General features: G+C 42.5%; 2 protein-coding genes across 4 annotated transcripts in view; both read right to left on the bottom strand.

The window, feature by feature from the left end:
* loxl4 (lysyl oxidase-like 4) overlaps positions 1-43,973 on the bottom strand; it is a 62,415-nt gene extending 18,442 nt beyond the window's left edge. The window contains exons 1-11 of the mRNA XM_014214833.2: positions 43,876-43,973; positions 42,257-42,604; positions 40,414-40,721; positions 39,696-39,910; positions 14,503-14,541; positions 14,005-14,218; positions 13,538-13,715; positions 3,985-4,139; positions 3,164-3,331; positions 1,944-2,106; positions 1,342-1,585 (exon numbers count right to left, since the gene is read on the bottom strand). Coding sequence (XP_014070308.1) covers positions 1,342-1,585; positions 1,944-2,106; positions 3,164-3,331; positions 3,985-4,139; positions 13,538-13,715; positions 14,005-14,218; positions 14,503-14,541; positions 39,696-39,910; positions 40,414-40,721; positions 42,257-42,584 — 2,012 coding nt within the window. The 5' untranslated portion in view covers positions 42,585-42,604; positions 43,876-43,973. The remainder of the gene's footprint in view (positions 1-1,341; positions 1,586-1,943; positions 2,107-3,163; positions 3,332-3,984; positions 4,140-13,537; positions 13,716-14,004; positions 14,219-14,502; positions 14,542-39,695; positions 39,911-40,413; positions 40,722-42,256; positions 42,605-43,875) is intronic.
* A 27,086-nt stretch (positions 43,974-71,059) lies between these two features.
* zgc:123010 (RRM_SF domain-containing protein) lies at positions 71,060-135,726 on the bottom strand. Of its 3 annotated transcripts, none has more exons than XM_014214846.2 (15): positions 135,543-135,726; positions 109,851-109,924; positions 105,302-105,385; positions 105,053-105,109; positions 104,698-104,898; positions 104,267-104,392; positions 100,260-100,308; positions 100,062-100,152; positions 89,646-89,787; positions 89,342-89,446; positions 87,571-87,661; positions 85,371-85,404; positions 75,447-75,627; positions 75,143-75,264; positions 71,060-73,239 (listed from the first exon to the last, which is right to left on the bottom strand). In XM_014214846.2, exons 1-15 carry the CDS (start codon positions 135,598-135,600, stop codon positions 73,104-73,106), a joined length of 1,551 nt encoding a protein of 516 aa, XP_014070321.2. In that variant the 5' UTR covers positions 135,601-135,726; the 3' UTR covers positions 71,060-73,103. The 3 variants fall into 3 exon arrangements, with proteins under 3 accessions (XP_014070321.2, XP_014070339.2, XP_014070329.2); XM_014214864.2 differs by having other exon boundaries at positions 105,080-105,109; XM_014214854.2 differs by having other exon boundaries at positions 105,302-105,379; positions 135,543-135,725.
* Positions 135,727-144,179: the final 8,453 nt, after the last annotated feature.

Below are 144,179 nucleotides of genomic sequence, written 5' to 3'. Positions count from 1 at the left end.
TGAAAACAATACAAAACAATATATCGTACAAAATTATATCCCCATATGTAACTGTATCAACCACATCCCCTTCATAGATGTCAACCATATCCCTTTCATAAAGGTCAACCACATCCCCTTCATAGAGGTCAACCACATCCCCTTCATAAAGGTCAACCACATCCCCTTCATAAAGGTCAACCACATCCCCTCCATAGAGGTCAACCACATCCATAGAAGTCAACCACATCCCCTTCATAAAGGTCAACCACATCCCCTTCATAAAGGTCAACCACATCCCCTTCATAGAGGTCAGCCACATCCCCTTCATAAAGGTCAACCACATCCCCTTCATAGAGGTCACCCACATCCCCTTCATAAAGGTCAACCACATCCCCTTCATAAAGGTCAACCACATCCTCTTCATAGAGGTCATCCACATCCCATCCACAGAGGTCCAACACATCCCATCCATAGAGATCAACCACATCCCATCCATAGAGATCAACCACATCCCATTCATAGAGATCAACCACATCCCATCCATAGAGATCAACCACATCCCATCCATAGAGATCAACCACATCCCATCCATAGAGATCAACCACATCCCATTCATAGAGATCAACCACATCCCATTCATAGAGATCAACCACATCCCATCCATAGAGGTCAACCACATCCCCTTCATAAAGGTCAACCACATCCCCTTCATAGAGGTCAACCACATCCCCTTCATAAAGGTCAACCACATCCCCTTCATAGAGGTCAACCACATCCCCTTCATAGAGGTCAACCACATCCCCTTCATAGAGGTCAACCACATCCCCTTCATAGAGGTCAACCACATCCCCTTCATAAAGGTCAACCACATCCCCTTCATAGAGGTCAACCACATCCCATCCATAGAGATCAACCACATTCCCTTAATAGAGGTCAGCCACATCCCATCCATAGAGTTCAACCACATCCTCTTCATAGAGGTCAACCACATCCCCTTAATAGAGGTCAACCACATCACATCTATAGAGTACAGTGATATAGTAATACAGCTCATCACAAGTATAGCAATATAATATTTCAGCTACTACTAAGTATATGGCAATGCATTGTAAAACTACAACTACCACAATCCCTACATGAAGCAAAACAGGACAACAAGTACAATACCTAAAACTAATATTTCTGGAACTACAAAGCCCCTGACCCTCCAAAAATACCAGTGACACTGGTGCCATGTCCAAGACTTCCTGGTAGCCCTAGGTCTAAAGTCAGCCTGCATCATGTTCATTATGCCAAAGGCTGCAACTACCACAAATCATATAGACATCATAAAACTACAACTCCCACAACACCTCTTACCTATGACATGCGTGCCATGTCCAAGACTCCCTGGTAGCCCTAGGTCTGAAGTCGGCCCGTCCCATGTTCATAATCCTGGAGGAGAATCGTAGCAGGCGGCGGTGTCCGTAGGGCCAGTTCATTCTGGCAGCGGAGGATGACAGACAGTTCTCCTCGTTGGCACAGGTCAGCAGGTGTAGGGGTCGGTCCTCTAGGTAGACTGTCTCCTGAACCAGTTGGGCATCTAGTACCAGGTCAGGGGCAGCTAGGGGGCAGAGGAGAGGGGTGAGTGGTTTGGGGTAATTTAGGCATGTATGGGGGTCAGGGGTGAAAGGTAAATCAGGTCAAGGGCCAATAGGTCAAGGGCCACTACGGGAGGGGTAGGTTAAAGGTTAATCAGAGATGATAAAACACCAAGTTCACATTCAGAAAGCAAACAGGAGAAAACCTTTTCAAGTGGAAGATTGAAAATAAGTGCTAATATTGGAGTTCAGGTACTTCAGTTTCAAACCATTTTCTCCCATTTCTTGACATTTGAACAGAACCCTGGGCAGGATCTGTTAAAGATTACACAGTTGTAGAGAGCTAGCCAGATGGACAGGTGTGCTTTGATAATGACTCACTCTCTGAACAGGTGACCCCTGCAGCATTAGTCCCTCCCCCTCGGGGACAGTGTACGTGGTTGTTACGGCGACACTGTTGGATTGACAGCTCAGTTCCAACACAGTGGGTTCCACTCAACACCAACTCTGCTGCGTTACGATCCCCAGCCCAATACCACGTCTCCTAGAGAGAGAGAGAGAGAGAGAGAGAGATGTTTGACTTTTGTACATTGCTTTTCTTTCCTCCATCATCCTGTGAATTGAAAGAAACATGCTTATTGAGAGTTTTTTTGTTCTACTTCATGGGTATTTCTACTATTGGCAAACGCCCCTTTCATAAATAACCCCTGTACTGTAGATGTACTGTAGATGTGTATATTTCTATTCCTACTCAAAATAATCTATTTATGGATAGCTGAGATTTTTCCTGCACCACCCATCCACTCACAGACTAGCTTTTGTAGAAACATAATGTAGATTGACACACACACACACACAATTAACACACACTTCCCCTTGGGGTATGGGTAGATACAGTCATTTAGCAATGTGCAGTATTTAGCTGCTGGTTGGTCAGGTGACGGTCAGCTGTGGAAATGGCGGTAGGTCTGCAAGTCAGTTACGTTATGACAAATTATAGCAAGTGTTACAAAGGATTATTGTAAGGCATTATGTTGTGTTGAAAGGCATTATACTGTACATGCATTATACATGCGATCATAACGCACTAATTCATATATATATATATATATACACACACACACACACACACACAAGGGAAGTCTGAAGTTTACATACACTTACGTTGGAGTCATTAAAACTCATTTTTCAACCACCTGAACTATGAAATAACACATATGGAATCATGTAGTAACCAAAAAAGTGTTAAACAAATCAAAATATATTTTATCTTTTGGATTCTTCAAAATAGCACCCTTTGCCTTGATGACAGCTTTGCACACTCTTGGCATTCTCTCAACCAGCTTCATGAGGAATGGTTTTCCAACAGTCTTGAAGGAGTTCCTACATATGTGCCTCAGAAAGTATTACTGAGTATTTCAGCTATCCGGTGATTTTTCAGGTTTGAGGACTCAGGGACACTCAGTGAGTTGATGGGTAAATTGTGGGAGTCAGGGTGTACTCTAGGGGTAAACTGAAATGGCACCATATTCCCACAATGGGCTCTGGCCAGAAGTAGTGCACTATACAGGGAATAGGGTTTCATAGGTGTGTTTCCGTACCTGGTGTGCTCGGGATGCGAACCCCAGACCCAGCTGTCTACAGACCACCATGGCTTCGTTGATCCCCCAGTTTTCACTGCAGACTGACCCCCATCTCTTACGACCCCCTACATCCATCAGTACCTCCACACGCCCCTCACCTGGCTCCCTGCCCCCCGCCAATCGCACCTAGGGTAGGATGAGGAAGGAGGGTAGAAGGAGGGAGGAGAAGAAGGAGGAGGGAGAAAAATACATTTCAATTCAGTATTTTCTCAACCTGTATCTTTCGCAAGTCAGATATTCATAATTATAAATATCTAATGACTCTATAATAATTGAATTGGTATTATAAACTGGGTGGTTCGAGCCCTGAATGCTGATTGGCTGACAGCCGAGATATATCAGACCGTAAACCACGGGTATGACAAAACATGTCTTTTTACTGCTCTGATTACACTCGTAAAAAGTTTATAATAGCAAAATGGCACCTCGGTGGTTTGTGGTAGGCACTGTTATATTGGCTATATACCACACCCCCTCAATCAATCAATCAAATGTATTTATTAAGTCCTTTTTACATCAGCCGATGTCTCAAAGTACTGTACAAAAACCCAGCCTAAAACCCCAAACAGCAAGCAATGCAGATGTAGAAGCACGGTGGCTAGGAAAACCTCCCTGGAAAGGCCGGAACCTAGGAAGAAACCTAGAGAGGAACCAGGCTCTGAGGGGTGGCCAGTCCTCTTCTGGCTGTGCCGGGTGGAGATTAATAACAGAACATGGTTGTATTGCTTAATTATATAATGTAAAGGTGTGTGTGTGTGTGTGTGTGTGTGTGTTCTAACCGTGCTGTCCAGGCCAAGCTTGGGGATGTTGCAGCGTACTGAGGCATCCTGGGTGTGTTTAAACGTCCAGAGAGGGACATCTTGGAAGTAACAGTCTAGGATAGACTTCTCTGTCCCCAAACACTGGACACTGTTCATATGGATAGGACCAGTACCTAGAGAGGGAGAGGGAGAAGAGGGAAGATGAGAGCATGAACACACCACACCAACCATACATCTCTCTGTATCTTGTGTGGTACTTAACCTAGACCCGAGGGCATTGCAATGCAATCCCCCTAAATGGCCCTTATCTAATAGACACACCCACACCCACACCCACACCCACACCCACAGTAGTGAAAGCTGAGGTTAAAGAGGGATAAACAGATAACGATCTCAGCCATTTGTTTGTGCGAACCGATTGTGCCTTCCCCACCACAACAGAACCCCAACAGCACCCCATCAACAAAAGGTTCCTATCTGTACTTAAGCAACAAAAGGTTCCTATCTCTATCTCTCGCTGTCTGTCTGTCTGCCAGAGGAGATAACAAGGCTGTACCTCGAGTACTCCAGAGATCCAACACACATCATTACCACCATTTTGTACTTGAAAAAAACAACAACAAAAAACACCCGCCACCCAGCCAGTACTTTTCAGAAAGAAAACGTCACTGCTCAATGGTAACTTAGCCATCCGCTACACCGCCCTGGCGAGCAGAGAACACGTGCAAGCAAGAACAGAGCCAAAGCTGAATCGGGAGATAAAATACAGTAACACTTGAGTCCATAGATTGGTGCTTCTAACTGTAAAACAACCTGTCAATGTGATGAAGGTATGAAAGTGGGAAGAGTACTCAAGTTTAGATAGTAGGCCAGTACATGAACTTTTATTGATAAGTGTGAAAAGTAACATATAGATAATGAGGAAGTACATCGAGAAGAGGGCTTGGCATTGTTGTTTTTTTTACAATGTTTAGAGAAATTAAAAGAAGGTGTAAGCAGGGAAGATATTGAGTCACCACAAAAATAACACACAGGTGATTCTGATCAAAAAATCAGAGAGCGAGAGAGCAAGAGAGCTGAGAGAAAGCAGGTTGGTGATTGCATAATCAGGGATGGGAAACTCCAGTCCTCGGTGGCCTGATTGGTGTCACACTAATCATGATCTTCACTTTAGAATGTAATTAGTTTAATCAGGGTTTTCAAGGAATGGGCAAAAAGTGTGACACCACCCCAAGGACTGGAGTTGCCCATCCCTGTTCTAAATTATAGATTGTAGGCCTCCATCCATATTGGTAACAATGACTGGGTATACATCCACCCACATTAAATAGACTAAAGAAAACCCACTTCCTGAACCAACCGTCTCTATATGTGTGTGTAGAAAACCACGTAAAATACCACTGAGTAGTAGGTAGATCAGAACAACCACAGTTTAACTTATCAAGACCAACACAGCTTCTGTGGATTGTGGATCTTCATTTAAAAAAACACATTTTAGCTGATTTGGGCAGTAGTTCCGTGAAAAAAGGCGGATACGAAATAGATCCTGAGAAACTGGTTACGAAGACTCATGCACACGCACACACACACACACACACACACACACACACACACACACACACACACACACACACACACACATACACACACACACACGTGGATGTATACCACCTCACAGAGTAAATAACATATAGAAGTAAAAATACACCAGTGTTCGTCAGAATAGGAAACAGAGGCATTGTCCCTGTAATTTAAACCGATGATGATGATGAGAGTTCAAATGGCAGCTGATGAGTTTAGACATTGGTTTCAGTTTTTGACTTCACTTTACCAATGGTTAAAGCGAATTTGAGTGCTGTAAACAGTCAGCAAATGTAAAATTCACTCCCACTAATTTCCCATTCACTGCTGTGTACGTTGTACAGTTCCTGCTGTATCACATTTGTGTGTGCGTACATTCAATTATCTCCTTTCACGGATCTCATTTTCAGAGGAGAAATGTTTTTGTGTGATCTTTGGACTAGTCCTCTTTACCCGTGAGGTACAGTAGATTTGGTCTGTGAACCCTATCACATCTCATAGCTCTGCGTGTGCGTGACCTTACAGCGGCTGATTTGCATGCGTGGTAATCCCTTTGACAGACGGTGCAGCGGAAAAAAACATGGCTGACGTATGGTAGTAGAACCCCCAAGAGGATGAAAGAGGTCTATATCTGTGGTAGATGGTTGTGGATGACTGGCTATCAGGATGGCTAGTTCTATAGTTGGTGTCTCACATTAACATACTCCCGTGGTCCCGTGTGGCTCAGTTGGTAGAGCATGGTGTTTGCAATGCCAGGGTTGTGGGTTCGATTCCCACGGGGGACCAGTACGGGGAAGAAAAAAAACATATGAAATGTATGCATTCACAACTGTAAGTTGCTCTGGATAAGAGCGTCTGCTAAAGGACTCAAATGTAAAATGTACTCACATTAAACACACATTCAGACACACTGTTATCACCACACGTCTCTCTCTCACACAGTCACTCACACAGAGCTATATTTGTGTCCCCAAACAGCCCCACCCAAAAGCTACTGGGGTCAGTACAGGCAACGTGACTGAGAAATGTCACCAGACCTATATGGCAGACCTATATGGCACAGGCAGACCTATATGGTTTTTACTGCTCAGGCTTGGCGACGTGAAAGGGCCCATTTGATGATTGAATGGACTTCAAATAGGATTAAACAGCTGAACATTAAGAAGTCCCACGGAAAGAAAAACACCATTAATGTCCCTAAACCACGTTTAACTTCAGAGAGAGGGAAATACTAGGGTTCCCTCCTAACCACTAACCAACTATTTGGGCTATTCTCACTAGCTATGTGACCACAATCATCCCGCTTCCAGCTCCCTAAAGTCTTAAAGATTTGTATCTGTCTGCTTGATTGGCATGTACTGTATGTGCTAACATTAATTATAGCATAGTTTATTTATCTAAAAATGTTTATTGTAAATACTAAATTTAAACTAATGTTTAGTGACTGTACATTTCACGTGCATTTACTGCATTTATTGAGACTATTCACCAGAACATGTCATGCTTACCAAACTACAGTACATAAAAACACCAGTTATTCAATGTACATTTCCTATTGTCTGGGTCTGAGTCTCTGTCGGTCTGTCTGTCTCTGTCGGTCGGTCTGTCTCTGTCGGTCTCTGTCGGTCTGTCTGTCGGTCTCTGTCGGTCTGTCTGTCGGTCTGTCTGTCGGTCTCTGTCGGTCTGTCTGTCGGTCTCTGTCGGTCTGTCTGTCGGTCGGTCGGTCTCTGTCGGTTGGTCGGTCTGTCTCTGTCGGTCGGTCAGTCGGTCTCTGTCGGTCGGTCGGTCGGTCGGTCTCTGTCTCTGTCGGTCGGTCGGTCTCTGTCGGTCGGTCTCTGTCTCGGTCGGTCGGTCAGTCTGTCTGTCTGTCTGTCTGTCTGTCTGTCTGTCTGTCTGTCTGTCTGTCTGTCTGTCTGTCTGTCTGCATCTGTCTGCCTGCATCTGTCTGCCTGCATCTGTCTGTCTGTCTGTCTGCATCTGTCTGCATCTGTCTGCATCTGTCTGTCTGTCTGTCTGTCTGTCTGTCTGTCTGTCTGTCTGTCTGTCTGTCTGTCTGTCTGTCTGTCTGTCTGTCTGTCTGTCTGTCTGTCTGCATCTGTCTGCATCTGTCTGTCTGTCTGTCTGCCTGCGTCTGTCTGTCTATCTGTCTGTCTGTCTGTCTGTCTGTCTGTCTGTCTGTCTGTCTGTCTGTCTGTCTGTCTGTCTGTCTGTCTGTCTGTCTGTCTGTCTGTCTGTCTGTCTGTCTGTCTGTCTGTCTGTCTGTCTGTCTGTCTGCCTGCATCTGTCTGTCTGTCTGTCTGCATATTCTGTCTGCATCTGTCTGTCTGTCTGTGTCCGTTAGACTCTGTCCTGTCATCTGGACTCTTAATGTAGGCTTTTTCCAACACCATACATGTATACGTTTATGTGGCCTGCAGAACTCAGTCAAAATTATATAGGACAGTAAAATGTCTAAAAAGCAACATGTTATAGAGAGTGTTGGCAGATGTCCCCTAGTCCAGCTATGGCTATAGCTAAGCAGGTGTTACGAAAGTGTGTAATGTGTGTGTGTGTGTGTGTGTGTGTGTGTGTGTGTGTGTGTGTGTGTGTGTGTGTGTGTGTGTGTGTGTGTGTGTGTGTGTGTGTGTGTGTGTGTGTGTGTGTGTGCATGTGTGTGTACAGCTGAAAACTCTCACACCCATTGCCCTGCCAATCAGGATATAGTTAGGGACTTGCATTTAAAGCAGGGCGAGAGGATTAAACTATTAAATTAAACCTGTCATTTGATGTGACAGCCTAGGACGCTAGAGCTGCACGCAACATAGTAATGCTACAGGCAGGTCTGGGAACAGACTTAACACAGACATTGTACGCATGCACTCCCACACACTGGGTGTTACTGAAGCAGCAGCCCAGTGGTTGGATCAGGAGGAAATATGAACTTATTTTGGGAGAAAATTAAAAGCTTTTCACTTCGCCTTGACTATTACAACACAGGCACAGACTGCTGGGTGTTACAGTATGTAGCAGCCATAAGATCTGGGACAGGGGTACTTTGATGTGGCTGTGGCGGGGATTAGGTTGGGATGGGTGTGGTTATATTAGGCTACAGTATAGGTACAGAAGGCTGATTGATACCAGAGATTGTTGAATAGTGAGAGATGAGGATGCTAAGAGCTACAATGTTCTCCACTCCTAAGGCTCTCTAGAACCAGGAATGAAGAACAGTGGCTATGCGTCATTCAGGGCAGGTGGGGCACCTGTTTAGCTTGTATTCTTTTGGCATTAATACGTGTCACATATCAGTTTGCAAACAATGTAAAAAAAAAGAAATCTTTGGTTTAACCTGTTGGGGCTCGGGGGCAGTATTGAGAAATTTTGAAAAAAATATGTGCCCATTTTTAACTGCCTCCTACACCAACTCAGAAGCTAGGATGTGCATATTATTAACACATTCGGATAGAAAACACTCTGAATTTTCTAAAACAGTTTGAATGGTGTCTGTAAGTATAACAAAACTCATATTGCAGGCAAAAACCTGTGAAAAATAGATCCAAAAAAATGTGAATTTTGTGACTGTACTATTTAGTGTCATTGTTTTATAGATACCATAGTGAGAAAGGATTCATTTCGCAACACCTACGGCTTCCACTAGATGTCAACGATCTTTATAAAGTTGTTTGAAGCGTCTATGATAAACAGAGAGCAAATTAGAATCCAAGGAAGTTGACATGTCATCACTTCATTTTTTTGCGCCTGCGCATAAATCTGAGAAACGTGAGTTTGTCATCATTTTTTATCTAGACATAGGATAGGTTGTGTGCAAATATTACTGATGTAAAGTCACATACTGTACATGGTCTCCTTTTTGCTTTCTTGAGTAAGGCAGCTCCAAAATGCAGGTGTTTCAGTCTAGCTCAGTGTTTTCTGTGGTGATGGGGCAGCCAGCGGAAAATACGGAGCGTAGGGGTTGGTAATGTTCTCTATTTGTGCCGTGATTGGCTCAGTGTTCTCACACTCATGGGGACACTTCGTCAGAGCAAAACCTACGGGTAGAGCTAAAAAAATTAAAGGCCGTTGGGTGCTGCCATAGACTTTGGAAGTGCACATCCATGAAGGCTCAAGGTCATTGGCCACAGATAAAATTACATCAAATCACATTATATCTACAGTAGCTTTGATTGTACTGATCATGTCAACATCATACTTTCAAAATCTTCGCTAGCAGTCATCATCATGAATCAAGTCGACAATCTACTGGCAAATCCTTTTCAATCCTTGTTATATGAAGATAAATAATGAAGAGAAATTATAGACAAAACGTATCGGTGCTCATCAACCATTGGAGATAAACATTACACAACAAGTTGGAAACGCAAATTCAACAATGAGTGCTAAGGTGCCACTGCAGCCAGGTGTGTCACAGCCAGGTGTGACCAGGAGACCCATGAGACGGCGCACAATTGGCCCAGCGTCGTCCAGGTTAGGGGAGGGTTTGGCCGTTCGGGATTTCCTTGTCTCATCATTCTCTAGCGGACTTCGGACTTCGGTTGTCAGTGTTTCCTCCAACACATTGGTGCGGCTAGCTTCCGGGTTAAGCGAGCAGTGTGTCAAGAAGCAGTGTGGCTTGGCTCTCGACCTTCACTGAGTCCGTAGAGGAGTTGCAGCGATGAGACAAGATCGTAACTACCAATTGGATATGACGAAAAAGGGGGTAATGCCATGGGCCACGAAAGTTTGAATACATTGTCCATGCTGTCCATCCAGCATGACTTCTGCTGCATTTAAAACAACTGGAAACTCGGAAATCTCAGACATGTTAGTTCAAGACAACTGGGAACTTAGATAAAACTAGCTCCGACAGGGAAAATCCAACTCGGAAATCCAACTCGGAAATCCAAGTCAGGATTTTGGGACTCCATACAATGTCTTGTATGCTGCTGCATAAATTCTTGCCCGGTTGGTCAGTTTGGTCGGACGGCCAGCTCTGGGCAGAATCTGGGTAGTTCCATATTTTCTCAATTTCCAAATGATGGAGACCACTGTGCCTTTGGAAATGTTCAACACTCTAGAAATTGTCATCACAATTATATCTTGGAGATCTATGGACAGTTCCTTGGACTTCATGGTATAGTTTCTGCTCTGACATGCACTGTCAACTGTGGGACTTATATAGACAGGTGTGTTTATTTCTAAATCATGTCCAAACAATTTAATTGGTTACAGGTGGACTACACCAAGTTGTAGTGACATCTAAAGGATGATCAAAGTAAATTGGATACACCCGAGCTCAATTTTGAATGTCATAGCAAAGGCGTGTGAATAATTATTAGATATTTATGTATTTCCTTTTCAATAAATTTGCTACATTTTCTAAAAACTTTATTTCACTTTGTCATTATGGGGTATTCTGTGTGCAGATGGGTGAAGAAAAAAACTATATTTAATTCATTTTGAATTCAGGCTGAAACACAACAAAATGTGGAATAAGTCAAGGGGTATGATTACTTTTTGAAAACACTTTAGTTCAATATAAAGCCACCAAGGTTTATTTAGAGATCAGGTGCTGTTACATATCCCTTTTTCAGCTATGGGATTTATCAGCACAAACTATAAACCCTACCAATCCACTCCCTGCTCCACCTAGACTTCTCCCATCTAGGACAGGGAAAGACCCGTGGCTAGGTGGTAAAAACAGCTGGTGGCTGTCGCATATTAGGAAATAAAAAATACACTGCTCAAAAAAATAAAGGGAACACTTAAACAACACAATGTAACTCCAAGTCAATCACACTTCTGTGAAATCAAACTGTCCACTTAGGAAGCAACACTGATTGACAATAAATTTCACATGCAGTTGTGCAAATGGAATAGACAACAGATGGAAATTATAGGCAATTAGCAAGACACCGCCAATAAAGGAGTGGTTCTGCAGTTGGGGACCACAGACCACTTCTCAGTTCCTATGCTTCCTGGCTGATGTTTTGGTCACTTTTGAATGCTGGCGGTGCTTTCACTCTAGTGGTAGCATGAGACGGAGTCTACAACCCACACAAGTGGCTCAGGTAGTGCAGCTCATCCAGGATGGCACATCAATGCGAGCTGTGGCAAAAAGGTTTGCTGTGTCTGTCAGCGTAGTGTCCAGAGCATGGAGGCGCTACCAGGAGACAGGCCAGTACATCAGGAGACGTGGAGGAGGCCGTAGGAGGGCAACAACCCAGCAGCAGGACCGCTACCTCCGCCTTTGTGCAAGGAGGAGCAGGAGAAGCATTGCCAGAGCCCTGCAAAATGACCTCCAGCAGGCCACAAATGTGCATGTGTCTGCGCAAACAGTCAGAAACAGACTCCATGAGGGTGGTATGAGGGCCCGACGTCCACAGGTGGGGGTTGTGCTTACAGCCCAACACCGTGCAGGACTTTGGCATTTGCCAGAGAACACCAAGATTGGCAAATTAGCCACTGGCGCCCTGTGCTCTTCACAGATGAAAGCAGGTTCACACTGAGCACGTGACAGACTTGACAGAGTCTGGAGACGCCGTGGAGAACGTTCTGCTGCCTGCAACATCCTCCAGTATGACCGGTTTGGCGGTGGGTCAGTCATGGTGTGGGTTGGCATTTCTTTGGGGGGCCGCACAGCCCCCCATGTGCTCGCCAGAGGTAGCCTGACTGCCATTAGGTACCGAGATGAGATCCTCAGACCCCTTGTGAGACCATATGCTGGTGCGGTTGGCCCTGGGTTCCTCCTAATGCAAGACAATGCTAGACCTCAGGTGGCTGGAGTGTGTCAGCAGTTCCTGCAAGAGGAAGGCATTGATGCTATGGACTGGCCCGCCCGTTCCCCAGACCTGAATCCAATTGAGCACATCTGGGACATCATGTCTCACTCCATCCACCAACGCCACGTTGCACCACAGACTGTCCAGGAGTTGGCGGATGCTTTAGTCCAGGTCTGGGAGGAGATCCCTCAGGAGACCATCCGCCACCTCATCAGGAGCATGCCCAGGCGTTGTAGGGAGGTCATACAGGCACGTGGAGGCCACACACACTACTGAGCCTCATTTTGACTTGTTTTAAGGACATTACATCAAAGTTGGATCAGCCTGTAGTGTGGTTTTCCACTTTAATTTTGAGTGTGACTCCAAATCCAGACCTCCATGGGTTGATAAATTGGATTTCCATTGATTCTTTTTGTGTGATTTTGTTGTCAGCACATTCAACTATGTAAAGAAAAAAGTATTTAATAAGATAATTTCTTTCATTCAGATCTAGGATGTGTTGTTTAAGTGTTCCCTTTATTTTTTTGAGCAGTATATATAAAAAAATGCACAGCTGTGTGTATGCGTGTGCACGTCTTGGTGGAGCTGAGATTGCTGACTCCCTTCCTTTGAGGAGCATTCGGCTGTGATCTGAGCCATATACGCGAAGCCCTCCAGCTGCCCACACACACACACACACACACACACACACACACACACACACACACACACACACACACACACATACACACATACGCACACACACACACACACACATACGCACACACACATACAGCTGCAGTGACCATGGTGGAGAAGAGTGGAAATCCGCTAACAGTGTGTGAACCACAGATCAGCACCCTCAGGCTCACAAACAAATACATTCTCAGACCATTCAGCGGCAGACGAGCGTAGAGTCCTAAGATAAGTCCTAAGCATGGCTGGAAAAGTTCCTCTGATTCACATGGAATCTCAAACAGCCTAAGGTACACAGAGTACAGAGACATATACATGGGTGTGTTCTCTCAGGTGCCTGTGCCTAAGACCCTGAAACCTATAGGGCAGGATGAAATGGACGAAACTGGTAAAAACACAACTTCCATGTTCACGTGGCACAACCGGAGTGAACTTTTTCCTTTGCCAGTGAGAATAAAAGTCGAACCTTGACCCCTGTAGGACAGACAAAGAGTCAGACAGAGAGAGACAGAGAGACAAAAAGACAGAGAATAACAGATAGAGAGGGAGTCCTGCCCTACCTTGTCCCATGTAAGCTCCAGTGAGGGCCTCTTTGGCGGTTCCGAAGCCCAGCTCCCTGCACACCACGCTAGCTGAGACGCGGTTCCACACGTGGTCTACGATGGTCCCCCACTTCCCCTCCTTCAGCACCTCCACCCGGCCCTCACCCAGCCTGGGGCCAGCCTTCAGACGCACCGGCTAGAGGGGGAGAGGAGAGAGAGAGCGAGAGTCAGAATGAGCGAGAGAGACAGCAGGAGACCAAAATACAGAGAAAGAGAGAGAGAGACACAGAGAGACAGAAAGACAGAGAGAGACAGAGAGTGTCAGCATCATGTATGACTAGACTGTATTATTGTCTAAGAATGTTTTGTATCTTATGTTTGCGCAGAACACAGGAAAAGTGTCTAGGTCTTGGCTCTTAGCACAGTGATGCATGATGTGTGTGTGTGTGTCTATGTTTTTATGTGTGCGTGTGCCTGTCTCTTACCACAATTGGGTGGGGTGCCTGGGGTCTTCCAGATGACATACGTGCAAACTGCGGTCCCGGTACACACCTCGCCACCGCATGTCTCCCACTCTTACAGGGGGTGGGGCTATGTGGAATGGACAGCTGAGCGTGACACTCTGATAGGCTGGTCTCTGACCCCAGGCAGTGAACCTTCTCTACCCAGAAACCTTTTTTACGAGCCATGAGGCTCAGCCTAGGAAGTGGGAGAGAAGCGGTCATAAATGTCATATAACGCTTTATAACACATAACGTGTGCATAGCTAACGTCTGTCATGTCAGTTCCATGAAGGAGAGGAACAAGACAAGAACTATCCAGTAACACTTCATTTAAACACTCTACATAATGCATTATAAGCACATTTAAAACTCACAAGGCATTATAATAGAGTTCAAATCAGATGCACAAAAATGATCAACATCTGGAGAAAAAAAGAATTTGTAGTTAGTTGAGATGTTCAGACGTTGACTAGGTCTTACCTTGTGGATGGATCAGCAACCTTGGTGTCCCAGATTTTCCTGTGAAGAAACAGGAACATTAAGAAAGGATGTTAGTATCTCTTCTGTTTACTAGTTGAGGTTTCATTAAACACATGTTATTCCTGTGAGGTGAGATGACTAAATCTTGCCTACAGAATCAGCGTTTATAGAAGACAACTGTGTCATGTGTTTGGCAGTGGTGTAAAGTACTTAAGTAAAAATACTTTAAAGTACTACTTAATTTATTTTTCGGGGTATCTGTACTTTACTTTAGTATTTATATTTTTGACAACTTTTACTTTCACTCCACTACATCCCTAAAGAAAATAATGTAATTTTTACTCCATACATTTTCCGTGACACCCAAAAGTACTTGTTACATTTTGAATGCTTAGCAGGACAGGAAAATGGTCCAATTCACCTACTTATCAAGAGAACATCCCTGGTCATCCCTACTGCCTCTGATCTGGCAGACTCACAAAGACAAATGCTTCGTATGTAAAGGATGTCCGAGTGTTGAAGTGCACCCCTGGCTATCCGTAGATTTTTAAAAATCAAGAAAACCGCGCCGTCGTGTTTGCTTAATTAAAGGAATTTGAAATTAGTTATACTTTTACTCTAACTTTTGATACTTAAGTATATTTTAGCGATTACATTTACTTGTGGTACTTAAGTACATTAAAAACCAAATCGTTTTAGACTTTTTCTGAAGTAGTATTTTACTGGGCGACTTTCACTTTTACTTGAGTCATTTTCTTTTAAAGTATCTTTACTTTTACTCAAGTATGACTATTGGGTACTTTTTCCACCACTGGTGCTTGGTTAATGCCACACAGAATGATACTCACACACTGTAGATATCTGGTGTTTGGATAATATGATCCATGCCACACAAAATGATACCCCCACACACACACAGTTTATTAGCCATATCGGTGGACATGTGTTGTTGATGAACACAGATGGGTGAAGCATTCCCTACACCTCACAAACTGGCTCACATTTGGTTAATATGGTCCATGCCACACAGAATTACAGCCAAACACATTGTCAAAAAAAATCCACCTTGGTGGGCATGTGTTTGTGTACATGGACACAGACAGTACCAGTTATGCCCTAGAAGCATCTGTACCTGACATACTGGTCGTACGGATGTCAACAAGTATAAATACACTTACATAGACAAATATGTCAGCCTCCAGAAAGGCCCATCTGTGTTGTGTTACAGTAAATCTTTGTGTGTGCGTGCATGTGTGTGCGTAGGTGGTATTGTGGTGACCATGAGTGGCATAGTTAGAATAAGAACAAACTCATTTTTCCCTGTTCTCTCTGACCACCACGTCCTGGCTCTCGCTGCTTTACTTTGGGGTGTAGATATTTGCATCAGGAATGTCTAGGTCTGTGTGTATGTTTAGAATGAGTGGTCAGAGTGTAGGCCTATGTACCACACACAGCAGTGTACTGTATGTTAAGTACCGTCAGCTAAGCCAGGATTCAAGGGAAAAACAATGATCTCTGTTGCCAACGTGGGGGTATAGGTCTGCTCAAACAACTGGGTTGTATTCATTAGGCAACAAATCTAAGGAAACAGACTGAAACAGGGATGGACTACCTGTTTTCGTTTTCCATTTAAAAAGTTGCTAGACTTAGAAAAAAAGGTGCTATCTAGAACCTAAAACGGTTCTTTGGCTGGCCCCATAGGAGAACCCTTCGAAGAACCCATTTTGGTTCCAGGTAGAACCCTTTTAGGTTCCATGTAAACAATCTTTCCACATAGGGTTCTACCTGGAACCCAACATGGTTCTACCTGGAACCAAAAAGGTTCTACCTGGAACCAAATAGGTTTGCCTATGGTGACAGCCAAAGAACCCTTTTTTCTAACAGTATACGTTTGGCCATAATGAATATGACCCTGGTGTGGTGTTGCTGGGGTGTTGGTAACATGACAAAATAAGAACTATTAAATCACTCTTACTTGGCATCTTACAGGAACATTGCTGGTACAGCAACATTTGTAAATAACTGGATCACTAGGAATGGATTCAAGAATAAACATTTAGTATTTTGAATTTTGAAACAACTCTTTAACCTAACCAACCATGTATAGGCTATATACAAATGTGACTTTGAACAGCTATGAGCAACATTGCTGGGAAAATGTTGAAACAAAACCCCCACACGCACACAAACAAACACTCAGTGTTGGCACACTTTAACCGTAAGAACTGGTCAGGCCGTCCGAGAAACTAAATAAATGAAAGACCCGAATGGACTTTGATTCATAAAACATTTTGGCCAGAGTCCATTCCTGGCACTCCATCACAGGCATAGCCAAGACGTGCCCAAAAAGAATCCCCTGTTGATTCTCTCTCTCTCTCACACACGGTCGATCAGCATCAAAGCAGCCGTCCCTCAGTTCCCGCAACAGGAGTGCCAAACAGGAGTTGAGGTAGACCACACACACACCTCAGTCTGTTGCACTTAGGGAAACAAATACATCTACAGATAACAGGCTATTTGGATTTCCATCATGAAACTAACAAACATTTCTGCCTTTCTAGTCACATACTACAAACAAGGATGTTGGAATCAAGAGATTCCAACATTATTAAGTAAGTGGTTCCTCAGCCATTGTTTTGTTTACTTTAGTGAACTTTTCAGTCCAAGTGTTGCTTGAACTAAAAAATATTAGTATTCCAAACTTAGCTCCAACTTGAGAACAGTGCTTTTAATAACAAATTGACAGAATTTTTGGAGCTAAGTTTGGGCCAACTGATTTCTCTTAGTTCAGGTAACACTACGACTGAAAAGTTGAGTAAACAAAAAAAAGGCTGTGGAACCAATTACTTAATAAAAAGAGTTGAAACAGCCAGTTCTCTGTCAGTAGGTCACTCGGTATAACATACTATTGGGAGTCAACAACCAATCATATTCACCTGAAGAAAACTGACATCCAACGGGCCAATAGATGCCGAGCCCACCCTCGGAAGCCCCGCCTCTGTGGCTATAATACCAGGGCTCATATTCATTTTCATAAATTCTTTGCTCTTCAGCTTGCCTGAAGACAGAAAGTCACACAAACCTTTCAAGCACACAATGACTAGGAGATTCTGCTCCAATGTAGGTGTCTGTTTGTGGGGAGAGACAAGTCGTCCCCCAAGATTAGGGTTCCCCAACTGGCGCCACGTGGGTTGTTTATTTGGCCCCCAAAGTTTTCTGAGCAAAAAAATAGTATTTATTGGTATAGAGTAATTTTTTGTTGTTGTTGGACATAAAAGACTATAAAAACACCATGAAATCAGCTACAAGTGATTTTAATTGAATACATTTGTTCCCAAGTATTCCTACGCATAACACAAAGACACGTGATCGTATATAAATGTAAGGAAGGTTTGAAATTATTCTTTTAGTCAAACATTATATCTGTTTGGGCTTCTAGCGATCAATTTTCAGTCTACAAATTCTTTGTAATTATGTTCCGGCCCCCCGACCATCCGCTCAAGCAACAAATCGCCCCGTGGCTGAATCTAGTTGATGATACCTGTCCTAGAAGTTGCGAGTTTTGGGTCTTGGTATTGTTTTTTTTGTTTTGTAGAAGCTGACTACTTTCTGCTCTGCTTGTGTAGCCAGTGCTCCTTGCTTGAGTAAGATGGCCAGCGGTAAGAAAGAGTAAGTTAAAAAAAAGGCTATAGGCCAGGACAGAGCAGCAGCGCTGGTTGGAGTTGATAGGGGTGTCATCCCAGCCGAGTGAGGCTCATTCCAGTTTCTCTGGCAGTGTTCAGAGTCCAGATTCAAGGGTTGAAATACTATCCCTGGTTGGCTCTGGAGGGTTTTCAGAGTGTGAATCAGATGACATCAGTCCGGGGCTGCCTAAAGCCCTGGCTTTGGATTCGGCAGGGGAGAGTGAACCATTGGTATTTAATGAGCCTTTGATGGAGCTGTGTCGTAGGGCGGCAGGTCACTTGGGGGTGGATTGGCCGTCTTCTCCCCCACAGTGGAGTTCACCAAATTGTGAAGAAAAACGGTTCATTACTCGGAGCGTCATTATCTGTTCACAATGCACATTAGTGACATCTGCTGGTCAGCAATAAATAGCAGCGTTTGATTAGATTTAAATTTTAGTAATTTAGCAGACACTCTTATTCAGAGCGACTTACAGTCAGTACATTCATTTTAAGATAGCTAGGTGGGACAACAACATACCACATTCATAGTAAATACATTGCGCAAAATGGTACGCAGCATCATTTGGATATGTGTGCAACAAAAGTTGAACATTCACCATCTGCTACCCTTTCTGTCAAGACGTCAACGCATACAGTTTACCAGCCGTGATTCGAAACCAGGTACTGCAGTGACACTTCTTGCACTGAGATGCAGTGTCTTAGACCACTGCACCACTCGGGAGCGTTTGCCTTGCAGCATTGCGTTGAAGAGGCAGTTGCAGTGCGTTCTGATACGTTCGATAAAGCCAACTTGTGCACCACACAGAACGCACTGCAACTGCCTCAGCAACGCAATGCTGCAAGGCAAATGCTCCTGAGTGGCAAAGTGGTCTAAGACACTGCATCTCAGTGCTAAGAGGAGTCACTGCAGTACCTGGTTTGAATCCAGGCTGCATCACATCTGGCTGTGGTTGGGAGTCCCATAGGGTGGCGTATAATTGGCTGTCATTGTAAATAAGAATTTGTTCTTAATTGAATTGCCTAGTTAAATAAAAAGACAGCTTTCCATTGGAAATTAATTTGTATCAAAATGCAGTGTGATTGAGGTGTTAAAACCAGTTGAGCTGACAGCCATTTTGCACTGCTTCGCTATGGCTTTAGTCATCAATATTTTGAAGTAGTGTTCCCTCCCAGAAAGCTATGACCTTTGGCTTTCACCTTGAATTGTTTATTTATGTCTGACAAAAACTCAATCGTCCTAATGCAGCTTTTGCTCCCAAGGTTATGCCTATGTCTTACAGGTCCCTGGCTATGTCTTACAGATCCCCTCCTCCCTTTGCTTGAAGTGAACAATGGAGGTTGCATGGCCTGTGTCCGGTGCGCACTTTACGCATGTATATGGATAGGACCAAGGATATCCGCGTTTGTGACCAGCTTTTTGTCTGTTTCACTAATCCAGCTAGGGGTAGGGCACTTCCTAAGGAAACGACATATGACATATTTTTGCCCTGCACTGTCAGGGGATTTGGGCTCGCAAAGCTGTACTGAATTGAGGAAATGAATGCGATCCCCGGTATTATAGCCAGGAAGGCGGGGTTTCCGAGGGCGGGCTCAGCATCCATTGGCCCGTTGGGCCTGACTTTTCTTCAGGTAAATATGATTGGTCATTGACTCCCCATAGCATGCTATACCTCCTTTCCTCCTTCAGGGAACTGTAATTATGTTCATTGTCATAGCCCTGATATTTTAAAGCAGCTAGAGTAAAGTCATGCTATGCTAAAGTGCTCACCAACTACATGATAAAAATACTTGTTTTGAGACTATGAAAGGTGTCTATGAGCCATGTAGGAGGGACTGAAATAAACATGTTTATTTAAACATGTCTGTTAAGTTTAATATTATAATAGGCTACATATGTATGGGTATCAAATAGCGCTTTTCAAGTTCCCAAATACACTGTCATCTAATGCTAGCATTAGCATGTTTTGACGTAAAAACAATGGATGTAAACTGACACCAGGCATGCTTATATTTAGCATACATAAATCATCATCAAAATAACTTAGTCAGTTAGTTATGATCCCTTAAAAGTTATATTTTTTGTCCTTAGTCACAACCTCTTTTTTACCTTCAGGGACTTGTGACAAACATAGCTAGCTTGACATGAAACTTAAATGGACATGAAGCATCAATGGTTGAACTATCCCTTTAAGGCAGTGGTGTCAAACTCATTCCATGGAGGGCCTAGTGTCCGCGGGGTTTTCCTTTTAATTAAGACCTAGACAACCAGGTGAGGGGAGTTCTTTACTAATCAGTGGCCTGAATTCATTAATCAAGTACAAGGGTGGAGCGAAAACCCGGAGACACTCAGCCCTCCGTGGAATGAGTTTGACACGTGCTCTAAATTAAGGCCACAAAAGTTGAATTAAACGCGTGTGTAATGTTCAGGCAGACATATACTGTAGCAGTAAGGTCATGCTAAAGGGCTTGTTGTTGATTGAAACAGACACACGCTGCGAATTGAATTGAACACTTATTCTTAAATTACACACATAAAATAACTTGGACAGGTCTTCCATGTGGCTCCGTTGTTACACGTTCGTAACCCAGAGAATCGACACACATATTCATAGGCACGCCCGCACACACTCACACCCACACACACACACCCAGGGGAGAGATTGTCTGTGACATAATTGTGACCTCACCACACACCAATCAAACCAACTGTTTTCTCTCACCAGAAAACCACACTGACAATGAGTAAATTGAGCACTGAGGAAAGAAAAACACGTTTCGATCCTATACTAGACTCTACATTTGATTCAATTGTAGTATATTTCATTGAACTTTGGTTGAACTTGAACTAAGTTCACTTAACTTCAACCTAACTTTAAAGTGGCTTTAGGACATTACAAAGCACTACATAAAACCCATGTATAATTACTACTATTCTAACTTTATTCATGCTACTTCTTCTGTCTTTGTAGGTATTTATGGTGAGCTCTCTCTACAGTACACAAGACGATTGCACGAATCCCACTTTCTCTGTAATGATTACGCAGATGTTAGCCAGCTAACTAGTGTGTATATTATGAACACTTGTCTGAACACACATTATGAACAGGTCAAATCAGGTTGCAAAAACAGATTTACTGTTCCTAGACTACACCTCTGACTCAGTAATGGTGTGTGTTTAACATCTCAAGAGCCCCAGTCTGCCTGAATAATCAGTGTGTTAGAGGCCTCCACCCCTCATTTACCAACCCACAGGGAGAGGGAGAGCAAGAGAGAGAGAGAGAGGCTAACGATAGGGGGACCTACCCCTGTTGCTAAATGACAACAGTCACCCTGCTGTTTCTGTTTTCAGCACCGTCACACTCCCTTACTTTCCTGACTGCCTTGACTGCCTGTACAGTATCTCCCTCCCTTACCATACAGTGCCAAAAGAAGGAGTACTGTTTGAACCCTGAATATTAATAACAACCACTTTAACTTTTGTTGTTGTTGGGAACCACTGATCTAAGCACAGTTTTCAGATGCGAAGGTGAAGTTACAGAGTTGCATAGTCTTTGTCCTCCTATCATATCAGGATAAACTTTTTCCATGGAATCAGAGATGATAGCCTATGAGCTCCTCCTTGGCTGGGATGATATCTTACACAACGAATGCAGTATGACATATCCATCAAAACAAAAAGCTATTTAAATTACAACTTGGGCTGAGCACCAGGGTTCATCGCTTCTCCACAACCACATAAAGCACAGCCACAATACATAGGCCTACATAAATTAAAAGACGGCCATATAAATTAGAGACAAGCTCACTTAGGATCACTCAGATTGCTTAGATCTGAGACACAACCAAGACTGAATCGGACACACAGAATGTCACCCTAAGGAAAATGATACCCCCCATCTTAGGGAGAGCTGGGCTGAAGTGCAATTAAACAAAATGGTGGTTGTAGGTCCTCAAATCTCCAGGGTGACAGAGAGAAACAGACGTTGCTGACACAGCGGGCCAAAGTAGGGCCCAAACTATAATTGGATAGCCTCAGTGGCTCAGTCCCTGCCCTACACACTATTCTTCACTCACACATTTACAATGCACACATGCAAACATACTTACAGACACACAAACGATGCACACATACATACTGTACATACACAGACACACACACACAAAGGATGCATGTATACACACACACACACATCAACGGACACACACACAGCTATAATTGGGACGTTTTTTCTCTGGCGGCAGGCAGGGCAGAAATCCTGAAGAGCCTTACTCCTGCCCAACCTATAATTACAACATCTTCAGAGTCTCATCCAGACCAGTAGAGACGGACAGGAGCCAGGACGGGACAGGAGCCAGGAGGGGACAGGAGCCATATGCTCTGGTCTGGTCTGGGCTTTCTAAGAATGGACCAGAGACTGTCTGGTATATATGTCAATCCATGCCAGGTCATGCCAGTCCATACTGGGCTCTGCTCAGTTAGGCCTACATTAAAGGTGCAGTCTATAACTTTCAATTGGAGTTAAATAAGTGCTATTTATATTTAGCTTCTTGGACAACAGTGTTTGAAGAAAAAAAATAATGAAAGTTGCAGACTGCACTTTAAAGCCATTTCAGTCAACCAACCATCAGTCACTCAATCACACAATCTTAGGATGTGGGATATTGGGCTATTCATAAAAACCTATATGTCTTACAATTATCAACCAACCAGGACTAAAATACTAATAAAATCCATTAGAAAAAAAACTTTAAAAGAGCAAAACTGGCCTTAATAACTATACAGACTTTAAACATGTATAACTGTAATGAGGTGAAAAACGATCTGGCCATTCTAGGTCATATCAGAGTAATGTGATGACAGGTCTAAAGCTTTCATCAGCTGGACCAGAAGGCATACAAACACTTGGGTACTATTCAGTAGGCACGAAATGAAAGAAAATGCTTTGAAACAGATGGAGTTTTGCCAATGAGAATGTCCCTTTTTGTTGTCAGTTTCCAGAAGTTTTCTCCCATTTGTCCCTTGTGAACACAACATCAGGTCAACCCTAGGACACAAAGACAGAACTGAATCAAAACAGAAAGCCACCAAATGCCATCAAAAATGCCATTTTATTTAGTAAACTCAGAATGCAACAGAGGCCTACTGATGGAAAAACTAACCGGTGGTTTGAACTTTGACAAGACAATGGCCGTGTCCGAATACCCGTACAAGTAGGCATTTTGGGTATGCGAAATAAAATGTTTTATAGTAGACTGTGACATTTCAAAAAATGTGCATGCTTTAAATGCCAGGTTGTCATACTCACTTTGACTTTTCATGCAGTAGAATCAAAGATGATCTATTATATTGATAAGATAGCCGAGTGAGCACTCTAACAATGGAAATACATGTCCTCAATGATTGAAGGCAGGCCAATGAAAGGGCAGATACACAGGCACAGCTAACTAGTTTTTCTAAAAGTTGCTGGAATGCCAAGTGCATCCACTTATATCAGTACTTATATCATTTGTAACGGCTTAAACATTACGAAACTTATATTTGATCAAATAAGCCTCACATAATTCGACGCTCTCTCATAGACCTCCATACAAAAAAAGGGCTTATCTCACGCTGACAGATTTTGGGCGGAGTAAATCCTCTTGCTTCATCTCTTCCTCTCTGGTAGAATTCACTGCACATTATTGAGGAAGAGAGTCATCTTTTCAGATCCACCTGTGTTTGACAACAACTGTTGTCAGCTGATAATGAGATAAGGGAACACACTGTACCTTAATGAACGAATGGCGGGAAACAACACAATTACACATTACATGACTCATTCTCACTATGGGTGAGTCTAGTATGTTAATATTTGTTGCTAACTGCATACATTTTAACTAAACTGTATGTTCTAAATAGTATGTAGTAGCCTATGATACACAGAATGCAGCTTTAATAAGTAATAGGCAAGACAGATTTCGGACAAGGCCATTGGACTAGCATGCACTTGTCAAAACCGGACAAAGAAATGCTCCTGAATATATCCACCTCTCTTAGTTTTCTTCTTCTTTATTCCTTACTTTCTCTTTCTTTTCTTGAAAGCCTTGGTGTTTCTGTTCCCTTGACCTCAGAGGTTATAAAACAAGATGCCAACAGAAGTCAGCTGCCTGTGAAGGCTTCAGGCCAAGTCCTTCAGCCTACACCAATCTTGTCCTCTTCACTCACCACTCCCTCTCCCCCTTCCTCCCTCTCCTTGATGCGTAGTCAGACTCAACTCCATTCAAGGAATACTGCGAAAGCTATAACTACCCAATCTATCCTCTTCTCTATCTTTCATCTGCTGTTCTGTTTAGGCAGAAATTAAGAAATGCATTTCACTGTACTTGTGCACGTGACAATCAGTGGTGTGAAGTACTTAAGTAAAAATACACTGAACACAAATATAAACGCAACATGTAAAGTGTTGGTCCCATGTTTCATGAGCTGAAATAAAAGACCACAGAAATGTTCCATAAGCACAAAAAACGTATTTCTTTCAAATTTTGTGCACACATTTGTTTACATCACTGTTAGTGAGCATTTCTCATTTTCCAAGATAATCCATTCACCTGACAGGTGTGGCATATCAAGAAGCTGACTAATTAGCATGATCATTACACAGGTGCACCTTCTGCTGGGGATAATAAAAAGCCACTCTAGAATGTGCAGTTTTGTCACACAACACAATGCCACAGATGTCTCAAGTTTTGAGGGAGCATGCAATTGGCATGCTGACTACAAGAATGTCGACCAAAGCTGTTACCAGATAATTGAATGTTCATTTCTTTAGCATAAGCCGCCGCCAACATCGCTTTAGAGAATGTGGCAGTACGTCCAACCGGCCTCACAACCGCAGATCACGTGTATGGCGTCGTGTGGGCGAGCAGTATCTGTGACCAACAAATACATATCTGTATTCCCAGTCATGTGAAATCTATAGATGAGTTACTATTGAATTTATTTCAATTAACTGATTTCCTCATATGATCTTTAACTCAGTAAAATCAATGAAAATGTTGCATGTTGCATTTATATTTTTGTTCAGTATACTTTAAAGTACTACTTAAGTCGTTTTTTTGTATCTGTACTTCACAATTTATATTTTTGACAACTTTTACTTAAATAAATAATGTACTTTTTATCCATACATTTTCCCTGACACCTATAAGTATTCTTTACAATTTGAATGCTAAGCAGGACAGGAAAATTGTCTAATTCACCTACCTCTCAAGAGAACATCCCTGGTCACCCCTACTGCCTCTGATCTGACAGACTCACTAAACACACATGCTTTGTTTGTAAATGATGTCTGAGTGCTGGAGTGTACCCCTGGCTATCCGTAAATTAAAAATAAATAAAAAATGGTGCCACCTGGTTTGCTTAATATAAGGAATTTGAAGCCAAGAGGGGACAGGAGCCATATGCTCTGGTCTGGTATGGTCTTTCTTTTGATACTTAAGTATATTTTAGCAATTACATTTACTTTGGATACTTAAGTATATTTAGAACCAAATACTTTTAGACTTTTTTACTGGGTGACTTTCACACTTTTCTATTAAGGTGTCTTTAATTTTACTCAAGTATGACAATTGGGTACTTTTTCCACCACTGGTGACAAAACAAAATTGAAACTTTAGTGTGTTATCCAGGCCTGATGCAGTGTTGACCTGGCTGACAACACCTACAGTCCCCACACAACTGACATTCTCAAGACCATTCAGTCATAATTGCCTATAGGGGTGAAGGAGTGAGTGAGTCATTGAGCAGCATGGAGTATTCGAGAGAAGTAACACGCACCGCTGTTCTGGGGTTGTGAGTGGAGCTCTGCAATTCAGAAGCCGGATAGGAGGGAGGGAAACGGGAGCCAGTCCAGGCACATGTAGCCAGCGCTTAAAAAAAGCTCATACCAATCACTGTGCCCCCTCATATTTATCCTGTAATTTTTATTTATTATATAAATAACTAGCTACCAAGAGCCTCTTTCAGGCTATCAATCAAGTTAGAGTATCTAGCTTGTCTAACTATATTAGCTGGCAAGGTTGGTAGACTTTAAAACATCAAGCAACTACTAAATGTACTGAATAAGACTCACATTACCTTCAATGTTTTACCCAGATTTTAGCAGAGACACAGAGATGCATATTTACTTTCTTTAAAAAAATGACCGCCAGTCATGAAGATAAAGACCACACAAGGGGAGTGCTTAGATATGCATAAAAATTACCCAACCATCCATACTTTATGCCCCCTCAGATTTTTGGGGTGCTTAACACCCCTGGTGTGCTTCCATACTATTGTAGCCTATACTGTGTAACAGTATTAACGACACTTCCTAGATTGGGTCGGGAGCGGCAACAAAATAATTCCCTCTGTCAGAGCTCTCGCTCCAATCTTGTGGAGGTGTCTTTGTGTCTCCCCCTCTAGTTGGCCACCATCCCGTGGGCCGCAGTTGATCTGGAGTGCACTGTGTCCTGGGTGGGCAAGCTTCCATTTGGGTGTGTTGGTGGGGGGGATTTTCTCACGAGGTGTTTTTGGAATGATATGATTTTGTGCACATTCTAATATATATATATATATATATATATATATATATATATATATATATATATATATATACACAGTGGAGGAAAAAAGTATTTGATCCCCTGCTGATTTTGTACGCTTGCCCACTTACAAAGAAATGATCAGTCTATCATTTTAATGGTAGGTTTATTTGAACAGTGAGAGACAGAATAAAAACAAAAAAATCAAGAAAAACGCATGTCAAAAATGTTATAAATTGATTTGCATTTTAATGAGGGAAATAAGTATTTGACCCCTCTGCAAAACATGACTTAGTACTTGGTGGCAAAACCCTTTTTGGCAATCACAGAGGTCAGATGTTTCTTGTAGTTGGCCACCAGGTTTACACACATCTCAGGAGGGATTTTGTCCCACTCATCTTTGCAGATCTTCTCCAAGTCATTAAGGTTTTGAGGCTGACGTTTGGCAACTCAAACCTTCAGCTCCCTCCACAGATTTTCTATGGGATTAAGGTCTGGAAACTGGCTAGGCCACGCCAGGACCTTAATGTGCTTCTTCTTGAGCCACTCCTTAGTTGCATTGGCCATGTGTTTTGGGTCATTGTCATGCTGGAATACCCATCCACGACCCATTTGTAATGCCCTGGCTGAGGGAAGGAGGTTCTCACCCAAGATTTGACGGTACATGGCACCGTCAAATGATGCGGTGAAGTTGTCCTGTCCCCTTAGCAGAAAAACACCCCCAAAGCATAATGTTTCCACCTCCATGTTTGACGGTGGAGATGGTGTTCTTGGGGTCATAGGCAGCATTCCTCCTCCTCCAAACACGGCGAGTTGAGTTGATGCCAAAGAGCTCCATTTTGGTCTCATCTGACTGCAACACTTTCACCCAGTTGTCCTCTGAATCATTCAGATGTTCATTGGTAAACTTCAGACGGGCATGTATATGTATTCTTCAGCAGGGGGACCTTGCGGGCGCTGCAGGATTTCAGTCCTTCACGGCGTAGTGTGTTACCAATTGTTTTCTTGGAGACTATGATCCCAGCTGCCTTGAGATCATTGACAAGATCCTCCCGTGTAGTTCTGGGCTGATTCCTCACCGTTCTCATGATCTTTGCAACCCCACGAGGTGAGATCTTGCATGGAGCCCCAGGCCGAGGGATATTGACAGTTCTTTTGTGTTTCTTCCATTTGCAAATAATCTCACCAAATGTTGTCACCTTCTCACCAAGCTGCTTGGCGATGGTCTTGTAGCCCATTCCAGCCTTGTGTAGGTTTACAATCTTGTCCCTGACATCCTTGGAGAGCTCTTTGGTCTTGGCCATGGTGGAGAGTTTGGAATCTGATTGATTGATTGCTTCTGCGGACAGGTATCTTTTTTACAGGAAACAAGCTGTGGTTAGGAGCACTCCCTTTAACAGTGTGCTCCTAATCTCAGCTCGTTACCTGTATAAAAGACACCTGGGAGCCGGAAATCTTTCTGATTGAGAGGGTGTTAAATACTTATTTCCCTCATTAAAATGCAAATCAATTTATAACATTTTTGACATGCGTTTTTCTCGATATTTTTGTTGTTATTCTGTCTCTCACTGTTCAAATAAACCTACCATTAAAATTCTAGACTGATCCTTTCTTTATCAGTCGGCAAACGTACAAAATCAGCAGAGGATCAAATACTTTTTTCCCCCACTGTATGTATATGTATATGTATATATATATATATATATATATATATATATATATATATATATATATATCATACAGTGGCATGAAAAAGTATGTGTGAATTACCTGGATTTCTGCACAAATTGGTCACAAAATTGTATCTGATCTTCTAAGTCACAGCAATAGAGAAGCACAGTGTGCTTGAACTAATAACACAAATTATTGTATTTTTCTTGTTTATATTTAATACCGCATTTAAACATTCACAGTGTAGGTTGGAAAGAATATGTGAACCCCTAGGCTAATCAGAAGTCAGCTAACCTGGAGTCCAATCAATGAGACAAGATTGGAGATGTTGGTTAGAGCTGTCCTGCCCTATAAAAAAATAATTTGTTTGCTATTTACAAGAATCATTACCTGATGTGAACCATGCCTCGGACAAAAAAGATCTCAGAAGACCTAAGATTAAGAATTGTTGACTTGCATAAAGCTGGAAAGGGTTACAAAAGTATCTCTAAAAGCCTTGATGTTCATCAGTCCACGGTAAGACAAATTGTCTATAAATGGAGAAAGTTCAGCACTGTTGCTACTATCAATAGGAGTTGCCGTCCTGCAAAGGTGATTGCAAGAGCTCAGTCCAGAATGTCAATGAGGTTAAGAAGAATCCTAGAGTGTCAGCTAAAGACTTACAGAAATCTCTGGAACATGCTAACATCTCTGTTGACGAGTCTACAATATGTAAAACACTAAACAAGAATGGTGTTCATGGGAGGACACAACGGAAGAATCCACTGCTGTCCAAAAAAAACATTGCTGCACATCTGAAGTTTGCAAAAGAGCACCTGGATGTTCCACAGCGCTACTGGCAAAATATTCTGTGGACAGATGAAACTAACACTATGTGGAGAAAAAAAGGCACAGCACACCAACATCAAAACCTCATCCCAACTGTAAAGTATGGTGGAAGAAGCATCATGGTTCCTCCAAGATGGCGTAGCAGTAGGACGTGTGTATTTTGTCTTTGTCTTATCCCGTGTAAATAGCCGGCCTTTTTCGTAAATATCTTAATCTCACTTTCTATTTACGAACTAAATACACTTTCCTGCAACACGCTTCACACAAGCCAGCTAACTAGCTACTAGTCTTTGTTAGCCACGGCTAGCGGTCTTCACCTTTTTCTCAGTCACCAGCCAGCCTTAGCTCAGACAACACCCGCCAGTCTACACAGCACAATATCGTGACCTCGAGCTGAAGCGCACTTGGGTTCTGCAGCAGGACAATGATCCAAAACACACCAGCAAGTCCACCTCTGAATGGCTTAAAAAAACTAAATGAAGGTTTTGGAGTGGCCTAGTCAAAGTCCGGACTTGAATTCGATTGAGATACTGTGGCGTGACCTTAAAAAGGCGGTTCATGCTCGAAAACCCTCCAATGTGGCTGAATTAAAACAATTTTGCAAAGAGTGGGCCAAAATTCCTCCAAAGCTATGTGAAAGACTCATTGCCAGTTATCGCAAACGCTTGATTGCAGTTGTTGCTGCTGAGGGTGGCACAACCAGTTATTAGGTTTAGGGGGCAATTACTTTTTCACATAGGGCCATGAAGGTTCGGATAGCTTTTTTCCCTTAATAAATAAAATCATCACTTAAAAACTGCATTTTGTGTTTACTTGGGTTATCATTGTGTAGTATTTAAATTTGTTTGGTGATCTGAAACATTTAACTGTGAAAGATGTGCAAAAAAATAAATCAGGAAGGGGGCAAATACTTTTTCACAGCACTGTATATACACTGCTCAAAAAAATAAAGGGAACACTAAAATAACACATCCTAGATCTGAATGAATGAAATAATCTTATAAAAAACTTTTTTCTTTACATAGTTGAATGTGCTGACAACAAAATCACACAAAAATAATCAATGGAAATCCAATTTATCAACCCATGGAGGTCTGGATTTGGAGTCACACTCAAAATTAAAGTGGAAAACCACACTACAGGCTGATCCAACTTTGATGTAATGTCCTTAAAACAAGTCAAAATGAGGCTCAGTAGTGTGTGTGGCCTCCACGTGCCTGTATGACCTCCCTACAACGCCTGGGCATGCTTCTGATGAGATGGCGGACGGTCTCCTGAGGGATCTCCTCCCAGACCTGGACTAAAGCATCCACCAACTCCTGGACAGTCTGTGGTGCAACGTGGCGTTGGTGGATGGAGCGAGACATGATGTCCCAGATGTGCTCAATTGGATTCAGGTCTGGGGAACGGGCGGGCCAGTCCATAGCATCAATGCCTTCCTCTTGCAGGAACTGCTGACACACTCCAGCCACATGAGGTCTAGCATTGTCTTGCATTAGGAGGAACCCAGGGCCAACCGCACCAGCATATGGTCTCACAAGGGGTCTGAGGATCTCATCTCGGTACCTAATGGCAGTCAGGCTACCTCTGGCGAGCACATGGAGGGCTGTGCAGCACCCCAAAGAAATGCCACCCCACACCATGACTGACCCACCGCCAAACCGATCATGCTGGAGGATGTTGCAGGCAGCAGAACGTTTTCCATGGCATCTTCAGACTCTGTCACATGTGCTCAGTGTGAACCTGCTTTCATCTGTGAAGAGCACAGGGCGCCAGTGGCGAATTTGCCAATCTTGGTGTTCTCTGGCAAATGCCAAACGTCCTGCACGGTGTTGGGCTGTAAGCACAACCCCCACCTGTGGACGTCGGGCCCTCATACCACCCTCATGGAGTCTGTTTCTGACCGTTTGAGCAGACACATGCACATTTGTGGCCTGCTGGAGGTCATTTTGCAGGGCTCTGGCAGTGCTTCTCCTGCTCCTCCTTGCACAAAGGCGGAGGTAGCGGTCCTGCTGCTGGATTGTTGCCCTCCTTCGGCCTCCTCCACGTCTCCTGATGTACTGGCCTGTCTCCTGGTAGCGCCTCCATGCTCTGGACACTACGTTGACAGACACAGCAAACCTTCTTGCCACAGCTCGCATTGATGTGCCATCCTGGATGAACTGCACTACCTGAGACACTTGTGTGGGTTGTAGACTCCGTCTCATGCTACCACTAGAGTGAAAGCACTGCCAGCATTCAAAAGTGACCAAAACATCAGCCAGGAAGCATAGGAACTGAGAAGTGGTCTGTGGTCCCCACCTGCAGAACCACTCCTTTATTGGCGGTGTCTTGCTAATTGCCTATAATTTCCACCTGTTGTCTATTCCATTTGCACAACAGCATGTGAAATGTATTGTCAATCAGTGTTGCTTCCTAAGTGGACAGTTTGATTTCACAGAAGTGTGATTGACTTGGAGTTACATTGTGTTGTTTAAGTGTTCTCTTAATTTTTTTGAGCAGTGTATATATATTTTTTTAGTATATATTATTTATATATATATATATATATATATATATATACAGTGCTGTGAAAAAGTATTTGTTCAGGTAAAACTCTCGGTCCTATATTCGTTGGCTATGACAAAACAAAACAAAAAAATACGGCTAAGAATAAGAAATAAAAGTAACAAGTAATTAAAGAGCTATAGTAAAATAACAATAGCGAGGATATATACAGGGGGGTGCCGGTATAGAGTCAATGTGCGGGGGCACCGGTTAGTTGAGGTAATATGTACATGTAGGTAGAGTTATTAAAGTGACTATGCATAGACGACAACAACAGAGAGTAGCAAAGGTGTAAAAGAGGGGGGGGGCAATGCAAATGTCAGTGAAGACACTTGCCAGTTGGTCAGTGCATGCGCGCAGTACACGTCCTGGTAATCCGTCTGGCCCTGCGGCCTTGTGAATGTTGACCTGTTTAAAGGTCTTACTCATGTCGGCTGCGGAGAGCGTGATAACACAGTGTTCCAGAACAGCTGGTGCTCTCATGCATGTTTCAGTGTTATTTGCCTCGAAGCAAGCATAGAAGTAGTTTAGCTCGTCTGGTAGGCTCGTGTCACTCGGCAGCTCTCGGCTGTGCTTCCCTTTCAGTCTGTAATGGTTTGCAAGCCCTGCCACATCCGACGAGATTCAGAGCCAGTGTAGTACGATTCGATCTTGGTCCTGTATTGACACTTTGACTGTTTGATGGTTCGTCGGAGGGCATAACGGAATTTCTTATAAGCTTCCAGGTTCGAGTCCCGCTCCTTGAAAGCAGCAGCTCTACCCTTTACCTCAGTGCGGATGTTGCCTGTAATCCATGGCTTCTGGTTGGGGTATATATGCATGGTCTCTGTGGGGACGATGTCATCGATGCACTTATTGATGAAGCCAATTACTGATGTCGTGTACTCCTCAATGCCATCGGAGGAATCCGGGAACATATTCCAGTCTGTGCTAGCAAAACAGTCCTGTAGCTTAGCATCTGCTTCGTCTGACCACTTTTTTAATGATCTAGTCACTGATGCTTCCTGCTTTCATTTTTGCTTGTAAGCAGGAATCAGGAGAATGGAATTATGGTCAGATTTGCCAAATGGAGGGCGAGGGAGAGCTTTGTATGCATCTATGTGTGGAGTAAAGGTGGTCCAGATAGAAAATTGATAAAACGGATTTAAGTTTCCCTGCATTAAAGTCCCTGGCTACTAGGAGCCGCCTCTGGGTGAGCATTTTCTTGTTTGCCTATGGCGGAATACAGCTCATTCAACGCTGTCTTAAACTGCTGCGAAAAATACAGATGAAAACTCTCTAGGTAGGTAATGTGGTCTGCAGTTTATCATGAGATACTCTACCTCAGATGAGCAATAGCTCGAGACCTCCTTAGATATCGTGCACCAGCTGTTATTTACAAAAATGCATAGTCCGCCGCCCCTTGTCTTACCAGATGCCGCTGTTCTATCCTGCCGGTGCAGCGTATAACCAGCCAGCTGTATGTTTATAGTGTCGTCGTTCAGCCACGTTTCCGTGAATCATGAGATATTACAGTTTTGGATGTCCTGTTGGTAGTTTAATCCACCGCATAGGTCATCTATTTTATTGTCCAAAGATTGCACGTTTGCTAGCAGAATTGAAGGAAGTGGGGGTTTATTCGATCACCTACGAATTCTCAGAAGGCAGCCTGCCCTCCGGACCCTTTTTCTCCCCCTCATCTTCATGCAAATCACGGGGATCTGGGCCTGTTACCGAGAAAGCAGTATATCGTTCGTGTCGGCCTCATCAGACTCGTTAAAGGAAAAAAAGATTCTGCCAGTCCATGGTGAGTAATCACAGTCCTGATGTCCAGAAGTTATTTTCGGTCATAAGAGACGGTAAATGCAACATTATATACAAAATAAGTTGAACAAAAACGTTAAGTTATTTTCTCACTGACCCGACCCAACCGTGCCAGTTGGCCAAGAATCTACTGGCCCGAACATAATTTCTACTGGCTCGGACATGATGTAGTTTTTAAACATATTGAGGTCATACAGGGGCTATAGGTTGGCATGGTTCTCTCTATATGCAGCTATTAATAGGCTATATTTGGTTATTATGACATGTATAAAAAAGTTATTTAATATAATTCAGCAATGTAAGTCATTACTCTATTCTTTAGAATTGCATTGTATAAATTGCATTATAATTTTTTCCTAAAGTATGTCATTTTGAGAACATTTGTTTTCACATCTCAAAAGAGGATGCTGCCCCTTTAAGACAATTGTGTTCCAAAAGAGGCTAGCCAAGACAAATGCTAAAGTGTTTTTTTGTAGCTTTCTTTAAGCACACTATCAACAGTAGCCAGCATGTTTACTATTGAAGGTTTACTTTTGTAAATCACTTTAAAATAAATGAGCTCAGTGAGTAGATTGAAAGGTGCTTATTTTTGCTCAGGACAGCATGTGTGTGCTGTGTGAACGTAGCTATCAACTTCTGTACTGCTTGAGTGCTCGAGAAGTTGTGACTTGCGGAAGCGTAGTGGTGCTTGAATGAATGGCCAATCATATTGCTCAAATACAAATGTCCCAACTTTATTTGCATGTAGTCTTCAATGGTTTTCAATGTTAGACAGCGACAGAGCAGGTAAATGTTGAACTGGAATGCAAAAATGCATTGAGAATTTACTGGAATTTACAGCAGCAGTGCTGCTGCTTTAAAAGTACTGTGGAAAATGTTGTCTCCCGACAAGTTTTCTGGTGGCTCTGAGACAGTGTCTGGTGATCAGCTAGACAGGAGTATTTTAAATATCAGTCATTCAAGTCATTCATTCTCCAACTTTTGTGAAAATATTGAACTCTGTAATAAAATAGTATTTTTGCATTTTCTAAACTGTCTCGTCTGGTGATCTGTAACTGAACTGTGCAGGGAATCACTTTGAGATGAAAAACATATTTTACAAGAGAGCCCTGTATACATTACAATAAAAACAGAATAATAAAAATACACATGTATGTGCATAAAACAATAAAATTCAGCACACAATAACAAAATATTTAATAAAATCAATCACATTTAACTACATCGAGGTCCTCAATCAATAACATAAACTGCCTGAGTGGCACCAGCACATGTAACTGCAGTGACCTCTGCAGATTGTTCCACAAATTAGGGGCAAAAAAACAAAACAGATTTTCCCAAATCTGTGGAGACTGAAGGGATCTCTAATGTTATCCATTCCTGAGAACGGGTTTGGTAACTTATGATTCTTAACTTCATTAATGAAGTTACATATGGAGGCAGTTTCTGTAAGACTGCTTTGTAAATAATTAAAAGAGAATGCAGCTCTCTTCTTACAGACAGAGAGGTCCATCCCACATTTTTAAACAGACTACAATGGGTCGTAAAATTGTCACCTGTGATAAAATGTATTGAGGAATGGTAGACTGCGTCCAAGGGTTTCAAAACAGAGGTTGCCGCATGCATGTAAAAAATATCACCAAAATCCAATACAGGGAGAAGTGTTGTTTGAACAATCTTTCTCCTATTTTCAATATTGAGGCTTGATTTATTTCGATATAAAAAACAATCTTAGCTTCTTAGTCAGATTTTCTATCAGCGTTACGAAGGACAACTTGTCATCAATCCAGACACCCAGGTACCTATATTGAGAAACAAGCTCAATTTGGGCTCCATTTGAAGCGCAAATATGCAGGTCCTCAGGGTCAACATTTTGTGACCTAGAGAACAGCATGAGCTTGGTTTTACTTGTATTTAACACTAATTTAAGAACTGTAAGTGATTTCTGAATTTAATCAAAGTCATGATGAAGTTCACAAATAGCCTGCTACACCGAGGTGGCACAGGAATACAAAACTGTGTCATCTGCATAGAGATAAATGTTACAAGTACTAACAGTGTTTCCTATGTCATTAATATACAAGATGAACAATAATGGACCCAAAATCGAACCCTGAGGAACACCTTTTTGAATCTCAAGAAATTCAGATTTAACCCCATCTAAGATGGCCTGAGTTCTGTCGCTAAGATAATTCTGAAACCATAAACAGGCTGTATATCCCAGGCCTCTTTTTGATAACTTCTTCAGCAAAACAGAATGATCAACAGTGTTGAATGCCTTTGACTGGTCAATAAACAAGGCAGCAGAGCTGTTTTTAGCATCCAAGGCATTGACAAGATCATTAACAACTAGCGTGGTTGCTGAAGTAGTACTATGCCCGGGCCTAAACCCTGATTGGTTTATATTAAAAATACAATTATCAGATCAAAAATAAACAAAGTTGTACATTAACCAAGGATTCAAGAATCTTAGCTAAAGAAGGTAGTCTTGAAATGGGGAGATAGTTGTAAAGATCATTTGTATGCCCACCCTTATGAAGTGGCAGCACATATGCGGATTTCCATGCTGTTGGAATACTTCCTGATAACAATGTTAAATAAAAATGTGGGCTACTGAGCCAACAATAAAGGGAGCTGCATGCTTAAACAGAACAGGTTCCAAATGATCAGCCCCTGTGTTTTTTTGTTGTTGTCTAATGTTAGCAAAGCATCCAGGGCATCTTTATCAGTTAATCCCGAAAAGAAAACTCCTGACCAGCATTTTCAGTATCATTCAATAGATTTTCACCATCAACATCCAAACTACTCTTTTCAAGAGCTGGCTTGAAATACATTGTAATGTATAGCCCGCAGAGATAAAATGGTGACTAAAATGCATTAATGATACATTTTGTCATTAATAGGGCCAGAATCTAAATGTATGCATTGGGGTAGAGAAAAGGAGACACAACCCTTCAGTGACATTACAGCTTTCCAAAATGTACCTGGGTTCCCTGTACATTCACATAGTGTATTAATATAATCATCAGATTTTGCTTTTTTAACTAGTTTTATACTAGTTTATACTCAGAAGGGTTGAATCTAAGCATCCGTATATCCCTGACACATACAATGGGAGAGTAGTCACTAATATCCAAAGCAAAAACCCCACTCCCAGCATATTTATCTGGAGTATTTGTAAATATGGGGTCAATCAAAGTCGATTTAGTAGGGTCCTTTAAGTTTGGACGAGTAAAGGACAAGTAGGCTTTGTAATCAGCTGGGACAAATTTAGATTAGTACAAAAATCCTTTACAATCCTGCATCCTGCGTTCCCCATGCAAGATTAAACTCTCCAGCGATCAACACCTCTTGGGTAGTAAAAATGGCAATTAAATCAGTGAGTTCGTTTAGTGCACACTTCTTGGCGGAGGGTGGACGATAGATTCCTATAACTGTTATTTTTTTGTTTGAACCCATCTGAAGACTTAAAGCCAACAATTAAAAGTGTTTAGGACTAGAGGTAGCCTTTATTAACAGAGACACAGAAAGAAGATTATTTGTGTAAATAGTAACACCACCACCTTTGCCTTTCCTATCAGCCCTAAACACATTGTAACCATCCATAGCATCCTCAGAGTCCAGGTTTTATCAGTTAACCAAGTTTCAGAAAAAATACAAATATCAGGGTTTGCCTGAGAGGCTCAGATCTTGACATTATCCATTTTAGCCATAATAAACTACAAATGTTAAGATGTAAAAATGTCAAACCTTTTCTGCATTTAAAATCACACGGAGTTTCAATACAAGTCAGACTACTTTGAGAGGAGACTCAAAGATTGGATTCTATTTATTAGGAAATTAAAACAAAGTAGGAATAGCAATTACATTTCTCCGGTTAGCACATTCAGATACAACATGTGGAACTCTCACAGTGACCAAAGAGGAAATGGCAAAAACGGATTTACATGTAATGCTAATATTGTCCTCACATCAATTTAGTTGACCAATAGGCCATTCTTTAAGGTCGTTGTCCTTCCCCTCATTAAACAGAAGGTGGCGTAGTCTACTTGGACCTATAGGGTTAGGTTACCACATGAGTAAGAGGAGCCTTACCAGGTGTAACATGGTGAGTATTTGCAGTCATAAAACAGCCAGTGTTATATTTATATGAGGATCTCCCTTCATTCTAAAGGCTGGTGTAGTAATTTTATTAGACCCCGCCTTTTCCCACCCCCTATACAAACACAAGCTAACGATATAATGATGTAATTGAAACATCTGGTACAAGAAAACTGGTTGACAGGCAAACAGACCAATCAAGTCTTTTACAACATGAAAATTGACCAGTCCGGTCTTGAAACTCAACGCACTTTCACGTACCATGACAGGAAAATGTCTAGTGAGGAAATGAACTGGCTAAAACAGTAGCTCTCTTTAAACAGTTACAGGAATCTAACACCTGGAGTATAGAACACATGTTATGGTCAGCTCAGTCACACGCACGTACACACAAGCACACACACGAACACACACGGCTCGCCACAGTAGCTGCAGCTCATACGGAGAATGAATGTCTCAACTTTGAGTCACACAGGACAAAACTTTCAGGAAATAATTACAGTAGGATGTCCAAGTAGGTCTGGACAGAGGACTTTCCTTCATAATGGGACAGAAATAGTCATGCTAATGTGTGGTCCTCCCTCGGTTATGAACCAAACCATCCTGAAACCACTGTTTTCCACAGGGTCAAAGGATGTGAGTGAGAAAGGTTAGTGCTATCCGGGATCCTTGGGATGTCCCTAACCTAAACCTTAACCATAACCATAATCCTTAACTAACCCTAACCTTAACCCTTACTTTAACCATTTTAAAGGGACATCACAAGAACCCTAATCCACCAACACACACACACACACACACACACACACACACACACACACACACACACACACACACACACACACACACACACACACACACACACACACACACACACACACACACACACACACACACACACACACTGCTCTCTACAATATGCCTGGGCTGGCAGAACATCAGCAGTGTCCTCAGAGGGAACAGCAGGTAAAGGTGAGGAGATGAATGGTTGAGTTAAACTCCCTATGAGGGAACTGCCAATACCACCAGTCCCTCCACAAAAAGCCCTGTCTCTCTCCGGTTCCCGATATGCCTCTGTATTGATGGGCCAGTTAAATAACAATCAGTATAGATATTAGAGCTCATCACTGGGATCTATAAGTTTGAGTGGAGCTGTTTGTCTGGGCTGAGAGGGCAGGGAGAGGGAGATGGCATCAGAGAGAGAGGAGGGGAAGAGAGAGAGGTGGGAGAGGGAGGGGTGGGAGAGAGCAAGAAAGAGGGGGATGAGGTAGAGAGAGAAAGAGCAGAGAGAGGGAGAGAGGGAGAGAGAGAGAGAGAGAGAGAGAGAGAGAGAGAGAGAGAGAGAAGGGAGATGAGGTAGAAAGAGGGGGGAGATGAGGTAGAAAGAGATAGAGAGGGAGAAAGAGGGAGACGAGTTATCTTTATCATCTTCGCTGTCCTTATTCTGGGCAGGGTGCCTTGGAGGAGGGAAAGAAGAGGGAGAGAATGAGAAAAAGAGAAAAGAGAGAGGGGAGGCTGGAGGAGGGAGATAAGGCAGACAACAGGCTTACACTCCAGTCTGGGCACCAGTGACTTAAATGAGTATTCAAATTGATGTCTCTGTTTTTACATTCTCTTCTCTATGCGTTTATTCAATTTACATTTTTTTTTATCATTTCACAATGGGATTAATGTCAATGCTGTCGCAGTCCAGGAGTCAGTGCCAATAGTGCAGTACTTAACAAATGTAAGGCATCCATATTAGGAACTCCTGGGGATGTTAGACAAGAAAAGTCCCTCACGTATTTAAAAAAAAATCCTTTAACTGAGAACTGACAATCTAGGACACTTTGACTGACAACTGAGAAAGTTATGCCTGACAACTGAGGGACTTCTTAATATGAACACCATAGACATGAGGACATAGTACATCAGGAAACAAATCGTAGCCCTGTCTGAAAACTACCCTTTCCAACTATTTGCAGATCTGTGGGCAAAATGGAGGGGTTGACTTACTTGTATGTTCTTTCGTTGTGTAGTTCTGCCTCAGGGAACCCCAGCATTCCACACACCACTCTGCTGCTGTTGAGGTTCCAGCCCAGGTCACACACCTGCCTCCATCTCCCAGCATGCTTCACTTGCACTACACCCTCAGTGATCAGGGCCCGCTTCTTAGTGTGCATCAGGATGGGTCGCAGACGCACCTCCTGAATACGCACCTTGCTGGAATACTGAGAGAGAAGGGGGAGGGGATATCTTAAGGCTTCACTTTAGAATTGTTTGATCAAGGACACTTTCAAATTCAGTTGACCTACACAATGAATTTACCAACTGTGACAGTAAAGAGATTGATTGACTATTGGCATTGGCAGTATCGGTGGTTGATCAGCAAGTGCCGAAGTTATAGAGTGGCAACAAGTAGCCTAGTGGTTAGAGCGTTGGGCCAGTAACCGAAAGGTTGCTGGATCAAATCCCCGAGCTGACAAAGTAAAAATCTGTCGTTCTGCTCCTGAACAAGGCAGTTAACCCACTGTTCTCCTATAGGCTGTCATTGTAAAATAAGAATTTGTTCTTAACTGACTTGCCTAGTTAAATAAAGGTAAAAAATAATAATAATGGAGTTGATGGTGCCCACTGTAGCTGCTTACCAAGTTGTATGCTGTTTTAGTCTACAGTACCTACTTTACCACTAGAGGTAGCCGGGATAGAGAGTATAAGGTCTAATGCTACCTACCGGGTTGTAGAGGTGCTGTCTCAGCCTGGGGCTCTCCGGGAGGTGTCCGTTTCCCTGATGGGCCTGTCGGGGGTTACTGCGGCTGGCCAGAATGCTCTGCCACTGGGGCGAGGGACTGACATCCGGACGCAGGGCAACCGACTGACCATTACGTGAACCTGTGACCTGGTCCAGTCGTCGCTCCGGACTGCAGACCACGCCAAGGTCCTCAGAGTGCTTACAGTCATTGATGCCCCAGCCGTTATGTTTACAGTCTTTCAGAGTCTTCTCTGTGCCGTCACAACGCACATTGTCCATCCAGATAGGACCTGGGGACGGCGGAAACAAGGTTATTATCGGATATGGACATCAACTTGTCATTGTTGGAAGTAAGGAGGCAGGGAGGGATAAATGGCTGGGTGGGTGGATGGATTTATGAGTGGGTGGGTGGATGGATGGATGGATCCGTGGATGGATGAATTTAAATGACTGACTGAATAATCTATCCATTCCCTCATTCCTTCATTCATTAATTCACTGATATATATTTTTTTTTATAAAAGATGTGCTAGCCTATGTCTCATCAGCCTCTGTAGGCCTCCAACACCCTTAGAGTAAACACAGTAAATACCACCAATTAATATCATCAAAATAACCCTGCAGTGACTGAGCCGAGTTCGCCACCGTCATAAAGATACAAAGATATCTTACAGGACTTCACTGCACTGCTTATTACAGCCACTGCCTGGCAGCCTGGCGATATACGGCCTGAGAGGAGCATTTGTTTTACAGTAATGACAGCCTTGCCCTGCCAGCGACGTGCTACACTTGCCTTGGTTTATGGACATTCTTTATTGCCCCCTTTAAATTCCAATTAAAATGGAAGAGCGAGAGAACCGACAGAGCAGTAGCTAGGCTAGGCTGTCTAGCACCACCACCCTATCCTGCAGCCTGGTCTCATAGACTAGATGTAACATAGTAAACCTGGGACACTGAAATTAGTAGGATATGTTACCTGAGTATTGTTACATAAGAATGATGGTTACTTATGGCAAAAATGAAAATAGGGTGGTTGGTAGGAGTGGATTGGTTGGCGTATAACGCAAATGTCTAGCAACCCAAAGTCTTCGAGTTCAAATCTCATCATGGACAACTTTAGCATTTTAGCAACCTTTCTATGACTTATTACTTTTTAGCTACTTTTCAACTACTTGCATGTTAGCTAACCCTTCCCCTAACCCTTTAACCTTGACCCTTTTAGCAAACCCTTCCCTTAACCTTAAACCTTTTAGATAACCCTTCCCCTAACCCTTCCCCTAACCCTTTATCCTAAGTCCTAAACTTAACACTAATCCCTAACCACTGGCCTAGCTAACGTTAGCCAGCTAGCTATAGTTAGCCACCTAGCTAGAATTCGTAACATATCATACGTTTTCGCAAATTCGTTACATATAGTACGTTTTGCAATGTGTAACATATCGTACTAAATAGAGTGTCTTGGATTTATGTACAGAATAACACAAAATCCTCTGAGACCAGGTTGCAGCCTGGGGATAGGCTACTGCTGTTGTGAAATTACTAAATGTGCAGCCAATGCAATATGGTAAATCAGGCCCGGCAGTAAAAGTCAAGTGCAAGGTGTTTAGGAAATGGAGGGTTTGAAGAAAGTTATTTAAGTTAGAAAGCAGACGCATTCTTTACAGAAAGATAGGTCTATGCATTGACATTTGACAGGTGGAAAATATTGGAAATCAACAGGTGACTGTGTTTGTTTAATTTACCTTTCAATTGTAAAGAGTATATTATAGAAATAAAGATTACATTTGATCGTTGCAAAATGCAACACCAGTTCTGGAACATTTACCATCACCCTCTCCATATTTGGCACTGTGCGCCCATGTCATGCCGGTCTGGAAGCCCAGCTCCCGGCAGACGACATTGGCCAGTTTGATGTCCACTTCGTCATCACACACCGTCCCCCACGTGTTGTTGTGCAGCACCTCTACGCGACCCTCGTTATGTCCCTGGGCATAGTTTCCCACCAGGCGCACCTTGCCCGCGGGAGCCTGAGCACGCGCGGTCCTGCTGCGTGGTGATGATGACGATGGTCGGCGGGGTTCCGAATGCGTTGGGGAGGAGAGGAAGAGGAGGAGCAAAGAACTCAAGCAGGTGAGGAAGACGCGAGGCATCATGTCTGAGTAAGGAGAGGGTTCTGGGGGAGGGGGGGAAAGAGAGAGAGAGAGAGAGAAAGGGTCAGTCATCAACATAATTTTGTTTTGAATATTGGGTTATTGACTGTAAGTAATAACAATTGTATTACTCGATTGGATCTTATATTGTTCAATATTGTATTCAGAAGTGATTATTTCCAATTAGATATTTAGCTCCATAATGCTGCACTGATAGTCACTTGAAAAATAAGAGGCCCTATCTGGGCTCAGCCAGCATGGAATTGTTAAGGAGAAGAGAGAGAAAGCCATGGCTATCCTCAAATAGGCCAATACTGACATCATCTGGACAGAGTTTAGAGATACAATGAAGAGGACTTGATAGAAACCAGTCTAATATGGGCAGAATATGAATAAACTATTACATTTCCAACACTACATTTGCAACATTCTGTTCAACCACAGAACTATAATTTAATTTCACACAAACGTAGAGGTATAATTAGTCTATAAATATTTCAGTTCTCAAAATCTAACCTCCCATATGTACAAAATATCACCTTGGGGCTACTGAAAAAAATTTCACCCCAGACAGACACAGACAATCAGACAGACATGCATGTTATATAAATGTCATACCTAGCATTGCACAACACTATAACCTTACTAAATAAACATTCACTGTATCCACTGAAACACGAGTATACACTTAGATCACATTTTACATTGAGTTGCACAGAAGACATTATAATAATTCCACTTTCTTACTGTAATTACATGTAAATACCCCAGAATGTTATTTGAATCAGAAACCAACCATTATCAGAGATTGGTGAGTTTGGCATAACAATTCCACATTTTAATGAAACACCTGTAACATCCAACATCAATGATGTCAGTTTCACAGACCCAGATAAATCCTACTCCTGGATTCCATTTTGTCAGGTCGGTATTTGCAGGTATTAATCAATGTGGCTTCATAGTCTAGCTATCATTTAGGTTATGCCTATGTTAAATCTTCATTTAAAAAGGTTGAGTCACAGACATGGTTGATGTTCATCAAATCACATGTTTTAATCCTTGCCTAACTAATCTAGAATGAAGCAACCACTCATGTTGAACCATCTGAGATAATCCTTGTATGAGTAGGCAAAATAATCAGCCAAGATCCAACATGTAAACTTAACAAAAATGACCTAGACTAATATACTTCAATTACAATTCGTATTATAAATCAAAACAAAAAGCACTGCAATAAGGTTAATAAAAAGTCATTAAATAAAACCAGCCTAAAATAAGAGTAAAGTGGACTAACCTGTTAGAAAGCTACAGACACAGCAGTCCTAGACGTCCCAGACTGGGAGAGGAGAGAGTGACTGAGTGAATGAGTATGCCTACTAGATGGGGTCCCTGGTCAATCCCTCTGCTCCTCCCTCCCTTCCTCTCATTCCCTTCCTCCATTCATCGCTTTCCTTCCCTCCCACATTTCTCTGTCTCTCTCTCTGTGTACCTCTCTTTCTCTGTGTCTCTCTCTTTCTGTGTCTCTCTCTCTCATTTGTATATAATTTCACTGTTGACATAGTCCCACAAATATCTGTACGATTAGAGCTGAAATGTAGTCACATGTAACAAAGAAAGTATCTTCTTACAACCCACTATATATCCTATACACTCACAGGGAGCCACATTTCAACAGTTAAAACGGTGAAGTGATGGAACAGTTTCATTTGTATCCTTCACTCTAAACAGCCTAACCGACCACTCGGAGGCGTTGGCATGGTCCTAAAGCACAACGTTGCCTCATTTTATATCACATTCTAATGATAAAACTGGGGGGTACAACAATGCAATTTCAGAATGTGAAGGGGACATGTCCCCCCGTACCCAGTGAAAGTTGTGCCCCTGTATATATAAATACAGTGTCAAGAAAAAGTATGTGAACCCTTCGGAATTACCTGGATTTCTACATACATTGGTCAAAAAAATCTAGGTCACAACAATAGACAAACACAGTCTGCTTAAACTAATAACACACAAACAAGTATACATTTTCATGTCTTTATTGAACACACTGTGTAAACATTCACAGTCCTGGGTGCGAAAAGTATGTGAACCCTTGGATTAAATAACTGGTTGACCCTTCTTTGGCAGCAATAACCTCAACCAAACATTTTCTGTAGTTGTGGATCAGACCTGCACAACGGTCAGGAGGAATTTTAGACCATTCCTCTTTACAAAACTGTTTCAGTTCAGCAATATTCTTGGGATGTCTGGTGAACCGCTCTCGAGGTCATGCCACAGCAACTCAAATCAAATCAAATGTTATTGATCACATACACATGGTTAGCAGAAGTTAATGCGAGTGTAGCGAAATGCTTAATATGTACATATACAGTTGAAGTCGGAAGTTTACATACACCTTAGCCAAATACATTTAAACTCAGTTTTTCCCAATTCCCGACATTTAATCGTAATAAAAATTCCATGTTTTAGGTCAGTTAGGATCACCACTTTATTTTAAGAATGTGAAAAGTCAGAAAAATTGTAGAGAGAATTATTTATTTCAGATTTTATTCCTTTCATCACATTCCCAGTGGGTCAGAAGTTTACATACATTCAATTAGTATTTGGTAGCATTGCCTTTAAATTGTTTAACTTGGGTCAAACGTTTAGGGTAGCCTTCCACATGCTTCCCACAATAAGTTGGTTGAATTTTGGCCCATTCCTCCTTACAGAGCTGGTGTAACAGAGTCAGGTTTGTAGGCCTCCTTGCTTGCACATGCTTTTTCTGTTCTGCCCACACATTTTCTATAGGTTTGAGGTCAGGGCTTTGTGATGGCCACTCCAATACCTTGACTTTGTTGTCTTTAAGCCATTTTGCTACAACTTTGGAAGTATGCTTGGGGTCATTGTCCATTTGGAAGACCCATTTGCGACCAAGCATTAACTTCCTGACTGATGTCTTGATATGTTGCTTCAATATAACCACATCATTTTCCTACCTCATGATGCCATATATTTTGTGAAGTGCACCAGTCCCTCCTGCAGCAAAGCACCCCCACAACATGATGCTGCCACCGCCGTGCTTCACGGTTGGGATGGTGTTCTCCGGCTTGCAAGCCTCCCCTTTTTTCCTCCAAACATAATGATGGTCATTATGGCCAAACAGTTCTACTTTTGTTTCATCAGACCAGAGGGCATTTCTCAAAAAAGAACAATCTTTGTCCCCATGTACAGTTGCAAACCGTAGTCTGGCTTTTTTATGGTGGTTTGGAGCAGTGGCTTCTTCCTTGCTGAGTGGCCTTTCAGGTTATGTCGATATAGGACTCGTTTTACTCTGGATATAGATACTTTTGTACCTGATTCCTCCAGCATCTTCACAAGGTCCTTTGCTGTTGTTCTGGGATTGATTTGCACTTTTCGCACCAAAGTACGTTCATCTCTAGGAGACAGAACGCCTTCCTGAGTGGTATGACGGCTGCGTGGTCCGTGGTGTTTATATTTGCGTAGTATTGTTTGTACAGGTGAACGTGGTACCTTCAGGCGTTTGGAAATTGCTCCCAAGGATGAACCAGACTTGTGGAGGTCTACAATTCTTTTTCTGAGGTCTTGGCTGATTTCTTTTGATTTTCCAATGATGTCAAGCAAAGAGGCACTGAGTATGTCAGTGCCTCTTTGAAATACATCCACAAGTACACCTCCAATTGACTCAAATTATGTCAATTAGCCTATCAGAAGCTTCTAAAGCCATGACATTATTTTCTGGAATTTTCCAAGCTGTTTAAAGGCACAGTCAACTTAGTTTATGTAAACTTCTGACCCACTGGAATTGTGATACAGTGAACTATAAGTGAAATCATCTGTCTGTAAACAATTGTTGGAAAAATGTCTTGTGTCATGCACAAAGTAGGGGTCCTAACCAACTTGCCAAAGCTATAGTTTGTTTACAAGAAATTTGTGGAGTGGTTGAAAAACGATGTTTAATAAGTGTATGTAAACTTCCGACTTCATCTGTGGATAAGCTGGAGCCAGTGGGTTTGGCGATGAATATGAAGCGAGTGCCGGCCAACGAGAGCATACAGGTCGCAGTGGTGGGTAGTATATGGGGCTTTGGTGACAAAATGGATGGCACTGTGATAGACTACATCCAATTTGCTAAGTAGAGTATTGGAGGCTATTTGGTTAAGGACATCGCCAAAGTCAAGGATTGGTAGGATTTTCAGTTTTACGAGGGTATGTTTGGTAGCATGAGTGAAGGATGCTTTGTTGCGACATAGGAAGCCGATTCTAGACGTAATTTTGGATTGGAGATGCTTATTGTGAGTCTGTGAGGAGAGTTTACAGTCTAACCAGACACCTAGGTATTTGTAGTTGTCCACATATTCTAAGTCAGAACCGTCCAGAGTAGTGATGCTAGACGGGCAGGCGGGTGCAGGCAGCGATCGGTTAAAGAGCATGCATTTAGTTTTACTTGCATTTAAGAGCAGTTGCAGGCCACGGAAGGAGTGATCTATGGCATTGAAGCTCATCTGGAGGTTTGTTAACACAGTGTCCAAAGAAGGACCAGAAGAATACAGAATTGTGTCGTCTGCGTAGAGGTGGATCAGAGAATCACCAGCAGCCAGAGCGACATCATTGATGTATACAGAGAAAAGAGTCGGCCCGAGAATTGAACCCTGTGGCACCCCCATAAAGACTGCCAGAGGTCCGGACAACAGGCTCTCTGATTTGACACACTGAACTGTATCTGAGAAGTAGTTGGTGAACCAGGCGTGGCAGTCATTTGAGAAACCAAGGCTGTTGAGTCTGCCGATTAGAATGCGGTGATTGACAGAGTCGAAAGCCTTGGCCAGGTTGATGAAGACGGCTGCTCAGTATTGTCTTTTATCGATGGTGGTTAGGATATCGTTTAGGACCTTGAGCGTGGCTGAGGTGCAACCATGACCAGCTCGGAAACCAGATTGCACAGCGGAGAAGGTATAGTGGGATTCGAAATGGTCGGTGATCTGTTTGTTAACTTGGCTTTCGAAGACTTTAGAAAGGCAGGGCAGGGCAGGGCAGGATGGATATAGGTCTGTAACAGTTTGGGTCTGGAGTATCACCCCCTGTGAAGAGGGGGATGACTGCGGAAGCTTTCCAATTGTTAGGGATCTCAGACGATATAAAATAACGTTTGAACAGGCTAGTAATAGGGGTTGCAACAATTGCAGTGGATAATTTTATAAAGAGAGCGTCCAGAATGTCTAGCCCAGCTGATTTGCAAGGGTCCAGATTTTGCAGTTCTTTCAGAACACCAGCTGTCTGGATTTGGGTGAAGGAGAAATGGGGGAGCTTGGGCAAGTTGCTGTTGGGGGGTGCAGAGCTGTTGACCAGGGTAAGGGTAGCCAGGTGGAAAGCATGGCCAGCCGTAGAAAAATGCTTCTTGAAATTCTCGATTATCGTAGATTTATCAGTGGTGACAGTGTTTCCTAGCCTCAGTGCAGTGGGCAGCTGGGAGGAAGTGCTCGGTTCTCCATGGACTTTACAGTGTCCTAGAACTTTTTGGAGTTTGTGCTACAGGGTGCAAATTTCTGTTTGAAAAAGCTAGCCTTTGCTTTCCTAACTGCCTGTGTATATTGGTTCCTAACTTCCCTGAAAAGTTGCATGTCGCGGGGGCTATTTGCTGCTGACGCAGTACGCCACAGGATGTTTTTGTGCTAGTCAATGGCAGTCAAGTATGGAGTAAACCAAGGGCTATATCTTTTCTTAGTTCTACATTTTTTGAATGGGGCATGCTTATTTAAGATGGTGAGGAAAGCACTTTTAAAGAATTACCAGGCATCCTCTACTGACGGAATGAGGTCAATATCCTTCCAGAATACCTGGGCCAGGTCGATTAGAAAGGCCTGTTCGCTGAAGTGTTTTAGGGAGCATTTGACAGTGATGAGGGGTTGTCGTTTGACGGACGGACATTGACAGATGCAGGCAATGATGCAGTGATCGCTGAGATCCTGGTTGAAGACAGCAGAGGTGTATTTAGAGGGCATGTTGGTCAGGATGATATCTATGAGGTTGCCCGTGTTTACGGATTTAGGGTTGTACCTTGTAGGTTCCTTGATAATTTGTGTGAGATTGCGGGCATCTAGCTTAGATTGTAAGACGGCCTGGGCATTAAGCTTATCCCAGTTTAGGTCACCTAACAGTACAAACTCTGAAGATAGAGGGGTGGCAATTCATTCACATATGGTGTCCAGGGCACAGTTGGGTGCTGAGGGAGGTCTATAACAAGCGGCAACGGTGAGAGACATTTCAGGAAAGATGGATTTTCAAAAGTAGAAGCTCGAACTGTTTGTGCACAGACCTGGATATGACACAGCTCTGCAGGCTATCTCTGCAGTAGATTGCAACCCCCTTTGGCAGTTCTATCTTGGTGGAAAATGTTGTATTTGGGGGATGGAAATTTCAGAATTTTTGGTGGCCTTCTTAAGCCAGGATTCGGACATGGCTAGGACATCAGGGTTGGTGGAGTGTGCTAAAGCAGTGAATAAAACAAACTTAGGGAGGAGGCTTCTGATGTTAACATGCATGAAACCAAAGCTTTTACAGTTAATGAAGTCAACAAATGATAGCGCCCGGGGAATAGGAGTGGAAGTGGGGGCTACAGGGCCTAGGTTAACCTCTACATCACCAGAGGAACAGAGGAGGAGTTGGCTAAAGGCTATAAGTACTGATCATCTAGTGCGTTGGGGACAGAGAATCAAAGGAGCAGATTTCTGGGCGTGGTAGAATAGATTCAGGGCATAATGTACAGACAATGGTATGGTAGGATGTGAGTGCAGTGAAGGTAAACCTAGGCATTGAGTGACGATGAGAGAGGTTTCATCTCTGGAGGCACCATTTAAGCCAGGTGAGGTCTCTGCATGTGTGTGGGGTGGGACAAAAGAGCTAAGGCATTTTGAGCGGGACTGTGAAATTAAACAATAAGAACTAGCCAAGACAGCAGTAGACAAGGCATATCAAATCAAATTTTATTGGTCACATAGACATGGTTAGCAGATGTTAATGCGAGTGTAGCAGAATGCTTGTGCTTCTAGTTCCAATCATTCGGTAATATCTAACAAGAAATCTAGCAATTTCACAACAACTACCTTACACACAAGTGTAAATGAATGAATAAGAATATATACATATAAATATATGGATGAGCGATGGCCGAACGGCATAGGCAAGATTCAGTAGATGGTATAGTGTACAGTGTATACATGTGATATTAATAATGTAGCGTATGTAAACATTATATAAATGTGGCATTGTTTAAAATGACTAGTGATACATTTATTACAATCAATTTTTAATTATTAAAGTTGCTAGAGATTTGAATCAGTATGTTGGCAGCAGCCACTCAATGTTAGGGACGGCTATTTAACAGTCTCATGGCCTTGAAAAAGAAGCTGTTTTTCAGTCTCTCGGTCCCAGCTTTGATGCACCTGTACTGACCTCGCCTTCTGGATGATAGCGAGGTGAACAGGCAGTGGCTCGGGTGGTTGATCTTTTTGGTTTTCCTGTGACATCGGGGGGTGTAGGTGTCTTGGAGGGCAGGTAGTTTGCCCCTGGTGATGCGTTGTGCAGACCCTCACTACCCTCTGGAGAGCCTTGCGGTTGTGGGCGGAGCAATTGCCATACCAGGCGGTGATACAGCCTGACAGGATGCTCTCGATTGTGCATCTGTAAAATTTTGTGAGTGTTTTTGGTGACAAGCCAAATTTCTTCAGCCTCCTGAGGTTGGCGCTGTTGCGCCTTCTTCACCACGCTGTCTGTGTGGGTGGACCATTTCAGTTCGTCTGTGATGTGTACGCCGAGGAACTTAACTTTCCACCTTCTCCACTACTATCCCGTCGATGTGGATAGGGGGATAGGGGGTTCCTGAAGTCCACAATCCTCTCCTTTGTTTTGTTGTCTTTGAGTGTGATGTTGTTTTCCTGACACCACACTCCGAGGGCCCTCACATCCTCCCTGTAGGCCATCTTGTCGTTGTTGGTAATCAAGCCTACCACTGTAGTGTCGTCTGCAAACTTGATGATTGAGTTGGAGGCGTGCATGGCCATGCAGTCATGTGTGAACAGGGAGTACAGAAGAGGGCTGAGAATGCACCCTTGTGGGGCCCCAGTGTTGAGGATCAGCGGGGTGCAGATGTTGTTTCCTACCCTCACCACCTGGGGGTGGCCCGTCAGAAATTCCAGGACCCAGATTCACAGGGCGGGGTCGAGACCCAGGGTCTCAAGCTTAATGACGAGTTTAGAGGGTACTATGGTGTTGAATGCTGAGCTGTAGTCGATGAACAGCATCCTTACATAGGTATTCCTCTTGTCCAGATGGGTTAGGGCAGTGTGCAGTGTGATTGCGTCATCTGTGGACCTATTGGGGCGGTAAGCAAATTAGAGTGGGTCTAGGGTGTCAGGTAGGGTGGAGGTGATATGATCCTTGACTAGTCTCTCAAAGCACTTCATGATGACGGAAGTGAGTGCTACAGGGCAATAGTCGTTTAGCTCAGTTTCCTTAGCTTTCTTGGGAACAGGAACAATGGTGGCCGTCTTGAAGCATGTGGGAACAGCAGACTGGGATAGGGATTGATTGAAAATATCTATAAACACACCAGCCAGCTGGTCTGCGCATGCTCTGAGGACACGGCTAGGGATGCCGTCTGGGCCGGCAGCCTTGCGAGGGTTAACACGTTTAAATGTTTTACTCAGGTTGGCTGCGGTGAAGGGGAGTCCATAGGTTTTGGTCGCGGGTCGCGTCGGTGGCACTGTGTTGTCCTCAAAGCAAGCGAAGAAGTTGTTTAGTTTGTCTGGGAGCAAGACATCGGGGTCCGCGACGGGGCTGGTTTTCTTTTGTAGTCCGTGATTGACTGTTGACCCTGCCACATTCCTCTCGTGTCAGAGCCGTTGAATTGCGACTCTACTTTGTCTCTATACTGACGCTAAGCTTGTTTGATTGCCTTGTGGAGGGAATAGCTACACTGTTTGTATTCGGTCATGTTTCCGGTCGCGTTGCCCTGATTAAAAGCAGTGGTTCACACTTTCAGTGTTGCGCGAATGCTGCCATCAATCCACGGTTTCTGGTTGGGGAAGGTTTTAATAGTCACTGTTGGTACAGCATCACCGATGCACTTGCAAATAAACTCGCTCACCGAATCAGCGTATATATCAATGTTGTTGTTCGACGCTATCCGGAACATATCCCAGTCCACGTGATCGAAGCAATCTTGAAGCGTGGAATCAGACTGGTCGGACCAGCGTTGAACAGACCTGAGCACGGGTGTTTCCCGTTTTAGTTTCTTTCTATAGGCTGGGAGCAACAAAATAGAGTCGTGATCAGATTTGCCGAAAGGAGGGCAAGGGGTGGCTTTGTATGCGTCACGGAAGTTAGAGTAACAATGATACAGAATTTTCCCAGCCCGGGTCGCGCATTCGATATGCTGATAAAATTTAGGGAGCCTTGTTTTCAGATTAGCCTAAAATCCCCAGCTACAATAAATGCAGCCTCAGGATATGTGGTTCCAGTTTACATAGAGTCCAATGAAGTTCTTTCAGGGCCGTCAAAGTGTCTGCTTGGGGGGGGGGGGGGTGAACAAAAGGACTTGAGTTCCTGTATGCTGTTATGATTACACCACGACTCGTTAATCATAAGGCATACACCCCTGCCCTTCTTACCAGAGAGATGTTTTTTTCTGTTGGCGCGATGCATGAAGAAACCAGGTGGCTGTACCGACTCTGATAATGTATCCCGAGTGAGCCATGTTTCCGTGAAACAGAGAATGTTCCAATCTCTGATGTCTCTCTGGAAGGCAACCCTTGCTCGGATTTCATCTAACTTGTTGTCAAGAGACTGGACGTTGGCTAGTAGTATACTTGGGAGCGGTGGGTGATGTGCCCATCTATGGAGCCTGACCAGAAGACCGCTCCGTCTGCCCCTTCTGCGGCGCCATTGTTTTGGGTCACCTGCTGGGATCCGATCCATTGTCCTGGGTGGTGGACCAAACAGAGGATTCGCTTCCGGAAAGTCGTATACCTAGTCGTAATGTTGGTAAGTTGACGTCGCTCTTATATCCAATAGTTCCTCCCGGCTGTATGTAATGAGACTTAAGATTTCCTGGGGTAACAGTGTAAGAAATTATACATAAAAAAACCAAATACTGCATAGTTTCCTAAAAACGCGAAGTGAGGCGGCCATCTCTGTCGGAAGTATGTATGACATTACATACTTCCGGCGCCGACAGAGATATTGACATTAGAGAGAGGCATAAAGCAATCACAGGTGTTGATCAGAAGAGCTAAGACATCAATGGGTAAATGGAGATGAATGGGCAGAGCGGGTCAGTTAGGTACATACAGGACCTGAGTTCGAGTCTGGGGCCGTGTTATTGAAACAGTCCAGGGGGCATCAGCTGTGTAGCCGAGTGATCATAGGGTCAAAAGAGCAGCAATACGTGAGTCAAGGAGCCGTTAGGTAGTCACTACTATGCTAGGCGAGCAGGGGATACAGCGTTCAGAAAAGCTAGCAGGCCGGGGTTTGTAGATGGTTCTTCGACAACATCGTAACAGAATAGCCTGTTGAGACCACATCGGGCAATCACGTCGGCAGTCCAGTCGTGATGGATCGGCGGGACTCCGTGTCGACCATAAAGGGTCCAGGCCAATTGGCAAAGGAGGTATTGTAGCCCCAGAATTAGCTAGTATATGGGCCTAGCTCGAGGCTAGCTCAAGGCTAGCTGGTGCTTGCTTCGGGACAGAGGCGTTAGCTAACAGTAGCCACTCGTTTGTAACTAGCTAGCTGTGATGATCCGACGTAATTATCCAGAGTGGCACGAATCCAGTGATACAGTAGAGAGAAGCAGTCCGATATGCTCTGGGTTGATAATGTGCTGTGTAGACTGGCGGGTGTTGTCTGAGCTAAGGCTGGTGGGTGACTGAGAAAAAGGTGAAGACCGCTAGCCGTGGCTAACAAAGACTAGTAGCTAGTTAGCTGGCTTGTGTGAGGCGTGTTGCAGGAAAGTGTATTTAGTTCGTAAATAGAAAGTGAGATTAAGATATTTACGAAAAAGGCCGGCTATTTACACGGGATAAGACAAAGACAAAATACACATGTCCTACTGCTACGCCATCTTGGAGGAACCATGATGCTTCTTCCACCATACTTTACAGTTGGGATGAGGTTTTGATGTTGGTGTGCTGTGCCTTTTTTTCTCCACATAGTGTTAGTTTCATCTGTCCACAGAATATTTTGCCAGTAGCGCTGTGGAACATCCAGGTGCTCTTTTGCAAACTTCAGATGTGCAGCAATGTTTTTTTTGGACAGCAGTGGCTTCTTCCGTTGTGTCCTCCCATGAACACCATTCTTGTTTAGTGTTTTAGATATTGTAGACTCGTCAACAGAGATGTTAGCATGTTCCAGAGATTTCTGTAAGTCTTTAGCTGACACTCGAGGATTCTTCTTAACCTCATTGACATTCTGGACTGAGCTCTTGCAATCACCTTTGCAGGACGGCAACTCCTATTGATAGTAGCAACAGTGCTGAACTTTCTCCATTTATAGACAATTAGTCTTACCGTGGACTGATGAACATCAAGGCTTTTAGAGATACTTTTGTAACCCTTTCCAGCTTTATGCAAGTCAACAATTCTTATTCTTAGGTCTTCTGAGATCTTTTTTGTCCGAGGCATGGTTCACATCAGGTAATGATTCTTGTAAATAGCAAACAAATTATTTTTTATAGGGCAGGACAGCTCTAACCAACATCTCCAATCTTGTCTCATTGATTGGACTCCAGGTTAGCTGACTTCTGACTCCAATTTGGAGAAGTGATTAGCCTAGGGGTTCACATACTTTTCCCAACCTACACTGTGAATGTTTAAATGCGGTATTAAATATAAACAAGAAAAATACAATAATTTGTGTTATTAGTTCAAGCACACTGTGCTTCTCTATTGCTGTGACTTAGAAGATCAGATACAATTTTATGACCAATTTATGCAGAAATCCAGGTAATTCACACATACTTTTTCATGCCACTATATATATATATATATATATATATATATACACACATATATACACACACACACACACACACACACACACACACACACACACACACACACACACACACACACACACACACACACACACACACACACACACACACACACACACACACACAGTGGGGGAAAAAGTATTTGATCCCCTGCTGATTTTGTACGTTTGCCCACTGATAAAGGAAGGATCAGTCTAGAATTTTAATGGTAGGTTTATTTCAACAATGAGAGACAGAATAACAACAAAAATATCGATAAAAACACCTCTTCTGATTGAGAGGGTGTCAAATACTTATTTCCCTTATTAAAATGCAAATCATTTTTGGTTGTTATTCTGTCTCTCACTGTTCAAATGAACCTACCATTAAAATTATAGACTGATCATTTCTTTGTAAGTGGGCAAACGTACAAAATCAGCAGGGGATCAAATACTTTTTTCCTCCACTGTACATACATACATACATACATACATACACACACACACACACACACACACACACACACACACACACACACACACACAGTACCAGTCAAAAGTTTACACACCGACTCATTCAAGGATTTTTCCTTTATTTTTACTATTTTCTACATTGTAGAATAATAGTGACGTCATCAAAACTATGAAATAACACATGAATTAGTAACCAAAAAATGTAGTCACCAAAAAAGTGTTAAACAAATCAAAATACATTTTATATTTGAGATTCTTCAAAGTAGCCACCATTTGCCTTGATGACAGCTTTGCACACTCTTGGCATTCTCAACCAGTAGTAACCTGGAATGCTTTTCTGACAGTCTTGAAGAGGTTCCCACATATGCTGAGCACTTGTTGGATGCCTTTCCTTCACTCTGCGGTCCAACTCATCCCAAACCATCTCAATTGGGTTGGGGTCGGGTGATTGTGGAGGCCAGGTCATTTGATGCAGCACTCCATCACTCTCCTTCTTGGTCAAATAGCCCTTACACAGCCTGGAGGTGTGTTTTGGGCCATTGTCCTGATTAAAAACCAATGACAGTCCCACTAAGCGCAAACCAGATGGGATGGCGTATCGCTGCACAATGCTGTGGTAGCCATGCTGGTTAAGTGTGCTTTGAATTCTAAATAAATCACAGACAGTGTCACCAGCAAAGCACCCCCACACCATCACACCTCGTCCTCCATGCTTCACGGTGGGAACCACATATGCGGAGATCATCCGTTCACCTACTCTGCATCTCACAAGGACACAGCGGTTGAAACCAAATATCTCAAATCGGGACTCATAAGACAGATGTCCACCAGTCTAATGTCCATTGCTCGTGTTTCTTGGCCCAAGCAAGTAAAATGAAATATAATTGTATTTGTCACATACGCCGAATACAACAGGTGCAGACCTTACAGTGAAATGCTTACTTACAAGCCCTTAACCAACAATGCAGTTTTAAGAAAAATACCTAAAAACTAGGAAATAAGAGTAACAAATAAATAAAGAGCAGCTGTACAATAACAATAGCGAGGCTATATACTGTTGGTACAGGTACAGAGTCAAAGTGTGGGGGCACCGGTTAGTCGAGGTAATTGATGTAATATGTACATGTAGGTAGAGTTATTAAAGTGACTATGCATTGGTGTCCTTTAGCAGTGGGTTCTTTGCAGCAATTCAACCATGAAGGCCTGATTCACACAGTCTCCTCTGAACAGTTGATGTTGAGATGTGTCTGTTACTTGAACTCTGTGAAGCATTTATTTGGGCAGCAATCTGAGGTGCAGTTAATTGCCAATTTCTGAGTCTGGTAACTCTAATGAATTTATCCTCTGCAGCAGAGGTAACTCTGGGTCTTTCTTTCCTGTGGCGGTCCTCATGAGAGTCACTTCCATCATAGTGCTTGATGTTTTTTGTGACTACACTTGTAGAAACTTTCAAAGTTCTTGACATTTTCCGGATTGACAGACCTTCATACCTTAAAATAATGATGGACTGTCATTCCTCTTTGCTTATATGATCTGTTCTTGCCATAATATGGCTACTTTAAACAGTCTCAAGTATAAAATACATTTTCTTTGTTTAACACTTTTTTGGTTACTGCATAATTCCATATTTGTTATTTCATAGTTTTTGTCTTCACTATTATTCTACAATGTAGAAAATAGTAAAAATAAAGAAAAACCCTGGAAACTTTTGACTGGTACTGTATTTATACATATACACACACAAACACACACACACACACACACACACACACACACACACACACACACACACACACACACACACACACACACACACACACACACACACACACACACACACACACTGCTCAAATAAATAAAGGGAACACTTAAACAACACATCCTAGATCTCAATGAAAGAAGTAATCTTATTAAATAATTTTTTCTTTACATAGTTGAATGTGCTGACAACAAAATCACACAAAAAGAATCAATGGAAATCCAATTTATCAACCCATGGAGGTCTGGATTTGGAGTCACACTCAAAATTAAAGTGGAAAACCACACTACAGGCTGAACCAACTTTGCTGTAATGTCCTTAAAACAAGTCAAAATGAGGCTCAGTAGTGTGTGTGGCCTCCACGTGCCTGTATGACCTCCCTACAATGCCTGGGCATGCTCCTGATGAGGTGGCGGATGGTCTCCTGAGGGATCTCCTCCCAGACATGGACTAAAGCATCCGCCAACTCCTGGACAGTCTGTGGTGCAACGTTGGTGGATGGAGCGAGACATGATGTCCCAGATGTGCTCAGTTGGATTCAGGTCTGGGGAATGGGCGGGCCAGTCCATAGCATCAATGCCTTCCTCTTGCAGGAACTGCTGACACACTCCAGCCACATGAGGTCTAGCATTGTGTTGCATTAGGAGGAACCCAGGGCCAACCGCACCAGCATATGGTCTCACAAGGGGTCTGAGGATCTCATCTCGGGAACCTAATGGCAGTCAGGCTACCTCTGGCGAGCACATAGAGGGCTGTGCGGCCCCCCAAAGAAATGCCACCCCACACCATGACTGACCCACCGCCAAACCGGTCATGCTGGAGGATGTTGCAGGCAGCAGAACGTTCTCCACGGCGTCTCCAGACTCTGTCACGTCTGTCACATGTGCTCAGTGTGAACCTGCTTTCATCTGTGAAGAGCACAGGGCGCCAGTGGCGAATTTGCCAATCTTGGTGTTCTCTGGCAAATGCCAAACGTCCTGCACGGTGTTGGGCTGTAAGCACAACCCCCACCTGTGGACGTCGGGCCCTCATACCACCCTCATGGAGTCTGTTTCTGACCGTTTGAGCAGACACATGCACATTTGTGGCCTGCTGGAGGTCATTTTGCAGGGCTCTGGCAGTGCTTCTCCTGCTCCTCCTTGCACAATGGCGGAGGTAGCGGTCCTGCTGCTGGGTTGTTGCCCTCCTAAGGCCTCCTCCACGTCTCCTGATGTACTGGCCTGTCTCCTGGTAGCGCCTCCATGCTCTGGACACTACGCTGACAGACACAGCAAACCTTCTTGCCACAGCTCGCATTGATGTGCTATCCTGGATGAGCTGCACTACCTGAGCCACTTGTGTGGGTTGTAGACTCCGTCTCATGCTACCACTAGAGTGAAAGCACCGCCAGCATTCAAAAGTGACCAAAGCATCAGCCAGGAAGCATAGGAACTGAGAAGTGGTCTGTGGTCCCCACCTGCAGAACCACTCCTTTATTGGGGGTGTCTTGCTAATTGCCTATAATTTCCACCTGTTGTCTATTCCATTTGTACAACAGCATGTGAAATTTATTGTCAATCAGTGTTGCTTCCTAAGTGGACAGTGACTTGTGTGATTGACTTGGAGTTACATTGTGTTGTTTAAGTGTTCCCTTTATTTTTTTGAGCAGTATATATATATATATAAGCTTAGTTGGGGGAAGTAGATAATGGGCTTCGTAAACAACATGTCAATTCAAACTTTCCAACACAGAAACATGAAATACTGTGGTAACATATTTCACATGAAAGACAAATCTGTCTCTGTCCTTAGAGCATCACATGATTCTCTTCTCTGCTGGTTGCCATTACACAACCTCGGTCGGATGTTTTACAGAGCGAGTCATTGAGGCCAAACAGATAGCTGTGTAGCGTGTGTGTGTATGTGTGTGTATTAAATGCTACCAACAGGAAGTTGCTATGTCAGGAATAGCTCCTAAATGTCAAGTTCCAAGTATTCTAAAGAAGTTACGTAAACCACAGGGTAGATATTTCCTTTTTGAGCCCAACTGTAAATCAGCGTTTTAAAATACGCCCAGCCTCCTTGTCTCTCTCTCCCTTAGTGTAAGGGCGGAAGTCAGAGATGGGAGTGTTGGCGGGATGGTATAGCCCCAGTGAGGTACGTGTGATACAAGTGAGGTGGATTTGTGAGGTAACTTGCCCTCACTTCACTTTGGGACTATCTGAGTGAGTCCTTAACTTCCTGATAAATCAGGAACCATTTGACCTCAGATACAGGGTTTTGATGGACTTGTTTATTTTATACAATGTAGTAGTCCTATATCACTGTATCTAAAACTATTCCTGTCTTTCCAAAAGGAGACATCTCCATGGGATTGTCTTTTAGTCAATCATCATTTTAGTGATGCGTTTTTATACGTTAGGGATTCTTCCCCCATGAATGATACGTTTTCTACTACTAATTTGGAAATTCACTTTCTTCCTTATACGGCATACAGTATCTATGTATGGCTTATGTAATATACATTAAAGTCCATTCTGGGTTCAGTGCAGTGCTCAGTAGATTAGGGTCATGTTCATTAGGGCATGCAACAGAAAATGTTTTAAAACATTTTGCAATGGAAACTAAAATGTTGTGTTTCTTATTGGACAAATTCAATAAGAAGACCCACAGTCCCTGGCTGTTTCAGTAAATTTCCTCAAGGTGTCCATGTTCATTTGTCTGCTTGTTGTTGGGAAGCTGTACATTTATTTGACCAACTCATTTGGGGTGGGGGGGGGGGTTAGGTAGCAACAGAATTAGCCACCTGGAATATTCCACCCCCGGGTGCTTTGTTGATAAAGGATATTTCAGTATAAACGCAAACCTCAAGGTCTCCATTTTGAGAAGGACAGGGTGTATTCATCGACTTCATATTCCCATGTAACGCGAGAGGAGTGGTGCAGGGGGACAGAACCATCCATGATTACCATAAATTCACAGATACTCAGATGCCATGGCTCTGCAAATTTCTAACTTATTATGAAAACAGCTATATTTTCATATACGGTAAATCTATTTTTATGCAGTTTTGTTTGTTTGTGTATATGACCAAGATGAAAGCTGGCAGTGGTTAGTATATGCGTGGAGGATGGATGGATGGTGTGTGCGTCACAGATGAAAGCTCATATTGGTTAGTAAGTGTGGTTGAGGATAGATACAGTAGGGAGAATGTGTAACTACTAACCAGGGGGAGAAGGATTGATGTAGATTACTGTACTATTGGATGCATGTGAAAAATCAACTACATGCTCTAATTATAATGATGTTTAAACTAAGGGGCAAGAACTGGATAATGCAAGAAATGGATCATGTGTGTGTGTGTGTCTGTGACTATGTGAATCCAGAACCAGCAATCTAGTTGTTTGTGTGCTAGCCAGGCAGGCCGGGACAGGGTGTGTGTGACTGGGTGCTAGGATGGCGGTGTAGGCTCGGCCCTAATTTATGTGCGCTCTGTCACCTCCAGCCACATGGCAAATGGATCAAGAACAATGCCCAAAGACCAGTCACATTTCCCCTCAGAGGGGCCATAATGTATCTTTCTCTCTCTACAGCAGGGCTGCCCAACCCTCTTCCTGGAGATCTACTATCCTGTAAGTTTTTAGTCCAACCCTAATTTAGCGGTTCTGATTCAGCTAGTTAAGGTCTTGTTGAGCAGCTAATTAGTAGAATCTGGTGTGTTAAATTAGGGTTGGACTGAAAACCCACAGGACGGTAGGTCTCCAGGAAGAGGGTTGGGCAGCCCTGCTCTGCAGTATGTTATAAATGAAATGGTCTGTTGTTCTCTCTCGCTTATCCTGAATCCTGTCCATTGGAGAACTGTTGTATATTTTCCAATTTCCTAGTAAGCTTAGTAAAAATCAATTTTTTTCAAGCTTTGAAATGTACATTAACCTTTGAATCTATATGCCTTGAATTATGCTTTGTTAATGGCAGTATTGCCTTGTAACATAAGATTCATGCCTTGTATGTGAGTCCACTCATTTTGCAAAGTTATTAAATAATACTTGCTTTGATATTCGCTTCTCATGTCCATTCCTTGATCTTAGTCAGCTAAAGACATAATACTTGATTGCACATGGTTTTACTATGGAATCACGTAAACTCAAATTGTATTAGTCACATGCGCCGAATACAACAAGTGTAGACCTTACAGTGAAATGCTTACGAGCCCCTAGCCGACAGTGCAGTTTAAAAAAATATGGATAAGAATAAGAGATAAAAGTAACAAGTAATTAAAGAGGAGCAGTAGAAAATAACAATATATACAGGGGGGTGCCCGTACAGAGTCAATGTGCGTGGGCACCGGGTAGTTGAGGTAGTATGTACATGTAGGTAGGGTTAATTAAAGTGACTATGCATAGATGACAACAGAGAGTGGCAGTGGTGTGGAGAGAGGAGGGGGAGGGGGCAATGTAAAAAGTCTGGGTAGCCATTTGACTAGATGTTCAGGAGTCTTATGGCTTGGGGGTAGCTGATTAGAAGCCTCCTGGACCTAGACTTGGCGCTCCGGTACTGCTTGCCTTGTGGTAGCAGAGAGAACAGTCAATGACTAGGGTGGCTGGAGTCTTTGACAATTTTTATGGTCTTCCTCTGACACCGCCTGGTATAGAGGTCTTGGATGCCAGGAGGCTTGACTCCAGTGATGTACTGGGCCGTTCGCACTACCCTCTGTAGTGCCTTGCGGTCAGAGGCCGAGCAGTTGCCATACCAGGCAGTGATGCAACCAGTCAGGATGCTCTCGATGGTGCAGTTGTAGAACCTTTTGAGGATCTGGGGACCAATGCCAAATCTTTTCAGTCTCCTGAGGGGGAACAGGTTTTGTCGTGCCCACTTCACGACTGTCATGGTGTGCTTGGACCATGTTAGTTTGTTGGTGAGGTGGACACCAAGGAACTTGAAGCTCTCAACCTGCTCCACTGCAGCCACGTCGATGAGAATGGGGGTGTGCTCGGTCCTCATTTTCCTGTAGTCCACAATCATCTCCTTTGTCTTGATCACGTTGAGGGAGAGGTTGTTGTCCTGGCACCACACGGCCAGGTCTCTGACCTCCGCCCTATAGGCTGTCTCGTTGTTGTCGGTGATCAGGCCTACCACTGATGTGTCATTGGCAAATTTAATGATGTTGTGCCTGGCCGTGCAGTCATGAGTGAACAGGGAGTACAGGAGGGAGCTGAGCATGCACCCTGAGGGGCTCATGTGTTGAGGATCAGCGTGGCGGATGTGTTGTTACCTACCCTTACCACCTGGGGGCAGCCCGTCAGGCAGTCCAGGATCCAGTTTCAGAGGGAGGTGTTTAGTCCCAGGGTCCTTAGATTATTGATGAGCTTTGAGGGCACTATGGTGTTGAACACTGAGCTGTAGTCAATGAATACCATTCTCACATAGGTGTTCCTTTTGTCCAGGTGGGAAAGGGCAGTGTGGAGTGCAAGAGAGACTATATCATCTGTGGATCTGTTGGGGCGGTATGCAAATTGGAGTGGGTCTAGGGTTTCTGGGATGATGGTGTTGACGTGAGCCATGACCAGCCTTTCAAAACACTTCATGGCTACAGATGTGAGTGCTACAGGTCGGTAGTCCTTTAGGGAGGTTACCTTAGTGTTCTTGGGCACAGGCACTATGGTGGTCTACTTAAAACATGTAGGTATTACAGACTCGGACGAGGAGAGGTTGAAAATGTCAGTGAAGACACTTGCTAGTTGGTCAGCGCATGCTCACAGTACACGTCCTAGTAATCCGTCTGGCCCTGCGGCCTTGTGAATGTTAACCTGTCTAAAGGTCTTACTCTTATCGGCTGCAGAGAGCGTGATCACACAGCCTTCCGGTACAGCTGGTGCTCTCCTGCATTTTTCAGTGTTATTTGGCTCGAAGCGAGCATAGGAGTAGTTTAGCTTGTCTGGTAGGCTCGTGTCACTGGGCAGCTCTCGGCTGTGCTTCCCTTTGTAGTCTGTAAGGGTTTGTAGTATGACTCGATATTAGTCCTGTATTGATGCTTTGCCTGTTTGATGGTTCGTCGGAGGGCATAGCGGAATTTCTTATAAGCTTCCAGGTTCGAGTCCCGCTCCTTGAAAGCGGTAGCTCTATCCTTTAGCTCCGTGTGGATGCTGCCTGTAATCCATGGCTTCTGGTTGGGGTATGTACGGTCACTGTGGCGACGGCGTCATCGATGAACTTATTGATGAAGCCAATGACAGATGTGGTGTACTCCTCAATGCCATTGGAGGAATCCCAGAACATATTCCAGTCTGTGCTAGCAAAACAGTCCTGTAGCTTAGCATCTGCTTCATCTGACCACTTTTTTATTGATCTAGTCACTGGTGCTTCCTGCTTTAATTTTTGCTTGTAAGCAGGAATCAGGAGGATAGAATTATGGTCAGATTTGCCAAATGGAGGATGAGGGAGAGCTTTGTATGCATCTCTGTGTGTGGAGTATATGTGGTCCAGAGTTCTTTTCCCTCTGGTTGCACATTTAACATGTTGATAGAAATTAGGTAAAACTGATTTAAGTTTCCATGCATTAAAGTCCCTGGCTACTTTGTAGCTACTAGCAGCTACAAAGAATATAGACGAAAACTCTCTCAGTAGGTAATGTGGTCTGCAGCTTATCATGAGAAACTCTACCTCAGGCGAGCAAAAGCTTGAGACTTCCTTAGATATTGTGCACCAGCTGTTGTTTACAAAAATACATAGACCGCCGCCCCTGTTCTATCCTGCCGGTACATCGTATAACCAGCCAGCTGTATGTTGATATTGTCGTCGTTCAGCCACGACTCCGTGAAGCATAAGATGTTACGGTTTTGAATGTCCCGTTGGTAGTTTAATCTTCCCAATAACTCGTCCATTTTATTGTCCAAAGATTGCATGTTTGCAAGCAGAATTGAGGAGAATGGGGGTTTATTTGATCGCCTCCTACTCCTCAGAAGGCAGCCCGCCCTCCGGCCTCTCTTTCTCCGCCTCCTCTTCACGCAGATCACTGGGGTTTGGGCCTGTTCCCGAGGGAGCCCTATATCCTCCGCCTCGGGCTCGTCAGAGTCGTGAAAGAAAAAAAGGATTCTGCTAGTCAGTGGTGAGTAATCGCAGTCCTGATGTCGAGAAGTTATTTTCGGTCATAAGAGACGGTAGCGAAAACATTATGTACATAAATAGTAAAAAAATAAGTTACAAACAACGCAGATAAACGAACAAAAATACACAATCGGTTGGGGGCACGTAAAACGGCTCCATTTTACATATATCCTCGTTATTGTTATTATATTGTGTTACTTTTTCTAATCTTTTTACTTTCGTTTATTTAGTAAATATGTTCTTAACTCTTTCTTGAACTGCACTGTTGGTTAATGGCTTGTAAGTAAGCATTTCACAGTAAGGTCTACACTTGTATTCGGCGTATGTGACGATTTGACAGGAAAGGAAGACCCAGAGTTAACTTTGCTGCAGAGTTACCAGCCTCAGAAATTGCAGCCCAAATAAATGCTTCACAGAGTTCAAGTAACAGACACATCTCAACATCAACTGTTCAGAGACTGTGTGAATCAGGCCTTCATGGTTGAATTGCAGCAAAGAAACCACTACTAGACATGCTTTGGCCAAGAAACAGAAGCAATGAACATTAGACCAGTAGATATCTGTCAAGTCCAAATTTGAGATTTTTGGTTGCAACCTCCGTGTCCTTGTGAGACGCAGAGTAGGTGAACGGATGATCTCCGATGTGTGGTTCCCACCGTGAAGCATGGAGGAGGTGTGATGGTGTGGAGGAGCTTTGCTCGTGACACTGATTATTTTTTGAATTCAAGGAACACTTAACCAGCATGGCTACCTCAGCATTCTGCAGCGATACACCATCCCATCTGGTTTGCGCTTAGTAGGACTATAATTTGGTTTTGAACAGGACAACGACCCAAAACACACCTCCAGGCTGTGTAAGGGCTATTTTATCAAGAAGGAGAGTGATGGAGTTCTGACTCAAATGACCTGTCCTCCACAATCACCCGACCTTAACCCAATTGAGATGGTTTGGGATGAGTTGGACCACAGAGTGAAGGAAAAGCAGCCAACAAGTGCTCAGCATATGTGGGAACTCCTTCAAGACTGTTGTAAAAGCAGTCCAGGTGAAGCTGGTTGAGAGAATGCCAAGAGTGTGCAAAGCTGTCATCAAGGCATATTTGTTTATTTTTTTGGTCACTACATGATTCCATATGTGTTATTTCATAGTTTTGATGTCTTCAATATTATTCTACAATGTAGAAAATAGTTTTAAAAAAGTAAGAAAAACCCTTGAATTAGTAGGTGTATCCAAACTTTTGACTGGTACTGTATATAAACAGTGCCTTTGGAATGTATTCAGACTACAGCCATATTCTAATATTGATTCAATTCTTTTTTTCCCTCATCAATTTAGACAGACACAACACACATAAGTATTCAGACCCTTTACTCAGAACTTTGTTGAAGCACTTTTGGCAGAGATTACAGCCTCGAGTCTTCTTTGGTATGACGCTACAAGCTTGGCACACCTGTATTTGGGGAGTTTCTCTCATTCTTCTCTGCAGATCCTCTCAAGCTCGGTCAGGTTGGATGGAGAGCGTTGCGGCACAGCTATTGTCAGGTCTCTCCAGAGTTGTTCGATTGGGTTCAAGTCCAGGCTCTGGCTGGGCCTATCAAGGACATTCAGAGACTTGTCCAGAAGCCACTACTTCTTTGTCTTGGCTGTGTGCTTGGGGCTGTTGTCCTGTTGAAAGGTGAACCTTAGCCCCAGTCTGAGGTCCTGAGCGCTCTGGAGCAGGTTTTCATCCAGGATCTCTCTGTACTTCTCAGCATTCATCTTTGCCTCCACCCTGACTAGTCTCCCAGTCCCTGCCGCTGAAAAACATCCCCACAGCATGATGCTACCACCACCATGCTTCACCGTAGGGATGGTGTCAGGTTTCCTCCAGATGTGACGCTTGGCATTCAGGCCAAAGAGTTCAATCTTGATTTCATCAGACCAGAGAATCTTGTTTCTCATAGTCTGAGAGTCTTTGGGTGGCTTTTGGCAAACTCCAAGCGGGCTGTCATGTGCCTTTTACTGAGGAGTGGCTTCTGTCTGGCCACACTATCATAAAGGCCTGATTGGTGGAGTGCTGCAGAGATGGTTGTCATTCTGGAAGGTTCTCCCATCGCCACAGAGGAACTCTGGGGCTCTGTCAGAGTGACCATCGGGTTCTTGGTCACGTCCCTGACCAAGGCCCTTCTCCCCTGATTGCTCAGTTTGCCCGGGCAGCCAGCTCTAGGAAGAGTCTTGGTGGTTCCAAACGTCTTCCATTTAAGAATGATTGAGGCCACTGTATTCTTGGGGACCTTCAATGCTGCAGACATTTTTTGGTACCCTTCCCCAGATCTGTGTGTCGACACAATCCTGTCTCGGAGCTCTACGGACAATTCCTTCGAACTCATGGCTTGGTTTTTGCTCTGACATGCACTGTCAACTGTGGGACCTTATAGAGACGGGTGTGTGCCTTTCCAAATCATGTCCAATCACTTGAATTTACCACAGGTGGACTTCAATCAAGTTATAGAAACATCAAGGATGATCAATGGAAACAGGATGCACCCAAGTTAAATTTCGAGTTGCATTGAAAAGGGTCTGAATACTTATATAAATAAGGTATTTCATTTTCTATTTTATTCTAAAAAACAGTTTTTACTTTGTCATTATGGGGTATTGTGCGTAGATTGCTGAGAATTGTTTTTATTTAATCAATTTTAGAGTAAGGCTGTAACGTAACAAATGTGGAAAAATGAAAGTGCCAAAAAAGTGCCACTGAATTCTTTCTGAGGCACTGTATAGACATACACTTTACAAAAACAAACGCAACATGCAACAATTTCAAAGATTTTACTGAGTTACAGTTCAAGTAAGAAAATCAGTCAATTGAAATAACTGCATTAGGCCTTAGTCTCTGTATTTCACATGACTTGGAGTAGATATGCATCTGTTGGTCACAGATACCTTTAAAAAGTATGGGCGTGGATCAGAAACCCAGTCAGTATCTGGTGTGACCACCATTTGCCTCATGCAGCACAACACATCTTCGTATAGAGTTGATCAGGCTGTTGCTTGTGGCCTGTGGAATGTTGTCCCACTCCTATTCAATGGCTGTGCGAAGTTGCTGGATATTGATGGAAACTTGAATACACAGTCATACATCAATCCAGAGCATCCCAAACCTGCTCAATGGGTGACATGTCTGGGGAGTATGTAGGCCAGAACTGGGACATTTTCAGCTTCCAGGAATTGTATACAGATGCTTTCAACATGGGGCCATGCATTATCATACTGAAACATGAGGGGATGGAGGTGGATGAATGGCACGACAATGGGCCTTAGGATCTCATCACATATCACTGTGCATTCAAATGGCTATTGATAAAATGCAATTGTGTTCATTGTCCATAGCTTATTTCTGCCCATACCATAACCCCACCATGGGGCACTCTGTTCACAACATTGGCATTAGCAAACAGCCCGCCCACACAACACCGTCTGCCCAGTACAGTTCAAACCAGGATTAATCTGTAAAGAGTACACTTCTCCAGCGTGCCAGTGGCCATCAAAGGTGAGCATTTGCCGACTTTAGTTGGTACAACGCCAGACTGCTGTCAAGTCAATTCTCTGGTAACAGCACTGGTGGACAGACCTGCAGTCAGCATGAACATTGCACTCTCCCTCAAGACATGTGTGGCATTGTGTTGTGTGACAAAACTGCACATATTAGTGTCCTTTTGTCCCCAGCACAAGGTGCACCTGTGTAATGATCATGCCGTTTAATCTGCTTATTGATATGCCACACCCGTCAGGTGAATGGATGCTCACTAATTAAGGAGAAACAGGGATGTAAACAAATGTTCATAAAATGAGAGCAATAATATTTTTGTGCGTATGGAACATTTCTTGGATCTTTTATTTCAGCTCATGAAACATGTTTAATAACTTGTGTTTATGTATGCATATATTACACTGAACAAAAATAGAATTACCCCACTACAGCAGTTACTCCCTGCCTGGCTGGTAAACTAACAGAGGAAGAACAGGCCCCTATTAGAGAGGTTTATCAGAGAAAAAGCTGCTTTCTGTGCTTGGCCCTCCTATGTTGAATATAATAAATGGCTCCCTATCCACCGGATGTGTACCAAACTCACCAAAAGCGGCAATAATAAAGCCTCACTTGGAAAAGCCAAACCTTGACCCAGAAAATCTAAAAAACTAGCAGGCTATATCGAATCTCCCATTCCTCTCAAAAATGTTTGAAACAACTGTTGCACAGCAACTCACTGCCTTCCTGAAGACAAACAATGTATACGAAACTCTTCAGTCTGGTTTTAGTCCCCATCATAGCACTGAGACTGCACTTGTGAAGGTGATAAATTACCTTTTAATGGCGTCAGACCAAGGCTCTGCATCTGTCCTCGTGCTCCTAGACCTTAAAGCTGCTTTTGATACCATCGATCACATTCTTTTGGAGAGATTGGAAACCCAAATTGGTCTACACGGACAAGTTCTGGCCTGGTTTAGATCTTATCTGTCGGAAAGATAGTTTCTGTGGATGGTTTGTCTTCTGACAAATCAACTGTAAATTTCAGTGTTCCTCAAGGTTCCGTTTTAGGACCACTATTGTTTTCACTATATATTTTACCTCTTGGTGATGTCATTCGGAAACATAAAATGTTTACTTTCACTGCTATGAGGACGATGCACAGCTGTACATTTCGATGAAACATGGTGAAGCCCCAAAATTGCCCTCCCTGGAAGCCTGTGTTTCAGACATAAGGAAGTGGATGGCTGCAAATGTTTTACTTTTAAACTTGGACAAAACAGAGATGCTAGTTCTAGATCACAAGAAACAAAGAGATCTTCTGTTGGATCTGACAATTAATCTTGATGGTTGTACAGTCATCTTAAATAAAACTGTGAAGGACCTCGGCGTTACTCTGGACCCTGATCTCTCTTTTGAAGAACATATCAAGAATACTTCGATGACTGAAACCTTCTGTCCAAAAATGATGCATGTATCCAATGTATCCATGCTTTTGTCACTTCTAGATTAGACTACTGCAATGCTCTACTTTCTGGCTACCCAGATAAAGCACAAAAGAAACTTTTGTTAGTGCTCAACACGGCTTCTAGAATCCTGACTAGAACCAAAAAATGTGATCATATTACTCCAGTGCTTGCCTCTCTACACTGGCTTCCTGTTAAAGCTAGGGCTGATTTCAAGGTTTAACTGCTAACCTACAAAGCATTACATGGGCTTGCTCCTACCCATCTTTTCGATTTGGTCCTGCTGTACATACCTACACGCTAGTCACAAGACGCAGGCCTCCTAACTGTCCCTAGAATTTCTGAACAAACAGCTAGAGGCAGGACTTTCTCTTATAGATCTCAATTTTTATGGAATGGTCTGCCTACCCATGTGAGAGACGCAGACTCGGTCTCAACTTTTAAGCCTTTATTGAAGACTCATCTCTTCAGAGAAAGAGAAATGAGGTAGAGGCAGGAATGCTGGTGTGTGGAGACAAAGAACTGACTGTTTGAGAATAGTGTGTGCATGCGTGTGTACATGTTTGCACATGCATGTATGCATTTGCACCGAACACCTGACCTAACGATTTGCAAGGAAGGGGAGGACAGTGTGTGTAAGAGTGAGAAAAAAGACACACACACACACACACACACACACACACACACACACACGAGTCTAGCTAGTTGCTGTGGTGGAGGTCTCACTGTCTCCCCACTTCGAATGATGCAGCCCGGCCCTGCTCTGCCCTCAGCCACAATCTGCAAAGGAAAATAAAATAAAATTTGTCACGTTTCGTAAACAAACTATGTAGACTAAGAGTGAAATTCTTACTTACGGGTCCTTTTCCAACAATGCAGAGTTTAAGATAAAAAATAAAATGAAATGGTGACAAGATCAATAAATACTTGGGTGGCTGGAGTCTGAATTCTTTTGGGGCCTTACTCTGACACCGCCTGGTATAGAGGTCCTGGATGGCAGGGAGCTCGGTGTGGTGTCCTGGGCCCTACTCACCACTCTCTGTAGGTACTTGCAGTCGGGTGCCTTACACCCTTTTGATTATCTGAGGGCCCATGTCAAATATTTTCAGCCTCCTGTTGCAGAGCATACATAGATGCTCTACACAGGCAGGGGATAAATACATGCTCTCTAACAAAGAACTGTCTTTCCAAATGACACCACCTAACTCACACCTCCTTCCCAGACCTTTGTAAGAGTTTTGTAACACACACTGTACGGAGAGTCAGACAGATGCTTTAAACATCTTTAGAAATAAGGTATGCAGTTGAATTTTCCCACGCATCCAATAGAACAGTAATCTACGTCTATCCTTCTCCCCTTGGTTAGAGTGGTTCTCCCTACCTCATTGATCATCCACCACTACAAGATTCTGTGACACACACCATCCATCGATCCTCCATGCAAATACTAACCACTGTCAGCTTCCATCTCGCTCACATACAAGTAAGTGACTGACACACACAAGCTTCATTGCGTGTGATGATCAAGCTCTGCAATTACTGCTAGTTAATGGAGCAAAACTAAAATCTCAATACCTATTCTGGAAAATAACATTTACAATCCAGCTACAAATGCCACACTTTCTATTTGGGTTGAGTTTAGTTTTAATAGATGCCATTATGCCCCCTGGTGGTAAGAAAGCTAAACTACACACCACTCAAATGTATTTATAAAGCCCTTTTTACATCACCAGATGTCCCAAAGTGCTATACAGAAACCCAGCCTAAAACCCCAAACAGCAAGCAATGCAGATGAAGAAGCACGATGGCTAGGAAAAACTCCCTAGAAAAGGCAGAAACCTAGAGGAACCAGAATCACCCGCTATCAGTCATCCGTGTGTTTTTAACCATGAGCTGCAGTCTCGATTCAGCTTCAGAAGATGTTCCAATTGTTTCTCTGAATCACTGTACCTCTACACACACAACGTTCAAAGGTCTGCCTAACCATATTATATAAAAATGGATAAATAACCACTAAAGTGCAGAATATGTAATAGAATATGACAGCCGTTCCATGAACACAGTGAATAGAATAGGGTGTGTGCGTGATGACACCACTGGTTAACATACACCATAACGGCAAGACAAAAACAGAAAAATAAAGACATTGAGAGGCTGAAATGATTCAAATAAATGTATGACTTACAAAGGACTCTTTGGCAGTGCAGAATAGTTTAACACACAATATTTGGTAGATTTAGCATAAACAGATTACAGTGCTTGAGTTAAACAGTTTGGTGCGTATACCGATTTTGGGGCGTATATCATAAAGTAAACACTTTCTCCTGAAATAGGGGCTCGAGAAATGGACAGAAATACTTAAATTGTTACTTTCTATCAAAATTATTAAACATGCATTGCCCCAAATGAGTGAATACTGTGTTCTTGGGGTCACTAAACAAAAAAACAAATACACTTCTTGGAGTCGTTTAAAAGGTAATGTTCTCGTGGTTTCTCATGTGACTTTTTCCCCAATATGAAGTTCTGTTTGCTTTCACCAATCTCTACGAGGCTGGAAACAAGGCAACCACAGAAAAGCAGAACCTCCCCTTGTGAATACTAATGGAAATAAGATATCGGTTTCAAAAAAATTCTAAAAACCTGTTTTCACTTTGTCATTATGCGGTATTGTGTGTAGATTGTTTTTTTTCACTCAATCTAATCAATTTAAGAATAAAGCTGTAACGTAACAAAATGTGGAAAAAGTCAAGGGGTCTGAATACCCTCCGAATACAGTGTAAATTCAGTGATTCTGTCCCTTCATAGGACAAAGAGGGTGCTTGGTCTAGAGAATAGATGGTAGATGGAAACAGCAAGAAAAATCTATTTGGTTCATTCTAAAAACAAGAGGCTTATTTCCCAGATGTTTTAAAAACTAGCTTACTAAATAACTACAATTACTCAAACCTTGACAAACGCATAGAAAAGTAGGTGTCAATTCTCATCGTCAAAAATCACCCAACAGATTCAGAGTGTGCATTTAAGTGGTTTGCCATCGGGTACAGTGGTAAAAAGAAAAATAGAAACATGCATTAATACACTGAAGAACAAGTTACCTTCTATGGAATTTGGTGGTACTGCTCTCTTCCCCACCCTCTCTTTAGATCTTCCCTATGGGCGAAAGCACATTGCAATGGACCACACAGCTAAGGCCAATAGCACAGATCCCTAGCCCAGTGTAGATCAAACACTGGGTCATGTTCATTAGGGCATGCCAAGGAAAATGTTTGGAAATGGAACATTTCTTTTTGGAGAAATCCAGGTAGTCCCTCCCTGTGTTTGTTTTCTCACATTTGGTGCCTAATGAACATTATACTATTATGAGGAAGGTTACTAAGCACCAAGTCAGAGTGGAAGGGAGGCACCATTCTTTTAGGGAGGAACTGAAACGTCAGGGTGAATCTGCTGCATGGCTTCTGGGCCTCCTTTGGTGTGGAGGGCCTGGTCCGTTCTGGCGGTATTGGCACGGGAAGAGAGATGTAGTTGGGAAATGAGAGAAGGAGGACAAGGACAGCACAGGCCACAAACCCCAGACAGTAGTGGCTGTAGATTAGCATAGCATAGCCAGCGCTGAAGGGACCGAGACTGCAGCTTGCCCTTACTAGAGAAACAGCACCCATTTTCACTTTCCCAGGAGCAAGACTCAAATCAGATAAATGATAGGACAGAGAGGTCATAGAAAATTGTTCAGTTGGTTACCTTCACCAAAGCAGAGAAAGGAGCCCTTCTCCTAGAGAATCTTGACAATGTATGACACCATTCTTCATCTAAGCCTTGAACTAGACTCAGAGAAGCCATGACTGGCTAGGCTAACGGATGCTAGCTGTAAGGCTAACTGATGCTAACTTTAAGGCTGGTAAGGTTTTAAGGCTTCAAGCTTTTGAGGTTGGTTCCCATGATGAGCCTAAACGCCGAGCTGTGGTCAAGGGGGACGGCTGTTAATTGGTGCATTATTAGTCATAATATGCTCTTAGATTAATGATGGTGTCCACTCAATTATGGTGTCCACCATTTTATTAGTCTTAACATTGTTCTCCATAACAACAGTTCTCCTGCTGTCCTTGGGGGGAGAACATGGCCCAATATAATAGTCCTTCGGCTCAGTCAGTGTTCGTAATGGGGTTCCAGTTTCTATAAAAGCCCAGAGGTGGGATGGAAACTGTGCTCAGGGCTGCCAGGGCTTCCTGTCTTTGCCCCTCTGTTCGGAAATGTGTTTGTAGCGACACTTGTCCCCAAAATGGCAGCCAGTGGTCCTCCAGAAGTAACACTCATCTCCGTTCACTGGGCCACGACGTCTGGGACTGGAAAAGGGGCAAAAAGGTTGGAATGTTATGTAGAGGTGATTTTGGGATGAAATTACACACATTTTCAAGTACGCTCATCACCAAATGATTTCCATTTCGGGTTATAGATTTTTTAAATTTTTTTTTAAAAGAATAACTATTCCACCTTTTCAAAGTTTTAGCTTATTCTTGATTTACCTAGGGTGTTGAAATAGGCAAAAACTTGGATTATGAATTATCCCTTAAAACCTGTTGGGGCTCGGGGGCAGTATTGAGAAATTTTGAAAAAAATATGTGCCCATTTTTAACTGCCTCCTACACCAACTCAGAAGCTAGGATATGCATATTATTAACACATTCGGATAGAAAACACTCTGAATTTTCTAAAACAGTTTGAATGGTGTCTGTAAGTATAACAAAACTCATATTGCAGGCAAAAACCTGTGAAAAATAGATCCAAAAAAAATTGAATTTTGTGACTGTACTATTTAGTGTCATTGTTTTATAGATACCATAGTGAGAAAGGATTCATTTCGCAACACCTACGGCTTCCACTAGATGTCAACGATCTTTATAAAGTTGTTTGAAGCGTCTATGATAAACAGAGAGCAAATTAGAATGCAAGGAAGTTGACATGTCATCACTTCATTTTTTTGCGCCTGCGCATAAATCTGAGAAGCGTGAGTTTGTCATCTATTGTTTATCTAGACATAGGATAGGTTGTGTGAAAATATTACTGATGTTTAACGTTAAAAATGGACGAAAAGATTAATGCTAAACAACGTTTGACATGTTTGAACGAACGTAAATAGATTATTTACTAGTTTTTTTTAGCTTTTCGGCGTGATTTTACACCCCCCCCCACCACGTTTTGTGGGAGCATAATGAACGCTAACTACTTGGTGTTATTTGGACATAAATTATGAACTTTGTCAAAAGAAACCACATTTGTTCCAGACCTGGGATTCCTGGCAGTGCCTTCTGATGGAGATAATCAAAGGTAAGGGGATATTTACAATGTTATTATCGATATTAGATGATGCTAACTGTATAGCATAGCTTATTGTTCTTAGCATAGCACCCCGTTTATTGCAAAATGTGATTTCCCAGTAAAGTTATTTTGAGATCTGGCCATTCGGTAGCAATTACGAGATGATAATATATTATTCTTTGAATGACAATATTATAATTTACCAATGTTTTCGAATAGTAATTTTGTTATGTTCACCGGAAGCATTTCAGAGAAGAAAAAATCTGAATTTCACGCTACTGTAAAATGCTGTTTTTGGATATAAATATGAACTTGATGGAACAAAAAATGCATGTATTGTATAACATAATGTCCTAGGAGTGTCATCTGATGGAGATTGACAAAGGTTAGTGCATAATTCTAGCTGGTTTCTGCTTTTGGTGACGCCTGACCTTGAATTGAAAATGGGTGTTTGTACTTTTGTGGCTATGTACTGTCCTAACATAATCTAACTTTATGCTTTTGCCGTAAAGCCTCTTTGAAAATCGAACAATGTGGTTAGATTAAGGAGATGTTTATCTTTTAAATTGTGTAAAATAGTTGATTGTTTGAGAAATTGAAATTATTAGATTTTTGATGTTTTGAATTTCCAGCCTTGTTAGCAATCCCGACTCGGGGTTCATTGCTAACCTGTAGCCCCAACAGGTTAAAGTTGCAGTGAAACAGCCACATCTGTTTGCGGTATTACCACAAAGAAAGGGAAAGGGGGATACCTAGTCAGTTGTACAACAATGCATTCAACTGAAAATCTGTCTTCCACATTTTATTACGTTACTGGATGCTCATCTCCTTTTCAAAAACAAAACAAAAGCAATAAATGCACCTGGGGCAACCAGTGGCACCGTTTTACCTTTTGCATATCTCAGCCTTATAAGGGGTGTGGTTCCTTACCAAGTAGCAGCAGCTGCCTGTTGCGATGCGGAGGGGCTACTCTTGAGGGGGATTGGCAGAACCCTCTGGGTGTTACGGTCTGGGTAGCGAACCACCAACCTTGTGTTCTCTATACAGTAGCCCTGTGGGGGAATACACATACACCCACAAAATACAAATACATTAAGATCAATAGAAAATACTTTGTGCATTTTTGTAAGAATCCGAAAAGATAAAATAAAATGTCAAGAAAAAGTTAACAAAACCTACAATATACAAAACAGAAAAGAGGCCACAGCATCTGATGTCACAGAAGGCCACTCACGTTGAGTTTCTCCATGGCCCGCGATGCCATGTTGGCGTTCTTGAAGTTGACAAAGGCACAGAACCGCTCGTGGATAACTCGTATGCTGTCTATCTCCCCATAGGTTTGAAAGAGGTCCAACAGGTGTTTCTCAGCAATCTCAGTGGTCACGTTTCCAACCCAGAGAGACGCACACAAGGACCTGAAGGAAAGTGAGACCGAATAGGAAAAAGACATCACTTACGTCCCACACAGATGTCATGTTACACACAAAGAAATCCAAAAGGTATGCATACATTCACACCAATCCATCCAAAAAAAAGAAAGTATGTGAACCCTTTGGAATTACCTGGATTTCTGCATAAATTTGGTCAAATTTTATCTGATCTTCATCTAAGTTACAATAAACAGTGTGCTTAAACTAATAACTAATACATTTGAGTTTGCTATTCACAAGAAGCATTGCCTGATGTGAACCATGCCTCAAACAAAGATCTTAGAATTGTTGACTTGCATAAAGCTGGAAAGGGTTACAAAAGTATCTCTAAAAGACTTGATCAGTCCACGGTAAGACAAATTGTCTATAAAAATGGAGAAAGTACAGCACTGTTGCTACTCTCCCTAGGAGTGGCCGTCCTGCAAAGATGACTGCAAGAGCATTGCGCAGAATGCTCAATGAGGTTAAGAAGAAACCTAGTGTCAGCGAAAGACTTGCAGAAATCTCTGGAACATGCTAACATCTCTATTGACGAGTCCACGATACCCAAAACACTTAAGAATGGTGTTCATGGGAAGAAGCACCTGATGTCCCCCCAAAAAAACACATTGCTGCACGTCTGAAGTTTGCAAAAGTGCACCTGGATGTTCCACAGTGCTACGGGCAAAATATTCTGTGGACAGATGAAACTGCAGTGGAGTTGTTTGTAAGGAACACACAACACTATGTGTGGAGAAAAAAAAAGAGCTCAGAACACCAACATCAAAACCTCATCCCAACTGTAAAGTATGGTGGAGGGAGCATTATGGTTTGGGGCTGCTTTGCTGCCTCAGGGCCTGGACAGCTTGCTATGATTGTCCGGACCTCTGGCAGTCTATGGGTGTGCCACAGGGTTCAATTCTCGGGCCGACTCTTCTCTGTATACATCAATGATGTTGCTCTTGCTGCTGGTGATTCTCTGATCCACCTCTACGCAGACGACACCATTCTGTATACTTCTGGCCCCTCTTTGGACACTGTTAACTAACCTCCAGATGAGCTTCAATGCCATACAACTCTCCTTCCGTGGCCTCCAACTGCTCTTAAACGCAGGTAAAACTAAATGCATGCAATTCAATCGATCACTGCCCGCACCTGCTCGCCCGTCCAGCATCACTACTCTGGACGGCTCTGACTTAGAACACGTGGACAACTACAAATACCTGGGTGTCTGGTTAGACTGTAAACTCTCCTTCCAGACTCACATTAAGCATCTCCAATCCAAAATTAAACCTAGAATTGGCTTCCTATATCGCAACAAAGCATCCTTCACTCATGCTGCCAAACACACCCTCGTAAAACTGACCATCCTACCGATCCTCGACTTCGGTGATGTCATCTATAAAATAGCCTCCAACACTCTACTCAACAAACTGGATGCAGTCTATCACAGTGCCATCCGTTTTGTCACCAAAGCCCCATATACTACCCACCATTGCGACCTGTACGCTCTCGTTGGTTGGCCCTCGCTTCATACTCGTCGCCAAACCCACTGGCTACAGGTTATCTACAAGTCTCTGCTGGGTAAAGCCCCGCCTTATCTCAGCTCACTGGTCACCATAGCAGCACCCACTCGTAGCATGCGCTCCAGCAGGTATATCTCACTGGTCACCCCCAAAGCCAATTCCTCCTTTGGCCGCCTTTCCTTACAGTTCTCTGCTGCCAATGAAAAATCTGAAGCTGGAGACTCATATCTCCCTCACTAGCTTTAAGAACCAGCTGTCAGAGCAGCTCACGGATCACTGCACCTGTACATAGCCCATCTGTAAACAGCCCATCTATCTGCCTACCTCCTCCCCATACAGTATTTATCTATCCATCCTGCTCCTTTGCACCCCAGTATCTCTACTTGCACATTCACCATTCCAGTGTTTAATTGCTATATTGTAATTACTTCGCCACCATGGCCTATTTATTGCCTTAACTTACCTCATTTGCACTCACTGTATATAGACCTTTGTTTTTTGTATGTTTTGTTTATTCCATGTGTAACTGTTGTTGTATGTGTCAAATTGCTACGCTTTATCTTGGCCAGGTCGCAGTTGCAAATGAGAACTTGTTCTCAACTAGCCTACCTGGTTAAATAAAAAGGTGAAATAAAAAAAAAAATCATTGACGGAAAAATGAATTCCCAAGTTTATCAAGACATTTTGCAGGAGAATGTTAGTGTATCTGTCCGCCAATTGAAGCTCAACCGAAGTTGGGTGATGCAACAGGACAACGACCCAAAACAGAAGTAAATCAACAACAGAATGGCTTCAACAGAAGAAAATATGCCTTCTGAAGTGGCCCAGTCAGAGTCTTGACCTCAATCCGATTGAGATGCTGTGGTATGACCGAGGGCGGTTCACAAACGTTTCCCACCCTGCACTGTGAATGTTTACACGGTGTGCTCAATAAAGGCATGAAAATGTATGATTGTTTGTGTTTTATTAGTTTAAGCAGATTGTCTATTGTTGTGACCTAGATGAAGATCAGATTTTATGACCAATTTATGCAGAACTCAAGGTATTTCCAAAGGGTTCATATACTTTGCCACTGTACGTACACACGTATGTTTGTACACACCAACTCATTTCAAGGGTTTTTTATTTTTACTATTTTCTACATTGTAGAATAATAGTGAAGACATCAAAAATATGAAATAACACATATGGAATCATGTAGTAACCAAAAGTTTAACAAATCAAAATACATTTTATATTATTCAAAGTAGCCACCCTTTTCCTTGATGACAGCTTTGCACACTCCTGGCATTCTCTCAACCAGCTTCATGAGAAATGCTTTTCCAACAGTCTTGAAGGACCTCCTACATATGCTGAGCACTTATTGGCTGCTTTTCCTTCACTCTGCAGTTCAACTCATCCCAAACCATCTCAATTGGGTTGAGGTCAGGTGATTAGGCCAGGTCTTCTGATGCAGCACTGCATCACACTCCTTGGTCAAATATCCCTTACACAGCCTGGAGGTGTATTGGGTCATTGTCCTATTGAAAAACAAATTATAGTCCTACTAAACGCAAACCAGATGGAATGGCGTATCGCTGCAGAATGCTGTAGTAGCCATGCTTTTTATGTGTGCCTTGAATTGTAAATAAATCACTGACAGTGTCACCAGCAAAGCACCCTGACACCACCTCCTTCATGGTTAACAGTGGGAACCACATATGCGGAGATCATCCGTTCACCCAATCTTTGCGTCTTGCGATAGAAAAATGACATTTACCTGAATTGTTTGATATTAATAGTTAGCAATTAATGCTTAATAAACAGAAGGATATTTCTGTCCTGTTAGTGTCTGTGTTTTTATGATCTCCACTAGTTCCATGCAGCCAATCTGGGCATATGGTCACCAGAGATGGCTTGAGCTGACAAATGAGCTAAAGACTGCATTGCAAAGACAAGATGTGGTGGGTGTAACCGAGAGAGCCAGGAATTTAGAACAATTCCTCATTGTCTCTAAATCTCCCTTGCATCTGGGAAACTAAGCCAGGGTGGGGTTAAGACAACAACCCACGTGCAGATAATGACAGGATGAAGCTACTATGTGGTAGTAAACTATGTGGTAGTAAACTATGTGGTAGAGCAGGGTCACGAGGTATTATATGGTAAAGTGCAACCGGCGATACAAGAGAACATATTTGGGAGTTTTGAGAACAATGCAACTCAGGAAAACCCTAGGAGTTTTAATCTCGCGAGACACTTTATTTTATTTTAAAATATATTTATTGAATTCACGAAAGGGAGGAAGAGATGAGTAATTAAAGTGGCCTCCCTGAGAACCTGAGTTATGTTTGTTTTGACTATAATAAAAAAATATGTGTTTACCTGGTAACATAGCGTTAGACAGAAAAACAGATGTAGTGTACAGTTAAGATTGTAGAGGGCGAGTTTAATGGAAAAAAAATGTAGACTAGTGAAGGTAACAAAGGAAAGTAAGTAAAATAAGTAAGAATTTCACATTTGAATTGATTTAAGAATTGGCTGATGTATTTTCTACATTTGGCGCATTACAGGTTAATCTTAAAATAGACGTTTAATGAGTATGAAGTAAAAAGGGAATATCCAGCAGAGGCTGGTATTAAAAACATAATAATATTGATAAGGAGGATGATGTCAACTTAATGAGTGTTGGCAGTATGTGAATGGTAATATGTTAGTGGAGTTTTTTTTATAGCACCTTGATGCGATATTTTAGTCATTTGAAAAGCTGAGGTTTCAATACACGGTTAAATAATGAGTAGAGGGATTGGGCCATGAGATTGTAAATAGATTAGCTGTGGTTGAAAGCGAGCAGGCAGTGGGACATTTGAAGCAAAGCTATGAGAAACATTTGACAGTTTCTGATTATTGTTGCTTGGTTTTATAGTTCGGTAACACCAGTGAATTTGAGAATGAAGTTAATGTATTCTAAAATTATAAAATCGGTTTAATGTAGATTGAAATGAGTATTGAATATCCAGGCTGCATCACATCCAGCCGTGATTGGGAGGGAGTACAATGGACTTACTATTATCATGTTTTGTTTGTAGTTAAAACCTTAGGGTTGCTGATTATGATATTAGTATAGTGAAATTCAGCAGTTTTATAAAAAGGTATCTGGATGTAAAGAGGAGTTAAATAAGGCCTGACCATTTTTGTTTGTTTTTACCATATAGTTTCAAAAACCCACCCACACATTATTTTTATATATATATATATATACATACATACATACATACATACATACATACATACATACATACATACATACATACATACATATGCTATGTTTGATTTATTGTGAGTGTTCTATTTCATTTGGTTTTAGTAGGGTTTACACGTGTTAGTGCCGAGGTATCTTAAAACCTGTTGGGGCTCGGGGGCAGTATTGAGAAATTTTGAAAAAAATATGTGCCCATTTTTAACTGCCTCCTACACCAACTCAGAAGCTAGGATATGCATATTATTAACACATTCGGATAGAAAACACTCTGAATTTTCTAAAACAGTTTGAATGGTGTCTGTAAGTATAACAAAACTCATATTGCAGGCAAAAACCTGTGAAAAATAGATCAAAAAAAATTTGAATTTTGTGACTGTACTATTTAGTGTCATTGTTTTATAGATACCATAGTGAGAAAGGATTCATTTCGCAACTCCTACGGCTTCCACTAGATGTCAACGATCTTTATAAAGTTGTTTGAAGCGTCTATGATGAACAGAGACCGGATGGCAAGGAAGAGAAGTTGACCTCCCTGGGATGTCGTCCCTTCATTATTGGCTGCACCTGCGCAATCATGTGATGCGATACATTTTTCAAAGACGTTTTTCAAGACACAGGAGAGGTCGGGTTGAAACATTACTGATGTTTCACGTTAAAAATGGCTCTAAAGATTGATGCTAAACAACGTTTGACATGTTTGAACAATGTAAATAGATTATTTTTTTTTACTTTTCGCCGTGACTCCCCCCTACTTTTTAGTAGCCTACCGAAGCGCTAACAACATGGAACAACTAGGAGTTATTTGGACATCAATTATGAACTTTGTTGAAAGAAACCACATTTGCAGTGGACCTGGGATGCGTGGAATTGCCAATGGATGAAGAGAATCAAAGGTAAGGGAATATTGACAATAGTAATTTTGATATTACATGGGTACAAGATGGTGCTAACCTGTATAGCCTAGCCTATTGTTCTTAGCACAGCACCCGGTTTATTGCAAATTGTGATTTCCCAGTAAAGTTATTTTGAAATCTGGCATTGCAGTAGCATTTACGAAATGTTAAACTATGAATATTTGAATGACAATAATATAATTTACCAATGTTATCGAATAGTAATTTTGTGATTTGTAACGTTGTTCACCGGAAGCATTTGAGAGAAAAAAAAAATCTGATTTTCACCGCTTCGGTAAAATGCTGTTTTTGGATATAAATATGAACTTGATGGAACAAAAAATGCATGTATTGTGTAACATAATGTCTTAGGAGTGTCATCTGAGGAAGATTGTCAAAGGTTGGTGCATAATTCTAGCTGGTTATCCGCTTATGGTGACGCCTGTCTTTGAATTGACAAAACATTACACACAGCTATTTTCAATGTACTCTCCTAACATAACCTAACTTTATGCTTTCGCCGTAAAGCCTCTTTGAAATCGGACAATGTGGTTGGATTTAGGAGATGTTTATCTTTCAAATTGTGAGAAATAGTTGATTGTTTGAGAAATTGAAATTATTAGATTCTTGCAGTTTTTGAATTTCCCGCCCTGGTCTCTTGACAATGAATCCCGATATCGGGATAAGATCCCCAACAGGGGCACAAGTTTTTATTTTCTCAGTTTTACTTGAACACGCAAATGATTTTGATTAAAAAAAATTTACTGAAGAAACTTAGTGTAAACCTGGGATACGAAATGTATGAAATGTTTAGATAATTGGTCTAATAGAGAAAGTAAAACTTATTTGAAGAGTTTGAATAACCTCTGACCTTCCTAGTGTGGTTTAATCGCCCTCACTGGAATGCCGAGAGACATTGGATGGTGATTTAAAAGGTAATTTATAATACTGATAATTACGGAGAAGTTATAACTAATAGGACCACGAGAAGGATAGACCTGTCTCTAGTCTATTTTTACTATGAAGTTATGGGTACAAATGTTTTTTGGGAGTTATTAAGGGAAGTAATTTGTATTTTAAATTTGTAGTATTGTTTTTACACAGTCACTATGTGAATCGTGTCAAAATGGGGGAATTATCAGTCTTTTGAGGGTTTTGGGTTGAAGTTTACACACCGAGTGATATATAGAAATGTATTGAGCGATGTATGAAGGTGTTTGTCCTGTTTTGTTTTGATAAATCTCACCAGATTGGGGTAATTTCCTGGTTGGGATAATCTGGGAAACTAAAACAGGGTGGGGTTAAGAAGACAACCCACGTGCAGATACCGACAGGATGAAGCCAGAGTGGCTTATGATGCTCCTTGGTCTGCATGGGGGGGGGGTGAACCAACCATGACTGAGCATTGTTAGTGTCAGCTATATATAGTACTCTGCATTTGTGTAAAGGTTAGGTTACTCGGTCCAACACTCAAGGGTGGGGTGGATCAACTAGCCTCATTATTGCAATAATTAATCGATATTAAATGAAGATGATTGTTTGAAGAAATTACCAAATATCTCTCAGTACTAAATTTCCACGACAGTCTCACAAAGACACAGCGGTTGGAACCAAAAATCTCAAATTTGGACTCAGACCAAAGGACAGATCTCCACCAGTCTAATGTCCATTGCTTGTGTTTCTTGGCCAAAGCAAGTCTCTTCTTATTGGTGTCCTTTAGTAGTAGTTTCTTTGCAGCAATTCAACCATGAAGGCCTGATTAACACAGTCTCCTCTAAACAGTTGATGTTGAGATGTGTGTGTTACTTAAACTCTGTGAAGCATTTATTTGGGCTGCAATCTGAGGTGCAGTTAAAAGTAATGAACTTATCCTCTGCAACAGAGGTAATTCTGGGTCTTCCTTTCCTGTGGCGGTACTCATGAGAGCCAGTTTCATCATAGCGCTTGGTGGTTTTTGTTACTGCACTTGAAGAAACTTTCAAAGTTCTTTACATTTTCCGAATTGACTGAGCTTCATGTCTTAAAGTAATGCTGAACTGTCATCTCTCTTTGCTTATTTGAGCAGTTCTTGCCATAATATGGATTTGGTCTTTTACCAAATAGGGCTATCTTCTGTATACCCCCCTACCTTGTCACAACACAACTGATTGGCTCAAATGCATTAAGGAGAAAATAAAATTCCACAAATTAAGTTAACAAGGCACACCTGTTAATTGAAATGCATTCCAGGTGACTCCCTCATGAAGCTGGTTGAGAGAATGCCAAGAGTGACTACATTGAAGAATCTCAAACATAAAATATATTTAGATTTGTTTAACAATTTTTTGGTTACAACATGATTACATGTGTTATGTCATTGTTTTGATGTCTTCACTAATATTCTACAATGTAGAAAATGGTTTTCTTTTAAAAGCAACCCTGGAATGAGTAGGTGTCCAAACCTTTGACAGGTGCTATATACACTACCGTTCAAAAGTTTGGGGTTACTTAGAAATTCCCTTGTTTTTGAAAGAAAAGCAACTTTTTTGTCCATTTAATATAACGTCAAATTGATCAGAAATACAGTGTAGACAGAAATACAGAAATTACTATTGTTGCTGGAAAATGCTGATTTTTTTTATGGAATATCTACATAGGCGTAGGCCCATTATCAGCAACCATCACTCCTGTGTTCCAATGGCATGTTGTGTTAGCAAGTTTATCATTTTAAAAGGCTAATTGATTAGAAAACCCTTTTGCAATTATGTTAGCACAGCTGAAAACCGTTCTGATTAAAGAAGCAATAAAACTGGCCTTCTTTAGACTAGTTGAGTATCTGGAGCATCAGCATTTGTGGGTTCAATTACAGGCTCAAAATGGCCAGAAACAAAATAACTTTCTACTGAAACAGTCTATTCTTGTTCTGAGAAATTAAGGCTGTTCCATGCGAGAAATTGACAAGAAACTGAAGAACTGGTACAACGCTGTGTCCTACTCCCTTCACAGAACAGCACAAACTGGTTCTAACCAGAATAGAAATAGTGGGAGGCCCTGGTGCACAACTGAGCAAGAGGACAAGTACATTAGAGTGTTAAGTTTGATAAACAGATGCCTCACAAGTCCTCAACTGGCAGCTTCATTAAATAGTACCCGCAAAACACGACTCCGGGATGCTGGCCTTCTAGGCAGAGTTGCAAAGAAAAAGCCATATCTCAGACTGGACTATAAAAAGAAAAGATTAAGTTGGGCAAAAGAACACAGACAATAGACAGAGGAAGATTGGAAAAAAGTGTTATGGACAGACGAATCTAAGTTTGAGGTGTTCGGATCACAAAGAACAACATTCGTGAGACGCCGAAAAAATGAAGATGCTGGAGTAGTGCTTGACGCCATCTGTCATGCATGGTGGAGGCAATGTGATGGTCTGGGGGTGCTTTGGTGGTGGTAAAGTGGTAGATTTGTACAGGGTAAAAGGGATCTTGAAGGAGGAAGGCCATCACTCCATTTTGCAACCCCATGCCATTTTGCAACCCTGTGGACAGCGCTTAAATTGGAGCCAATTTCCTCCTACAACAGGACAATGACCCAAAGCACAGCTCCAAACTATGCAATAACTATTAAGGGAAGTAGCAGTCAGCTGGTATTCTGTCTATAATGGAGTGGCCAGCACAGTCACCAGATCTCAACCCTATTGAGCAGTGGTGGAAGCAGCTTGACTGTATGGTATGTAAGAAGTGCCCATCAAGTCAATCCAACTTGTGGGAGGTGCTTCAGGAAGCATGGGGTGAAATCGCTTCAGATTACCTCAACAAATTGACAACTAGAATGCCAAAGATCTGCAAGGCTGTAATTGCTGCAAATAGAGGATTCTTTGATGAAAGAAAAGTTATGACAATTATTATTTCAATTAAAAATCATTCTTTATAACCTGGTCAACATCTGGACTATATTTCCTATTCATTTTGGTACTCATTTCAGGTATGTTTTCATGGAAAACAAGGTCTTTTTTAAGTGACACCAACATTTTGAACGGTTATATATATATATATATATTTTTTAAATCAGGGGCAATGACCCCTTTAGGGTAAATATGATTGGCTAATATCCACCTACCCTGGCAGGCCCAATGAGGAGTCCTGGCTCACCACTGAGGAGAGGGAATACAAATTAATTATATCACATTCAAAAAAACATTTATGTGCAACCTTCACATTCCAGAGCATGTTGTGTTGTTTTCCTTCCCAGTCATTGAAATTAGACTCATTCCTGACATTGCTGCCCTCTAGGGTTTAGATGAGAAATTGCATATACTGGCACAGCCTGGATGGTGGGTGGGTAGTGTTTGTGTGTGTGTGCCTGCATAAGAAAAAGCAGCTAGCAAGGTACTGCTCCGTGTCAGGTGACATTTGCAGTGTAGCTCTATAGAAGGTTCTATTTATACCCATAAGTGTCCAGATAGCCATGCTCTTTGAAATGTTTGATTCCGTCTCAAATGTAAAGTAATTAGTGGATTCAAATAAAGTATTTAAAATGTGTGTGTGAGCACATCGTAACTAGGGCTTTTGTGGTGACCGTATTACTGCCACACCAGCAGTCATGACCGCAGTAAAATTCCACGTGACCGTTGAGTCATGGTAATCTCCTCTTATGCACTCTGGACATGCGTTGGTAATACCCAACTCACTAACAACTGTCAGGTCACTAATGGAAAGTTCTGTATCAGAGGTGTGGGGGGGCTGCCTTAATCGACGTCCATGTCGTCGGCACCCGGGGACCAGCACTTATAAAGGGTGTTAACTGCTCAAGGGCAGATTTTTCCACTTTGCCAGCTCGGGGATTCGAACCAGCAACCTTTCGGTTACTGGGTCTTAACAGTTAGGCTACCTGCCGCCCCAGGCTAATGGCCTGGTACTCAGGGCTCTATTGTCCCTCTAACTGCTCTGACATCAATGCAAAAGGAATCGAAAATGACAAACTCATCAAAACAGTATGTTCTTTTAAAACTCGCCTCACTGTGATGATCAATTTGAAGATAGAAGTTCAACAACTGTTTGAAACTGAGTGTAAAACATGGTTGTTGTGGATGTTGTTTCAAAGCCTAACAACGAAATGGACAGTGCTTTCTAAGATGATTAATTCAAAACACCCAGACACATAAGCCTATTAGCTGAAGTCAACCACAAAAAATTAAAATAACTATTGTGTCGTTATACAACACAGCCTACCGCATTTCACGCACGTCAGAAAAACAAAAAAAGACACGATTTAAGATGTCTTTGGTACATAATAGCCTATACTTCAAAATTAAACAAATTCTAGTAATAGCCTTTGAGCGTGGACCGTATTATTATGCATACTGGATGGACCTTATGCTACGCGCCAAATTTTTTATCCATGAGTCTGCGCCTAGGCGATGCTTGTATTTTCATAATTAATAGGCTGACACATTCCTTTTAGCTACAGAATCTCTCACCACTGTGTTTCCATCTCCTTCTCCATTCCTTTCTCCAGCGTGCAGAGAAAAGTGCTGTCAACAGTTTAATGAAATATGTTTTGTTGTGAAAATGTTACTATCGATGGTCCAGAACAGCCTCCAGAAGAGGCTGCATGCTCCTCCAACGGTGGTTAAGGCGTGGAGTGAAATAACCGACAGGATTGAAAAACGAACCAGCTATTCGATTGCATATGGATGACGTCGTTATTCCCCTGCCCATTTGATAAATGGGCCCTTCTAAATTAAAACAAATTTAAAATATTAGTAAAGACAAGAACAAATTGAGAATATCAAAAATAAGATCACTTTATGAGAGACCATTGTGTGCAGGCTGAGACAAGGAACAGAGCAAGCTTTTTTTCCTCTCAAACCATCAATAGCTTATAGTCGCATCATGCAGCCCATATGTTTTGATTTCTAAGACAGTCTAAAGTTTGTATCATTTACAACTATAGTTGACAAATAACTCTAAATCTAACATATAGGACCTGTTTCAAATTATAGGCTCTTTTTCCCCATTCCAATGCAAGTGCATTTCTATTTTATTCAGCTAAGTTCAACTATATTATTTTAACTATAAAATCCTATATCATAATGATTCTTTAGACCTACCTAAAATAAATATTTATTGTGGTGTATATTAAATTGATTTAAATGTAGATGTTCGAAAGGCATGCATCAATGGCTCGTGTGCATGGAGGCCTGGAAATGCTAATCATGTTTATCCTAATTAAGATCAATTACCGTGAGACCAGCAGTCTTTTGCATGACAATAACCAGCTGACAAAATGCCATGACCGCCACAGCCCTAGTCCTCACCCCTAGAAGCCTCAGGTGAAGCCAGTACAGCCTGTACAGTGGTGAATCTCTCCAGCAGCAACACACTCTGCATCTCCTCAAAACCAAGATCCTAGAGAGAGCGAAAAAGGAGAGAGAGAGAGAGAGCGAGAGTCAGGAGACAAGACTACGGATCCATCCCTTCAGTCAAGTGGCTTCCGCTCCTTGTCTGCTTTGAGAGTGATTGGAGAGTTAAATGCAAACTTATGAATGCAGCACAACGCTTTCCCCTGTCCTGTGTTTTCAGATCAGTGCAGATGTAGGAAACCACTTTAGACTATTGAGATGCACCCTAAAACTCATAAGGACAAACAGTGCATGAACAGTGTAACACCCCTAGATGTTACACAATTTTGTTGTAGCCCTGAACTAACTCACCTGATCACCTATTCAATGGCTTGATGATTAGTTAACAAGTTGAATCAAATGTGATGTAGTTAAAATACATGCAACGGCTGGGGGCCCCAGAGGAGAGTTGAAAACCTGACCTAAACTCCAAACTCCAGTCTTCCTGTCCTTAGCTGCTTATCATGAAGGAAAGGAAACGAGGGAATTAGCCAATTTAATAGATCTGGAACATAACCATACGCTGCCATTTCACATACGTATTTTGTTACCATGGACAGCACATCAGCACGTGTGTACGCAGGATTGAATTGTGTGTGTGTGTATGTATTAATATTTGATGTAGTACTCTGAAGTTGAAGAGGCTGTGCGCGTGCGAGCGAGCGGCTGAATCCAAAAATCACTCCCTTCTCCTTCACCTCGCCCCTACACTTAAGCGTTCACGTGCGCCTCCGCCATATGCACAAGTGTCCAAAGCTGAGGGAGTGGAAATTATCAAGGGTGTAGGGGATAATTAGACCCTCCGGCAGCCACTTTGGCCAGGCCAGCAAGGCTGCAGGCTCCAGAGCGAAGTGCTATCCTGACACACAATTTGATTTAAAAAAAGAATGGAGAGGTGTGCCTAATTATATGTCCCGTGCATTTTTTTATGTCTGATTTCCAGAGTTGACACCTGTAACAGATTAAATGCCTCCAAAATTAAATGTTTAAAGGCCCTGTGCAGTAACAAATGTGATGTTCCTGTGTTTCACATAATTCCACACGATGAGGTTGGAATAATATGTGAAAATTATGATGTCCTTTGAGTGTAAGAGCTGTTTGAAAAGACCGCCTGAGATTTCAGTGTGTAGTGGTGGGATAGAGTTTTGCCTTGCCTGGTGCAATCATCAGGGGAATCAGTTACTAGACCAGTAAGAAAGACAGTTTCAAACCTCTCTGCTAATAACAGATAATTTTCAGTTTCCTCCCCCCCACTCAGACCCCTCCCAGATAGTTCTAGCAGAATTCTTGCTTGAGAAATTGCTCTTTGCTAAGAAGCAATTTTAGTTTTTTACCATTTTGATAGAAAACAATCACAGTACTTAATTGTTAAAGAAATTATTTGATAGAGACAAAAGTCCAATGCAGGTGTTTTTAACTGCTACTGACGTTAACATCTTGTAAAAGAACAGGGTTGATTTGTTAATTAGAATTTCATGCTTGTTTTATTATTTAAGTGGAACATGAATTGTATCATTCAAGCCACGAGTGAGTCCCGAAGGTGATGGGTTAATTGATCCCCTCACCGCTCTCTGGAAGTCACCCTCTTGAGTTTCGTCAGCAACAGAGGGCCCTCCAAGAGAGTTGGTAGGGGCAAGGTGGTGGCTTGGGATTCACCAAGAGTGTGTGAGTGAGCAAGCGTGTGTACCATAAGCTGTAAGACTTTGCAGTTGAAGAGATCAATGACGGCCTCCTCACAGTCTTCATCCAGCTTCAGCACCTGTTCCATGGCTTTCTCCGCCTCACTGTACCTCTACAAACACACACCCCATGCACGCGCAGACACACGTACGGACGCACAAGTTTAGAGAGAAAGACAAAAGGCCGGCATAAAAATTATAGAACTGATGAAAAACCAGTAAATGCAGAATATGCGTCCTATAGAATAGATTAAAATACATGACGATAGAATAGGACAGGTCAGAACATGAGTGATGTAATCTGTGGCCCACCTTCATGCCAATGAGTGCGCTGCCCTTGCGGAAGTGTCCTTTAGGCCAGGCAGCTGCCAGCTGGATGGACTGCTCAGCATCAGACAGGGCCTGTGGGTACTGCTCCAAACAGCTATAACAGTACGACCGGTTCCCAAAGAACCTGGAGATATAGACAGACAGAGGAGAAATTGTTGTTATTTATCAATGTCATATGAACTTGTGCCAATGTATTGATGTCGGCTATATAATAAGCGTATTGGCATTAGAGGTCAGGTTGCAAAGGGAGAGTATATTACTTGAAACTTTCAAAGTTTATCAGTAAACTGCCAGAATTTGGGTAACTTTACATTTTATCAGTTGACATCTAGTGGCCTTTTTGGGAAGTTCAGAATCTCTGGCCATCTGACCTTATCACGTAAAATATTCAAAATAATCAAATATGATTTTAAAATAAATAAAGACAAAGCTGCAAAACATTATCCTAAACATAAACCATGAACTTAGTGAACACCATTGGTGTTTAATATCAGGGTTTCAGCATGAAATTCCCTTAATATTTGTATTTCAAATTTTTATTGGTTTTACTATTTCGAAATAGGTCTTTGTTCTTAATGTTTTGGCGCATAAAGTGGTAGTAGTTGTGAAAAAAAGTCAATAGTTTCAAGCGTTGCAGAGATAATTGAAAATGCCACTGATTAGAAGCTTTTTTTCCATTAATTAGATTTATCGCTTGAACCATATGGTCTATCCACTAAACTCATAATATTGACACAAATACATATATACACTGCTCAAAAAAATAAAGGGAACACTAAAATAACACATCCTAGATCTGAATGAATGAAAAAAATCTTATTAAATACTTTTTTCTTTACATAGTTGAATGTGCTGACAACAATATCACAAAAATAATCAATGGAAATCCAATTCATCAACCCATGGAGGTCTGGATTTGGAGTTGCACTCAAAATTAAAGTGGAAAACCACACTACAGGCTGATCCAACTTTGATGTAATGTCCTTAACCTGTTGGGTCTAGGGGGCAGCATTTGCACGTCTGGATAAAAAAAATGTACCCGATTTAATCTGGTTACTAATCCTACCCAGTAACTAGAATATGCATATACTTATTATATATGGATAGAAAACTCTAAAGTTTCTAAAACTGTTTGAATGGTGTCTGTGTATAACAGAACTAATTTGGCAGGCAAAACCCTGAGACATTTTCTGACAGGAAGTGGATACCTGATGTGTTGTATTGACTTTAAACCTATCCCATTGAAAAACACAGGGGCTTAGGAATATTTTGGCACTTCCTATTGCTTCCACTAGATGTCACCAGCCTTTACAAAGTGTTTTGAGTCTTCTGGAGGGAGATCTGACCGAACAAGAGCCATGGAACGATGATGTCCCATTAGACACCTGGCGCGCGAGTTCATGTTGGGTACCCTCGTTCCAATACGTTATAAAAGAGTATGCATTCGTCCACCTTGAATATTATTCATGTTCTGGTTAAAAAAGGACCTAATGATTTATGCTATACAACGTTTGACATGTTTGAACGAACGGAAATATATTTTTTCCCCTCGTTCATGACGAGAAGTCCGGCTGGCTTACATCATGTGCTAACGAGACGGAGATTTTTGGACATAAATGATGAGCTTTTTTGAACAAAACTACATTCGTTATGGACCTGTGATACCTGGAAGTGACATCTGATGAAGAGAATCAAAGGTAATGGATTATTTACATAGTATTTTCGATTTTAGATCTCCCCAACATGACGTCTAGTCTGTATCGCAACGCGTATTTTTCTGGGCGCAGTGCTCAGATTATTGCAAAGTGTGATTTCCCAGTAAGGTTATTTTTAAATCTGGCAAGTTGATTGAGTTCAAGAGATGTAAATCTATAATTCTTTAAATGACAATATAATATTTTACCAATGTTTTCTAATTTTAATTATTTAATTTGTGACGCTGACTTGACTGCCGGTTATTGGAGGGAAACGATTTCCTCAACATCAATGCCATAGTAAAACGCTGTTTTTGGATATAAATATGAACTTGATAGAACTAAAAATGCATGCATTGTCTAACATAATGTCCTAGGAGTGTCATCTGATGGAGATTGTAAAAGGTTAGTGCATCATTTTAGCTGGTTTTATGGTTTTGGTGACCCTGTCTTTGACTTGACAAAACATTACACACAACTCTTGTAAATGTACTGTCCTAACATACTCTAAATTTATGCTTTCGCCGTAAAACCTTTTTGAAATCGTAAAACGTGGTTAGATTAAGGAGATGTTTATCTTTCAAATGGTGTAAAATAGTTGTATTTTTGAAAAATTTGAATTTTGACATTTATTTGGATTCAAATTTGCCGCTCTTGAAATGCACCTGCTGTTGATGGAGTGCACCACGGGTGGCACGCTAGCGTCCCACCTAGCCCCAAGAGGTTAAAACAAGTCAAAATGAGGCTCAGTAGTGTGTGTGGCCTCCACGTGCCTGGGCATGCTCCTGATGAGGTGGCGGATGGTCTCCTGAGGGATCTCCTCCCAGACCTGGACTAAAGCATCCGCCAACTCCTGGACAGTCTGTGATGCAACGTGGTGTTGGTGGATGGAGCGAGACATGATGTCCCAGATGTGCTCAATTGGATTCAGGTCCGGGGAACAGGCAGGCCAGTCCATAGCATCAATGCCTTCCTCTTGGAGGAACTGCTGACACACTCCAGCCACATGAGGTCTAGCATTGTCTTGCATTAGGAGGAACCCAGGGCCAACCGCACCAGCATATGGTCTCACAAGGGGTCTGAGGATCACATCTCGGTACCTAATGGCAGTCAGGCTACCTCTGGCGAGCACATGGAGGGCTGTGCGGCCCCCCAAAGAAATGCCACCCCACACCATGACTGACCCACCGCCAAACCGGTCATGCTGGAGGATGTTGCAGGCAGCAGAACGTTCTCCACGGCGTCTCCAGACTGTCACATGTGCTCAGTGTGAACCTGCTTTCATCTGTGAAGAGCATAGGGCGCCAGTGGCGAATTTGCCAATCGGTGTTCTCTGGCAAATGACAAACATCCTGCACGGTGTTAGGCTGTAAGCACAACCCCCACCTGTGGACGTCGGGCCCTCATACCACCCTCATGGAGTCTGTTTCTGACCGTTTGAGTAGACACATGCACATTTGTGGCCTGCTGGAGGTAATTTTGCAGGGCTCTGGCAGTGCTCCTCCTGCTCCTCCTTGCACAAAGGTCGAGGTAGCGGTCCTGCTGCTGGGTTGTTGCCCTCCTACGGCCTCCTCCACGTCTCCTGATGTACTGGCCTGTCTCCTGGTAGCGCCTCCATGCTCTGGACACTACGCTGACAGACACAGCAAACCTTCTTGACACAGCTCGCATTGATGTGCCATCCTGGATGAGCTGCACTACCTGAGCCACTTGTGTGGGTTGTAGACTCCGTCTCATGCTACCACTAGAGTGAAAGCACCGCCAGCATTCAAGTGACCAAAACATCAACCAGGAAGCATAGGAACTGAGAAGTGGTCTGTGGTTACCACCTGCAGAACCACTCCTTTATTGGGGTGTCTTGCTAATTGCCTATAATTTCAATCTGTTGTCTATTTGATTTTAGATCTCTCCAACATGGCGCCTAGTCTTTATCGCAAAGCCTATTTTTCTGGGCGCAGAACTCAGATTATTACAAAGTGTGATTTCCCAGTAAAGTTATTTTTAAATCTGGCAATGCGGTTGCGTTCACGAGATGTTAATCTATAATTCTTTGAATGACAATATAATATTTTACCAATGTTTTCCAATAGTAATTATTTAATTTGTGCTGATTGACTGGCGGTATTGGAGGGAAAATATTTCCTCAACATCAACGCCATAGTAAAACGCTGTTTTTGGATATAAATATGAACTTGATAGAACAAAAAATGCATGTATTGTCTAACAATGTCCTAGGAGTGTCATCTGATGAAGATTGTCAAAGGTTAGTGCATAATTTTAGCTGGTTTTCTGCTTTTGGTGACGCCTGTCTTTGCATTGACAAAACATTACACACAGCTATTTTCAATGTACTGTCCTAAAATAATCTAACTTTATGCTTTCGCCGTAAAGCCTTTTTGAAAATCGGACAACGTGGTTAGATTAAGGAGATGTTTATCTTTCAAAGGGTGTAAGATAATTCAATTTTCTCAAACATACAACTATGACATTTAATTGTTTTCAAATTTGGCACCCTTGATATTTCACCTGCTGTTGATAGGGTGTACCAGGGGTGGGACATACATACGCGCGTGTGTGTGTGTGTGTATGTATGTATATATACATAGGAATATTTAGACTTAGGGATGCCACCAGTTAGATAAAATACGGAAAGGTTCCGTATTGCACTGACAGGAAAAACGTTTTGTTTTCGAGATGATAGTTTCCGGATTCTACCATAATAATGACCTAAGGCTTGTATTTCTGTGTGTTATTATGTTATAATTAAGTCTATGATCTGATATAGCAGTCTGAGCGGTGGTAGGCAGCACCAGGCTCGCAAGCGTTCATTCAAACAGCACTTTTGTGCGTTTGCTAGCAGCCCTTCGTAATGCATTGCGCTGTTCATGACTTCAAGCCTGTCAACTCCCAAGATTAGGCTGGTGTAACCGATGTGAAATGGCTAGCTAGTTAGCCGGGTGCGCGCTAATAGCGTTTCAAACGTCACTCGCTCTGAGACTTGTAGTTGTTTCCCCTTGCTCTGCATGGGTAACGCTGCTTCGAGGGTGGCTGTTGTCGATGTGTTCCTGGTTCGAGCCCAGGTAGGAGTGAGGAGAGGGACGGAAGCTATACTGTTACACTGGCAATACTAAAGTGCCTATAAGAACATCCAATAGTCAAAGGTATATGAAATACAAATCGTAGAGAGAGAAATAGTCCTATAATTCCTTTAATAACTACAACCTAAAACTTCTTACCTGGGAATATTGAAGACTCATGTTAAAAGGAACCACCAGCTTTCATATGTTCTCATGTTCTGAGCAAGGAACTTAAACGTTAGCTTTTTTTTAATTTACATGGCACATAGCGCACTTTAAACCAAATTGAACATGTTTCAGTATTTATTTGAGGCTAAATTGATTTTATTGATGTATTAAATTAAGTTAAAGTAAGTGTTCATTCAGTATTGTTGTAATTGTCATTATTACAAATAAATACATATTTATAAAAAATAAATAAAAATTTCGGCCGATTAATTGGCAGCTGCTTTTTTTGGTCCTCCAATAATCGGTATCGGCGTTGAAAAATCATAATCGGTCAACCTCTAGTATATACACATATATAGATGTGTGTGTGTGTGTGTGTGTGTGTGTGTGTGTGTGTACACACACACGTGCGTATACACATTATTACACACATTAGCATTAACGCTGGTGTGACAGACGTGCAGATGATGTGCATGTAGAGATACTGGGGTGCGAAAGAGCAAGAAAAAAAAACAATACGGGATAAGGCAGTTGGGTGTGCCATTTACAGATTGGCTGAGTACAGGTACAGTGATCAGTAAGCTGCTCTGACAGCTGATGCTTAAAGTTAGGGAGGGATATAAGTGTCCAACTTCAGCGATTTTTGCAATTCATTCCAGTCATTGGCAGCAGAAAACTGGAAGGAAATGCGGCCAAAGGAAGTTGGCTTTGGGGGTGACCAGTGAAATATACCTGCTGGAGCGCGTGCTACGGGTGGGTGTTGCTATGGTGACCAGTGAGCTGAGATAAGGCAGAGCTTTACCTAGCAAAGACATACAGTTGAAGTCAGAAGTTCACATACACTTAGGTTGGAGTCACTAAAGCTCATTTGTGAACCACTCCACAAATGTCTTGTTAACAAACTATAGTTTTGGCAAGTCGGTTAGGACATCTACTTTGTGCATGACAAGTCATTTTTCCAACAGTTGTTTACAGGGAGATTATCCTGTATCACAATTCCAGTGGGTCAGAAGTTTACATACACTAAGTTGACTGTGCCTTTAAACAGCTTGGAAAATTCCAGAAAATTATGTCATGGCTTTAGGAGCTTCTGATATCATTTGAGTCAATTGGAGGTGTACCTGTGGATGTATTTCACGGCCTACCTTCAAACTCAGTGCCACTTTGCTTGACATCATGGGAAAAATCTAAAGGAAATCAGCCAAGACTTAAGAAAACATTTGTAGACCTCATCCTTGGGAGCAATTTCCAAACGCCTGAATGTACCAGGTTGATCTGTACAAACCATAGTACGCAAGTATAAACACCATGGGACCACGCAGCCGTCATACCGCTCAGAAAGGAGACGCGTTCTTTCTCCTAGAGATTAACGTACTTTGGTGCGAAAAGTGCAAATCAATCCCAGAACAGCAGCAAAGGACCTTGTGAAGATGCTGGAGGAAACGGGTACAAAAGTATCTATATCCACAGTAAAACAAGTCCTATATCAACATAACCTGAAAGGCCACTCAGCAAGGAAGAAGCCACTGCTCCAAAACCACCATAAAAAAGCCAGACTACGGTTTGCAACTGCACTTGGGGACAAAGATCGTACTTTTTGCAGACATGTCCTTTGGTCTGATGAAACAAAAATAGAACTGTTTGGCCATAATGACCATTGTTATGTTTGGAGGAAAAAGGGGGAGGCTTGCAAGCGAAGAACACCAACCTCAACCGTGAAGCACGGTGGTGGCAGCATCATGTTGTGGGGGTGCTTTGCTGCAGGAGGAACTGCTGCACTTCACAAAATAGATGGCATCATGAAGAAGGGAAATTACGTGGATATATTGAAGCAACATCAAGACATCAGTCACGAAGTTAAAGCTTGGTCTGCCAAATGGAAAATGACCCCAAGCATACTTCCAAAGTTGTGGCAAAATGGCTTAAGGACAACAAAGTCAAGGTATTGGAGTGGCCATCAAAGTCCTGACCTCAATACCATAGAAAATCTGTGGGCAGAACTGAAAAAACGTGTGCGAGCAAGGAGGCCTACAAACCTGACTCAGTTGCACCAGCTCTGTCAAGAGGAATGGGCCAAAATTCTGTAGAACTGTAGATGACCTGGAGCCAGCCAATGAGAGCATACAGGTCGCAGTGTTAGGTGGTATATGGGGCTTTGGTGACAAAACAGATGGCACTGTGATAGACTACATCCAATATGCTGAGTAGAGTGTTGGAGGCTATTTTGTAAATGATATCGCCGAAGTCAAGAATCGGTAGGATAGTCAAGTGTGATGAACATGCACCTGTGGCATGGTCATTAAGACACTAACAGCTTACAATGAAGGTCACAGTTGTGAAAACCTAGGACACTAAAGAGGCCTTCCTACTGAAAAACACCAAAAGAAAGATGCCCAGGGTCCCTGCTCATCTGCGTGAACGTGCCTTAGGCATGGTGCAAGGAGGCATGAGGACTGCTGATGTGGCCAGGGCATTAAACTGCAATGTCCGTACTGTGAGACGCTTAAGACAGCGCTACAGGGAGACAGGACGGACAGCTGATCGTTCTCGCAGTGGCAGACCATGTGTAACACCTGCACAGGATCGGTACATCCGAACATCACATCTGCGGGATAGGTAAAGGATTGCAACAACTGCCCGAGTTACACCAGGAACAATCCCTCCATCAGTGCTCAAACCGTCCGCAATAGGCTGAGAGGCTGGACTGAGGGCTTGTAGGTCTGTTGTAAGGCAGGTCCTCACCAAACATCACCGGCAACAACGTCGCCTATGGGCACAAACCCACCGTCGCTGGACCAGACAGGACTGGCAAAAATTGCTGAGTTTTGTCTCACCAGGGATGATGGTCAGACTCGTGTTTATCGTCGAAGGAATGAGCGTTACACCGAGGCACTTGCAGCTGCCTTGGTGGAAGAGTGGGGTAAAATCTCACAGCAAGAACTGTCAAATCTGGTGCAGTCCATGAGGATATGCACTGCAGTACTTAATGCAGCTGGTGGCCAGACCAGATACTTACTTATTTTTGACACCCCCTTTGTTCAGGGACACATTATTCCATTTCTGTTAGTCATATGTCTGTGGAACTTGTTCAGTTTATATGTCTCAGTTGTTGAATCTTATGTTCATACAAATATTTACACGTTAAGTTTGCTGAAAATAAACGCAGTTGACCGTGTGAGGAACGTTTCTTTTTTGCTGAGATATATATAGATATATTTTAAAAAATGACCGAAGTTAACAGGTTTATGGAAATCTATGTTAATTACCAAAATTACAGGAGATCCTGGAAACTTTGGTAAATTACCAGTAGCTTTGCAACCCTAGGTCATGCGGTAGTGAGTAGTGCTGAGCGATGTGCTTCTTGAGGTCATATTTCGGTTACATTATTAAAAATAATCACGATTTTCAATTTCAGTTATTATATATTTTTAAAATGCACTATGCATTGTGGGTTGAATGCTGTAACACAGAATAAAACAATTAATAAAAGTCCCATGATGGTAGTGACTGTCCATGACTGCTTATCACTTATTAACATGACTTTAATATTTCAGTTGTGTATATGAAATTTGTTTTATTTGACTACTATTATTTCATTTAAGTCGTCAACTAATCTATTGAGCTGCTGCCTATGCGGTCTGATAAAATTACTATTTTAGTAGTTCTTAAAATAAGGCATACTTTTATGACTGCTTAATACCAATAGCTCGAAGCAACTACGCTCTAATCACGCATTCTTCTTCATAGCAGGCGTAAAAGAAACTGACAAGTAGCCGCGCAATGGATTATGGTCATTGTAGTTAATTATCACGTTTTCTGCACTAAACTACGTAGAACATTGGCCTGTTGGAAACTACAACACCATACTACATTCGCACAGTTTGGGCACGATCGGATTTATCTCTAGAGAAACCACAGCGCAATGTGCACATTGAGCTCACTTAAAAAGAAAATAAATGGAATTCAGTGATGCCAGTGAATTAGTTGTTTAAAAAATTAAAAAATGACCGGCATTTCAGTTAACTTCTTTGAGATCTGGGGGCAGTATTGAGTAGCTTGGATGAATAAGGTGCCTGCTACTCAGGCCCAGAAGCTAGGATATGCATATTATTAGTAGATTTGGATAGAAAACACTCTGAAGTTTAAAACTGTTTGAATGATGTCTGAGTATAACAGAACTCATATGGCTGGCAAAAACCTGAGAAAAATCCAACCAGGAAGTGGGAAATCTGAGGTTTGTAGTTTTTCAAGTGATTGCCTATCCAATAAACAGTGTCTGTGGGGTCATATTGCACTTCCTAAGGCTTCCACTAGATGTCAACAGTCTTTAGAATGTTTTTTCAGGCTTCTACTGTGAAAGGGGAGAGAATAAGAGCTATTGGAATCAGGTGTCTGGAAAAATGGCTTGAGCTCAGTCATGCGCACGGCCGTGAGAGCGAGCTGAGTTCCTTTTCATTTCTGAAGATAAAGGAATTGTCCGGTTGGAATATTATTGAAGATTTATGGTAAAAACATCCTAAAGATTGATTCTATACATCGTTTGACATGTTTCAACAAACTGTAATGCAACTTTTTGACTTTGTCTGGACTTAGTGCATTCGCCTTCTGCATTTGGAATAGTGAACTGAACGCGCAAACAAAAAGGAGGTATTTGGACATAAATACTGACTTTATCGAAACAAAACGAACATTTATTGTGGAACTGGGATTCCTGGGAGTGCATTCCGATGAAGATCAAAGGTAAGTGAATATTTATAATGCCATTTCTGACTTTTGTTGACACCACAACATGGCGGGTATCTGTATGGCTTGTTTTGGTGTCTGAGCGCTGTACTCAGATTATCGCATGGTGTGCTTTTGCCGTAAAGCTTTTTTGAAATCTGACACAGCGGTTGCATTAAGGAGAAGTGTATCTTTAATTCTATGTAAAACACTTGTATCTTATATCAACGTTTATGATGAGTATGTCTGTAAATTGATGTGGCTTCCTGCAAAAATCACTGGATGTTTTAGAGGCAAACATTACTGAACATTACGCAACAATGTAAACTGAGATTTTTGGATATAAATATGAACTTTATCGAACAAAACATACATGTATTGTGTAACATGAAGTCCTATGAGTGCCATCTGATGAAGATCAAAGGTTAGTGATTAATTTGATCTCCATTTCTGCTTTTTGTGACTCCTCTCTTTGGCTGGAAAATGGCTGTATGTTTTTTTGTGACTAGGTGCTGACCAAACAATCATATGGTGTGCTTTCGCCGTAAAGTCTTTTTGAAATCTGACACTGGCTGGATTAACAAGAAGTTAAGCTTTAAAATGGTGTATGATACTTGTATGTTTGAGGAATTTGAATTATTACGCTAGCGTCCCACATATGCCAGAGAGGTTAATCGCTCAGCACTAATACTGAGTGATATAATGTAGCTATACAACATGTAATGGTGTGATATTACCTGTAATCCTTTGGGTTGTATCTGATGGCTTCTGTAAACATACTGACTGCCTGAGAATACTGGCCCTCCTGGACCAGCTTGATCCCTTTTTCTACAGGACACACACAGTCAGAGGCTAAAGTATACAAACAAAATCTGAGCATGTTTGCACAGCAAGTTGTGTGTTCGAGTGTAACCTGAATGGACATAGACACTCACCTGTCAACAAGGCACTTCTCTTAGTCACAGCATCTGTTGTTTCATTCACCTAGACCAAAACCAGAGAAATAATTTATAATCAAACAAATTGTTGATCACTTCCGACTCAGCGACACGAGTGACCGTGCTCTAGCCTGCACACTTAGGCAGCCGTGTGTGTGTGTGTGTGTGTGTGGGCGCGCGCGAGAGAGACTATATGAGGTAAAACTCTAAAATATTCCTAAGAACTGTTTATCATGCCTTCCATGTCCAGAATTCACCTCGCCTTAGGGAGGACATTGAACCTGCACAGCCAACAACTAGCCATCAACACTAGTGGAGACCGAGGCTAAATGTAACGCTTTTTGGCTTTTGCTTACTTATGAAAATATTGTTTGTATAAGAATATTAATAATCTTACATTACACGCTGTAACAACGTTTCTAGGACATACCAGTCGTTTACAAAGTAAACCGAGTGGCTGAAGTTAAATTGTACAATTCACCCATAGGTGGGGTGAAATCTAACAGGCTGCAGGGCAGTGTTAATTTCGTCAACAATAACGATGACAAAAATTAAGATTAGAAATTACTTTATTTTAGTTGACTAAAATGTAACGAGACGAGAATTCCACATGAGACTAATGGACATTCAATTTGACATGAGGCTCCTTTCCATCATTAGCATGCATGGCTTTGCAGACTAATGCAGTCCTCTTATTGGCGGATAATGTATTTCGGTTGCTCGGGCTGATTGAGAGGGAGAGCTGGGTCTGCACACACACACACACACACACAGACAGAGAGCTCCAAGGTCGTCACTTCAATCACTCTTTTGAACTGATGTGCAGCAATGGCACTTCAAATTGTAATTTATCACAATTAGAAACAATAAATGTGTTTGATAATCTTTGTTTTCATATAGGCAATTTTTCCTCTGATCACATCACAAGCTCTATTTTGCTGTGTGCTTTTATTTATCTTTGTTGCCGCTCACGCGGTCCAAATGAGAGTTGCAGTCGCTTTTTTATATATTGGAAAAGCTAATGCTATTTGCTGGCGTTGTTGGAAAGCTCAGATTATCCTCTTCTTACGCCATTGGTTATGGTAGGAAATTCTGAGCTGTAAACATTTTAACCTGTAGCCAAGGCTTATAGCCATATAGTTAATTATGGCTGGCATTGGTTACAATCTGCCACAATAGCAATATTGCTAGGGGGATAGTAGGCCGAGTTGGACAAGGTTATCTGAATGTACACGATGGAAGCTAGAGGTAAATATCAATAATTTAAATGGGGGGGGGGAGGGGGTTCACCGGCTATTGTGACTAAAACTAGACAACAATTTTGCAGAGTTGAAGTCAACTGATAATGACTAAAATGTGAAATGATTAAAATGTGACTAAGACAAAAGGTATTTGAGGATTACAACAAAGACTAAATCTATATCTAAAATAGCTGCGCCAGGGATAAATGTGAAAGCACAAAAAGAGAACCTTTTTTTTTTTACACTCCAAAAACAAACATTCATATGAACGAAAACTTAAACAACTCATCTGCCCAGACCCGCATGCTCACACCCCAATCTCTAGTGCCTGCATTATTGTTTGCGACTTGGCAATAAATTGTAACAATTTATTTCTCGGTCACCCATGCCATTTCAAACCTAAATTTTATTAGTAACATGCGCTGAATACAACCGGTGTAGACCTCAGTGAAATTCTTACTTACGAGCCCCTAACCAACACTGCAATTAAAAAAATATATGGATAAGAATTAGAGATAAAAGTAACAAGTAATAAAGAGGAGCAGTAAAATAACAATATATACAGGGGGGTGCCGGTACAGAGTGAATGTGCAGGGGCACCGGTTAGTTGAGGTAGTATGTACATGTAGGTCGAGTTAATTAAAGTGACTATGCATAGAAGACAACAGAGAGTGGCAGTGGTGTGGAGAGGGGAGGGGCAATGCAAATAGTCTGGGTAGCCATTTGATTAGATGTTCAGGAGTCTTATGGCTTGGGGGTAGAAGCTGTTTAGAAGCCTCCTGGACCTAGACTTTGCGCTCGGGTACCGCTTGCCATGCAGTAGCAGAGAGAACAGTCTGACTAGGGAGTCTGACAATTTTTAGGGCCTTCCTCTGACACCGCCTGGTATAGAGGTCCTGGATGGCAGGAAGCTTTGCCCCAGTGATGTACCGGGCCGTACGCACTACCCTCTGAAATGCCTTGTGGTCAGAGGCCGAGCAGTAGCCATACCAGGCAGTGATGCAACCAGTCAGGATGCTCTCGATGGTGCAGCTGTAGAACCTTTTGAGGAGCTGAGGACCAACGCCAAATCTTTTCAGTCTTCTGAGGGGGAATAGGTTTTGTTGTGCCCTCTCCACGACTGTCTTGGTGTGCAAGGACCATGTTAGTTTGTTGGTGATGTGGACAGCAAGGAACTTGAAGCTCTCAACCTGCTCCACTGCAGCCCGGTCGATGAGAATGGGGGCGTGCTCGGTCCTCATTTTCCTGTAGTCCACAATCATCTCCTTTGTCTTGATCACTTTGAGGGAGAGGTTGTTGTCCTGGCACCACCCGCCCAGGTCTCTGACCTCTCGTTGTTGTCGGTGATCAGGCCTATCACTGTTGTGTCATCGGCAAACTTGATGGTGTTGGAGTCATGCCTGGCCGTGCAGTCATGAGTGAACAGGGAGTAGAGGGGGCTGAGCACGCACCCCTGAGGGGCCCCTTTGTTGAGGATCAGCGTGGCGGATGTGTTGTTACCTACCCTTACCACTTGGGGGTGGCAAGTCAGAAAGTCCAGCATCCAGTTGCAGAGGGAGGTGTTTAGTCCCAGGGTCCTTAGCTTATTGATGAGCTTTGAGGGCACTATGGTGTTGAACGGTGAGCTGTAGCCAATGAATAGCATTCCCACATAGGTGTTCCTTTTGTCCAGGTGGGAAAGGGCAGTGTGGAGTGCAATAGAGATTGCATCATCTGTGGATCTGTTACACAAATTGGAGTGGTCTAGGGTTTCTGGGATAATGGTGATGTGAGCCATGACCAGCATTTCATGGCTACAGACGTGAGTGCTACTGGTCGGTAGTCATTTAGGCAGGTTACCTTAGTGTTCTTGGGCACAGGCACTATGGTGGTCTGCTTAAAACACGTTGGCATTACAGACTCGGACAGGGAGAGGTTGAAAATGTCAGTGAAGACACTTGCCAGTTGGTCAGCGCATGCTCGCAGTACACGTCCTGGTAATCCGTGTACTACGAGAATGTTGTATTATTTAAAGATCTGCCTCACATAGGCTGCGGAGAGCGTGATCACAGTCATCCGGAACAGCTGGTGCTCTCCTGCATGTTTAAGTGTTATTTGCCTTGAAGCGAGCATAGAAGAAGTTTAGCTTGTCTGGTAGGTTCGTGTTACTGGGCAGCTCTCGGCTGTGCTTCTCTTTGTAGTCTGGAATGGTTTGCAAGCCCTGCCACATCCGATGAGCGTCGGAGCTGGTGTAGTATGATTCGATCTTTGTCCTGTGTTGATGCTTTGCCTGTTTGATGGTTCAACAGGAAGGCATAGCTGGATTTCTTATAAGCTTCCGGGTTAGAGTCCCGCTCCTTGAAAGTGGCAGCTATAGCCTTTAGCTCAGTGAGGATGTTTGCGTGTAATCCATGGCTTCTGGTATTTTCGGTCATAAGAGACGGTAGCGGCAACATTACGTACAAAATAAGTAAAAACTAAGTTACAAACAACGCAAATAAACACGTAAAACTTCAGCCTTCTTCTCCGGCACCATTGCACTGTCAACACATCTACAACAGAAAGTAACTAGCCAGTCATCCTTAGCCAACAACACTCCTACCATAGCAACTTAAAGCTACCAAAGTAGATAGTGATCCTTGGCCCCAACACCTCAGACTGACAGCTATTGACAAAACATCCACCACAGCAAATCTCTAGTTAGCTAGCTATACTGGCTATCACCAGTCTTACGATAGCAACTAGTCAGCAATGTAGATATCCCAAAACTCAGGGTCCACTTACCTCTCTGGTTCTGCCCTCGTTCTCCTTATTCTCTTTGGACTTGGCGCCAGGTTTGGTACAGCCTTTTGGCTTGATGTGGCTAGCAGCGTTAGCAAAGAACGCACTGCTCACATCCCACTCCAGTTCCTACAGCAGAGAGGGAGAAGGAGAGAGAATGGTTTACTAAGGTGCCCATCAGCTTGTATATGAAGACACCTTCTCAAGTACACACAGCTCCTCTAAAACTAGCCTTGGGAAGACGGATCATAATGGATGGAATGGAGTAATTGGAATGGTATCAAACACATGGAAACCATGTGTTCGATACCATTCCAGTCAAGCCATTACAATGAGCCCGTCCTCCCCAATTAAGGTGCCACAACACAAATAAATCTAGGACCAGGCACCTACGCCATTGCTTTGCCCAAATGAACGAGTCAGTCTGTCCCTACCTCTTCAGATGTTCGTGCAGCGGTATTCTGGGGTCCTTTAGTTCCTGATGGGGCTGGCGATGGGGCAGAGGGTTCCTTAGAGCGAGGGATGGCTGCTTTATCCTCTTTCTCTTCTTTCACTACCTCCTCTTCTACCTCCACCTCAGACTCACTCTCATCTTTATCCTCTTCCTCCTCAGATCTACCATCATCCTCCACATCCTGGAAAACAGAGAGCATATCATAAACTAGCTGAAATGCAAACTGTCCATTCCTTTTTATACAGACATTTTTTCTGATCATTGTAAATGAGGCTGTTAAGCGTCGCATAACTTATATTAATTCAGAATACATGTAATACTGGTTTGTAGTTAACCTGGTCAGTGCCCTCAGGCTTCTTCACCTGCTCCAGCTTCTTGCGTTCCCGTCGACGCTGAGAGGAACATAGTAACAGCATCAGGATACACAGATTGGGTGCTGAATATGTGGTTCACTATGGACAGAGCAGGTCCTTCACGGTTTTTAACCAAACACTATGGCTCAGGATGATTTGGTGTGTGTGTATATAGGAGTAAGTGTGTGCGTATGTACAGTATGTATAAATTAATGTGCGAGTGTTGCTCACCTTCCTTTTGGCTCTGCGTCGCGCCGCTCTGTGTTTGGCCTTCTCCTCCTCGCTCAGACAGTCCTCTCCACTGATGTCCTGTTCCTAACACACACACATTCATTAATAAGTGCATCGATGATGTTGTACCCAGTGACCGTCCGGTACATATCCCAACCAGAAGCCATGGATTAACCTGTTGGGGCTAGGGGGCAGTATTTTCACGGCTGGATAAAAAAATGTACCCGATTTCATCTGGTTACTAATCCTACCCAGTAACTAGAATATGCATATACTTATTATATATGGATAGAAAACACCCTAAAGTTTCCAAAACTGTTTGAATGGTGTCTGTGTATAACAGAACTCATTTGGCAGGCAAAACCCTGAGACATTTTCTGACAGGAAGTGGATACCTGATGTGTTGAATTACCTTTAAGCCTATGCAATTGAAACACACAGGGGTTGATTAATGTTTTGGCACTTCCTATTGCTTCCACTAGATGTCACCAGCCTTTACAAAGTGTTTTGAGTCTTTTACTGTGAGATCTGACCGAACAAGAGCCATGGAACGGTGATGGCCGATTAGACTCTGGCGCACGAGTTCATGTTGGGTACCCTCGTTCCAATACGTTATAAAAGAGAATGCATTCGTCCACCTTGAATATTATTCATGTTCTGGTTAAAAAAGGCACTAATGATTTATGCTATACAACGTTTGACATGTTTGAACGAACGTAAATATATTTTTTCCCCTCGTTCATGACGAGAAGTCCGGCTGGCTTAGATCATGTGCTAACAACACGGAGCTTTTTGGATATAAATGATGAGCTTTTTTGAACAAAACTACATTCGTTATGGACCTGGGATTCCTGGAAGTGACATCTGATGAAGAGAATCAAAGGTAATGGATTATTTACATAGTATTTTCGATTTTAGATCTCTCCAACATGGCCGTTTGTCTGTATAGCAAAGCATATTTTTCTGGGCGCAGTGCTCAGATTATTGCAAAGTGTGATTTCCCAGTAAGGTTATTTTTAAATCTGGCAAGTTGATTGCGTTCAAGAGATGTAAATCTATAATTCTTTAAATGACAATATAATATTTTACCAATGTTTTCTAATTTTAATTATTTAATTTGTGGTGCTGACTTGACTGCCGGTTATTGGAGGGAAACGATTTCCTCAACATCAATGCCATAGTAAAACGCTGCTTTTGGATATAAATATGAACTTGATAGAACAAAAAATGCATGCATTGTCTAACAATGTCCTAGGAGTGTCATCTGATGGAGATTGTAAAAGGTTAGTGCATCATTTTAGCTGGTTTTATGGTTTTGGTGACACCTGTCTTTGAATTGACAAAACATTCCACACAGCTATTGTCAATGTACTCTCCTAACATAATCTAACTTTATGCTTTCGCCGTAAAACCTTTTTGAAATCGGACAACGTGGTTAGATTAAGGAGATGTTTATCTTTCAAAGGGTGTAAGATAGTTGTATGTTTGAAAATGTGAATTTTGACATTTATTTGGTTTCAAATTTGCCGCTCTTGAAATGCACCTGCTGTTGATAGGGTGCACCACGGGTGGCACGCTAGCGTCCCACATAGCCCCAAGAAGTTAAAGGCAACATCCGGATGGTTATAAGAAATCCCGCTATGCCTTCCGACGAACCAACAAACAGGCAAAGCGTCAATACAGGAAAAAAGGAAATCCTAATACACCAGCTCTGAAGCTCATCGGATGTGGCAGAGCATGCAACCTTTTACAGATTACAGAGGGGAAACCAGCCGCGAGCTACCAGACGAGCTAAATACCTCCTGTTTGCTTCCAAGCTAGAAGCACTGAACCATGTATTAGAGCACCAGCTATTCCGAGACGACTGTGAACACGCTCTCCGTAGCCGATGTGAGTAAGACCTTTAAACAGGTTAACATTTACAAGGACGCAAGGCCAGACAAATTACCAGGATGCATAGTCAGAGCATGAGCTGACCAGCTGGGAAGGGTCTTCACTGACATTCAATATCTACCTGACTAAGTCTAACACCTACATGTTTCAAGCAGACCACCATAGTCAATATGCCCAAGAACGCCAAAGTAACCTGTCGAAATTAATTTCAACCCGTAGCACTCACATCTGTAGCCATGAAATGACTCACATCAAAACCATCATACCAGACACCCTGAACTCAATAGAACCCGCATACCGCCCCAAAGGATCCAAAAATTACGCACTCTATTCCACTTTTCCATCTGGAAAAAAAGGAACACCTATGTAAGAATGCTGTTCATTTACTACAGCTCAGTGTTCAACACCATAGTGTCCTTCAAGCGCATCACTAAGCTAAGGACCCTGGGATTAAACACCTCCCTCTACAACTGGATCCTGTGCTTCCTGACTGGCCGTCCCCAGGTGGTAAATGGTAGGTAACAACATCCGACCACGCTGATCCTCAACACGGGGGCCCCTCAGGGGTGCGTGTTCAGTCCCCTCCTGTACTCCCTGTTCACTCATGACTGCATGGCCAGGCACGACTCCAACACCATCATTAAGTTTGCTGATGACCTGCTCACCGACAATGACGAGACAGCTTATAGGGTGGAGGTCAGGTCAGTGTGGTGCCAGGACAACAACCTCTCCCTCAATGTGATCAAGACAAAGGAGATGATTGTGGACTACAGGAAAAGGAGGACCGAGCACAACCCCATTATCAACGGGGCTGTAGTGGAGCAGGTTGAGAGCCTCAAGTTCCTTGGTGTCCACTTCACCAACAAACTATCATGGTACAAGCACACCAAGACCGTCGTGAAGAGGGCACGACAAAACCTATTCCCCCTCAGGAGACTGAAAAGATTTGGCATGGGTTCTCAGATCCTCAAAAAGTTCTTCAGCTGCACTATCGAGAGCATCCTGAATGGTTGCATCACTGCCTGGTATGGCAACTGCTCGGCCTCCGACCGCAAGGCACTAAAGAGGGTAGTGCGTACGGCCCAGTACATCACTGGGGCCAAGCTTCCTGCCATCCAGGACCTCTATACCAGGCGGTGTCAGAAGGTTAAAAAAAAAAAAAAAAAAAAATTGTCAGACTCCAGCCACCCTAGTCATAGACTGTTCTCTCTACAAGTCAACAGCCTGAGCATCCTGTCGGGCTGTATCACCGTCTGGTATGGCAACTGCTCCACCCTCAACCGCAAGGCTCTCCAGAGGGTAGTGCGGTCTGCACAACGCATCACTGGGGTCAAACTACCTGCCCTCCAGGACACCTACGACACCCGATGTCACAAGAAAGCCAAAAAGATCATCAAGGACAACCACCCGAGCCACTGCCAGTTCACCCCGCTATCATCCAGAATGTGAGGTCAGTACAGGTGCATCAAAGCTGGGACCGAGACACTGAAAAACAGCTTCCATCTCAAGGCCAGACTGTTAAAACAGCCATCACTAACAGAGAAGCTGCTGTCAACATACACACTCAAATCTCTGGCTACTTTAATAAAAAATGGACTTAATAAAAGGTATCACTAGTCACCTTAAATAATGACACTTTAATAATGTTTACATATCCTACATTACTCATCTCCTATGTATATACTGCTCTATACCAGCTACTGCATCTTGCCTATACCGCACGGCCTCCGCTCATCCATATATTTATATGTACATATTCTTACTCATCCCTTACATTTGCGTGTATAAGGTAGTTGTTGTGAATTTGTTAGATTACTTGTTAGATATTACTGCATTGTCTGAACTAGAAGCACAAGTATTTCGCTACACTCACATTAACATCTGCTAACCATGTGTATGTGACCAATCAAATTTAATTTGAGGTCCAAAAGGCTTCTCAACAGCTTCTACCCCCCAAGCCATAAGACTGCTGAACAGCTAATCAAATGGCTAACCAGACTATTTGCATTGCCCGCCCTCCCCCCCTTTACGCTGTTGCTATCCTCTATGCATAGTCACTTTGACCTACATGTACATATTACCTCAATTACCTCGACTAACCAGTGCCCCCGCACATTGACTCTGTACCAGTACCCCTGGTATAGCCTCGCTGTTATTTTACTGCTGCTCTTTAATTAATTGTTACTTTCATTTCTTATTTTTTACTTAAATCATATTTTTCTTAACTGCATTGTTGGTTAAGGGCTTGTAAGTAAGCGTTTTACTGTAAGGTCTACACCTGTTGTATTCGGTGCATGTGACAATTTGATTTGACTTAGTTGACCGGGGCAACTCTAGCAGGGAAGAAATTTGACGAACAGACTTGTTGGAAAGGTGGCATCCTATGACGTTGCCACGCTGAAAGTCACTGAGCTCTTCAGAAAGCCCATTCTACTGCCCTTGTCTATGGAGATTGCATAGTGGTGTGCTCGATTTTATACACCTTTCAGCAACAGTTGTAGCTGAAATAGCCGAATCCACTAATTTGAAGGGTTGTCCACATACTTTTGGCCACAAACTTCAAGACCACAATGCACTGAACACTGTCAAACATACAGCCCCTTGTCCTTCAGTGTAACATGTCTTTACCTTGGACAGTGTGACATCATTACCTTACCTGTGTGACGTTGGTGAGCTCAGAGGTCACTGCTCCACATTCCATCTCCTCCTGGCGCTGAGCACTGGAGGTTTCTGGGTAAAAAGTACAACATACAGTACATCAGGGTTCAATTTGTACATTACATGCTCAAAAATAACCCATTCTCTACACCAGACATTGATTAGGTTAAATCCAGGCTAGCTTCAACAACTGAACTGTGAAAGGTCAGTCAGATAAAGGTTTGTACGAGGTCACTGCGGTCTGATTCAAGTCAGTCAGTCACACACAGAAGTCTTATGACTGAACAGTTTTTGTTTTTACTGTCGAAGCGTGCCTTAAACAAACCAGAGTCAATCTTTTCTATTTTTACATTTCAAACAAGCTCTGAATTCTGATGGAGAACAATAGACCAAAACAAGGGCATTCAAAAGAAGTGAATTGGCAGTCAAGAGGTGTACATATGACTGATTTAGAAACATGTCCTTGATAAGATAACCTTACACAGGGATAAACTTTGCAGGGCTTGCAGTTAGCTTTTCAGTGATAGCCTGGTTGTGACACCATGCCCCATGTTGATCTCAGTGGACTAATGAGCGTGAGTAAAAACTCGAGAACAACTAATATGGACTTCTTTAGGGCCAATGACGATTTTTGGGTGTCAAGGAGGCCGATGGCCTAAAATATCGACCGATATTCAATTAGAAAATGTTGATGACAAAATTTGACAGAAACAGCCATGCATGCGTAAATGCATACATTTTTTAAATCAAACAAAATTTGACTGTTTTTACCAACCTAATGGTAATTTTATTTGAACGATAAATCTCTTGATAAACTGGGTTAATTAAGATGGCATACCTACAATACAGGTGAATGGATATTCAGTAGGAGAGTATTGAGCTTTTTTTGGCTAATCTGGTGCTACAGATGACAATCGGTTTGCCTTTCATTTGGGACATATTAGCCAATTGATCAACAACATTTGCATAGAAGCATCACTCCAGCATGGAAGGACATCATTTAGGCACTGCTGTTAGTTTGAAAATATAAAATCTATTCAATGCAAATGGTCCAACGTAACATCAATTTGTGATCACGGCTGCTTATGAAACAAGTAAAAATGTTGTAAGCTGTCAGGACACCTCTCTAAATAACAAATCTCAGCTGCCAGGACAATTTTTTTTAAACGAGTCAATTGGCTAGTTCAGCTATGTGTCAAGAAATGGGCGGGTTGTAACTTTATCCTACTGCTATGATTGAATAGAGCGAGGCTGTAACTCCACTCCCTTTCACATCTCTCCATCAATCATATCACTTGCTGGCTGCAGTTTACTGCTACTACGATAACTAGCTCAATGGCGATGACATTTGCTACCAAGCCATAAATGTGCACAATATCTAATATTTGTCTGAATGACTAAAATCTGCACATAGTTTGAGAAGTGAGAAGGCACAGGCACTGATCTAAAGCTTTCTTGGTCCATAAACATGCGGGGAGATTCTTAGGTAGCTAAACCTATTGCCAACCTTTATTTAGGCTTTTTAAAAACACTTCATTCTTTACTATTATGACAATCATCTAATCCGACTATCAACTGTCAATTTAGGGATACGATTGTGGCTTGTTCGATGAGCATACCAGTAAATATCTTACGTTACACCAAAGAGGTTTAGAAACTCTGGTTACACCACAAGTCAGATGGTTTGTTGCCAAAAATGGTGCATTTTCAAAATGATAACCAGCTAACGCTAGCTACATTGGCAATTATCTCCTGATAACTTAGCACCGTGTTATCCTAGCCAGCTAGATAGCATACAGTAGTATCTAATAAAGCTAGCTAGTTAATACCACAGATGAAAGGGTTAATTATCGTACTCTTTGCTAACAGGTCACATAGCCATCTCCTTATTGCATGCATGTCAGGCATGTCGACAGAGTAGCAGAATGACTTTTGCTTCCCTCCAGGTCTGGGGGTACACTTTCAAGTAGACTTAAATTGAAAATATGGCAATATCATCTGCTACTCTCCTCAGTAATTTTCCATTCAAGTTGTCAGACCCCGGTGGCTTCTCATTGAGACTTTTTTCAAAATAATCATTAAAATAGTTGGCAATATCAGTCGGTTTTGTGATGAATGAGCCATCTGATTCCATATCAGTCGGTTTCGTGATGAATGAGCCATCTGATTCCATGAAATCTGTTTAGTCACATGTCAAAATTAGCTAAATGTTTGCCAATCGGTTGTGCAACCAGACTTATTTGTCATTCCTTTTGCCTCATCCCTCAACCATACAATTTCTCATCAATCCATGGGGATTTAACCCTTTTTAGAGTCATTTTCTTAATGGGTACATGCTTATTAGTAACTGGAATAAGCAATTTCAACATAGGATTTACTACAAAACTTATTGTATGACCTCTTATACATTATACACTGATCAAAAAAATAAATATAACACATCCTAGATCTGAATGAATGAAATAATCTTACTAAATACTTTTTTCTTTAGATAGTTGAATGTGCTGACAACAGAATCACACAAAAATAATCAACGGAAATCCAATTTATCAACCCATGGAGGTCTGGATTTGGAGTCACACTCAAAATTAAAGTGGAAAACCACACTACAGGCTGATCCAACTTTGATGTAATGTCCTTAAAACAAATCAAAATGAGGCTCAGTAGTGTGTGTGGCCTCCACGTGCCTGTATGACCTCCCTACAACGCCTGGGCATGCTCCTGATGAGGTGGCGGATGGTCTCCTGAGGGATCTCCTCCCAGACCTGGACTAAAGCATTCGCCAACTCCTGGACAGTCTGTGGTGCAACGTGTCGTTGGTGGATGGAGCGAGACATGATGTCCCAGATGTGCTCAATTGGATTCAGGTCTGGGGAACGGGCGGGCCAGTCCATAGCATCAATGCCTTCCTCTTGCAGGAACTGCTGACACACTCCAGCCACATGAGGTCTAGCATTGTCTTGCATTAGGAGGAACCTAGGGCCAACCGCACCAGCATATGGTTTCACAAGGGGTCTGAGGATCTCATCTCAGTACCTAATGGCAGTCAGGCTACCTCTGGCGAGCACATGAAGGGCTGTGCGGCCCCCCCAAAGAAATGCCACCCCACACCATGACGGACCCACTGCCAAACCGGTCATGCTGGTGGATGTTGCAGGCAGCAGAATGTTCTCCACGGCATCTCCAGACTGTCACATGTGCTCAGTGTGAACCTGCTTTCATCTGTGAAGAGCACAGGGCGCCAGTGGCGAATTTGCCAATCTTGTTGTTCTCTGGCAAATGCCAAACATCCTGCACGGTGTTGGGCTGTAAGCACAACCCCCACCTGTGGACGTCGGGCCCTCATACCACCCTTATGGAGTCTGTTTCTGACCGTTTGAGCAGACTGCTGGAGGTCATTTTGCAGGGCTCTGGCAGTACTCCTCCTTGCACAAAGGCAGAGGTAGCGGTCCTGCTGCTGGGTTGTTGCCCTCCTACGGCCTCCTCCACGTCTCCTGATGTACTGGCCTGTCTCCTGGTAGCGCCTCCATGCTCTGGACACTACGCTGACAGACACAGCAAACCTTCTTGCCACAGCTCGCATTGATGTGCCATCCTGGATGAGCTGCACTACCTGAGCCACTTGTGTGGGTTGTAGACTCCGTCTCATGCTACCACTAGAGTGAAAGCACCGCCAGCATTCAAAACTGACCAAAACATCAGCCAGGAAGCATAGAAACTGAGAAGTGGTCTGTGGTCACCACCTGCAGAACCCCTCCTTTATTGGGGGTGTCTTGCTAATTGCCTATAATTTCCACCTGTTGTCTATTCCATTTGCACAACAGCATGTGAAATTTATTGTCAGTGTTGCTTCCTAAGTGGACAGTTTGATTTCACAGAAGTGTGATTGACTTGGAGTTACATTGTGTTGTTTAAGTGTTCCCTTTATTTTTTGGAACAGTGTAGATCAGAAACACAGTGCAGACATTGTCAATGTTGTAATGACTATTGTCGTTGGAAACTGCAGATTCTTGATAGAATATCAACATAGGCGTAGAGGCCCATTATCAGAAACCATCACTCCTGTGTTCCAATGGCACGTTGTGTTAGCTAATCCAAGTTTATAATTTTAAAAGGCTAATTGATCATTAGAAAAACCATTTGCAAATAGCTGAAAACTGTTGTCCTGATTAAAAAAAGCAATAAAACTGGCCTTCTTTAGACTAGTTGAGTATCTGGAGCATCAGCATTTGTGGGTTTGATTACACTCTCAAAATGGCCAGAAACAAAGACCTGAAACTTGTCAGTCTATTCTTGTTCTGAGAAATTAAGGCTATTCCATGCAAGAAAATGCTAATAAACTGAAGATCTCGTACAATGCTATGTACTACTCCCTTCACAGAACAGCGCAAACTGTCTCTAACCCGAATAGAAAGAGTGGGAGGCCCCAGTGCACAACTGAGCAAGAGGACAAGTACACTAGTGTCTAGTTTGAGAAACAGATGCCTCGAGTACTCAATTGGCAGCTTCATTAAATAGTACCTGCAAAATACCAGTCTCAACATCAACAGTGAAAAGGCGACTCCAGGATGCTGGCCTCCTATGGGACACCCAATCACGTCCAGATGTGACTGCAAAAACCAGTCGCAAAAACCATGAAGCGCTACGATGAAACTGGCTCTCATGAGGAGGACCACCACAGGAAAGGAAGACCCAGAGTTACCTCTGCTGCAAAGGATACAATAATTTGAGTTACCAGCCTCATAAATTGCAGCCTAAATAAATGCGTCACTGAGATCAAGTAACAGACATCTCAAAATCAACTGTTCAAAGGAGACTGTGAATCATGCCATCATAGTCAAATTGCTGCAAAGAAACCACTACTAAAAGGACACCAATAAGAAGACTTGCTTGGGCCAAGAAACACGCGCTATTGGATATTAGACCGGTGGAAATCTGTCCTTCGGTCTGATGAGTCCAAATGTGCGATTTTTGGTTCCAACCGCCGTGTGAGATGCAGAGTAGGTGAACGGATGGATGATCTACGCATGTGTGGTTCCCACCGTGAAGCATGGAGGAGGAGATGTGATGGTGTTGGGGTGCATGGTAGGTGACACTGTCAGTGATTTATTTAGAATTCAAGGCACACTTAACCAGCATGGCTACCACAGCATTCTGCATCTGGTTTGCGCTTAGTGGGACTATATTTGTTTTTCAACAGGACAATGACCTAAAACACACCTCCAGGCTGTGTAAGGGCTATTTGACCAAGAAGGAGAGTGATGGAGTGCGGCATCAGAACCTGGCTTCCATAATCCTCCAACCTCAACCCAATTGAGATGGTTTGGGACGAGTTGGACTGCAGAGTGTATGAAAAGCAGCCAACAAGTGCTCAGCATGTGGGAACTCCTTCAAGACTGTTGGAAAAGCATTCCAGGTGACTACCCCATGAAGCTGGTTGAGAGAATGTCAAGAGTGTGCAAAGCTGTCAAAGGCAAAGGGCGGTTACTTTGAAGAATATCAAATATAAAATACATTTTGATTTGTTTAACACTTTGTTACTACACGATTTCAAATGTGTTATTTCATATAGTTTTGATGTCGTCACTACTATTTTACAATGTAGAAATAGTAAAAATAAAGAAAATTCCTTGAGTAGGTGTCCAAACGTTTGACTCATACTGTATATAGATTCTACAGTGGTTCTTAACCTGGGTTCGATCGAACCCCAGGGGTTCGGTGAGTGAGTCTCAGGGGTTCGGCGGAGGTCAAGACACACACCCGACTCATATGATTCGTGATGACACGCCCCGCTTGGCCATCATTGGCTGCAGGTGATCACGCAACATCGCTTGGCCTATCTGTGCTGCAGGGAATTTGGCGCGCTCAGTAGTCGAATTGTGACTGTCGTGATGGTACGTCGTGTGATTTCTTTCTTAATATTTGAATCCCTTCATACTAACTATGTCGAGCAAAAAAAGAAAGTGGTCGGACGAATATGTACAATATGGATTCACATGTATAACGGAACGTGATGAGAGTCAGCGTCCTAACTGCATGATTTGCAATGCCAAGTTGAGCAATTCTAGTCTAGCACCGGCAAAACTAAGAGAACACTTCCTTAAGCTGCATGGAGATGGACAATACAAGAACACAACGCTCGCTGAATTCAAGGTGAAGAGAGCCAGATTCGATGAAAAGGCAACTCTGCCTGTTCTCGGCTTTGTACCCATCAACAAACCGATCCTCACAGCATCGTACGAAGTTGCTTACCTGATCGCAAAGCAGGGCAAACCACACACCATTGGTGAAACACTCATAAAACCAGCTGTGTTGAAGATGGCGAATATCATGCTGGGAAAAGCGGCTGAAGTTAAGTTATCCCAAATTCCTCTTTCAAATGACACCATTAGCGACAGAATAGAGGACATGAGCAAAGACATCTTGTAGTTTCTTCACATCGGCTGCCTTAGTTGTTGTCGTAAGAGGCTTACAAAATAAAAAATCTTCCTTTATCACGTCGTCTTTCACAGCGCACAAATACAGCAAGCTGGCTTAGATTGGAAACGTCTGTGGTCTCGTCGAGTTGAAGGCTGAATTTTGCCGGGCTTGAAATCATTGCAGATCTGATTTCTTCTAATTGCAGTCGTTGTACTTATAATATACAGGAGAACGATCGCCTTACGGCAAGGATAGCTGTGCTGCAAGCCCAGCTTCAGACGCGATCGTTAGGCAAGGGTAATTTCAGTGTAGGAAAGGATGAAACAGCGTCTGTGCCACCAGTAAGTACAGATAGTAACGTTAGTATAAACCCCCTCGCACGGTCCCCGCAGCCAGACATCTTTCTCATGGCTTCTGGAGGGAAACGCTGTAGGAATGCTCAACCGGTGTCGCTTATTCAGCCGACAGAAACTTTCAACCGGTTCTCCCCATTAAGCGAGTCGGAGTCGGAGGCCGAGACTTCTCTGGTCTCTACTCCTCCCGTTGTGGGGTCTGAGACGCCGACGACTCCCACCATTAGCTCTGACAAATTGAAAACCCTAGTCATTGGCGACTCCATTACCCGCAGTATTAGACTTAAAACTAATCATCCAGCGATCACACACTGTTTACCAGGGGGCAGGGCTACCGACGTTAAGGCTAATCTAAAGACGGTGCTGGCTAAAGCTAAAACTGGCGAGTGTAGAGTATAGAGATATTGTTATCCACGTCGGCACCAACGATGTTAGGATGAAACAGTCAGAGGTCACCAAGCGCAACATAGCTTCAGCGTGTAAATCAGCTAGAAAGATGTGTCGGCATCGATGAATTGTCTCTGGCCCCCTCCCAGTTAGGGGGAGTGATGAGCTCTACAGCAGAGTCTCACAACTCAATCGCTGGTTGAAAACTATTTTCTGCCCCTCCCAAAAGATAGAATTTGTAGATAATTGGCCCTCTTTCTGGGACTCACCCACAAACAGGACCAAGCCTGGCTTGTTGAGGAGTGACGGACTCCATCCTAGCTGGAGGGGTGCTCTCATCTACGAACATAGACAGGGCTCTAGCTCCACAATGAAATAGGGTGCAGGCCAGGCAGCAGGCTGTTAGCCAGCCTGCCAGCTTAGTGGAGTCTGCCACTAGCACAGTCAGCGTAGTCAGCTCAGCTTTCCCCATTGAGACCGTGTCTGTGCCTCGATCTAGGTTGGGCAAAATAAAAAATGGCGGTGTTCGCTTTAGCAATCTCACTAGTATAAAGACCTCCTCCATTCCTGCCATTATTGAAAGAGATTGTGATACCTCACATCTCAAAATTGGGTTACTTAATGTTAGATCCCTCACTTCCCAGGCAGTTATAGTCAATGAACTAATCACTGATAATAATCTTGATGTGATTGGCCTGACTGAAACATGGCTTAAGCCTGATGAATTTACTGTGTTAAATGAGGCCTCACCCCCTGGTTACACTAGTGACCATACCCCCCGCGCATCCGGCAAAGGCGGAGGTGTTGCTAACATTTACGATAGCAAATTTCAATTTACAAAAAAAAAAACAATGACGTTTTCGTCTTTTGAGCTTCTAGTCATGAAATCTATGCAGCCAACTCACTCACTTTTTATAGCTACTGTTTACAGGCCTCCTGGGCCATATGCAGTGTTCCTCACTGAGTTCCCTGAATTCCTATCGGATCTTGTAGTCATAGCAGATAATATTCTAATTTTTGGTGACTTTAACATTCACATGGAAAAGTCCACAGACCCACTCCAAAAGGCTTTCGGAGCCATCATCGACTCAATGGGTTTTGTCCAACATGTCTCTGGACCTACTCACTGCCACAGTCATACTCTGGACCTAGTTTTGTCCCATGGAATAAATGTTGTGGATCTTAATGTTTTTCCTCATAATCCTGGACTATCGGACCACCATTTTTTTACGTTTGCAATTGCAACAAATAATCTGCTCAGACCCCAACCAAAGAGCATTAAAAGTCGTGCTATAAATTCTCAGACAACCCAAAGATTCCTTGATGCCCTTCCAGACTGCCTCTGCCTACCCAAGGACGTCAGAGGACAAAAATCAGTTAACCACCTAACCGAGGAACTCAATTTAACCTTGCGCAATACCCTAGATGCAGTTGCACCCCTAAAAATTAAAAACATCTGTCATAAGAAACTAGCTCCCTGGTATACAGAAAATACACGAGCTCTGAAGCAAGCTTCCAGAAAATTGGAACGGAAATGGCGCCACACCAAACTGGAAGTCTTCCGACTAGCTTGGAAAGACAGTACCGTGCAGTATCGAAGAGCCCTCACTGCTGCTCGATCATCCTATTTTTCCAACTTAATTGAGGAAAATAAGAACAATCCAAAATTTCTTTTTGATACTGTCGCAAAGCTAACTAAAAAGCAGCCTTCGCAAATGGAGGATGGCTTTCACTTCAGCAGTAATAAATGTATGAACTTCTTTGAGGAAAAGATCATGATCATTAGAAAGCAAATTACAGACTCCTCTTTAAATCTGGGTATTCCTCCAAAGCTCCATTGTCCTGAGTCTACACAACTCTGCCAGGACCTAGGATCAAGGGAGATACTAAAGTGTTTTAGTACTATATCTCTTGACACAATGATGAAAATAATCATGGCCTCCAAACCCTCAAGCTGCATACTGGACCCTATTCCAACTAAACTACTAAAAGAGCTGCTTCCTGTGCTTGGCCCTCCTATGTTGAACATAATAAACGGCTCTCTATCCACCGGATGTGTACCAAGCTCACTAAAAGTGGCAGTAATAAAGCCTCTCTTGAAAAAGCCGAATCTTGATCCAGAAATTATAAAAAACTAATCGGCCTATATCGAATCTTCCATTCCTCTCAAAAATTTTAGAAAAAGCTGTTGCACAGCAACTCACTGCCTTCCTGAAGACAAACAATGTATACGAAACGCTTCAGTCTGGTTTTAGACCCCATCATAGCACTGAGACTGCACTTGTGAAGGTGGTAAATGATCTTTTAATGACGTCAGACCGAGGCTCTGCATCTGTCCTCGTGCTCCGAGATCTTACTGCCGCTTTTGATACCATCGATCACCACATTCTTTTGGAGAGATTGGAAACCCAAATTGGTCTACATGGACAAGTTCTGGCCTGGTTTAGATCTTATCTGTCGGAAAGATATCAGTTTGTCTCTGTGAATGGTTTGTCCTCTGACAAATCAATTGTAAATTTCGGTGTTCCTCAAGGTTCCGTTTTAGGACCACTATTGTTTTCACTATATATTTTACCTCTTGGAGATGTCATTCGAAAACATGTTAAATTTCACTGCTATGCGGACGACACACAGCTGTATATTTCAATGAAACATGGTGAAGCCCCAAAATTGCCCTCGCTAGAAGCCTGTGTTTCAGACATAAAGAAGTGGATGGCTGCAAACTTTCTACTTTTAAACTCGGACAAAACAGAGATGCTTGTTCTAGGTCCCAAGAAACAAAGAGATCTTCTGTTGAATCTGACAATTAATCTGGATGGTTGTACAGTCGTCTCAAATAAAACTGTGAAGGACCTCAGCGTTACTCTGGACCCTGATCTCTCTTTTGAAGAACATATCAAGACTGTTTCAAGGACAGCTTTTTTCCATCTACGTAACATTGCAAAAATCAGAAACTTTCTGTCCAAAAATGACTCAGAAAAATTAATCCATGCCTTTGTTACTTCTAGGCTGGACTACTGCAATGCTCTACTTTCCGGCTACCCGGATAAAGCACTAAATAAACTTCAGTTAGTGCTAAATACGGCTGCTAGAATCCTGACTAGAACCAAAAAATGTGATCATATTACTCCAGTGCTAGCCTCCCTACACTGGCTTCCTGTTAAGGCAAGGGCTGATTTCAAGGTTTTACTGCTAACCTACAAAGCATTACATGGGCTTGCTCCTACCTATCTTTCCGATTTGGTCCTGCCATACATACCTACACGTACGCTACGGTCACAAGACGCAGGCCTCCTAATTGTCCCTAGAATTTCTAAGCAAACGGCTGGAGGTAGGGCTTTCTCCTATAGAGCTCAATTTTTATGGAATGGTCTGCCTACCAATGTGAGAGACGCAGACTCAGTCTCAACCTTCAAGTCTTTACTGAAGACTTATCTCTTCAGTAGGTCCTATGATTAAGTATAGTCTGGCCCAGGAGTGTGAAGGTGAACGGAAAGGCTGGAGCAACGAACCGCCCTTGCTGTCTCTGCCTTGCCGGTTCCCCTCTTTCCACTGGGATTCTCTGCCTCTAACCCTTTTACAGGGGCCGAGTCACTGGCTTACTGGTGTTCTTCCATGCCGTCCATGGGAGGGGTGCGTCACTTGAGTGGGTTGAGTCACTGACGTGGTCTTCCTGTCTGGGTTGGCGCCCCCCCTTGGGTTGTGCCATGGCGGAGATCGTTGTGGGCTATACTCGGCCTTGTCTTAGGACGGTAAGTTGGTGGTTGGAGACATCCCTCTAGTGGTGTGGGGGCTGTGCTTTGGCAAAGTGGGTGGGGTTATATCCTGCCTGTTTGGCCCTGTCCGGGGTATCATCGGATGGGGCCACAGTGTCTTCTGATCCCTCCTGTCTCAGCCTCCAGTATTTATGCTGCAGTAGTTTGTGTCGGGGGGCTAGGGTCAGTCTGTTACATCTGGAGTATTTCTCTTGTCTTATCCGGTGTCCTGTGTGAATTTAAATATGCTCTCTCTAATTCTCTCCTTCTGTCTTTCTCTCGGAGGACCTGAGCCCTAGGACCATGCCTCAGGACTACCTGGTATGATGACTCCTTGCTGTCCCCAGTCCACCTGGCCGTGCTGCTACTCCAGTTTCAACTGTTCTGCCTGCGGCTATGGAACCCTGACCTGTTCACCGGACGTGCTTGTTGCACCCTCGACAACTACTATGATTATTATTATTTGACCATGCTGGTCATTTATGAACATTTTAACATCTTGACCATGTTCTGTTATAATATCCACCCTGCACAGCCAGAAGAGGACTGGCCACCCCTCATAGCCTGGTTCCTCTAGGTTTCTTCCTAGGTTTTTGGCCTTTCTAGGGAGTTTTTCCTAGGGAGTTTTTCCTAGCCACCGTGCTTCTTTCACATGCTTTGCTTGCTGTTTGGGGTTTTAGGCTGGGTTTCTGTACAGCACTTTGAGATATCAGCTGATGTACGAAGTGCTATATAAAAATAAATTCGATTTGATAATTTGATTCAAAATGGTCGGTGATCTGTTAACTTGGCTTTCAAAGATTTTAAAAAAGGCAGGGCAAGATGGATATAGGTGTAACAAGTTTTTTATTTTCTAAGAACAGTTTGAATTGAGGTGTCTTGCCTCATTCACTCACATAAAAGTAGTCATTTTTACTTTTGCAGACCAATTCATTTTGACATTTCTGACCCGGACAAAACTCCCCAAACACTTCCCAATTGTTTGTGCAGTTCAAGTCTGCAGACATTTGCTCATCTCTCGTCCTGCACATTTCCCGTCTGTTGCCTGCATTGCAGTTATAGTTGTTTTCATTACCAATAATAACTTTGGAAATGTGTGCGTTTCTATCAAAGTGCCTTATTACGTTATAATAGTTTCTGCATGTCGTGTTGTGTCGTTTCTACTGTAGCATAACATTTGTATATATATCTTATAAAAACGCAGACACGCGAGGTAACGTTACTCATTTCATAACCTTTATGGTGTTATATTCAATCATGCTTACGTAGCTAGCTACATTCTATTAGCTCTGTAAAACAATGCTAATTGTGTCAGACGTATTGGCTTGTTGTAATTTGAAGCTACCCTGGAAAAATATCTTGTACCACTTGGTCAATTTCTGAGTGCATTCCACAAAGCTGTTTATCATGTCCGCCTTATCCACTGCCCCCATTTTGAGGTTAGAGTCAAGCATGCAGTCTGGTTTGATTTCTCTCGAGGCCGACATAGTTGCTCTATGGACAGTGGAGGGGACATGGATGTCTTGTTTGTCATGCCACTTTAGTGCCAGCTGTTGACATTTCTTATTTTGTTTAATGGGTCATTTAGGATGGCAGTAGCATTGTTGATGAAATGCAGTCATCGCAGCAGAACTAGGAAGCGGTCTTGGGAAAAGAGGGTGGCAAAGAAGGGAGTTGCAAACATAGGATCTGTGCTCCAGTATTCTCTTAGGGAGTTCTTCTTTACTATCCCCATGAGGACTGTCACCAGGAAGGTATACATTTCACTAATTGTGGTTGCCCCCCCACTCCTGGCTCTCTTCTTCTGTAGCTTCAAGGCATAGCGATTGGTCTCTACTATGTCTCCCACCAGCTCCTCTGTCAGAAACAACTTGAAGCACTCTGCCTCAGATGGAAATGGTAAGGGGCGTTGCACTCCAGACTGGGACTCAAAGTCAACAGCAGGGCCAGGAGGGGTGAAATGGCTGTCAGCCTTCCAGCTACCACAGAACTCATATACTTCATCCATTGTCGGTCTGCCTCCACCACCATCTTCAAAGGGAACTGGGACTTTGTCAGCGGACAAGGGGTCCTCAGATTCAGGATTCTCAATGGCTGGGGGGGCAGCTCCTGACTGTCAATCTGATCCATGACTTTCATACTCAGAATTGTAAAAAATGTCCAGAATTTCCATGTTTGTGAGTTGTCTCCTTTTGAAAGACATTGCTAATGCTACAGCTTAGCTCACTAGCTACATACATAACAACACTGAATGGCTCAGAGTGGGAGGTTACGTGATTGACTGCCGGCACACGCCATTTGTATCAATAAATCACTAACACTATTTTGTGCGGTAATTATTGCTATATTTACGTTTTTATTCACGTTTTCAAGTTAACCTCTTGGGGCTAGGTGGGACGCTAGCGTGCCACCTGTGGTGCACTCCATCAACAGCAGGTGCATTTCAAGAGCGGCAAATTTGAATCCAAATAAATGTCAAAATTCAAATTTTTCAAAAATACAACTATGTTACACCATTTGAAAGATAAACATCTCCTTAATCTAACCACGTTTTACGATTTCAAAAAGGTTTTACGGCGAAAGCATAAATTTAGAGTATGTTAGGACAGTACATTTACAAGAGTTGTGTGTAATGTTTTGTCAAGTCAAAGACAGGGTCACCAAAACCATAAAACCAGCTAAAATGATACACTAACCTTTTACAATCTCCATCAGATGACACTCCTAGGACATTATGTTAGACAATGCATGCATTTTTAGTTCTATCAAGTTCATATTTATATACAAAAACAGCGTTTTACTATGGCATTGATGTTGAGGAAATCGTTTCCCTCCAATAACCGGCAGTCAAGTCAGCGTCACAAATTAAATAATTAAAATTAGAAAACATTGGTAAAATATTATATTGTCATTTAAAGAATTATAGATTTACATCTTTTGAACGCAATCAACTTGCCAGATTTAAAAATAACCTTACTGGGAAATCACACTTTGCAATAATCTGAGCACTGTGCCCAGAAAAATACGCGTTGCGATACAGACTAGACGTCATGTTGGGGAGATCTAAAATCGAAAATACTATGTAAATAATCCATTACCTTTGATTCTCTTCATCAGATGTCACTTCCAGGTATCACAGGTCCATAACGAATGTAGTTTTGTTCAAAAAAGCTCATCATTTATGTCCAAAAATCTCCGTCTCGTTAGCACATGATGTAAGCCAGCCGGACTTCTCGTCATGAACGAGGGGAAAAAATATATTTCCGTTCGTTCAAACATGTCAAACGTTGTATAGCATAAATCATTAGGGCCTTTTTAACCAGAACATGAATAATATTCAAGGTGGACGAATGCATAGCCTTTTATAACGTATTGGAACGAGGGTACCCAACATGAAGTAGCGCGCCAGGTGTCTAATGGGACATCACCGTTCCATGGCTCTTGTTCGGTCAGATCTCCCTCCAGAAGACTCAAAACACTTTGTAAAGGCTGGTGACATCTAGTGGAAGCAATAGGAAGTGCCAAAATATTCCTAAACCCCTGTGTTTTTCAATGGGATAGGTTTAAAGTCAATACAACACATCAGGTATCCACTTCCTGTCAGAAAATGTCTCAGGGTTTTGCCTGCCAAATGAGTTCTGTTATACTCACAGACACCATTCAAACAGTTTTGGAAACTTTAGAGTGTTTTCTATCCATATATAATAAGTATATGCATATTCTAGTTACTGGGTAGGATTAGTAACCAGATTAAATCGGGTACATTTTTTTTATCCAGACGTGCAAATGCTGCCCCCTAGACCCAACAGGTTAAGGTGATAAATCATGCATTCCGATTCTTGAATAGATTGTAATGGGCATATGTGTGTAAAATACTTTTTTGAAGGTTGTTCTGATTATGATGAGCTAAGCTAATTCCAGCTATGTGTGTTTGTTGACATACAATGCATTCTGGGTTTCGCGTAATCGTCTGTCGGACCAAAGATGCTATAACAAAATGAGGTGAGTAAGGGTTCAGTCATTTTTTGAGAACTTCCAGAAGTGAATGGTGGGATATGAATGATGGTAGATGACACACCCCTTCAAAATGCATACTATAAAACAGACCAAACTCATCTTGTCTTCTCTTATTATCTTTGGTTTCTGTGAGGAGGAAAAAAGCATGGCGGGGCGCTGAAACTAATCGTCGGATTACTTTTGATTTCTAGAAAGTGTTTTACTCTATTTTGATCAATGGTTAGCTCACCCGTGATGTGATTCATTATAAATAGTAATGCTATTAGCTAATTCGTATTGTAGTTTGTCAGCCGAGAGTTACACAAATATGACCGCTTGTGTTGCGTCAATCTTTCCTCAGTTACCGCTAGGACAAATGTAGCCTACATTTTTCCGGTTTGGATGATTGTTATGCTATAGATACTTCTGTGAATATCTGAACATTGCATCCAAAAATAAACTGCTCACATTCTGGACATAACTTTGTAAGTACTGTTTTTGGGTAAATAGTTTGGGGAAAAAAAAGTGTGGCCAGCTCAAATGCTGATTGTTGCGTCATTCGAAACTTGCCGTTCTAAATGAGTGTTCTAATCACACGGGTGTGACCGTATGCTTCAGGGACCACTGTAGAATGATCACACCCCGTGTGATGGTACGTTAATGTTGTCAATAAGAAAATGCCATAGATCCTCTCCAATCTGGCATTTCTTAATTTATTGATTAAGTAATAACAATGAAATTCCATGATAATAACAAAGTGTTATGGCTTGTTTAAATAGGTTTTATTAAGAAGCATATCCATGTAAATAAGTGTGCAAACAAAATAGTTACGTCGGTTACCGTGTACATTTGCCTGTCCAATTACCATAACCTCAAATTCCAAGACCGTCACAGCCCTACAATTGCTGAACATGGACAAAGTCAACAAACATGTTCTGGGAGGGGAGGTCTGAAGAGCTGGTTGACTTATCACCTACTATACTTACAGCTCACTCCCAGGTCCCCACCCAGCCATATCATGACTAGGGACCCAGGCAAGAGCTCCTTCTCTAGTCCGAGTGCACACTTCTTAAGGCCTTCCTACACTGTACGTTGGATATTCTTATGATTATTACATGTCACCAAATTAAAATCTTGATATCAAGCTGGCCAGACTGTACAATTTGCTTCAGTACGGCCGTCACATTCCGTGATTGGCTTGCAAGGCTACGTCAGCCGATGTAGGCTGTGTCAACTGCAAAGGTGTATTTGATCTCCGCATGTGCCAGCACCAGCAGCGTAAGCCTCCCTTTATGCTTATGCCCGAGTGAAGAGAGTTTGGAAAAACTGAATGTATGCATCTTCAATTTAATTCAAACTGTATATGTTCGAACTCAGATTCAAAACAGGCTTCCCAAAAACATGGTCGCTGTGGTAAACATTTAGTTTGATTGCCAATTTTTTGCATGTACCAAAATCCCATCAGGTAGCCTGAATTCAGGTGTGTCATGTAAACAAGATTAAGGAAATTGTTCTTCTTGCAAAGCATCTAAACATTTACATTGAACTATTATATTAATCTGACAAGTCACAATAATCGGATTATGGTGTGCATACTCCGTGCAGGCCCTGTTCCTATTAGTCAGTCACCGGGATCGACTCAGAAGACCAGCCACAATACACAAGAAAGGCAAAACATTTTGGGCACTGACAGAACTTTGTCGGAGCCTACAACCACACGTAGGGGCTCTTAAATTGACAGACCTACACTCCGTCACACTGAACGAGCCAAGACATCCGACAATTGTTTACAACCTAAGAATATGCCCAAAATGTGGACATTTTGTCTGGGACGCCAAAATCGTGGCGTAATACGGCTACAATCGTAGTCTGTTTGGGCCCCTTGCAGACATTTAAAGGGATAGTTGTATGAAAAATGTACAACTTTATCATCTTCTTACCTTGAAAGGAGCCGTACGACAACCTGCCCGCACAACCCCATCCCCTCCTCCCTGAGACCTTCTCCCATTCCTCAATTCCCTCAACTAACCACTGTCTGCATCCCCTCTGACTTCAAAACGGCCAGTCACTCCCCTCCTCAAGAAACCAACATTCGACCACTCCGACGTCAAACTATAGGCCAGTATACATGCTTTCATAAAAAACTTGAGCGCGCTGTCTGACCAACTCTCTCGCTATCACTCTCAGAACAATTTTCTTGACCCTAACCAGTCAAGCGTCAAGAGGGGTCACTCAACCAAGACTGCTCTCCTCTGTGTCACAGAGGCTCTCTGTACTGCTAAAGCTGACCCTCTGTTCTCATCATCCTAAATTTATCCACTGCCTTTGACACAGTGAAACATCAGATCCTCCTCTCCACCCTCTCAGGGACTGGGCGTCTCAGGCTCTGCACACTCTTGGATTGCATCCTACCCTGCAGTGCGCTCCTACGAGGTGACATGGAGAAGATCTGTCACTGCACCACACTCACTGTTGTCCCCCAGGGCTCGGTTCTAGGCCCTCTACTCTTTTCTCTATACACCAAATCACTCAGCTCCATCATATCCTCAAAATGGTCTCTCCTATCATTGCTATGCAGATGACACTCTACTGCTCTTTCCCACCCTTCTGACACCTACACTACCATTCAAAAGTTTGGGGTCACTTAGAAAATTCCTTGTTTTCCATGAAAGGCTCTGCAGGAGTTGCAAAATGAATAGGAAATAGTCAAGACATTGAACAAGGTTATAAATAATGATTTTTAATTGAAAGTGTCCTTCAAACTTTGCTTTCGTCAAAGAATCCTCCATTTGCAGCAATCATAGCCTTGCTAGCTAATTTGACACCCACCAAGTTTGGGACAACCTAAACTCAGAATTACTATTAGAAAAATTGGATTACCTTTGCTGTTCTTTGTCAGAATGCACTCCCAGGACTTCTACTTCAACAACAAATGTTGTTTTGGTTCCAAATAATCCATAGTTATATCCAAATACCGCCGTTTTGTTCGTGCGTTCAGGTCACTATCCGAAGGGTAACGCGCGAGCGCATTTCGTGAATTTTTTTCTCCAAAATATTCCATTACCGTACTTAGAAGCATGTCAAACGCTGTTTAAAATCAATTTTTATGCTACTTTTCTTGTAAAATAGCGATAATATTCCAACCGGGCAACGTTGTATTCATTCAAAGACTGAAAGAAAAAAAATCGAGAAGTCTCGTGAACACGCATCTCCAGTCTCACTGTCCCCAGGCTGACCACTCACAAAACAGAGCTGCTGTACTTTGCCCAGAGACAGCAGACACCCCATTCCACTTTCTGGCGGCTTTAGAGAGCCAATGGAAGCCTTAGAAAGTGTCACATTACAGCACAGATGCTGTAATGTCAATAGAGATGCAACAGAAGGACAACAAATTGCCAGACGGGGCACTTCCTGCATGGAATCTTCTCAGGTTTTGGCCTGCCATATGAGTTCTGTTATACTCACAGACACCATTCAAACAGTTTTAGAAACTTTAGAGTGTTTTCTATCCAAATCTACTAATTATATGCATATTCTAGTTTCTGGGCAGGAGTAGTAACCAGATTTAAAAATCGGGTACGTTTTTTTATCCGGCCGTGAAAATACTGCCCCCTATACCACAACAGGTTAAGATGAATGCACAAACTAAGTCGCTATGGATAAGAGTGACTGCTAAATGTAAACACTTTAAAAATAAACAAATGTTAAACTGGAAACCTGACTCAGTCATCTCCCCCTCCGTCCTAACTTATACCTCATGTCTGTAGCTGCCAGCATTAGTACCCATTTCTGTCATCCTTCAATATCTGTTTGGATAAATCAGGATGTTCATTAGCATCAAATAAAATGTATTTCAATCAGTAGAAAGAAAAAAGATGCATCTATTCCCGCCGGTGAAATCATAGGACACATTTATCATCACAACATTAAACTTCTGGAGTCTATGGAGTCAGAGCAATAGAAGAGCTAACCACAATGCCTTTCATTATCAAACTACGGAATGACTTGAAAGAGCAATAAAACCACTAGAAATTGGATTTAAATATTCAATTCAACAAAACATTTGACAACCTACATAATTCCTGCAACACACTGAACGGCAAATGAGAGAGAATTATTGATGTATACTCTTAGGAAAAAAGTGCTAAGTAGAACATATAGTCTACTTCTGCTTGTCCCTATAGGACAACCACATTTGGTGCTAGGTAGAAACCGTGGCAAAGTGTTCTACCAAGAAAGAGAAATGTACAACAACAATCAATGTGTGTGTGTGTGTGTGTGTGTGTGTGTAGAAACAGATGGGCATGCTCCCTCTGATTGTCCTCTAAGATTGCACAGTACACCAGAGGAACAGGCTGACCCTAGCCCACCGGCATATAGGCTATTGCATAATAGATACTGGGGATTGGGCAACACTGTGGCCCCGTTAAAAATGACTTCCAAAAAGGGCCAATCAGGCAGGATAAACACCACACCACTTTGCCAAAGCACAGCCCCCACACCACTCAAGGTAAATCAGCAGATCACTAACTCACTACCATGAGACAAGATCGAATACAGCCCAGAAAGTTATCCCCCACGCACTAGCCCTAGGGTGCGCAAAACCAGACAGGAAGATTGTCAGTGACTCAACCCACATAAGGAAGTAAAGTATAGTGAACAAAGCCTGGCATGCAGTGATGCGCCCTTATAGGGACGACATGGGAGTGCGTGAGCAGGCCAGTGACTCGGTCTCCGTAATTGGGTCAGGGGCAGAGAATCCCAGGAGAGAGAGTGGAGTGCTGGCCAGGCAGACCGCAAGGGTGGTTCCTCTCGCCAGTGCCTTGCTGTTCACCTTAGCACCCCTGAGCAACTCAATCATAGGACCTACTTAAGAGATGAGTCTTCAGTAAAGACTTAAAGGTTGAGGTTCGAGTCTGCTTCTCTCTCATGGATCAGCAGACCATTCCATAAAAGAGGCGCTCTACAGGAGAAAACCCAGCCTCCAGCTGTTTCCTTTGAAATTATAGGGACAATAAGGAGGCCTGCTTCTTGTGAGCGTACCGTACGTGTAGGTACATTATATAGGGAAGACTAAATCGGAGATAAGTAGGAATAAGTTCAAGCAATGCTTTGTAGGTTAACAGTAAAACCTTAAATCATCTCTAGCAAGAAGCCAGTGTAGAAGCTAGCACAGGAGTAATATATATTTGTTGGGTTCTTGCAAGAATGGAAGACTGGGGGCTGAGTAGAGGGTAACATACAGTGCCTTCGGAAAGTATTCAGACCCCTTGACTTTTACCAGATTACAGCCTTATTCTAAAATGGATTACATTTGTTTTAATCTACACACAATACCCAATAATGACAGTGAAGAGGTTTGAAACAGAAATTTTGAAACAGAAATACCTCACTTACATAAGTATTCAAACACTTTAAGACTTGAAATTGAGCTCAGGTACATCCTGTTTCCATTGTTCATCCTTGAGATGTTTCTACTAGAGGTCGACCGATTAATTGGGATGGCCGATTTCAAGTTTTCATAACATATCGAAAATCGTTATTTTTGGATGCCGATTTGGCCGTTTTTTTTTTTTTTACACAAACCTTTATTTAACGTGGCAAGTCAGTTAAGAACACATTCTTATTTTCTATGATGGCCTAGGAACGGTGGGTTAACTGCCTTGTTCAGGGGCAGAACGACAGATTTTTACCTTGTCAGCTCGGGGATTCAGTCTTGCAACCTTACGGTTAACTAGTCCAACGCTCTAACCACCTGCTTTACATTGCACTCCACGAGGAGCCTGCCTGTTACACGAATGCAGTAAGAAGCCAAGGTAAGTTGCTAGCTAGCATTAAACTTATCATAATCACTAGTTAACCTAGTAATATCATCAACCATGTGTAGTTATCTAGACTGTCCTGCGTTGCATATAATCGCTTAGGTACACGTTGCTCCAAACAAACATCAATGCCTTCCTTAAAATCAATACACAAGTATATATTTTTAAACCTGCATATTTAGTTAATATTGCCTGCTAACATGAATTTCTTTTAACTAGGGAAAATGTGTCACTTCTCTTGCAGCAGAGTCAGGGTATATGTGGCAGTTTGGGCCGCCTGGCTCGTTGCGAACTGTGAAGACTATTTCTTCCTAACAAAGACAGCCGACTTCGCCAAACGGGGGACGATTTAACAAAAGCGCATTTGCAAAAAAAGCACAATCGTTGCACGACTGTACCTAACCATAAACATCAATGCCTTTCTTAAAATCAATACACAGAAGTATATATTTTTAAACCTGCATATTTAGCTAAAAGAAATCCAGGTTAGCAGGCAATATTAACCAGGAGAAATTGTGTCACTTCCCTTGCGTTCATTGCACGCAGAGTCAGGGTATATGCAACAGTTTGGGCCGCCTGGCTCGTTGCAAACTAATTTGCCAGAATGTTACGTCATTATGACATAACATTGATGGTTGTGCAATGCAACAGGAATATTTAGACGTAGGGATGCCACCCGTTAGATAAACAAAACGTATTTTTCGAGATGATAGTTTCCGGATTCGACCATATTAATGACCTAAGGCTTGTATTTCTGTGTGTTTATTATATTAGAATTAAGTCTGATTTGATAGAGCAGTCTGACTGAGCGGTGGTAGGCAGCAGCAGGCTCGTAAGCATTCATTCAAACAGCACTTTCGTGCGTTTTGCCAGCAGCTCTTCGCTGTGCTTCAAGCATTGAGCTGTTCATGACTTCAAGCCCATCAACTCCCAAGATTAGGCTGGTGTAATCGATGTGAAATGGCTAGCTAGTTAGCGGGGTGCGCGCTAATAGCGTTTCAAACATCACTCGCTCTGAGACTTGGAGTAGTTGTTCCCCTTGCTCTGCATGGGTAACGCTGCTTCGAGGGTGGCTGTTGTCGATGTGTTCCTGGTTCGAGCGAGGAGAGGGACGGAAGCTATACTGTTACACTGGCAATACTAAAGTGCCTATAAGAACATCCAATAGTCAAAGGTATATGAAATACAAATCGTATAGAGAGAAATAGTCTTATAATTCCTACAACCTAAAACTTCTTACATGGGAATATTGAAGACTCATGTTAAAAGGAACCACCAGCTTTCATATGTTCTCATGTTCTGAGCAAGGAACTTAAACGTTAGCTTTTTTACATGGCACATAGCGCACTTTTACTATCTTCTCCAACACTTTGTTTTTGCATTATTTAAACCAAATTGAACATGTTTCATTATTTATTTGAACTAAATTGATTTTATTGACGTATTATATTAAGTTAAAATAAGTGTTCATTCAGTATTGTTGTAATTGTCATTATTACAAATAAATAAATAACAAAATTGGCTGATTAATCGTTATCGGCATTGAAATATCATAATCGATCGACCTCTAGTTTCTACAACTTTATTTTAGTCCACCTATGATCAATTAAATTGATTGGTAATGCACACACCTGTCATCTATATAAGGTCCCACTGTTGACAGTACATTTCAGTCCAAAAACCAAGCCATGAGGTCGAAGGAATTCTCCGTAGAGCTCCGAGACAGGATTGTGTCAAGGCACAGATCTGAGGATGGGGACCAAAAAAATTCTGCAGCATTGAAGGTCCCCAAGAACACAGTGGCCTCCAACATTCTTATATGGAAGAAGTTAGAAACCACCAAGACTCTTCCTAGAGCTGGCCGCCTGGCCAAACTGAGCGATCGGGGGAGAAGGGCCTTGATCAGGGAGGTGACCAAGAACCCAATGGTCACTCTGAGTTCCTCTAGTTCCTCTGTGGCGATGGGAGAACCTTCCAGAAGGACAACCATCTCTGCAGCGCTCCACCAATCAGGCCTTTATGGTTGAGCGGCAAGATGGAAGCCACTCCTCAGTAAATGGCACGACAGCCCGTTTGGAGTTTGCCAAAAGGCACCTAAAGACTCACAGAACATGAAAAACAAGATTCTCTGGTCTGATGAAACCAAGATTGAACTCCTTGGCCTGAATGTCAGACGTCACTTCTGGAAGAAACCTGGCACCCTCCCTACGGTGAAGCATGGGTGGCAGCATCATGCTGTGGGGATTTTCTTCAGCAGCAGGGACTTTGAGACTAGTCAGGTTTGAGGCAAAGAAAAAGAGCAACGTATAGAGGGCTACTTGATGAAAACCTGCTTCTCAGACTGGGGCGAAGGTTCACCTTCCAACAGGTCAACGACCCTAAGCACACAGCACAGGAGTGTCTACGGGACAACATTTTACATTTTTACATTTTAGTCATTTAGCAGACGCTCTTATCCAGAGCGACTTACAGTAGTGAATGCATACATTTCATTTCATGCATTTTTGTACTGGCCCCCCGTGGGAATCGAACCCACAACCCTGGCGTTGCACACACCATGCTCTACCAACTGAGCCACAGGGACACAGGGACAAGTCTGAATGTCCCAACCAGAGCCCGGACCTGAACCCGATCTAACATCTCTGGAAAGACCTGAAAATAGCTGTGCTACGACGCTCCCCATCCAACCTGACAGAGCTTGAGAGGATCTGCAGAGAAGAATGTGAGAAACTCCCCAAATACAAGTGTGCCAAGCATGTAGCGTCATACCCAAGACTCGAGGCTGTAATCGCAGCCAAAGGTACTTCAACGAGGTACTGAGTAAATGGTCTGAATACTTATGTAAATGTGATATCAGTTTGTCATTATGGGGTATTGTGTGTACATTGATTAAATTGAGAGAAAAATCTATTTTAAAATAAGGCTGTAACCTAACAAAATGTGGAAAAAGTAAAGGGGTCTGAATACTTTCTGAAGGCACTGTAGGTGTTGTCTGAAGATATGTTTTGTGAGTCTGGATTTAAATATGCAAATGAAGTGATGAGTGGTCTAGGAATTTCAGAGGAGTGCAGCAGAGCTCAAGGCACTGCAGGTCCCCATTGGCCATGAGTCTGGTGTTAGGGGTGATAAGCCAGAGTTAGATGAGTAGAGTGAGTGACATGGGATTTAGCTGTGAAGCATGTCAGAGAGGTAAGAAAGAGCCAGGAAATGGAGAGATTTGTTGGTGAGCATAGGAGTTGGAGTGGATGTGATATTTTCCCAGGTTTTGGTGTAAAATTAAGGATTCAAGGATAGAGAAACCAACAACAAGTGTGAATGCTATTAAACCTTTGCGACAATGTGCACAATAGTGAAAAGTAGCATAAAGTCCAACGGTCAACAGTCTTATTTTATACCATAACATCAGATAAGGACCCAGAGGAGGGAGAACACCATCTTTTGCCCTTCCCCTGCCAACCCATCAGAATGCCTGCAAAAAGATTGAGCCTTAACGGTAACACCAAAATGTTGTACCTTTCAGGGTGATCCATGAACAGAATTCTGAACACATTGAAGAGGGTTGACAGAGAGGCTATAGAGAGGAGTGTTGCAGTAGTCCAGGTAAGAGGTGACAATCTGACAAACTGTTCAACACAACACTTGAGAATGCACAAAACTTGGCAGAGCAGAAAATCATATTGGTGTGTGGATCTGAGGGAGTCAGAGACTTGGGTGCTTTATGGGGAAAACCAATGGCTGTGTGTTGTGTGCCCTTACTCTGTAAACAATACAAAGTTGTTTTAAGGTGCCTATGTCATGTAATCAAGTAGCTATTGAATTTTAAGTGCAGTATTTATAATATACATAGTTTTTTATGTAGGAATCATTTTATGAGAAAACTAAAGGGTGTGCAACATGCCTTTCTACATAACAAACAAAGGACAGTAGACATTCGGTTGCTAAGTCACATGCTTGAAGAGCTATTGAAATGTTACAATAGCTTAAGTGCATATATCAAATATTGATATATGCACTTAAATGGGAAAACCAAAGGGTGTGCAATGTGTCCCTACCCTGTGGACATTCCAAAGATGGTTTGTGTTGTCTACGTCACATGATCAAAGATCTATTTAATTTTAAGTGATTGTATAAATAAAAATGTAGGAATATTTGAGAACTAAAAGGTTGTGCAACTTGCCTCTATGTAAGGAATAAGGGACTGTTTAAAATGAGGTTGCTAAGTCACATGGTGTAACAGCTTTTGAAAATGTAATAATGCACTTTATTGACGGTCCCTAATTAGTTGCATTGACAGTGCTCGAGGCTGCCTACAAGGTTGCTGTGTGAGATTATGAAACTCAGGTCGGAATCGTGAAAATAAGACCTGTGCAATGTTGTACACCTTTATTCCTTCATAATGAGCCAAACCGGAGGTATGTAGCTCAAACCGTTCGCCAGCATTTGAAGTTTGAAGGTCCGAATATCGAATCAAACCAACATTTGCCACTAAGAGTTGCCCCTTCGCTCGGTCGACCACCACATTAGACCAATGTAGCAAAAAAAGACTAGCTGGACAGCGGCATGTGTAGCCTATTATTTTAATGCATTTCAACTTCTAATCATCAACAAGCAGCAAGAGCCGAACTTTGTTACAAAGTAGCTATTCTACCCGTGTAACTTGGCACGTTACAAACACTCAATGAAATTGTTAATATAGTAGTTCTAAGACGAAATATTTTTAATTTATCCTTTATTGAACTACGCAAGTCAGTTAAGAACAAATTCTTACTTTACAATAACGTCCTACCCCGGCCAAACCCTCCCCTAACCCGGACGACGCTGGGCCAATTGTATGCCGCCCTATGGGACTCCCGATCACGGCCGGTTGTGATACAGGCCGGGGTCGAACCAGGGTGTGAAGTGTTTGCCGACAATGGAGGAAAGTTCGAAGAGTTGGGAAAAAGTGGAGATTTCTTACCGCTCCCAAGCCCCAACAGCCTGCAAATGTCCCGTGTGAACCGCATGACTGCGACCATCCAGCATTATCGTCTCAAATACCCGTTAATAAAACCAAACACATTGTTACAAAGTGAACATGGGAACAATCGCTGTCAACCGGGAATCTGGGAGGTTTTGTCTGGGCTTCCTTCTTCTTTAAATATGAATTGGCGGATCGCAACCAAATGAAAAGATGCTTACACCGCCACCTACTGTACTGGAGTGTGAGGCCAGTATTTCTCTTATCTTGCCCTGTGTTTCTGCCTACTGTTCTGGAATTCATTACACTTTGTGACAAAAAGAGGACAGAATTAAAAAATAAATAAAAAGCCCTACCAACTAAATGCGTCAGCCTGCTGGCACCTAGCTGAACTCAGGCTAACGTTAGCTGAACCGAAGGAGTATTCTCCCATAATCCCTTAAAATACCTTTGCTTAAAAAAAAGAGATGCTATAGCCAATTTTCACTTCCTGAAAATTGTCAGAATTAGTCTAAGATAACACAAGAAATCGTCATTCATTTTGACGTTTTTGCTTAAAAGAGAGCTTAGTCGCACAATTTTACATCTAACTAAGATGTTTGGTGCAGTATTTTTCAATGAAAAAATGAGCATGAAAACTTTGTCTTGTTGAATGACAACAAAGACTTTATTGAAGAATCCCTAGTGTTGACCAATCACTTTGGCATGCCTCAAGAAAAAATGTTGCCTGCCTGAACAGCCGAAAAAAACATTCACCGAAGTCCAAAACCTAAAAAAGTCACAAAATGTTGTCATAATATAAGCACGAACTCTACCAAACTGTTTCAGCTGGGAAACATGCAGACGCCTTAACTCTACACCCATTAAAACCACACCACTATTGCACTACTTGGCCCTATCTGATCCTACACCAGGCCGGCAGTCTGGGAAGACGGGACGCTATCATTCAACACACATTGTAACTCCTCTGCAATAAAATCTTGTACACCGAAGTACTTCTCTGCAGCTGCCACCACAACATCTATTTTCTGTTATTTACGTTCAATTTCTGCGGAACAGTTGATAACCATGTCTTTGAACGCTAAGAAGCCAACCTGACTGAAACACATTATTCCTATCACTCTCTATTGGCCTCTGCCTACTCACATGGAGCCTCTTAGGATGCATCGCCCTGGACCTCTTTTCCTCTGCAATTCTTCATTGCTTTCATTGCTTGCCTTCATTGCTCAACCTGCTCCACATTGCTCTCACCGGACACTTCTGATTTCAAGCACCATGGGTACCCCTACAGTTAGCACACACAGCTTTTTCCACCGACAATACACATTCCTTTGTCTCATGCCCTCCTGCACACTTCTCACATCTAGGAATCTCCCTTCTACACACTGATACGACATGACCACATGCTTGGCACCTAAAACACCTAATTGGTTCGGAACAAAAGTCACAGGTCAAAGCACATGGTGCACTCTGGATGGAAAACACAAAAAATCAGCACTAGTCCACTTCGAGGTACTTTCACCAATTCAACAGTCTCTAACCTCTTCTCCACCCATCTGGACACCACATATGGATCAGCCAGAAGGCAACGATCCATTCTCTCCACAAATCTCACTCCCACTGGGCCAGAATCATCCTTGTCATCATTGGGACTAGGCCCGAACTCGGCGTTCTACACCGCACCTGCCACTGCAGGTAATTCATCCTCACTCTTGTCAGGTTCAATTTCTGAGATACCGGAGTAGTCGGGGCTTCCTGGGAATCGGCATATTGTCGTTGGTGGTACCACACAATGCCAACTAGTGATGGGTTGTTCGCAAATGAACGGCTCTTTTTGAATTGATCTTTTTGGTGAACGTCGGTAACCGAATCGCATTGGAGAAAAGAGCCATTCATTTCGCTCCCTGATTTGCATACTGGTACTACTGCTTTTGAGCTACAGATAAGTTACAAAATAATTCTCTAAAGAGGGTGAATCCTCAGATACAATAAATAGTGGGGAGAGAGAGTCAATCTGATCCACGTTAATTTTTTCTGAGTGTTTTTGCAGGCCATATAATAATTTGGACAGGTAGAAATGTATTTGAATGTGCATTTCACAATCTGACGTAATGGTAGCCTACCTTTTGGGCTTTGAGATTTACAATATTCTTCATGGTTTCTAGGTCGATTTTTAAGCATGTTTAATGTTTACAGAAGTTTTTCACATAGAAATAGAATCTAGAAGCAGGAAGAGTACCTTCATTCTGTGCTGTGATTTTTTTGTTTTGTTAATAACTCAACTGACATTAGGCTAGCCTGGGTACCAGTAGCCTGGATACCAAACGCCAGTCTCAACGTCAACAGTGAAGAGGCGACTCCGGGATGCTGGCCTTCTAGGCAGAGTTGCAAAGAAAAAGCCACATCTCAGACTGGCCAATAAAAATAAAGGATTAAGATGAGAAACAGGGGGCCTTCCCTGTGGCTCAGTTGGTAGAGCATGGTGTTTGCAGCGCCAGCATGATGTGTGCAACGCCAGGGTTGTGGGTTCGATTCCCACGGGGGGCCAGCACCAAAAAAAATGCATGAAAATGAAATGTATGCATTCACTACTGTAAGTCGCTCTGGATAAGAGTGTCTGCTAAATGACTAAAATGTAAAAATGGCCGCATGAACTAAGAGCTCCGCACAAGTAGTTTCCAATTTTTAATCTTACCTCCACCTCAAATTAAAACTCCTTTAGCTTTAGTCAAAACGTCATGGCGGCTACAAAAGGTGACATTTTTACTCGGACTCGAGCATTAGCGGTGGAAAAAGCCTCCAAGAAGCAGCTAGCTTCAGAAAAAGCTAGTGCTATTAGCCAGGAGCAAGAGGACCCCCCCCACCCCGAGGCCCAACAAATGCCAACCTCGCACCCTGTCGAAGACATCCTTTCTTAGCTGAGATCCCAACATACAGAACTTAACATCAAATTAGATTGTATTAATTCTCAGCTCAGTGCGATAGGGGGCAAGGTGACAACCCTGGAAAATGCTTTGCCTGACATCAATAGATCGAACGGGATATGTCGAGTTGTTTGGGAACTCGGCTGGGGTGCTCAGAGATTGTTATTTTATGTACACCATTTATTTTTCTTTTATGTGGTTGCAGCTGTAACTATTATCCAACTTTACCCAGAGATGACTTGCACTAGCGTTCGATTACTGTTCGATGACGTTGACTAGTACCTTAAATCTATTGACATGGAACTGCCATGGTCTAGGTCATGCAATAAAATGGAAAAGATACTATGTGCTCTAAAAAAGGAAAAAGCAGACATTGCGCTATTACAAGAGACACATCTGTGAGCCCAACATGCCAAACTCCGCAGAGCGGATGCCTGCTCGCCTCCCTACCTCTGAGGAAGCACAGTTCCCGCTCAGCCCAGTCAAAACTGTTCGCTGCTCTGGCACCCCAATGGTGGAACAAGCTCCCTCACGACGCCAGGACAGCGGAGTCAATCACCACCTTCCGGAGACACCTGAAACCCCACCTCTTTAAGGAATACCTAGCATAGGACAAAGTAATCCTTCTAACCCCCCCCTAAAAGATTTAGATGCACTATTGTAAAGTGGTTGTTCCACTGGATATCATAAGGTGAATGCACCAATTTGTAAGTCGCTCTGGATAAGAGTGTCTGCTAAATGACTTAAATGTGTATTTCTCATCTTTCAAATCAAACAGTAGAGGTACAGCCATACTTATCCATAAGAATGTTCCTCTCATAATTGACAAAAACATATCTGATCCGGAGGGGAGATTTATTTTGATAACTGGGTCACTGTATGGGCAACCAATTACTTTCTTAAACATATACGCCCCTAACACAGATACTCCTGCTTTCATGTCAAATATGATAACCCTGTTCAATGAGCATTGTGTTTCCTTTGGCATGGTGGCCGGAGATTTTAATTGTACCCTCAACCCAACCCTAGACAAATCATCTCAAGTCCCCTCCACAAATCCTAGATCTGCAAAGATGTTGAACTCTCTTACTAAAGAGATGGGACTGATAGATATCTGGAGAGAGACTAATAGCTCATCTATGGACTTTACATACTACTCTAATGTCCATTACACCTACTCCCGTATAGATTACATTTTTATCCCAAAGATTTTCATAAATTCAGCCAAGTGTACAATCGGACCCATAGCACTTTCAGATCACGCCTTTGTCCACCTCTGCTTTGACCTCTGCAAAAACATTCCGAGGTCAAAGAGCTGGAAATTCAACACTTCCATGTTATCAAACGAAGCGTTCCATACATTGGTAACTACATGGATAGACAACTACACACAAGACAACAAAGACTCTCCTGTTTCTCTGGCCACAATGTGGGACGCTGCCAAAGCCACACTAAGAGGTCAACTAATTGCATATGCTTCCTCTAAGAAAAAAGCAATGGAAGCACACAGGCTAGATCTTGAGAGGGAGCTGGAACGCTGTGAAAAAGTACATAAACAAGACAGCACCTCCTGGAGTCAACTTAAAGCAGCCAAAGCCAAACTGACCTCGGACTATACTCAGGAGATTTTAAAAAAAAAATCTTTACTAAACAGAAATACCATGAGTATAGCAATAGGCCTAGTAGATTGCTTGCTTACCAATTAAAAAAAGGGCAGTCAGAGCGTACAATCATGGCTATCCGAACAGCAGAGGATGAGGTCACATATGACCCAAAAAAGATACATTTTACTTTTCATGATTTTTACTGCAAACTATATACTTCTGAGAAAACATACAGAGGCAAAACTGCATTCCTTCCTAGAGGGAATCTCGCTACCTAAACTATCAGAGACCGACCAAGAAGATCTCATCTCCCCCTTCACTCCTGAGGAGGTCCTGGAGGCAATTACCTCCATGCCACCTAATAAGTCCCCAGGCCCAGATGGATTCCCCAGAGAGTTCTACAAAGCTTTTTGTCTCCAGCTTAGCCTAATTTTCATGCCAATGCTGGATGAATTTTGCAAAAACTAAGTTCTCCCAGACTCTATACACACAGCTCGCATTACAGTGTTGCACAAAAAAAGACAAGGACCCTCTATCCTGCTCGTCCCTCCAACCCATAAGCTTGTTGGATTTCGACTACAAAATAATGACCAAATTGCTCGCCAAAAGACTAAACACTCTTCTTCCCAAAATAATAAAAGCGGACCAAACTGGATTTATTAGAGACAAGTACTCTTCTGATAACATTCGCCGTCTTTTTGATATTATTGATCAAGTAAACACACAGAAGACCCCTGTCCTGCTGGCTTCACTGGATGCTGAGAAGGCGTTCCACACCACTGTCCTGCTGGCTTCACTGGATGCTGAGAAGGAGTTCAACAGGATGGAGCGGAGCTTTTTGTTTTCAGTCTTAGACAAGTTCAATATGGGCCCAAACTTTATTAAATTAATTAAGTCCCTATACTCTCATCCAAATGCCATGGTGACTACTAACGGACTGAACTCTGACAGATTCCCTTTGGGACGGGGCACAAGACAAGAGTGCTCGCTGTCCCCCCTGCTCTACTTGTTGGGGGCGGAGCCTCTGGCAGAGTTGATAAGGAGCAATCCAAGTATTATGGGTGTTTCTGCAGGCGGCCTGCAGCACAAGATTTTGCTCTACGCGGATGATGTCCAGCTCTACATATCCAACCCTGAGAAATCCCTCCCATTTTAGACACAATTGCTCAGTATGTCAAGTTTTCAGGATATAAGATACATTTTAACAAATCCACTGTTTGCCCTCTCAATCTTACACTCACCAGCTCTATGAAGGTACTCTGTCCGTTCCAATGGAAGACACAGGGGTTTCAATACCTTGGGATCTTCGTAACACCAGATCTGAATACCCTTTTCAAGGAAAATTATCTTCCACTCATGGATCGAATCAATAACGATCTCCAAACCTGGAGCTCCCTCCCAATTAGCTTAGTAGGAAGAATTCATGTCATCCGTATGAACATCCTTCCTAGATTGAACTATTTATTTCAGATGCTCCTATGCTATCTCCCAGTTTCCTTTTTCAAAACAACTAACCAGAGCATCACCAAATTTATATGGGGCAATAAAAAACCTAGGATCAAGTTCTCCACTCTATCGAAACCTGAATTAAAGGGTGGTCTTGCCCTTCCCTCCCTTCAATTGTACTACTGGTCTGCCCAAATCTGCAACATGCTAACATGGATCACAAACAGACAAGACTCAACGTGGATTCAGATAGAAGCCCAATCCTGTGGTTCATTGCCCCTAAGCTCAATTATATTCATTAATAACTTTAGTGAAGTGGGCAACATAGCCAAAACCTTTGTGATTTACAGCACCCTACTAACGTGGAGGCCTGTAAGAAATACCTTGGCATTTCCTCCCAAATATGTTCTCACTCGCCTATAGTATGCAACCCAGACTTGCCAAAAGCCCTGAGTGATGCCAACTTTAATCTTTGGCATACTCTAGGGATCAGGAACTTTTCAGACCTATTTCATCAAAAAACCACTACACTGAAATCCTTTCAAGAGCTCTGCAGTGAATTCAATGTGCCAAGATCCATAAAAAAAAAGATATCTTCAAATTAGACATGTCATTTCCTCATTTACTTCCAAGAGGAGGCGGAGGTTTGCGACAGGGTATACTGCTCCTCTACTAATGTAAAAATGAAATTAATCTAATTACACATTTTTGTACACATTTTATTACACTCCAATGAGACTCCATAGAATGAAAACAGATATTTCTCCTAACTGTAAAAGATGTACCTCTGAAAGTGCAACCTATATGCATGTATTTTGGAGTTGTAGAGAGATTGCGAGATTTTGGCAATCTATACATACTGCTGCACAGAAAATACTAGATGTACAGTTTGATATGACCCCGTGTATCTATCTATCTGCCCAGCAGGACTTTGTTCTTGATCCTGACAGAGAAAATTTGTTTATGACTATCACATACTTTGCTAAGAAATGTATTCTTCTATTGTGGGCTTCTAATACTTCTCCTACATTTAAAATGTGGATTGACCAGATTGTTGACTTTCTCCCTCTTGAAAAGCTCACTTATGACCTACACAAGAGACAGCCCAAGTTTGATAGACTCTGGTCTCCACTACTCAACTATATTTCAAATTGAACAGAGTGAATGGGGTGATTAGGGAAATGAGCAGATGCATGTTGTGTAAGGTGCTGTAAAAACTAATTATTTGCTCGTCGTCTCAGCTAAGGCTGGAAATAGCTAATAAGAACCTTGATAGTGCTGCTGCAAGTTTATTTATATATATATGTTTTTTTTTTTGTTTTGTTTTTTTATAATTATTTTTTATGTTTTTATTTTTTTATTATTGTATTTTTTTTTATTTTTTAAGTCTGTCACATCTGTAAATGTGGAATGTGTTTTGTTGGTTGATTGAAAAACAAGAAAACTTAATAAAACTTTAAAGAGAGAAAAAAAAAAGATGGGAAACAGAACAGACACTGGACAGAGGAACTCTGCCTAGAAGGCCGGCATCCCGGAGTCGCCTCTTCACTGTTGACGTTGAGACTGGTGTTTTGCAGGTACTATTTAATGAAGCTGCCAGTTGAGGACTTGTGAGGCATCTGTTTCTCAAACTCAACACTCTAATGTAGTGTCCTCTTGCTCAGTTGTGCACTGGGGCCTCCCACTCTTTCTATTCTGGTTAGAGCCAGTTTGCGCTGTTCTGTGAAGGGAGTAGTACACAGCATTGTACGAGATCTTCAGTTTATTAGCAATTTCTTGCAAGGAATAGCCTTCATTTCTCAGAACAAGAATAGACTGACAAGTTTCAGAAGGTCTTTGTTTCTGGCCATTTTGAGAGTGTAATCGAACCCACAACTGCTGATGCTCCAGATACTCAACTAGTCTAAAGAAGGCCAGTTTTATTGCTTTTTTAATCAGGACAACAGTTTTCAGCTGTTTGCAAATGGTTTTTCTAATGATCAATTAGCCTTTTAAAATTATAAACTTGGATTAGCTAACACAACGTGCCATTGGAACACAGGAGTGATGGTTGCTGATAATGGGCCTCTGTACGCCTATGTAGATATTCCATAACAAAAATAAACCATTTCCAGCTACAATAGTCATTTACAACATTAACAATGTCTACACTGTATTTCTGATCAATTTGATGTTATTTTAAATGGACAAAAAAAATGTGCTTTTCTTTCAAAAACAATGACATTTCTAAGTGACCCCAACTTTTTAATGGTGGTGTATATACATTTTAACTATTTTTTCCTAATTTCCTTCTAGGTTTTCTTGAAGGAACAATCAGAGATTATAGATTGTAGTTTCCCAGTAGTCATTACCAGTTGGAGGGGCGTTCAAGGGGATTTTACCCAGTCCTGTGCAGGTATTTACGAATTTACAAAATGTTATGAACGCAGTATAATTCTTCATTTACTATTTAGCCTATGCTACTCCCAACCCCGTAGTTACACCCTAATTTACATGGACTGTTGGGGGATTCCCAAACCTAGCTTAATGCCTGGAAAGCAGCCTTAAACTCAAGATGTTGAAAAATTGCTCTTGTAGGCTCAACATAAAGCAACTATAGCCATATGTTAATGTGAATGCATTCAATTACCATAATTATTAAGTGCTTGGTGATCCATAACACA

The sequence above is a fragment of the Salmo salar genome, chromosome ssa01 (genome assembly GCF_905237065.1).
Source record: "Salmo salar chromosome ssa01, Ssal_v3.1, whole genome shotgun sequence".
Classification (NCBI taxonomy): domain Eukaryota; kingdom Metazoa; phylum Chordata; class Actinopteri; order Salmoniformes; family Salmonidae; genus Salmo; species Salmo salar.
The sequence above is the reverse complement of the archived record's forward strand: the minus strand, read 5'-3'. Positions and strand labels throughout refer to the sequence as shown.

Coding starts and splice junctions, on each gene's coding strand:
- zgc:123010 (XM_014214846.2), bottom strand. CDS start 135,600: ATGGTCGCAGTCATGCGGTTCACACGGGACATTTGCAGGCTGTTGGGG. Junction 89,447..89,645: donor GCGCACTCATTGGCATGAAG/GTGGGCCACAGA, acceptor GTGTGTTTGTAG/AGGTACAGTGAGGCGGAGAA. Junction 75,265..75,446: donor GGGCCATGGAGAAACTCAAC/GTGAGTGGCCTT, acceptor ATTCCCCCACAG/GGCTACTGTATAGAGAACAC.